A 144,179-nucleotide genomic window follows, 5' to 3' on the forward strand; every position below is an offset into this window, starting at 1 on the left:
CCAAGTCACATGCCCTTGACTGGAATCAAACCTGGGATCCCTGAGTCCACAGGCCGATGCTCTATCCACTGAGTCTAACTGGCCAGGGCTAATTCTTCTTTCTTAAAGAAGTCTTGGGGCAGGCAGTCTAGGGTTGGTATAATAGGCCCATAGTGTCATCCAAGCCACAGACTCTTTTCTCTTTATTCTACCATATTAATGTGTGGCTTCTGCTCTTTCAGTTACTTCATGGTCAAAGATAACTGTAACCAGCAGTGGGATTGTGATATCTGGAAGTAAAGATAGGCACACATATTCCCTCTCGGGGAGATTTCCCAAGATTCCTACACAGACATATCTATTTATGTATCAACTAGCCACATGATCATACTAACTGCAAGGGAGGTGGGTAGGTAGTCCTCTATCTGAGCAACAATGTCCATCTAAAATTTGAGGTTCTGATCCTAAGGGAAGGGGAGACTAGACATTGATTGTATAGCAGTTTCTTTCACAAATGACCTCCAAATCAAGCTAATCAGTTTTCCCAGAATAAGCACAAAATAATGCTTTCTAGTACAATATTAAAATATTTTGTTGCTAAAAGCAAAGAAAAGACCAAAATGGAAGACAAATTATTTAAAATTGTACAACTCGCCGAAACCGGTTTGGCTCAGTGGATAGAGCGTCGGCCTGCGGACTGAAAGGTCCCAGGTTCGATTCCAGTCAAGGGCATGTACCTGGGTTGCGGGCACATCCCCAGTGGGAGATGTGCAGGAGGCAGCTGGTCGATGTTTCTCTCTCATCGATGTTTCTAACTCTCTATCTCTCTCCCTTCCTTTCTGTAAAAAAAAATCAATAAAATATATTTAAAAATAAATAAATAAATAAATAAAATTGTACAACTCATGACAAAAATGAGTACTTATCACACAAATAATAAGAATTGATGATAAATATAATGTTTGAGGATTATTAGTAAAATTCCTTTATGAAATGGTTCTTGTGTATTGCTCAATGCCAATGAAATAAAATGTGAAGGGTCAATTACTATTAAAAGTACCTGGTAATAGTAGGTACTTTGCTTTGTAGTTCTATCAAACCACAATTTCAGAGTTTCAAATAGCTGTTGACATTTGTTACATTATATCTGAGAGGAAATTGCTTCACAATTTTTTGTTCTACTTATTCCTGAAAACCCATGATATAGGAGATTTTGTTCATTTCGTTAATAATAACATTGTAGCCCTAGACAGTTTGGCTCAGTGGATAGAGTGTCGGCCTGTGGATTGAAGGGTCCTAGGTTTGATTCTGGCCAAGGGCACATGCCTGGGTTGCGGGCTCGATCCTCAGTAGAGGGCATGCAGGAGGCAGTTGATCAATGATTCTCATCATTGATATTTCTATCTCTCTCTCCCTCTTCCTTCCTCTCTGAAATCAATAAAGAAATATATTTTTTAAAAAATAATAATAACATTGTAAGTCATGATGTAGCTAGGAAAACAAACATTGAGAATTAGTTCCGAAGGAGGAGATTTTGTTGAAATGTGAAATCACTCACTGTTTTATCCACATGGAATGGTTGGGTGGTAAAGTAGGCCACAGGCTTTAATTTTAGAGGGAATAGTGAAAGTCATAAATACAAATAATGGCTACTCGGTGCATTACATTGATTGTATTATGCAAAACATTGGGCAGCAATTAAAATCTGCTGATGGTAGTTAGAACACAGGGAGCTGTGGCAAGTGGTGGTCATGCAAGTGGTAAGCATTGCAAGTGGTGAACTGAGATGGTATGCAGCAACACCTTGACTATGGCTTTGTGAAACCCTAGCAGGGAATCCAATGGAGTCTGCCCTGTCTTCTGGGTGTTGTTTTAAGCTGTTGCTTGTGGTAATTTTTTGTTGCAACAACAGAAAATCAATACAATGCATTCTAAGATGATTTGGGGGCCCACAGCATTAATGCAATTTTTAGGCTAACGGTCTGAGACATGCTGGAGCGTTCTCTCTGAAGTTAGGGCCAGATTTTTGCATTTTTTTGCATCTTTCCTATCACTAGGAAAAACACAGTTGCTGATAGGTATCTTTGGTTTCTGGAGGCAGCCTACCTACTGCACGTTTGGGAATATTGACTTAATTCATTTACTTAGTGACACATAAGACGGACAGCTTTGTGTGGTTTCTGACCTCTGACAGAAGGATTGTGTCACATTATATCTCATTAAGAATATATGAAATAATAGTTTTATCACAGAATTCCTGGCATTGGATATTTTGGCTTTTATTTTTTTCCCCCTCTTTATTTTATTTTTTCCCATCATCATTTATCTCCCCTGTATCCTCTTCCACCTCCACACACACACACCCCTCCCTTGGCTTTTAAAGTTGGAGATTTATTTTCTGTTGTATAAATGTGTTAGACAAAATAGTGCATTTTTTTTTATTAATATATTTTATTGATTTTTTTACAGAGAGGAAGGGAGAGAGATAGAGAGTTAGAAACATCGATGAGAGAGAAACATCGATCAGCTGCCTCCTGCACACCCCCCACTGGGGATGTGCCCGCAACCCAGGTACATGCCCTTGACCGGAATCGAACCGGGGACCTTTCAGTCCGCAGGCCGACGCTCTATCCACTGAGCCAAACCGGTTTCGGCTAGTGCATTTGTTTTATTTAGAATTTTAAAAATCACTAGCAAGGTTGAAAATATTCTTACATATATATTTGTAAAATGTCTGTGGGCATGAATATTGTTGGACCTGGTTTTTATATGTCCTCCAGACCAATGGCCATTTCTTTTTAACTTTTCCGACTTATTTCCCATGGTGCGCAAGCAGAAGATTTTGAAGTTTGCTAGTCTTGCTAACCAAAAATAGGACACTATTCTGTCCTCCAGTCTCCCATATTCCTAGAAGGGTCAATTAATGAAATGGGGTAGAGAATTGGGTTAGAAGTATGCTAAATATAAATAGGTTTTTTATTAAGACACTATAAACATACTTCATGACTTTTCTTTGTTTGTTTAAGCTTTTCAAGTTTGTGACTTCAATTTTTCCAAGGCTGGGCTATTTTTTCTGGATGAAGGGCTACATATTTTAGGACTAAATGTGCAGACTTAGCTCTCAGCATCCATGGCCCTGTATGGAATCCCCTTCAGACTGACAAAAACTTCAGCTTTTATCTGATTTCATTAGGTTAAACAAACTTAAGGATATTTGGAAGCTTTTTCAAAAGTTAGAAATACTTTCATGCCCTTCAAACTGCTACTGACATTTTAAAACTTTATCATGCAAAAATGTTTGTCTCTGGAACATGGACTTACCTACTGCCAAAAATAACTCAATTGAGACCTGGAATCTTTTTCTAGCTCTGAGAGAAGTGATGTTAGTAGGATTAGTTAATGGACCAGAATCCTCATTTTGAGCAAAAATGTCATATGTGATTAATGGACTATTTGGAAATAGGCACCTCCTGATTTAGGGTGGCTTAACTTGAGGAGTTGTCTTAAGTGCTATCATAAATAGTACTTTAACCGTAATGAACAGACTTGCATTCATGATTAGCTAAGAGCTGAAGTCCATGTGCTCTTAGAATAAAGTCAATGCAAATAATTAGTGGTCAGACTATGTGGTGTGCTGATTTGAGAGGTGAAAACAACTTGATGATGTGTGTTCAGGATTGGCTGAGGTGCATGCCTCTTTCTGGCAAAGGCGCATTGATTATCACATGTATGGACAGAGCTTGGGAAACAATCAAGAGCAGGTGATAAGTGTACTAAAGAATGGTTGAATCATTCAGAAAGAGAACTAGCTGGAAAATTCTCAGATTTCAGGGAAGCTAAAAGGGCTGATATAAAGACATGGACAGCTCTTCTGGACAAGTTGGCTGACATCTTCAAAGATGAAGGCTACTGTTCAAGATAGGTGTTTCAAATTTTTGAAAAGGGTGAGTGAGATCACTGTAAGAGATGTCACCTTCAAAATTCCTCCCATAGAATTGACTATTCACACTCATTACCTCATCAATGAAAAATTTTACTCCCAGTGAACCAAATATCCAGCATTTCCAGGGGCCTCAGGCCAATGAAAACTTTTGATTCTGACAATAAAGAAGAGAGGGCATTTTCAGTCCACATTTCATTGGGCTCACATTTTTTTTAGGAACCAATTAGCCCAACCTCGCCCCCACCCTCATACTTTCAAATATAGATTTATACTATGTGTTTGCTTTTACATATTAAATATATGTTTTTCAATGTGTATCCAAAGCATGTTTTTTTTTCTTTTAATGATTATTTGGCATTTTAATGAGATGATGTGGATTTTCAGGAACAAATTCCAATTCAAGAGTCAACAGGGACTCTTTTTTAGATGTCATCCAGAAACTTTACTGTAAACCATCTGTCAACAATATCTGAATTTCTTATTCCAGTTTGCCATTTCTTCTGAGGCACAGAGAAAGGAAAAGAAGAGATGGGATTAACAGTTACTGAGTACTATGCACAAAGGATCTTATTTAGTTTGTATAACTGTCACTGTTGAGTATTATCATCCACATTTTCTGAGATGTAGAGAGATTAAGTAATGTGCCCAGAGTCATTAAAGTTAGTAATTAGCAGAACTGAGACTTAATGCAGGTGTATTCTCATATGCTGCTGTGCCAATAAGCTATCCTACAAGAAGAGAAAAAATATGGTATTAAATTATTAACTTGAAAGTAATAACCATTGTGACTTTACTTCTTTTTACTTCAAACTATGCCTAGCTCAGTGCTGGACACACAGGAGATGACCCACAGGGGTAGGTGGGAGATGGATAAAGCATGAAATTGGGAACTATATCACCCAGACTCACAGGGCCTCCCTCTCCACCACACACACAGTCTCAGCTCCTGGAGTCACTATTAACCAAATAGGCACTCTCAGGCAATTCACTCTTCTCATTTGGTAAAATTGGAATAATGAGAACTATCTTTTAGGATGGTTGTGAGGAGTAATTGAACTGATGATAGGAAATCACTTAGAATAAAGTCTCAGATATAGCAAGTTCTGAGTGAATATTAGTTTTTATTATGGTTAGTCAGACATATTCCACCACATTATAGCTGTGTGAACTTGGGTAAGCCTCAGTTTGCTCATCTGTAAAATATGGAAAAATAATTTCTTTTGCAAGGCTATTTTATTTAGCAAGCATGGCCTGTGCTAGATACTGTTCTATGCATTCTACAGGTATTAACTTTCATAGCAGCCTAAGGGGGCAGGTACCATTTTGATGCCCATTTTACAGATGAAGAAACTGAGGAACTGAGAGGTTAAATATTACGTTCAAGGTAATACAACTAGAAATTACCTGAAGTGGAATTCAGACCCGCTAGCTCCAGAGTCTGAATTTGTAATGACTATCCCATGCTACAGATATGGTGAAATGGTATTTACAAAGCACCTGTCCATTCCTGACACATAGCAGTAGCTTAGTAGATGTCAGCTTCTCTGCCATCTTCTTAATAAATACATTTTGAAATTCTTGTGGAATGCAAGACCATGTGAACTTATCAGCTGGTCTACATGTTTTCCTAAATGTCCAAGTTTGTGTAATAGCAGCATCTCTGTGCATTTTGGGGGCACCCAGAAACATGTGATCTCGGATTAGGCCCATCTTGGATCATCTTGTCTGTTGACACATTGGAGTTCCAGGAAGCAAGACATTAGAATGCACTCCTGTGAGCAGTGATATCCTGGAGAGCAGCTGCTAGTGATGACAGTTTGGAGCAGAACAGCTGGAGGACAGAGCTAGCTGATGTTTCTAATGACTGAGAACAAGGAATGGAGATAGCCAGTGAAGGGATCACTGATAGCAATTCGCACAACCCCGTGCTGCTGTTCAGACTTCCTTCATGAGAAGGCTAAAAGAATTTTAGGTGGGACAGTTCTGTGCTGTGTAGGACTATTCTGAGAAAATCAACCTGTATTATCATACATAGAAGGTATGTAGCATCTTTAACCCCCAGATACTAAATGCCAGAATTCTACCAGTCACAGTGACAACTAAAAACAAACTCAAAATATGCTGCCTTGGGGTAAAAGATGGTATTAACACCCCTATTGAAAACTGCTCCCTGTGAGGCCCTTAGGTTTACCTGGGATTATAAGAAGGCTACATCTTATATCATCTCACTGCTCAAAACTGGGGCAGCCAGGAACCTCTAGCATCCACACCATGTGGGAAATTATTACAAATGCAGAATCTCAGGCTCCACTTCAGACCTATGAATCAGAGTCTGCATTTTTTAAAAAAATATTTTTTATGGATATTTAGAGAATTAGGAAAGGAGAGGTAAAGAGAGAGAAACATAGATGTGAGAGTGAAACATCCATCAGCTGTCTCCTGCACGTCTCCCACTGGAGATTGAGCCCCGAAACCTGGGCATGTGCCCTGACCAGGAATTGTACTGGCAACCTTTCAGTGCATGGGATGATGCCCAACCAACTGAGCCACACTGGCCAGGGTAGAATCTGCACTTTAATAAGATCTCCAGTGGTTTGCATGCACATTAATGTTTGAGAAGCAGTGCCATATTAGATAGAATATGGCAGTGATGGCAAACCTATGACACGTGTGTCAGAGGAGATACACGAACTCATATTTTGGTTGATTTTTCTTTGTTAAATAGCATTTAAATATATAAAATAAATATCAAAAATATAAGTGTTTTACTATGGTTGCAAATATCAAAAAATTTCTATACGTGACATGGCACCAGAGTTAAGTTAGGGTTTTGCAAAATGCTGACACGCCGAGCTCAAAAGGTTCGCCATCACTGGAATATGGGCTTTGGAGTAAAAAGGTCCACAACTGAAATAGAAACTCAGCCTCTTACTAGCTATGTGACCATGTGAAGGTCACTTAACCTTTCCAGCCTCAGTTTCCTGATCTCTAAAAGATCTTAATACCATCATTACAGTGTAGACACATAACAGGCTTTCAATAAATGTCATTTCTCTTCTCCCTTCCATTAAAGGACACAGTCAGGAAAACCAGATGGACTCTTTGGTGACCATTTGGAAATCATAGCAAGATGAAGAAAAGATGACTCCTCTCCTCTCCTCTCCTCTCCTCTCCTCTCCTCTCCTCTCCTCTCCTCTCCTCTCCTCTCCCCTCCCCTCCCCTCCTCTCCTCTCCTCTCCTCTCCTTTCCCCTCTCCTCTCCTCTTCTCTCCTCTCCTCTCCTCTCCTCTCCTCTCCTCTCCCCTCCCCTCCTCTCCCTTCCTCTCCTCTCCTCTCTCCTCTCCTCTCCCTTCCTCTCCTCTCCTCTCCTCTCCTCTCCTCTCCTCTCCTCTCCTCTCCTCTCCCCTCCCCTCCTCTCCTCTCCTCTAATCTCTCCTCTCCTCTCCTCTCCCCTCCACTCCTCTCCCCTCCTCTCCTCTCCTCTTCTCTCCTCTCTCCTCTCTCCTCTCTCCTCTCTCCTGACTCTCCTGTTTTCTTACTGAAATCGGAGACACAATATTTGTCAAGTTCTAGCTGGGACGTTGCTGGGGCATGACAAGCACTGGAAGAGAGGGAGGATCTGAATGTGACCAGGGTTGGGAGAGGCCAGTCCCCCTAGTTCCAAAGGGTCAGTTAGGAGAAACAAATTAAAATTTTAAGAGAAAATCTCTGACCAATGTCAAAGGATGAAACTTCAAAGGAAGAGTGGGGGGTGGGGAGGGCTAGTTCATGTCCAGGAAGTTGATAAGGAAGACAGTGGAGGAATGAAATTCAGAGAAGCATCTGGAATAAGGAAGATGAAAATAAACTTGTCAGAGCACTTCCAGATCCTCTCAAAACATCCTTTTCTGTGCTCCCGGTGTCCCCTGCACATTACTCTACCTTGGTACCCATCACTGTGTATGGAAGCACAGATTGACTGTTTTAGTATAAGATTGAAAGTATTTTGAGGATGAATATTACCTGGGGGATTGTGTTTTGTTTCACTTGTTTATACATCTATAGAATGCATAATGAATACTGTTTTTTGAATGCTGAGTGAATGTAAGTTTTGTTTTCAATGCTACAATTCCATCACAGTCCATTTCTTAGGAGAATTTGTGGGGCCTTTAATACAGTAAACATCAAGGCTCTTCCTGAGCACATGAGTCCGTGTTGGCCTCAAATCCCACCAGCCTCTATCAGGTAGCAGCCTGGGTTTTCCACTGCCCCCTTCCTTCTTATAGCTAGTGTCCTAGGTATAGAGAAGGAGCCAATGGGGAATAATAGAAAGCTGGCAGAATCTCTGGTCTACCAGTTCTCCTTTGCTTATGATCTTGACTGTAGTTGGATTGAGAGCCTGTTAATTTGCAGGGAACCAGCTGCCTCGGTTTCCAGGATCTCAGGGACAGTAGGAAAGAATGATTGTGGCTTTCTTTATTGAAGACCCACATGTCAGTCCCCTGGCTGACTCATGAGATCAGTCCCCAAGAAGCTAGCTTAGAGATTTGCCTGAACTTGTATGAGCATTAAAACTGGCCCATGGGAGACAGACATATACAGCCTCTCCACTCTATAGGTTATGCTGGGAACTCTTGGAAGGGGACAGGCAAAGGCCTCAAGGTCATGCCCCCTTGAACAGGGCTGCATAGTGAGTTTGGCTGCTTTCCAGAAATGGCTGTTCAGGAGCACAGGGCATAACCCCTCCAACAACCCTTGGGTCTCAGGTCCTGAGATAAATTCCCATCGAGGGTTACTTATCCTGTGACAGTTAAATGTCTTTCATTTCATTGTCTATGATCTCAAGAGCTTGCTTTCATGGCTCAGAAAACCTTCTGCAGACTGGACTTCCCTCACAAGGGGTGGGATGGGGGCTTTGGAGAAAATGAAGGGAGGAATGGTCTGTGGAACTGCTATGTTGAAAGAGAATAAACTAAAGAAACCCTGCTCTTATTCTCCACCACTTGTCCTAGTATATCTTTTATTAAATTCTGGCTTTCTGAAGAATGTATCATTCTTCTGAGGAGACCCCAAGTAGAAATGGGGGAGTTGGGAGGACTTGATGGGTAGATAGAAGTGTGGAATGACCCAGGGTTCTGCATGCAGTAAGCTAAGTGCTGAGAAAGATTTTGAACTCCTTCTCTAGTATCTCCCTCCCACCTTTTTCTCCTATTTGTTGGGGGTGGATGAAGTGGGCTGGAAGGATGTGGGAGGAAAGAGGATAGAGCAATGAAAGTAGGGAGGGGGAGTATTTGGTACATTATATACAATGTGAGTCTCCTCCCTCCCTCCCTCTCACCCTCCCTCTCTCCTTCTTTTAAAATTTGGAAATGGGTGAGTATCCAGGTCAGTAGCTCCCTTTCTCTATTTTAGTTCCTAAGTTTTGCATGTCTACAGAAGGTTAAGTCATGGGCCACATACAGAGCATGGCCAGGTGAGATGTTGGCCAAGGACAAAGGGAACATGCAATGGCTAGTGGAAGAAGAATGTTATAAACACCAATATGGTCAATGACTAGTTGCAGAAAGGAAGTCTTTTGTAACTACTTATTCTCATTTTTGCTTTGTTATATATATTAATATATATATTTCTCAGTTCTTTTTCTCTCCTTTGTCATTCCCCATCAATTCCAATATAAAGTGATTAACCTTATAATGTGCATTTAAATCATAGACTATCAATGGAAGATTGCATCTGAACTAGGAGTGAATATTTTCAGAGCTAAAGCAACATACGGGACACTTCCTTTTTAGGGGGCCGGGGAGTGAACCCTCGGTTGTGTAAAAGACAATTGCACCACAATAGGGATAACATGACGTCCTTATTGCCCATTCTGGGAGGTTCTCATCTGGAGTAAGAAATGTGGCGTGTGCTCAGTGCTTATTTTCAGCTCAGCATTGCTGCCACCCTTTTCTAGCATCTCCCGTGCAGTGCAGGGGAGGAGCCAGGAACCACATTTCCTGCAACCCCTTTTCCTGTATGATTCTGGCTAGAACTTGCCCACGAGAGCTTCTCAGATGAGATATGAAAAAGGCAAAACCATTTTCCAGAAACAGGTGTGGAGGCAGCTGTGACTTCCCAGTGCACTCTCAAAGACCACCCACCTCCCTGCTGCGGCCTTTCAGCAGTGGCCTCCCTCACCCTTTCTCTTCATACTCTTGCAAAGTTTGTGTGAGACTCTATCTCTATACAAAATGCTTAACTTTGTATGAAGCCCTTAATTCCTATCCCAGGAATCCGTGGAGGAATGGTGTGTGTGTGTGTGTGTGTGTGTGTGTGTGTGTGTGTGTGTGTGTGTTTCTTTTCCCTGATGAATGCTGTTACAGAGCTGAATGTCCTGGCCCAGGAGCTGGGTGGCCGTTTGTTTCTCACACCACCCGATAACACCTGGCGTCTGACCGACCTGAACTTTTCAGCACTGCCCAGCCATGTTTATGGCAGTGAGTTCTGTCCAGCTGCCAAGGGAGAAATGGCTAGTGGGAGAGCAAGACAGCGGTCTGGACTGTCTCACCACAGCTGCTGTGTGGATCTGATGACAAGGGAGGGTCATCCTAAAGGGCCCTACTGTTGAGTTGGTGGATGTCGAGTGGATGACCTTGGATGGAAGTGCCAGACTCTAGATAGAGGCAGCTCAGAGTGCCAGGCCGGATGCCCTACGAGTACCTGTCCCCACCCACTTTGGTCACTCTAGAAACCTTCTTTCAGGCGGCCTCAGGTTGTCCCACACTGGCTTTAGACACAGATAGCCTGTCTGATGACTGGTGAGCATGTGTATCAGGAACCTCCGGCATAGAGTAAGGGCTTTGTAGAAGTGGTCAAGAGCATGGACTCTGGAGGCCAACTGTTGCCATTTGAATTCTGCCCTATCGCTTACTAGTTATGTGACCTTGGGCAAGATTCTATACCTTTTTGGCCTTTAGTTTTCTCATCTGTATACTGAGGATATTAATAACATCTACCTCATAGGGAGATAATTCATATAAAATGCTTAGGACAGGATCTGGCTCATAGTAAGTGCCATGTGTGAGAAAGCTATCATTATTATTATGACACCAAGGACAGACAAGTTGGCGAGGATGGAGACTTTGAGTAAGAGCATGAGTGATTCCAAGGGCAGCATCCTTAGACCAGGCTGCTGTGGACTCACACGTAACTATGGGAGGAAAACAGGGAGGACTCAAGTGGAAACTAAGAGGGAGGCATTCACTAAAACTCTGGGAGACAGAAGCACCCTGTGTTGGTGCTCTACCTGAACGGGGTCAGGGGAGGCCGCCTCCCCTGTGGCAGAGAACACAGCCCAGGAGGGCAGCAGGAGTCAGCAGACATGTGCTTGGGAGCTGACTGGGCTTGCTATGGGCTGCGTGCCAGATGCCTTCAAAACTGCCCAAAATAGCTTAGGAGGACTTTATAAAGGGTAGAAGGTCCCACTTTAGCAAAAGGTATAAGAACTGAGTCATATTTACATCAGATACCAATCCCTTAGGTAGAAAAAGACAAAGGACTCTGGTGGCTGAAGAACCTGGTTTGGATCCCAACTCTGACTTTTACTACACTGTAAATATGTGGAGAGCAGGAGCCATCTGATTTACTATGGAGTACATAGAATTCAGTACAGGCATGAATGATTTAATATACTGGAACCTCAGTTTCCTCATCTGTAAGATGGGGAGAGTGTAATGGCCACTATAGCTGATGCAAAGGTTACATTAGACATTGCTCACAGGCACCTCAAGTCCATAATGAATATTAATTAGAATCATTTTTAAAATAGATTTTCAGTGTCTTGCTTAAAATAGAAATGTAATCATTTGTTTGCTCAAATTGATTAATGCTGCTTTAGTGCAGTAAATGTAATCCATTCTGCATTTGCCAAAGGCTAGGTACTTTAAGAGAAGAGATGAGACCTCTTACAGGTTTTCTCTCCCAATTTCATCAGTGCTTTTCAAGGGTCATTTATGATTCAATGCTTTCTGACAACAATCAAAATATGGCTAGCATTTGGTCAGGCCTACTGAATTTCAGGAGAGTAAAAGATTGTAGATAGGTTGTTAAACAATCAAAACAGATTGTGATCTGACTTGAAAAAGCTATAATACTTGGGAAAATACTGGCTTTGAACCCAAAAGCTCATACTAAATAAACACTACATATTATTATTAAGCCATTTCTTTCTATGTGCATTTAAAGTGTTTTCTGACCAATTCTGTTCAGGGAAGCTTTGAATAATGGAGTCTTTACTTGTTTTCATGCCCATAATAGGTCCTCCAGGAATACCAAATAACCAGTTGGAAAGGGCCTGTTCCATGCTTTCTTCCCACTTCCTGACTTGGCTTTTCCCATGCTGTGCCCTGGAATCCAGGTATCTAAACTTATAAATGTGATGTGAAGTTTACATGCATTGTGAAACCAATGAGCTCTAGTTTGTAGATGGTTCCATTCTTCTCATATGTTGCAAAATCCATGGCCACTATAGCTAATGCAAAGGTTACATTAGACAATGCCCACAGGCACCTAAAGTCCGTAATGAATATTAATTAGAATCATTTTTTAAAATAGCCAAATACTCAGTGTCTTGCTTAAAATAGAAATGCAATTATTTGTTTGCTCAAATTGATTAATGCTGCTTTAGTGCAGTAAATGTCCATTCTGCATTTGCCAAAGGTTAGGTACTTCGAGAAGAGATGAGACCTCTTACAGGTTTGGTGTTGCTCTTTTCTTTAGAACCAGAATAATCTTTGCTTAGCTTCTTAGGGTTGAAATTATGTTTTGGATGATTGATATTACTTGCATTTAACTTTCCGATAAAGATGGGTACGCTAAATGTAATTTTTTGAAAGAGAATGAACCAAGTATTATCAAATGTACTACTGCTGCCAATATGCTTTTATGTGGCTTGATTATGCATCACCATCTATTTATTGAATCAAAGTTGGTTTTTTTTTGTTTTGTTTTTACATCTGTTTTAGTATAAGGCCTGGTATATAGTTAACAGTAAAATTACTGCTTGGAAAGTTGCTTTATTACGGACATTCTTCAATTCTTTTTCAAAATCAAAGATACCTCTCTGCACTGTAGAAAATAGTATTTATTGATGTGGAATAAATTTTCTATAAGAGCAAGCAAGAGCTACTTAATATAAGCAATATTGGGCATATCAACTGAATTGCTTGAGTAATAAAACATATCAAAATGTGAATCACCATTGTCAGACACAAGCTTTTAACACCTTTAATTTATATAATTGGTATACAATAAGTCTTACAACAAATGTAGATACAATTACATCCAATATCAAAGAAGTTGCAGGTCTTTGCATCTTTAAATGATGTTGGCTAACTCACCCTAAGAAAGCAATCCGGCACTGGTCTCTTGGTTAGCACTTATTACCAATATCAACTAGCACTTTAAAATCAAAGTTGAAATGGTACATTCATTTGCCAAAAAAAAGGTTAAAGGCAAAGAAGGTGAATCAACGTGCAAATTAGCATCTAGCCCAGTTGCAAAATTCATTTCTCAGATGCAAGGGTTTGAACCATGCACCCTTGCAAGCAAGATGAAGGGAAAACCGATGATATCAAACCAAAATCAACTCCACAAAGAACCCAGACGACCCCAGCATGGCAAAGGCTAGAGGTCTATTGCTGTTCGTGCCCAGGTATCCATATTGTGCTACCCTAACCTCCTGGATCCTAACTCAACCGTCTGTGAGAATGTCTCAACCATTCTTCATCTGCAGATGGACACTAACCTTTGTGGTTCCAGGCGTGGTTCACCCTCAGTCAGTCGCTGCACTGGGCGGTAGCCTGAAGCTGTAAGAGCTGTCTGATGTGGCTACAATACAGCTGTCATGTTATAAGTAAAAGATTTAAGTAAAAACAACACACCAGTATAACAACAAACAAGGAACTGAGATCACTTATATGTCTATATAATACTTAAAATGTCTATAAATATTCCTCTGCAGAAACTGAAAACACTGTAGACATGATTTCATTAGTCCTCACAACACATTTGTGAGGTAGCATGGGGTGAGGTCAACATGAAAGCATCACCCCCATTTAAGAAGTGACGACACAGACATCCAGAGAGCAGGAGACTTCACTGGGGCCATGAGTAAAGAAAACAACGTTGGCTCTCATTATCCCATCATTTATAATCTACAGTCTAGCTCCCTCCTGCTCTGACATTCCTCTAATGCTTGGACTATTCCTGTCCCTGGATGGTATGTGGTTGTTTAGATCCGATGGAGCCATTTCCCTTGGGTAGAGCTGGACAGACTCTCCCTGAGGTAAAGGTCGTCAATTATCCATATATTTCGTGTGTGTGTGTGTGTGTGTGTGTAGCAAGTTTGTTGAATTCAGTTGCTAAAATCCTTTGGCCAACTCAAACATAGAAAAAAAATGCATTTGGCAAAATAAGGTTTGTCTCATTGGTATTTTAAACTAACATCACAAGGAGTGAGTTTTTATGGGAAGCTGTCACCTTGGGGGAGGTGTAAAACTGCCTGCTGGTTGAGATCTGCTTTAACTCCATGGCCCCCTCTTTTCTGTAAGGGTTTGGACGTTAATAAGAACAACAAACACATCAACTGCTCTTGCACAATCACAGCCTCGGTAAGGAAAGATGCTGGCTGAGTCCATGGCTTATATTGGTCAGAATTCCTTGGCAAGAGGCGGGCTTCTCTGATCCAGTGTCTATGACGAAAGCAGTGTCCAGAAGTGCACACCTCTACAAGGTGTTTCCTGAACACTTTGTCAGAATGCTTTTGACTGAGGGAGAAAAAAAAATGGAATGTTCTGATTTCATTGAATCGTCTTTTGCCAAAATGAAAGCCTAGGCAAGGAATGAGGGTGGGGAAGAGGGACAGTTGTTCAGGCCAAGTGTTGCTGGAGGGGTCATGGTTGGCCATTCCTGCCCATTTTTCTGAGAATGTCCACTTTAAACAATTTTTTTTTGCTTTAAATAATCTGAGATATCAGAATTCCACTCCTCATTACCCACTCCTTTTTAAAAATTCCCCTGGAGGTTGCTCATTCTCCTTTGGTGCCTAAGGAGTTTAGGAATAAATTCTTTTTAGAGTGTGGGATGGCAGGTTTGTGGACATGGCCCGGCTCCTGGTGTCTGTGACACCAGAGGGTTTTAGGACCGGCTGGCACTGGTGGTTTATAGGCCAGTACTTTACTGGTCACAACAAGTGACAAGATGAGCTGAGGGTCAAGTTTCTGGAAACTAACAGAGTCATGGCAGCAGGTCCAAGTTTAGAAGTAAAAGTCAACCAGTGTCAAGCTCTTTATGACATTTCTAGACAATATAACATATTTTGAAATGGGACCCAATTTATATTTTCTCCTCCATGAAATCAGGACCTTAGATGCCGGTTGCTAATATGTGTTGTAGGAGGCAGTTATAGCCATGAGATAAAGCTATCAAGAACACACAAACAAATAGAGGCAACTGGCATGCTCAAAACAACCCATCGGCTAGCAAATTAAACACTTTTGAGAGAAAAACTTAACAAATCATTTTATTTTATTAAAAATCTGCGAGTGCCCTGTTCTGTTACGCTGGGCACTGCAATAAATTAGGGATTCTCGAACTCAGCACTATTGACACTTTGGGCCAAATAATTCTTTGTCGTGGTAGGCTCTTCTGTGCACCTTAGGATGTTTAGCGCACCCATGGCTCTACTGACTAATTAGCACCCCTAAATTGTGATACTCAAAACTGTCACCAGACATCTTCATATGTTCCCCCCACCAACCTCCTGGGGCGTGGTGGTGCAAAACTGTCTTGCTGGTTGAGAACCACTGCAATAAATGGATACCTGCAAAAATGACCCGTTCTTTCTCAAAATTTATTATGCAGGATTTTAAGACTATCTACCCAGGGTCTTGATTTATTAGAGGGCAGAATTAGTAAGGTAAGTGTATGGGAATAATAAATGGATTAATCACCGTATCTGTTTCCTATGAAAATGCCTCACGGAGCAATTGCAGATAGTGTCTTAAAGTTCTTTTTCTTAAGCAGTTTACAGTCATTATCCAACAGACAGTTAGCAGTGAACCAGCTGCTTGATGGGCATAAAGCAAGAAATCTCTGGGCTCCTCCAAGCAGTGGATGCCTCTGACCATTATTGAGAGCTGAGTCCCACTTTACCTAATGAGGTACTCAGTGCATGTCGGCTCCCTCCCTCCGCCACTGCCTCCACTGTACACTTCCTCCACACGCCTCTCCCTTTCTCTTCTCTAACTAAGCTCAGCTCCTGGGGAAACACAACTCCATAAAAGCTCCTGGGCTGTGACCCCGGCTGCTGATGACTAGGACAGGCATCCTTAGCAGAGATGGTGGTGGCCTGGAGGGGAGAACAGGTAGAAGGTGTGCTGAGATCTGACAGCAACCTGCCACTCGGCCCCTCTGCCTGCTGGCCTCCTCGGGGGCACTTTCTAGTTTCCTCTTTCATTATTTAGGCAGCTACTAGTAAGAAGCCGGGATGCAGCCAGTAGAACCAAGCAGGGGTCCTGTCAGATACAGCCAGATAAACAGAGATTAAGAAGGAATCTGAGAAATCCCTGCTTTCTCACCTGCAGGGTCAGATCCTCCCACTACTCATTTCTTTTTCACTGATTGAGATTTCATGTCATTTTCTAGATAAAAGTTTAAGAAATACCACAAACAAAAGCTCCTCTAAAAGTAACTCCCAACAAAACGCTTGGATTCCTCGTCCGCAGTCCTCCCAGTGGGTCCTGTGGTGGCGGGTGCAGAAGCTTCCATCATGGTGGTCTGGCCTGGCGTTGAAGGTTGGCCCATTTCAGCTGCAAATCAGCCTCCACACACTATTAAATAATGGTTCTTTTGGTACCAAAAAGGGGAAGTTGTAGCAGCCAAAGGAGAGGGAGGAAAATGAAACAACCAAACCAATAAGACAGGGCTTAAGATTGTCGCTCAATGCGCGTCAGGTACTTGTTATCAATTCTACTGGATAAGCACTTATAAATAAAGAGTTATCCCTCTTCCCAGGCCATCTTCCTCTGTTAGGAGTCGTCGTACAGAGGGTTGTTGTAGTTTCCCCAGGACCCGTAGTCGTGATCATCCAGAAGCCTTCCGTAGGAGGAATGCCTGGTGGGAAGGAGAAGAGGTTGTGGTTATTGGGAGAAGTTGCCCATCTGAGGACAGCCTAATGCCTGGCAGCCTGAGCTGGGGAGGCTCACAAGGCCGCTGGAAGGAAGCCATGGTTCTTCGCTAGGATGACCCCTTGGCAACAGACCTAACAACCATGGAGGTCCCAGTCTACAGACACCCTGTGAGTTATGACTGATCCACTGGGAGCCCACATGGCGCCTTCTGTTGAGATCAGCAGGGTCCTGACTCTCTCCTTGACCTCCAGTGCTGAGAAGGAGAGGTCCATTCCCACGGCTATTTAAAAAGAAGTAATGAGAAAAAGGGAAGGTTGCATTCCTGGCATTTTGACTTGGGTCCTGGACTTAATTTTCCCTGAAATAAGAATGTTCCCACCCCTCCTGACATTTATATAGCGTTTTTACAGTCTACAAAGTGTGTCTATGTTTTGTTTCTACTTCATCCCCAGAATAAAGCCATGGGGTAGATATTGGTTATTCTTATTTCTCCAAGGAGAAAAATGGGGCTCAGAGATGTTAACTGACATGTTTGGTCACCCAACTGAGCTATGAGTCAAACCCCTACCTCCTGGATCTAAGTGCAGTGCTTTGAGCTCAGCTTCCCAGAGTCTGATTAGCACCTTAGTTCAATGGCAGTATGGGTTTAACAGGGTCTGATGGGTCATTCTGGGAACATGTCCCACAATTAATATTATTTCTATGAGAAACTGAAGTTAGCTAAAGTCATTGTAAAGGTTTGCAGTCTGGCTGGTGTGGCTTGGTGGTTGAGCATCAACCTATGAACCAAGAGGTCACAATTGGATTCCCGGTCAGGGCACACGCCCATGTTGCGGGTTTGACTAACAGGAGGCAGCCAATCAATGATTCTCTTTCATCATTGATGCTTCTATCTCTCTCTCCCTCTCCCTTCCTCTCTCTGAAATCAATAAAAATATATTAAAAACAAAACACCTACGATGGTTTGCAAAGCCCTACAAGATCTGGCTCTTGTTACTTTTCTGAGCACATCAGCTACTATTCCAATTTTTCTTGCTTCCTCTCCTCCAACATGCTGGTCTCCTTGCTCTTCCTCTTCATGCCTGGCATACTCTTGCCTCAGGGCCTTTGCACTCACTGTTCCCTCAGCTTGGAACAGTTGTCCTCCAGATCACCACAGGCTCATTCCCTCTTCTTCAAGTCTTTGTACAAAAATCATCTTCTCAGTGAGGCCTTCCTTAAGAACTCCATTTAAACTTGCAACTCTCTCCCGCCTCCCCCCCCCCCCACTTCATTTTTCTCATAGATCTCATCACCATCTAACATACTATATAATTTACTTACCTATTTTGTTGTTGCCTCTCTCCCTTAACTAGACCATCAGTATGGATTATTTGCCCATTTTCTTTGTTCTTAGCTCTATTTCCAGAAGAATATCTGGCTCATAGTAGGTCCTTAATAAATGCTGGTGGAAGAAATAGTGATTGGGAAAAAATACATCCTGCAAGGCCAATCTCACAAATTGGGAGCTTCCTGGAAAGAATTATGGTAATTTTAAGACCTAAAACTGACAGGATTGGGAAAATATTACAAAAGGAGCAGGTGGTGCCTCTGAGGTTTGTGCTAGCGTGTGAATTATTACACCTTGCCTTTGGAAATCAGCTATGCTATATATAGTACAGATAAACATGCCCAGTCTGAGCTAGATATAAACATTAAACAAAATGAAAATACAGTCTGAGAAGCACAAAAAGAATGTGCTATACTTTTATTTGTTGCTAAAATAATTGTTGTTACTTTCTGTAGCCTACTTCCATCTGCCAGGTATTTGAAAAGAGTTGATCTGTTGTAAAGAACCACACCCTGATGTGCTGGTTTCTCTAAAGGTCCACATTCATTTCTGTGGGTGTGAGAAAGAAAGAGATCACAAATAACACACCACTGATCTTCTCATGTGACTGAATAAATGAGCATCCATCCCCAACATTCCCCCCACATTTGAAACCTCCAATTCCAATCAAATACTTTTTAACAAGATGGTTGAGAAATGGAAGCTGTAGAATGGGCAAGTGGAAACCTGGGGATTATAAGACTGGAGCCGAGCCTAAATTTCAGCATGACTTGGTGTTGCAAGGCTGGCCAACATCTACCTACTAAACATGCTCCTTTATTGATAGGGCATTCCTGTCTCACCTTTGTATGGTAAATTAACTTCTCACACCATTTTTATTTCTATCATATACTTTTATTCCCTTAAGATGTCAGTAGGGCCAATGGATGTATGTTCTTGAATGTGTTTTTAACCCCCTGTTTCTTCATCCATAAAATGGAAAAACTTAAAAAAAAAATTTGTGTTAGGAGTTGTTGGGAGGACTAAATGAGGTAATGCATATAAAAGGCCTGGCACATAGTAAATACACAATAAGTGCTGGCCAATATCGCTTTTTAATTTTTATTATAATGAAAGTTACACAAGCCCATGGCATATCTATAAAAAGTAAAAAATAAAAATAAAATAAAAGACATTGAGTGAAAAGGGAGCCTCCCTCCCACCAGGAACTCTTGAAACTACGCCCCAGGCACAGTTATAAAACCAGCTTCTTATATTATTATTTGAATTTTTAAAAATTATTATCATGCTGGAGTGAGGTTAGAGGATTAAAAACCTTCTGGTTATCAGGCTTTACTGATAATGGCTATTTTAGGTAAGACTATTTGATCAGAACTGCACCTGAATCTGCTGTGTTAGAAGAGAATTTACTGCACACACAAGACAGTAGCAAAATAAAGGAATAGATAGATCTTTCATTTTTCTTAGCCTTCTCATTGGATTGAATAGTGTGTTGAGAAAAATACTGATAAATGATGGTGGCAAAGTAAGAGATTAGATAAACCATATTTGGGAATGTACTGAACTCATAAGGCTTATTTAATATATTAATGAGCTAAGCAAGAAGAATTGGGTGTGCTGGGATTCAAGCCAGGTTTGTTGAAATCCTACTATATATAGAGATAGACAAACACATGTGTATGTGTGTGTGATAAGGGGAGAATAATTCATGATCACTTTAAACGATCTCTCTAGGTCAAAACTTCTTAAATCATGGCCTGTTTTAGATGGTAATGGAAGAGGTTTTTATTTACAGAGCCTAGAGGTGAAAATACTCCCAATTCCCAAATTTAGGAATGCGGTGCTTAGGGAATCTAGACAACTTTGTCCACTTGATTTAATGGCAGAACTGGTACTAAAACCTAGGTCTCCTCTTCTGTTAACACAACACTGCCTCATCTAATTTCAATCTGAATAGCAACCTGAACGAATGACATCATCGCCAGGTCCAAGTGGTTTTGTTTACTTATCTCTCAGTGAAGGCTGGCACCAGCCCAGCAGAGCTGTTTCCATTAGCTGTGCCTTGGCTCCCCTTAAATGATAAACCTCTTGGGGGGCAGACTGTGTCTTGTATTTCTTCTTATTTTCTGAACATCCAATATGTTGCTCTTGATGCAGTGGTTCTTTTATAAATATTTGATGATAACTGCATGCATGCAGTAGCACATAAATAGTATATATGGAGGTTGCTTGGTCAATGCCAGCAGGGAGTTGTATGGCCTGTGGCAATTCATTGTGCAATATAACTGCGGCAAAGTAAAAACATCTTATTAAAGAATTTAATAAAGGGTGAAAGCCACCATTTTGACCTTAAAAATAGGAAGAGAAAAGAGAATCACAGCTAAATTCCTCCCATGCGATGACGTGGCTTTAAAGCATTCTGCACGGTGCTCACAGTCCGGCGAATCCATGGTGCTGCGCTTACTGGCAGCGTTATTCTACTGTTTTATGGTTTTGTTAGCTCAGAGCAGAACCCGAGGGGACAAAACAGGGCATGATTTGTGTTAAGTCCTGGCCTCGTGGCTTCCTTCTCAAGTGGCTTTGCGCCAAGAGAAAGCAGTCCTCCCCAGTCGCCCCCCTCCCAATCAGGGAGTCCCTGTTGATGACAACTGGTACATGTGATAGTGACACTGTGGTTTGAGGCCACACATACAAATGGAACCTACTGTAAGATAGCTGTAGCCTCAATACTTAATGGAGCTCATTTGTCTTAGAAGATGAATGAGGTTTAACTTTCTTTGCGCTGAAACAAACATATTTTAGAAAACACCTTCTCTTTTATAAAAGTCAACCCCAGTTCCTCATCAAGGTTCCAACTTTATTACCTTTCCTCTCCTCTTTAGTCAAGCGAGTCTTGCCATTCAATAATTAGTGCTTATTATGTGCTGAGAAGGAGAGATATATAGATGAAGAAGACATGGCTCAATGCTGTGAAAACATAGCTGAACTTGCATCTCATTAGTCATTAGTAATTAAGCCGTAGATTCTTATCATTCATTAGCAAAGCTAGATTGGTGCAGCTGTCACTGTCTCCCCTTTTTGTTTCCATTGGTGGCTTTCATTCTCTGTCATTTTTCTGCCTGGCTCCTTTCAGTTAACTATTCAATGAAAACCTACCATCTATCAGCCTCTATTATGAGGCCTGGGGGAATCCTTCAGTGAATTAAAAGACCAAACTCCCTGTCCCAAGGAGCTTACATTCTAGTGGGGCAGACACAATAAAATATGACATGAAAAATAAGAAGGTGGATGGTAATAAATGCAATGGAGGAAAATCAGGGAAGGGGAAGTGAGGAATTCCAAATGGGAGGTGGGCATTGTAATTTTGAATATGGCGATCAAAGAAAGTCTCACTAAGATGACATGTGAGCAGACATATAAAGGAGATGTGGATGAGCCACACAGATGCCTGAGATATACCCTACAGGCAGAGAGAACAGCAAGTGCAAAGGCTCTGGGGCAGGAGCAGACAACACATCTGTGAGGTAGCTACTGGAATATAATTAAAGAAATAAACTTGTTATATTGGAATGATGTTAGAGTTATGGAAAAATTACAAAGATAAAGTCCCATAAGCCTTTCACCCAGCTTCCCTTGATGTAACATCTTACGTAACCATGGCACATTTGTCAAAACTAAGAATTGTGAGCTACGATTTTGAAGCCAAGAAAACTGTAACCATTTGAGGTGATTTTATTAGCCCACAGTTACCAAAGCAAGTTGATGGCAGAATGAGTATCATAATTCAGGAATTCTATCAGTTTCATCTTCTTATTACCAAAATCCCAATAATAGAAACATTTCTAAATATCATTTTCAAAGTGCTCTGTACATAGTCTGGATTTCTCTTAAAAAGCAGTTACTTTCAAACTAATCTTTAAATAGCCACATTTACTTTGAAGGGACAGATAAAATTTGTCTATTTTATTTTTAAAAATTATCTGCAGATATCATGCTGGCAGACACTCATTAAAAAAGGCCTGCACATTAGAACACCTGTCCATCTGTAAACAAGTTCAGAGTCACGGGTAACTAGCGCAAGTGTGAGGTTTAACAGGTTCCCATGGCTTCCCCTCCTCTAAATCTCGTTTCTCCTGACTTGAAGAAAACAAATCCTGCTTCCCCTAAACTTTCCTGCCCAGAATCATTCACTCAGGCAACAATGTTTATAAAGCAACTATTATATGCCAGGTACTGCCGGGGCCTTTATATCCTTCTGCTGGAGGAGACTGGTGGAGACAGATTCCAGGACAGGGACCTGAGTGGTACGAAGGAGGTGCATGCAGCAAGGAACTTCCCGTGGAGAGGTGGGGATGAGGCTCCTGGAGGGGGTCCCTTTAGAGCTAGACAACTTGGAATCAGCCAGATAAGCAAAAGGTGGACCAAATACCTCCGACAGAGGGCTCAGCATGTTCTAAGTAGCAGGGGCATGAAACAGCAGGGCAATGCATTTGGGAAACTCTAGAGCAGTTGTTCTCAACCTTCCTAATGCCGCGACCCTTTAATATAGTTCCTCATGTTGTGGTGACCCCCAATTTCATTGTTACAAATTGAACACAATTAAAGCATAGTGATTAATCACAAAAACAATATGTAATTATATACGTGTTTTCCGATGGTCTGAGGCGACCCCTGTGAAAGGGTCGTTTGACCCCCAAAGGGGCCGCGACCCACAGGTTGAGAACCGCTGCTCTAGAGCAAAGTGTGTGTTTGGGGTGCTGGGAGATGAAGGTAGAGCAGGCTTAGTTAAAATACGGTCATCAGACCAGCAGCATTAGCACCGCTGTGAGCTGGTGAGAAAGGCCGGTGCACAGGCCCCACCCCAACCTACTGAAGTAGACCCTGTGGGGCTGAGACCCGGGAAACTGTGTTTTTAATAAACTTTCCCATTGATTCCTATGCACATTAAAGGCTGAGGTAGAGAATCAAGTCATCTAGACGTTCAGAATGCCAAAGCTGAACTGGAAAAGGCAACCTGTAGATCACAAATTCTAGAAGATCCTAGCCTTTGTGACTGGCTGGGCCTACCTCTTTAAACCTAACAACAACCAGAAAGAATCCGGTTCTATAAAATATAATCACCAGGAGACTTAAAGCAAAACAGGTGACTTCTAACAAGATGCCTTCAGAGCGAGGCCCTGTTGTGTCTATAAATCAATACCACATTTATTTCTGTGAAGGGAACAGCCATCTTGTCTGTCTGGGTTGCCAGCACACCTAATTATAGCAGCATCCACGTTGCTGGCGATAGCAGGTACGGTCTCTTGCGCAGGGGATTATCTCGTGGCCGACCGGTTTTGAGCCAATTTAAACTAAACAAAACCGACTTACTTCATTCCTCAATCATCACTAATTAAAGACACCCTTCTGCAAGAGGCAGGCAAAGCCTCTGCTTTCTTTTAAAGTTGCAAACAAGCCCTGGAATAAAGAGTGCTCCGAGGTAGTTTCTATTTGTGAACATGACACGGATGCAACTTCCCGGGCATTTAGAAGGAGCACATTGAAACTTGCCAAAATGGAATATTAGAAAACAGAGCTCCTGGGCCACCTCCTCCTCCTCCTAGCACCCCCTTCTCCTTTGGTCCCTGCTGCCTACCAAATGGGACTCCTGGAAGTTACCATTTTGCTAAGCTCCCGAGTAAGCATTGCTTTAACAACAATGGCAATGACAGTGGTTAGTCCTCCCATCGCTCTCATCCCATACCCGGGCACTGTATGTTTATCTGTATCCCAATTTAATCTTTAACAGGCCCAAGTTAGGTATGACTATAGTTCCATTTTACAAAGGAAGAAACTGCGCACAGAAGGATGCATAGACTTGCCCTGGGGTGCATGTCCTTAACCACCATGCTACCTGGTCTCTCCCAGTACTCTCCATTTATTACTTCATCTTCAAAACAAGCTTGAAAGATAGATATTACCTCTATTTTTACAGATGAAAATATTAAAGATCAGGGAGATTATAATTTGCTTAAATGGTAATAGAACCTGACCACCAAGTCCACATTTCTCCTTTCATACATACCACACTGCTGCTGGCTACAAAGGGGTGGGGGGTGGGGTGGGGGTGGGGCAGGTGGCGGAGATAATGGAGAAGAGCCCTGGAAGGTGCAGGGAAGTTCATTTCTAGGACCCGCATCCAAAAGTGACTTAGGTCTCAGAGATATGTGGCTCTCCAGCAGGGGACACTGTGACAAAACTAGGGGTTACGGTCCCCAAAGAATCGGAGTGAGAAAACATGGCTAATGAGTTTACTGATGCTTTCAGAGGCAAGTAGAACTTGGGAGAAAGGTGAAACTACTAAGATCCTGGTACCAGAGCTTGCAGGGGGCGCCCTTTTTCTGGTTGTGAGGCTGCTGCTTTCTCAAGTAGACTCTTCTTTTGCATTTGCAGGGACATAGCCTGTGTTTCAGGCCAGAAGCTAATGGTTCCCTCATGGGTTGATATTTCAGTCACTTGCTACTCCAGCCAAGTGAGCTAAACGACCACAGACAGCAGACTTCTTGCCATGTTATTGTTCTCAGATATCTGGGATGATAAAAATAAACTAAATTTCCAGCCAAAGAAAAACCCAGCCTTAGGTAGACACATGTATGCAAGCACGCGCACACACGTCGGTCAATTGAGCCAAATGTATTTTTGATGAATGATTAGCAGGTCTTTCCAAGAATCTGGCAAAACAACACTTGAAGGGGTTTTAGCACAGCCTTAAGATTCATGACAGTTATTAACCTCCTTATGTTATTTTTCCCAAATAATTAACAGAGCAGCAGAATGGGGTTTCCCTTAGGGGGTTTCTAAGCAGAGATCGGATCACTTTATTCATCCTGAAGTTTGCAGTGCCAAAGGTAAATAGCAACCTTCTGCCACAGGGGGCCTTTCTACATTTGGGAGGATCTATCTTGGGGAGAGCAACCATGACTGATCCAATGTAACCACTCACCACATTTGTCTAGTGCTGAGAATGCCTTGAGAAAATATTTAAATCTTTAAAATAAAATGTTATACAATTTTAACCAGTGCTCATTAGAACCCATTTAAATGGCCTGCTAACAAAAATGTTCCAAACACAGTAATTTCTGTGGTGGCAAGACTGTGTTTCATCACGGATGTGATCCCCAGCTCCCAGGCTCAGAAGGGTGCCTGGCACATGGCTAATACTCAGAACTACCATCTAGCAACTGTCCTAGTGTTGGGGTCCCTTCCAGGTGATCACTTAGTGATGATGATGATGATGGTGGTGGTGGTGGCAGGGCTATGTCCTTGGGAAGCATTATCCAATAATCCTCCCAGCAATGCTAGCAAGGAGTTAAAATTAAGGCCCTTGTTTTACATGGGAGGGAAGTGAGGGTGAGTGAAGCTCCATAACACGCTAAGGTCACACTAGAACCTGCTCCAAAGTGGTAGCGCTAGGATTCAAAGCGAGCTCTCCCTGCTGTGGAGTTTGAATTCTTCATCACTGTTCTAGGCTGCCTGCCTGTAGTGGGTGGGAGGTTTGAGATGGTCAATTTGAATTCTTGCCTGAATTCAAGAAGAAGAGTCCTTCCTTGGGTTATTTCAACATCATTTTTCGGCAAGTGTGTGGCAAGAGGGAAGAATTTCTATTCCAAGCCACACTCCAGTGGAGGTCCTATTCCAGGTGACATAGCCCTTCAGACACTCACCAATGGTGATTACAGAATGACTCTAAATCAATACGGGGGTCCTTTTTTATAAGCACTCCCAACACAAAGAGAAACTTTGCCATAAAGTGGGAATGAGGTGCCTAGACTAGTTCATAAAGCCAATTTAACTTATAATTAAAATATAGTGTATCTGCAGTAATAAACTAGTAATTAAACCAGTGAAAAAAGCGTGCCATTCAGTAAGATATAATTCATAAAATTAAGTTTGCTGCTCAAGGAAATACAGATTTAATGAAGATAAAATTTTTCTTTTTTTAATATGAAGGAGACTTAAGGATGCTTTTATAAAGGCTTTTAAACACAGGTAATGCTGGCCTTTGATTCCAATTTCTCTTCCAGACCTGGCTTTCCTGTTCTTTGTACCTTAAATACAGGTGACATTACAGGGAATTCTTATACTTGATTCCATCATTACACTGATTTGGTGCACATTTAAAACAAGAAGTGGAAGGAGATAAAAGGGAAGGAGGAGGGGAGAGTTCCCTACTAGTGGGCTTTGCTTAGGGCAGGGTGACTAGAGGTGATGAGAGAGGGCCGGGAGAGAAGGCAGCAAAGGTGATGCGTGCAGAGGGATGCGAAATTAAATATGTGAGCTCCACCTGGGGAACCAGGACAGGAGGGAAGGACGGGGTGTGCACAGGCCTCTAAGGAAGAAGCATGGCTGTGGGGAAGAGAAGTCAGTCGGGCGTGTGCACACGACAGTGCCCGACTGACTGTGTATTCTCATTTGTTCACTTTTTCAGTTTATTGGGCATCTTCTTTGTGCCCAGCGCTAGCCCCCAGATAAAATCTGGGTCCCTGTGGAGCTTTCATTTTTGCCAGGAAAACGAGACAATAAACAAAAAAATATATAAAAAGCAAATGAAATTACAGGCAGTGATAACAGCCAGATAAAAATAAGAGAACGAATAGCAGGAACCAAACTGGAAGGGGAGTCTCCTGGAGGAGGTGACAGGAAAGCTGCACAGGAGGAAGAGCTGGGAGAAAAGGATTTCAGGGAGAGGGACCAGGGAGCGCCAAGGGCCCGGAGAGAAAAAGAACCTGGCATGCTGTAAGCATTGGACAGAAAGCCACTGTGACTGCAGCTCAGAGATCAAAAAGGAGAGACAGATGTGCTGAGAGAGAAGAGGGAGGCAGCCGTGGTCCAGGAATGAGCTCGAGGGCCAACCTGAGGGGCTTGGATTGAATTCTAAGTGCCCGGGAAGCCCCTGGGGGCTTTTAGGGGAGGGAGTGACGGGGCCAGAGGGGCTCCGGGAAAGATGGCTCTGGCTGTTGTTGAGGAGTGGCTGTGTTCACATGGAGGCCGTGTCCTTCTGTGCCTTTTGATGGGCACTGCACAGACTGGCAAATAAGACTGGCCCTTGCCATTGGGCATTGGGCAGCTGCAAGGACATTCAGCGAGAGTAATGTGGTTTTGAGATTTTGGGATTTCACAGAGCAATAGACCACAAAAGTGGGGGCTGACAGTTTTGTAACTTTCTATTTAGCTAAAAAGAGTAAAAACTCAGCTACCATCTGTGATCACCTTCATTTCATAACAAAAGATATTTTAAAACCAAAAACATAAGGACATAATCTCAGGGGGGGAAAAACAATTTTTATAGAAAATGCCACATTTTCCTTGTATTTTCAGCATTTTGCTTTAGGACGGTGAAAACTTCCTTACAGACTGGGCATGCATCCAGTGTTCAGAACTTCAGTAGTTGGGAACCATTGATCCCACTGCTGTGCCCCATTTCTAGGTGAGACAACTTGAGGGTCAGGGGTCATGTGGCTCTTCTCTCAGGGTCAGGAGGTGAGTTAAGGGCAGAGAGGCGAGGCCTTCATCTCCTGATTCCAGGTTCATTCTTGTTCCATTACATCATCATGCTGTGTATTTCAGCTGATTTCTTCTGCTTTGCCAAAATTCGATACTGTACCATCTATTCCTGTCCACTGTGGAGTATACTGGCCATTTTCACTTCCCTGCCAATATATCTGAGAGCTAAGACACTTATTAAGAAACAAGCATTTAGCAAAACAACCCTCTGCCTGGAGCCAAACAACACGGGATCCCTTTCTTCATAAAGAAGAGTAAGGTATGTGAAACATGGAGTGACCTGGCGGGTATTATGCAAAGTGAAATAAGCCAGTCAGAGAAAGACAAGTAGCACATGATCTCACTCATGTGGAATCTAATGAACAAAATAAACTGACAAACAAAATAGAGCCAGAGACATGGAAGCACACAACAGACTGATGATTCTCAGAGGGAAGTGGGTGTGGGTGGTGGTGGTGGTGGGGGGGGGACAGGATTAACCAAAGAATTTATATACATATATACATAATCCATGGACACAGACATTAGTGCAGTGAAGGCCTGGGGAAGGGGGCAGAAGTGGGGAGGAAGGAGTTAATGGGGGGGGGGGGGGACATCTGTAAAACTTTCAACAATAAAAATAAATTTAAAAAAAGAAGGACAGTAGTGCCTCTCACCTGATCTTCAGATAAGCTGCAACTCCAAACACCAGCAACACCACGGCAATGACGGTCACTGTGATGGCGGCGATGCTGCCTGTGAAGGAGGAAAGGCACAGAGAGATGAGGAGGAAGGGGGTTCACTCCAGATCCTTTTGCAGAGAAGTCAGAGCTGGAACAAAATCCAGGGTCTTAATTCTATTTCCAGAATGCTTTTCAAGCTATGTGAGATTTTGGGAAATGGTCAGTATTTAGTAAGACCTTTTTGCAGGCCTGGAGATCAGAGAACAGCCCACGGTAATACTTGATTATCTTTTCAAACAGGACACTAATCTGTGATGCTGCAGCTGCTGTTTACAGAGGTAGGGGATTTAAAATACCCTGAAATCTTACTTTGTTCTTTGATAAGCTCTGGTTCCTCTTTCTATCGTTGGCAAAATATTGGGAGGCTTGGGATGTCTTGTTGAAGGGTTACTACAAAGTAATGGGGTTGGTTTTTAAATAAACCAGAATCACACAGTTGTATTAGTAGTGTCCGCTTCAAAAGGGTCGTCTTGGTAGGAGAGGCACAGATCTTAATGATGCCATCTAATGAAAGCCTTTCAAAAAATTCCTCTTTGGGAAGTATGTCCCATTTTCATCCTGGAAGGTGAATTTGATTTTGTAGAGAAAAAAGTCAAGGTTGGTATAAAAACAAGGTCAAGTCTGGTAGGTAACAGTATTTTTTGTTTGTAGAATTAATCTGGTGCAATTACAATGTAACATGAATGTTGTATTGTGTAGTTTGAAATCTGGTTCCAAAGGCAACCATTAACGAGCAGTTAAAAAAAAAACAACACACCACCACACCACCCACCCCTTTGAGCATGTAGCCTTGGAAGAATAACCAGACAGCTTCCAAAGATTACTACTTTGAAGCACAACACTCTTTTTGTGTGAGCTTTGGACTAATAATGTATATACTTCACCTTAGAAGTGCCAAGAATCAATTGAGCTCTTGTCCCCTATAGTTATATTGACTTTCTGGCATGAATGCTGGTATTAGGGACCCCACTTACTCTTTCAGGCCACTGGGAAATTATTCACTACTTCAGCAAATGAACAGGACTCTGAGAGCCAAGGCGGCTCATTGCTAACACAGACTAAGACCAGAGCTCGGTGTGTCCACACAGATAGACTGTATTGCACCATCTCAGAACTTCCGCCCTCTGGACACTCACTTACATGCCCATTTCCTTGCTCCCGGAATCTTTTGAGCATGATTAGCATAACCATCAATGCATTTCTCCCCCCCCCTTTTTTTTTAAAAAAAAACAATTGTAAAGATAGAATTATGGCACTAAATGCCCGAATGTGCGGACCAGATCAAATGAAGTTCAAGGTCAGATCTCCTTATGAAAAGCCTCCACTCCTACTTTGAAAGGCTATGCTTAGCTTCTGGGCCTCCAAACTGTACTGAAATGAGAACAATTCCATGGTCATGGGAGCCTACTGACAGCATTTTAAGAGCTTATGAGAGGAGTATTACTACAAGGTAAGGTGTTGGGAGTATTTCAAGTTTCAAAAGATACAGTGATTGCAATTAAGAGAAATTTTAAAAATAGACCTTTTCATTTAATTCACCCCCTTTAAAAAAGTGGGATATAGTTGATTTCCCCATAACTCTTCTTTCTTGCCCCAGGGATAGTTTAATATAGGAACTTGTAGGTTTGACCTTTCTCAAACTCTCTTCCCTAACTCTGAGCAGTTGGATTTCCTCCAACGCTGTGATTTACTGAATTTATTTACATACCACCTGTCTCTAAAGATAAACCAGGCAGTTTCCCAACTCAAGTGCAGTTCTTTCTTTTAAAAAACAGCAAGAGATAGAGTAACCTGCTCCTCTTCGATGTGACTGGTAGCTGTCTAGTGTAACCATGGTCTTTGAATGGGGTTCTTTAAGGCCACCTTTTCTTGTTCAGGGATAGCCTGCGTGACCAGAGCTACATGTAATCAGCAGGTGATTTTCTACCTGACAGGTCTTAGAGGGAAGCTGAGAAAAGGGGCACTTCTGAGGGTTGGTACTGGCCAATGTGAGACCCAAACATGTCGGGTAAAATGGATTATACTTTGGACCATCCTGTTAACTATTCTGCCACCCACCAGCTTTCCCCAGAGGCTGCCAGCCTTGGTAGCAAAGGTCCTCTGGAACCGGAAGACCTTTATCAGGCCCCTCACTTAGGATGTCTTGTGTCCTGAGCTCCCTGTCACCTCCACAGCACCTGCCACTTTCAGAAGCAGTGGGGAACCTCACCCTGGGAAGTTCCACACCTCAGGGCATTATAGTTTGAACATATGAGGGGGTGTCTGAGCCAACATTAGCACAGCTTTAAATGGTAACAGAAAAGGCTTAATGTCCTCCTTGTGAAAACAAATGTCATTTCCTACTGAGTTCTGTTTAAACTGAACTGGAATTCCCCTTCTCCTCCTCCTGTTTCTTTTTTCAAGGTGGGGCAGGGAATGAGAACATGAGGAAGGTGCAGTGGGGCAGGGGCGGCTTTGCTGTGAAGAAGGTGTGGACAGTTGGTGGGCAGTGCACTGGGACTGGGGTGGGGTGGCGTTACAGTCCTTCCTCACTGGGATCTGAAGTTATGGATTAGGTGCGACTCACACTGTAAAGCCTGGGAGCCAGACGAATTAAGAGAGAATTGGAATAAATTTATCTGTCTATTTCATAAGCTAAGATACAAGAATATTCCACTGTGCTAGCACATTCCACCATGTCAATGTGTTCTGCCTGACCAGAGAGCTATTGGAGATCCGGGAGCCAAAGGCTTCTTGACTTTTGGGTCTCTCTGAGAGCTCGGGTTTCTCAGGGTGCCATTTTACCACTTTCATAAGAACCCAGAACCAAAAAACCAGAACAGGCTGAAGAATAACCTACTCTACATTTGCAGGTGGTTACTCTGGGCTGGCATTGGGCCGAGAACTTTACAGCTATCATTTCATTTCATTCTCTCTGTGAGCAGAGTGCAATTATTCCCATTTTATGGATGAGAAAGTTAAAGCTCAGAAAGATGATTCGGGTTTTATGATCTGCTAAATGATTAAGCTAACATTTGAACCCAGGACTATTTTATTCTAGGGTTGGCATTTGTAATCATTGGTATACTGGTTGCTTCCCTGGCCCTTTTCTCGGCACGGCCAACTCCTACTCTTTCTTCATGACAATTAATATAAGCCCCTCTGAGAAGCTTTCCTGACACCCCAAGCAAATTACAGTGTTGTTGTGTGTTAGCTTCTCATACCTGCTTCTTTCAAGCACTCGTGGTGAGCTTCTCCAGGCAGGTTCTAATCGTATTCATCTTGCATCTCTTTCCCCTTCTTATCACCTTCCTACCACACCCTTAGCCTCAGCCACAGTCTGTAGGCCACAGTGGGTACTTAACTCATGCATTTAATGTCGAATGAATAAATGTCATATTGGCAAAAAAATTAACTGGCAGTTTTTTAGCTCAGTCACTGTGCCAAAAAAGTTCCCAAAGCAGCAGGCTCTCCACCTGTCCAATATGGAGTCGCCTGCTACAGCTCTTACCTGAGTATCTATCCTTATGATTCTATAGCTATGGTCCAGGGGACGATGGAGCTGGAGGAGAGTTATTTTAGGAATAACTGTCTGAATAGGGTCAGATCATTTCCTTGAAGGAGCCAGAGCCAACTCTCAGGAGACCATGCTTCCGGTCTGACCTGGTCAGACTCCTCGAGGAAGGAGGCTGCCCTGGAGGTCATCGCTTGACCTGCTTTGACTCTGCTCTAGGCCCCGTGCAGTCCTGGAATAAACTGAGACGTTGTTTTAAGGGGTCTTTCTCCCCATATCTGCCTCTCCAGCCACAGACACCCCCATCTCTTTGTCACACTCCCATTGGCCCTTTATGGATACAGGAAGTCTTCCACACTCAGAAGGGACTTTCCTGTCCAAACTGCACCCCCCCCAACACACACACTTGAAGGTGCCCTCCTGTTTTCCCGGGCTTAGCAATATTCCAAGTTCTTCAACTGTTCCTCTGGGGACTCTTCTCATAGAGGCATTTTCTCTTTCCCTCCCTTTAAACATGAAAGAAATGTTGTATCTGACCTCTTTGACAGGATACTTGCCAATTACATTCAACATGACAATATTAGGCTGTGATGGGGTGACCCTGAACCACCTCTTAAGAAAGAGCTTTCCTAGGCTCTCGGAGGTTATTTATTTATTTATTGTTAACAGTAGGATGTATTTTATTTTTTAAAATCTGTGAACTAATCAATGGGCAGTATTTTAATAATCTGGTACATTAAATTTCAAAGTTTTAACATTTAGCAAAATTTTGCTTCACGAATTCACTGTTAGAATGACAGGGACTATGTACAACTTAGACTCCATATTCAGACAAATGCCTTTTTCCCTTCCTCAAAATAAAAGCTTTAAGAAGCACAGTATAAAAGTTTTAGATAGCCAGGCACTGCATAACTCTGTATCACGTGGCCGGTGTCTTGCTTTAGCCGCAAGAGTAATGAGAACATTCTACACTTCATTTAATGGAGCATAGGAAACTTTTTGAGGAAGGACCTAGCTCTCCTCAAAGAAAAAAAGAACTTTTTGGCTCATTTAGTTAATGAATTCCTTTCCAAGATTGCTTTTAAAAGGCTTATCTGGAAAAGCTATCTAGAATATGTCTACTACAAATATGCCTCATCTTATTCTGCATGAGTGTCAGGGGATGTGAGAAGAGTACTACATGTGTGGAAATATATATATTTCCAAAATAGTAATTTATCCGTTATAATAAAGCTAAATATACCTTTCCAAATCCACTGTTTTTATATAGATGCTGCCAACATATGATCTATGAAAACAATTTTAAAGAGTTAAGTTTATAATATTTTTATAAATCAAATGAACAGATCGAAGTCATTATACTTTCCTATTTTTAAACTCAGGGAATTTTTATCTGCTCTTGACATGTTGATTGCACTGGGTAATAATGATTTATATGATTCAGGGAGTGTTCTGATGTCCTAAATCGTTATAAAAACAAAAACCATAGCCAGAGGACAATCAACCACATTTGTTATTATTTTAGGAACCAAACTGAATGCTATCTAACATTATGTGAACTGTAATAGTAGCCATAGGGGGCTTCAAGATGGCCTGGGAATTCAGATCCTACAGTTATTTTTTTAAAATATATTTTTCATTGATTTCAGAGAGGAAGAGAGAGGGAAAGAGAGATAGAAACATCAATGATGAGAGAGAATCATTGATTGGCTGCCTCCTGCATGCCTACATTAGGGATGGAACCCACAACCCAGGCATTTTGCCATAACCAGAATCAAACTGTGATTTCCTGGTTCATAGGTCAATGCTCAACCACTGAACCACACCAGCTGGGTGATCCTATAGTTCTTGGTAGCATATAGTTGACCTCAAATTCCTTTTTTGAGGGCATTCCAAAAATAATGGAAATTCACCCATTAAATTAAACCAAACTATTTGTTATTACAGGAAGAAGCATTTTAGTTGAAGTGAACTTTGTTCTTTTGAAGGTCCAAAGATTATTGTCCAGGAGGCTAAAATATCCTTATAACCTGGCTTTATGAGTCATATGTTTTTACAAGTGCTTTAATTACATATAGAGGAGAAAAAACATTATATATATTGTCAGAGAAGTTTCAGAACAAATAAAATAACACCTTAGAGAAAAATTACTTAAAAATAATTGTACTTATATTCCACAATTTGCTCAAATACTGGTTTCCTTTCTTTCTATACGATTTTTTGTTGTTGCTGTTGTTAATCCTAACCTGAGGATATTTTTTCCATTGATTTTTAAAGAGAGTGAAAGCGAGGGAGGGAGAGGGAGAGGGAGAAGGAGAGGGAGAGGGAGAGGGAGAGGGAGAGGGAGAGGGAGAGGGAGAGGGAGAGGGAGAGGGAGAGGAAGAGGGAGAGGGAGAGGGAGAGGGAGAGAGATGGAGAGGTGAGAGACACACATCAATGTGAAAGAGATACATTGATCAGTTGCCTCCCACATGAGAGTATCCTGACCAGGGCTGGGATCAAATCTGCAACTCAGGTATGTGCCCTTGACCAGGATCTGAACCCTCAACTCTTCAGTATGTGGGCAAACACTCTAACCATTGAACAACTTTGGCTAAGGCTCGACAGGATTTTCTAAAGTAAATTCTTCCCATTGTGTCTTAGTGACTGACTGATCATGGAATTTCAGGGAACTAGTTCTGTGAGTTTTTACAGTTTTGTACTGAAGGGTGGCAGGTGGTCACGTGCAGTCCATGTGGGATTCGAACGTGACACTGAGTGCATTTTCTGACGTGGATCATCCCTTTGATGCTGCAGGTAGTGCATCTGTTGAAAGATGTTGCTGTAGATTTGGATTACTGCTCGCTGCATCTTCTAGCTTCTCTGTGTTATCTTCTCAAGTAATGTAGAATCTTGTGACTCTGGGATTAGATCCAAAATGTTCCTTTGAAGCTTAGAAAAGTGGTTTTACTGGTGGATTTCCCCTTAATTCTGTCTCAGTATATTCATTATTTACACAATAGCAACTCTAATAAATTCTTGACCTTGATAGGTGCATGTGATTAGCACAACTGTTACACCTACTGCATCTGCACCTGGAATGAGCCCTGGATGAGGTGCATCAGCCTGAAATATCAACATATGCCTTCCTACAGGCACAGAGCCCACTAACAGAGTCTAAACCTTGATCGCATTCTTCACTTTCTGCAGAGCCCACATAGATAATTTTCCACTCCAAGTATTCAGACTGGATGGTGATCTTGCACTGGAATGATTTGTAGAAAGGAGAAGGGTTATCCAAAACCACTACACTGTTTGCCTGAACCTTTGCCATATTATGAAAACACACACACACACATACACACACACACAACAACAACAACAACAACAACAACAACAACAACAACCTAATAACACAACAAACAAAAACAATAGAACTGGGGCTTGCTGAGAAAAATAAAGTCCAGCTCTGGAGAGTGCAAACCACACCCTAGTGCAGCCTGATGTCCTGCCCGGTCACAGCTCTTTTAAAGGTTGTTATTGCTCTGAGAGAGCGGGAGGCAGAGGGTTGATGGTGGGATGTTTCCAGGGGTGACAAAAAGGTGAGTGGTCTTTCTCCTCTCTGTGGATGACTCCTGAACCACACGGTCCTTGGAAATTCAACAGCTAGCTTACTTAGAACGCCCCTGTCCATACTTTGACCAAGTTCCTGGGTCTGTGAGCATCTGATCTATTTTGAGAAGCATCTTTGACAACCTCTTTGACTGTTTTTCAATATTTTTGCACTTTTCTTTCCTCTTCCTGGTCCAGGGAGTAGGTAAGAAATGGAGACTAGAAGCAGACGGCCGTTTTAGAGTATGTGGCCCAGAGGAAAGGAACATCTCATCTCAAAGGAATTCTTTCTCTGTGAAAGCACATGTCTGCACTGGAGGAAGGAAGTGGGCCTGATGAAGAAAGGGCTTGAAGGTTTGAGGTCTGTGTGAGTGTGGATTTCTCTTTATTACCCTAGGAAAAGGCTCCTCCCTCTTTACAGCAATAGTCTCTCATTGCAACTCCTTCCTTCGAACAGCAATGATAATAGAAGTAACAGTCGACAACAGAATAAAGTGATAGCTGTGCACACTTTCTTGTTATTTATCCTGTGTCAGGGATTATCCTATGCTTCAGTTATTTCAATTAATGTAATTCTCCATAAGGTAGCTATGCTTATTATATCCATTTTACAAATGAGGAAACCAAGGCACAGAGACACTAAGGGCCCAGAACCACATGGTAAGGAGAAGAACTGGGACACAGAGCAGGATCCATGCTGGTACCCAGGAGTCTCTCCTGTCATCCTGGGCTCTAGCGATAGCTCTGCATCTGCTTGTGGTAAAACCTGCCCCTCCAGTGTGTCCTCTGTCTGCTTTCTATTGGCATCCAGGAATCAGGCCTGCCTTGGGGCTGGATTCAAACTTTGAGGCAGGATCTCTAATATCTATACTTTCCACTTCCTGTAATCAGGAGACCTGGTTTTACTTTTTTTCTCTAAGAGCATTTGACCTACATAGGTAGCATATAGTTAAAAATGTATACAGAAATATAAATCTCTGTGGAGAAAACAAAAGATTTGTACTTGGCCAGGCAAGTGGCTGTTCCCGCTCCCTGCATTTCTCTCTCATGCGTTCACATCGGCTGTACTTGAAGGGCACGGGGAGCTCAGGTTTGCAATGAATGCAACCCGGGGCACACAAGCCAGCACAGTCCCTAGTTATCAGCATTTAAAAGTTTCTTCACTTCACTTACAATTACAATCTTTCCCAACACAAATGAGGCTTCTTTTCCACTGGAATTTATTATCACTACCTGTTTAGGTCACCCAGTCCCAGCTCTCCTTTGACTCTTGTAATGTGTGAACTAGACTGGATTTCTAAGAATAGCAAAGGGGACGCCACCTCATCCCTTTTCCCATAGCACTAGGACACGTCCATGGCTGCACAGCAGTCCTAGGTCAATGTCAGGGAACATTCCCCTCATTCAGTTGGCCTAAAGGTGCTGCCCAGACCAAACGGAGCCTGCAGGGAATGAGAATTCCTCCTGAAGTATGGGTGACCCTTCTATCTGAATGCTGTTAACAGACTCTCCTCGAAGATTGTTCCAAATTCAGCCTTGGCTTAACAACAGTTCCCAGGGGACATCTGTAGTATTGTGCCAAGAACACTAATGGAAACATCAAGAGAAACAATCCGGTCATGAAAGTCATAGAAGCCACCATTACTGCGGCTACCCTATGCCAGGCATTAAGCTAGGCAGAGCTGGGTGGGAATCTGCAGTTTGGAGTTTTGGAAATAATGCAGTTAAAAAAGTTCTGCTCACCTGCATAGCAGGCATAAATGGGATTTAACCATGGGGGCTAGATTCCCCAAACCTATGCTTTCCCACTCTCTGTGATGAGAAGACCTGGCATGGAGACGGGCTTCATAAACACAGCAGCTGAAGGGTCTTGGGCAAGTCACTTTACTCCTCCCAGCCTCTGTGCCTCCTTTGGTCCTTATCCCCACCTGTAAATGGGGATTCATTCAATCATTCATGCAGCTAATGTTTACTGTGGACTTGATGAAATGCTTGCTTCCTCATAGAATGCTTTCACAAATTAGCATATTTAAAATGCTTTGTGCATCATGAATGCAATACAAAGGTCCCATTTAACCTCAGGGCACCTCTTATCCATAAAAACTCTGAGCCAGAAAAGAACCTTGATCCAGAGGAGATTTGAGCTACCTTGGGTATTGGAAATGAGTGAGAATCTCAAGTTCAAGTTTTGCTTTCAGCAAGATCATGACCAATGGAATAATGTAATTTTATTGTTGAAAAAAATTCTAAGGAGTTTCATTGAATCTAACCCCTTCATTTTACAGATGATAAAATGGAAGTCTATGGAAATGAAGAGATTTGATTGTGATTAGATTGTGATTAGAGTCCATTAATGACAGAGTTAGGACTAGAACTCACATTTTGATATCTGGTTTGTGTCCTTTTAAATTCTCTATTCCTTGGTCTCATCCCAAGTAAAACCTTAAAGCACTGTTAGCTGAGACAATAAACAAGGACAAGATGCCAGCCTCAACTTCCGTGCTGGGTTTCCAAAATTCCAACACCTTCATATCACTCTCATGCTTTTGCCATGTCCACATACCTACACTATTATTTTCTAAATGTATGTCTTTAAATCAAGTCATAATTTTTCCTTAGAAATTTGCTACATATAGCCATACCCTACGCAATAAAGCTGTGCAATCATGATTCAATATATTGTTTTATTCTTTTCTCAAATTCACATTAAAACAAAACAGTTTTTATTAGAATAAACAAGGTTCGTCATCTTGCATACTCCTCATGTAGGGACTTAAACCATACTTCTGAGAATACTGCTTCCAGGAAAACCAGACTCACAAAGAGGCTGGACAGGGTGGAGGGTGTGTGTGTGTGAGAGAAACTGGGCTGGGGGTAAATCAGCTGCCCTCAGGGCCCATGGGAGAGGCCAGGAAGAACAGAGGGCAGGAGCTGAGACCAGCAGTGGGACTGCTCCAGGGAATGTGGCAGCTTCATGAAGACTGCTTCTTGGTGGAGGCCCAAAGTGGAGGAAATGTGGCACAGGAGGGACAACTGTCCTGACTCAGCCACTCCCAGGAGTAGCAGTGCAGACAGGAACAAAGACTTCACTTCTAAGTCCATGAAGTTAAGTCTGTTCCTTAACACGCTCCATGTCAGTTTCTGCCCTTCTCATATCTCCTGCAGGACAGATTCATAACTATTTCACAATTACTTTATATAATGAACATAATTCAGCCTGTGCTGAATTATCATTTCTACTGGGCTAAGTGATATGGGTGGGAATCTGAACTCTGTATCAGCCCCATTCCAGATCTCCTGGGATGGAGAGGAGGGTGGGGTTGGAGAGATTTCTGGAGAATAATTGAAGAAAAAAAGAAGAAGAAGGACAGAGGATCCCCTCTATTGTTTGTCCTGGATGAGGAGAACTCTCCTGCTCTTCTGAAAATTCTTACCGATAGCGCGAGTGGGTCGGCTGTGTCAAGTTAGGTCACCTACACTCCTGGACTGGAGGACATAGATATTTCTATTCAGAAGTCAAGTCAGAAAGAGGGGAAAAGATCCCTACATCTCTCTGCTATCTGAGCATCCTAGATGCAATTAGTATTGAAATGATTAAAAAAAATTCCCTTGGATATTTTCAGTTTGGAGCAACTAGCTGCATGGCAGTGGGCAGGAGGGATGTGTGTAGGTAGAGAAGTCAGCCTTAAGGGCCAGATGGGGGATCTCAACTCTGAAGTCAACTCTCTGTGACTGACACACTGAGGGGCCAATAACGTACCACAAGAAGCATGCCGCTGTCCTGCTTAAGAGCTGCCATTCATCTGCATGAACACAGAAAGAGGTTTTGGTTTTGTTGTTACTTCCTTCTCTATTCCTTTCGTATTTCAAAGATGAAAATGAGGCATGACCACAGATCAAACAATACTGAAGGGGAAAGCTGGCCTGTGCCCTTTTTGAGACTCATCCAGTCTGTAGGTGAAGGCTCAGATTTCTTCAGGGTTCACCAGTCTTAGCAAGTAAGATGTTCCACACTGGCATTTTCTTGGTTAAGAGAACATAAGCGAGAAGGAAGGGGGTACTTCTCAGAGCCCAAGACAGAGTCCTAATGTTGTTTGCTAAGCAATGTGAAATTTGTCATTTTAATTATGGAATCTGTGTGTGGAGCAGAGAGTCACAGTTTCAGATCACCTGTCCCAACACCTTGGCCAAGAGCAGTCACATCAGTATAATAACTGCAACCCAAGGACTGACTCAGGGATCTCCGGGAACCATTAGTTCATTTAGCTTTGCTCCGTTAATCACCAAGGCCAGGCAGGAACCTGCTTTTGGATACTGTATTTTACCCAGTTTTAATTTCTTCCAGACTAAGTTAAAAACTCTGAAAAGAAAATAATTTCCAAACTTTGATGCCAGATAAGAGGAGAGGGCAACCTCTTAGGGGCCAGTGGGGCCTCGGCAAAGTTCTATAGCTGAACCTTTGTCTCCTCCCTCCCCTAAGACCTCCTTCCTCCCAGCTGGAAATCTCTAGTTGTTTGCACTCTTTAACCCTTTGCTTTGGATTTCACAAGTTTCGTGAGAGCATTACTACTTCAAATGTGAACATAGTTATTTTTCTCTTCTACACTTTTTGGGTTATCTTTTTTTTTGTATTTTGTCCTAGGCAGGTGCTTAAATGTATCTTTATTATAGAATACTTATAGTAATAATCCTTTTGGGAGTCTTAAAGTGTTTACAAGCATTCTATTTCTTTTCAAGTTAAGAAAATCAAAGTCTAGAAGAGTCAGCTGTTGTTGGTATTCACACTGAGAATTAGGGACCCAAATGTAGTAATAATAACAGCTAACATTTATTTAGTGCTCTGTGAGACACTTTATAAACTTGCCTCATTTAATCCTCATAGGAATCCTAGAGGGCAAGCCCGTACTATTATTACCCTCATCTTAGAGATGAGGAAAATGTGACACCCAGTGATGAATACAATGGCCCAAGTCTCCCATCTAACAAATGGCATCAGTGGGATCTGAGCCAGGCAGTCTGATGCCTGAGTTTGTACCATTAGCAATATTCTTGCCTTCCTGGAGCCTGGCTTTGAAATGACCCCCTAATTTCTCCAAGCAGAAATATGGCAAATGGTTTTTGATGGTCCACTCCCATGGATTTATTGAAATTATATAATTTTAACCTAAATTTACCTTCATTTTTGTGCCTGTCGTCCACCCCTGAAGGCCATGAGACCAATGATAAAAGCAAGATACTGTTAAATAAAATTTTGTCTCTTATTGGCCAATATTTTTCTTTTCTGCGAACTGAGAAACAAGTCATGCTGAGGAAAATATCAATGTAGTATCCATTATACGTTCTCTGAATACAGTGCTCCTGACTGGGGTGGGATTTTTAGATCCTTTTCTGATAAAGACAGTGGGCCGGTGCTGATTCATTCTCACTTTCCTGATATTATTTTGTAACTGAAAATACATGCTCTTGAGTCAGAAGATTACAGTGAGAATTCATTTTGGATATGGAATCAGGCATTTTCCAATCAGTTTTCTCAGTGAGCCAGCAAGCCATAGATTCATTAATGCTATCAGATGTGCTTTAAGCTAACCTGCTTTCTCAGTGAAGCACTTCCAAAATCATTTTAGACATATATAACTGGTGAGAGCATTTGAAGCAGAAAGAAGAAATTGTCCCATGGAGGCAGAAACTCTCCAAATGTAATGAAAGGTGACATTGAAACGATTAAACTTCGTCACATTTATGTTGTAAATGTGTTGTAGGGAGTTGTGTTCTGGTAGATAATTTAAATGGCAACTAGCTGACTTTATTACCTTGACATATATTTTTCAAAGAATAGTTTTTAACTTTTTCAAAATCAGATTAAGATTTAAGTAGTAAAAGTAAATCAAAGAAGAAATAAAAGCAATGGAGAAAAGAATTCAGAATAATATTACCTAAACTAAAATCTGACCGTTGGAGCTCCTTATGGGAGTTTACTTGGCATTAGCAAGCTTTAAGGTTTAGTCAAGTTTAAAGAATTTAGCACAATTGAGCACAAAAGAAAAAAAAAGGAAAAGTGTGAGTGAGAGTTTATAACGATTTATAACTTGTCAGCCCTTAAGTCCTTGGAGACCAAAGATAAGAGTCAGCATGGTGGGAAAAGAGAGGAGCGGTGGTGGGAATAGGGGTGGGCAGAACCCTGAGTGGAGCAGCAAGCTCTTTGCAGTGGTTCTCAATCTTCCTAATGCCGCGACCCTTTAATACAGTTCCTCATGTTGTGGTGACCCCCAACCATAAAATTATTTTCGTTGCTATTTCATAACTGTAATTTTGCTACTGTTATGAATCATAATGTAAAAATCTGATATGCAGGATGTATTTTCATTGTTCACGACCCACAGGTTGAGAACCACTGCTTTAGACTGTCTAATGATGGCGGGGTATTAGAGGAGTGTCTTTGCATGCACAGGTATTATTATGAACTAAATGCCTGTGTCCTTTCAAACTCATAGGTTTAAATTATAACTAAAAATGTGATAGTATGAGGAGGTGGGGCCTTTGGGAGGTGATGTCATGAGGGTGGAGCCCTTGTGAATGGGATTAGTGTCCTTATAGAGGAAATCTCAGTGAACTCCCTTTCCCCTCTCACTGAGTGAGAACACAGAGAAAATATGGCCTTGTATAAACCAGGATCTCAGCCCTCACCAAACACTGAATCTAGACTCCCAGCCCTCAGAACCCTGAGAAATAATTTTCTGTTGTTTAAGTCACTCCATCTATGGTATCTATACTAGTAAAAGGGTAATATGCTAATTAGACCAGATAGACCAGATGTCTTCCGGACATCCTTCCAGAGAAGGCCACAGTGGCTGTGAGGGCTGAGGAGGGCAGGCAGCTGTGGCAGGCAGGCAGCCATGACGGCCAGCAGTGGCAGCAGCAGTGGGGTGATGCCTCCCTTTGATCAGCCCGGTAGCCTCTCACAGAGGGAGGCCAGACTGTGGCTTAGGCCTGCTCCCTGGGCCTAAGTCAGTAGGACATCCCCTGAGGGCTCCTGGACTGTGAGAGGGGACAGGCCAGGCTGAGGGACCCTCCTTTAGTGCACGAATTTTCATGCACCAAGCCTCTAGTTTTTATTATAAAAGCCTGAACAGATTAAGGTCAGGATTTATGAAGTTCAGAAAATATGTGAATCTATGGTCTAAAGCTTGATATTTAGTCATTAGAAGTCATTCATTCATGAATTCATCAAACACTTATTGAGTACCTACACTGAGTTAGACACTGTTAGTTACTAGGGATCTATTTGTAAGCCCAAATAGACAAGGCCCCAGTTCAGGTACCTGGAAAGGCAGGGTAAGCAATGAGCAATGCTGCCACACAAGCACATGGATAATCATACACTATGGAGAAGAGAGACAACTGAATTGTGAGAGGTTGTAACTGGGAAACCACTGCTGGACTGGGGCCCCAACAGAGCCTTCCTGAATAGATAATGTTTGAGCTGAAGCCTAAGGAATGAGTTGGAATTAACCAGGTAAGTAATGTGTTGTGGGTTCTATGTAGAAGGATCTGAATAAGGAAAGGCTCTGTCTTAAGAGGGAGCTCAGCAGACTCATGGAACTGAGAGATAGCCAACATGGGGGTACAAGGGGTGAGATGAGGCGGAAAGGCAGGCAGAGATTCCACCCTGTGGGCTTAAGAGCAGGGAATGCCCAGAAGGGCTGGTGGTATTTAGGTTGTGTGTGACCCAATCAGATCTGTGTTTGTTATTCTGGCTGCTATGTGGAGAATGGGCAAGATGTGAGATGGGTAAAGGAGAGGAAATGAAAGGCCAGTTAGGAAGCGATCATGGTGGAATTATGGGGTTATGGGAGTTTTGACATGAGGGTAAAACTGAAAATAGATGAATTGAGAGCTACTAAGAGTTCAAAATCAATAGTATTCAGTGGTGGAGAGGACCCAGGCAGTGAAGGACAGTGAACTGAAAAAATAGTAGCACCATTTACTATAGGACACTGGGCCTGGCCATGTACAATGATATAATATTTGTAAAGCTGAGCCTAACATAGGTATAATACTTTTTAGGACTATTGCTTCCTGATATATCTTGGGCATTCCAAAAGAATCTGATCAATAAATGTTTATGAATATTCTTTTATATGGTCTTCTCACTTATGATTTTTTTATTAAATCATCATTTTCACCTTTAACATATATTTAATACATCATCTAAATATGATGGTCATCAACTTACTATAACATACACTTTTTTTAGTCCTAAATTTTTTATGACTATTTTAAAAGTTATTTGCACTTTTTTTGGAGTTAATTCCTTTTTTCAAATTTATGTTCATTTTAAGAGTTAATCTGGAATAAGCAGATGTCATGTGGAGCTGAAAGTCCCTTGCGGATATGGGCACATGGGTGTCTAGATGTCTGTGCCTGCTTAGAGCCCTTTATTTAATGGTTTTATTAGAACAGTTCATGCTGAACAAATACTGGGGTTCAGACTAGCAATTTAAAGTTCAAAGGCTTTTACCAGTTTTCACAATTATGTGTCCTTCTTTTTGTAATGGAAAGTATAAGAGAGTATAAGACCAGCGGGCACTTGGATTTTACAGAAGAAAGAGAATATTCACTTTGCAACAAGTGGAGTGAGTCTAATTCTAAAGTTTGCCTATGCAAGAATTGATGATGTCTTGAATCTAACTTGGTGTGCAACATCAGTTCATCCCTGAAGCATATGCTGAGCAACTAATTGTGCACAGCACCATTCAGTTTAGCTCAGGGAGTCAGAAATACTCCGTAGTCATAGTTTCCACCCGTGAAGAGCTCTGATTTAATAACATAAGGCAACCCAAACACATCACAGATGTCTCTCTTCCTTTACAAGCAAGACAAAAACTGAAAAACAAAAGTTAAAACTCATTTTTCTGGACAGCCACCTTGGAATGCCTGCTCCTAGCACCTGCTGCTCCTCCCATAGGGCAGCCCCTCCCTGAGACCCAGCGGCCGGCACTCGGTGTGTGGCAATATTCCATGTCATTCATTTCCACAGACGTTCTGGAGGCCATTGGTCCTCCCCCAGCTTTTCTTTTCTCTGAATTCAGGTAGGATGGGTGTACTGAAAGGAACACTTGACTTAAGGTCAGTCAGGAGAACTGAATTTGCGTTTTGGCTGCGTCACTCAGGTGAGAATTGGAGTAAGTCACTTCATCTCTCTGGGCCAATTTCCTCACCTGTAGAATGGATAGCCTCAAGCACACCTCTGTCACCAGCTCCATCCTTAGAACATGCATATACTCAGCAAACTTCATGTGAATATGAACCTCATTCCTTTGGCATAGGATAATTTAAATAAACAATTTGAATAGTATAATAAGCCAAAAGGACCGAAAGATGATCTCTCTTGTACCTGGTTTATAGCTAAGAGCTCTTAAAGTCAGAGTAGTTAAGGGACATGGTCTATCAGTGACAATGGCAAGCCACAGACCAAGTATAAGCTGGTCTACCTGTTGCCAGGCCTGAATGCCATGAAACTTACTACACATATTTCTCCCAGTTGAAACCTCTTAAAAGGTAATTCTTACCATTTCCTTCCCCTGATGAAAAGCCTTTGGTTACTATCAATGGCCTGGTAAGTAAGTCATCTCATCCTGCTATTTACAGTCCTCTAACACTTGTCCTGAAACCTTCCTTCCTGCTTTCCTGCACTGTTCCCCCTCCACACAGTCTGGGATCCACCAAGCTAGATTATTTGCCATGTTGTGTACATGTTAAATTATAAACTGCATGTGGGAGTGACTGTTTTATTCATTGCTGAATCACCAGTACCTAGCCAGACGCCTAACTCATTGTAAAAGCTCAATAAACGTTTGTTGAAGATGGTAAGCATTCTTTATGATAACTATAACAAACAACAATAAGAAGGACAATAGCAAAATGGTAGCAATAATGATAAATCATAAAATGGTAAGTCATAGGAAAATAATCATAGTCATCGACAGAGCCATTACTCAGTAGCTAGTATGATGCAAATTTATTATCTCAACTAAACCTGACAATAACCCCGTCATGTGAATATCCTTTTCCCATCTTACTGACGAGAAGGCCGAGGCTCAGAGAGATGGAATAGCTTCCCTGGAACTGGTTGGTTATTAAGGCTCAGTTCTAGGGGTTGGGTGTAACATACATCTTCCTGTTTGTGAACAAGGTTCCTTGCTTTCATGGAGCTGACAGTTTAGGGGCAGAAAACAGACACCTACTCACCAAATAAGTGAGATAAAGTCAGAGAGTGATAAGTGATCAAGTGGAAAATAGAGCAGCATTGAAGGGATCAATGGTGATGAGTTTATTATTTCAGACCGGAGAGTGAGTAAAGGCTTCCTTTTCATGAGTCAAGACTTTGGTTAGCTGTCGTCTCTGACAAGGAGTGAGCCCTAAAAGACCTGGCAGGAGACTGTATTGGGCGCAGGAAGTAGTGAGTACACAGCCCCTGAGGCAAGAGTGTCCTTGGTCTGTTGGGGACAGTAAGACTGCCCGTGTGTCTGCTGGTAAAGGAGCAAGGCAGTGACAGCAGGGAGGCTGTGTGGGTTCAGATCATGCTGAGCACTGTAGGCATGACACAGACGTGGGCTTTGCTCAGACTCAGGGGAAGCCATGGGAATGTTAGAGCTGAGCAGTGACAGATCTGTCCTCGGTTTCAAAAGGATCTCTCTGGCAAGGGTGATGAGAAGTGAGAGCAGTTGCAGGAATATTGAAGTCACACGTGTGAGAGACGACAGGGGGGTGAGAGGAGACTAGGTTCTGATGGACTGGAATATGTGAGAAAGAAAGGAGTCTAGAATTAGTCCAACGTTTTTAGCCTCAAGAACTGAAAGAAGAGAGGGAAAGGCTGAGGGAGGAGCAGACCGAGGGTTAAGGAAATCAGTAATTCATCTCATACATATTAAGTGTGCGAGGCCTATGAGCCACCCACGTGGTGGGTGTGAGTTAGCTGACAGCTGGATTTACATGTCTTTAGTTCAATGAAGCAAAACAGGCATAGGATTTTACATGTTAGGGTTATCAGCAATGGATGGCATTTTAAGTCATGAGACAGGATGAGGTCATATCAAGAGTGAGTGTGAAGAGGAGAGAATGTGAGTGTAGAGAGTTCGGGGAGAGAGGAGGGCAGTCCTAGCCCTGGGGTGCTCCAGTGCAGGAAGATGAGGGGTGAAGTAAGGCAACAGAGACCAAGCAGGAGCAGCCAGCCAGGCAGGTGAAGGACCAATAGGGAGAGCGTCCTGGAGGCCAAGTGGACAGTGTTATAAAGATGAGGGCAGGGACCACCTGTGTCAAATGCTGCTGATAGGTCAGGTCAAGCCAGGCCTAAGGATTAACATAAGACTTTGCAAAGTGAAGGGCACTGGATACCTTGACAAGAGCAATTTTGGTGCTTACAACTTCTGAGTGCATTCTGAAGTCAGGTGAGTGCAGCATTAACTACCACTTTTGCACACAAGTGCCCCAATGGCCTCCTCAGGCCTAAATGTTCTTCATCTCCTACAACTTGGCACCATCATGGGATCTTCCTTAATTCCTCTAGTGAAACTGAACTCCAATAGCATTAACCTTGGTTTAGAATTATTTATTGGTGACTACAAATGGTTCAATTCTTGGATTAATAGAAATATGCTATGTGAACCTACACAGAGTAATCCAAGATGCTAAATAACAGTGTGGTATTGTTACTATATTATATACACTATTAAGGCAGCACAAAAATCTCTAAACAAAAACATCCCTAAATAGTAACCTGTGAGCACAGTCTCAGGGCGCTGCCTGACGTGTGGGGCTGAGAGAGCAGTGCAACAGTGATGGTTGCTGAAAGAAGACTTGATTGTGGTTTTGAGGATCTGGGCTCTGAGCCCAGCTCTGCCACTAAGTGGTGTAACCTTGTGTGAGGCACTCCAAAGTTCTGGGACATAATTTCTTCACCTTTGAAATGAACAGATTGTATCACATCTGCTCAAAGGTTCCTCCATCCACCTTGTTCATTCTCATTCATATTAAGAGTGACTTGGCTCCTTCTCTCTTCTGAAACTATGAAATCCAAAAGCACAGGCCTTATACTCCTCGTGCTTCTTTGCATCAAGCACACGGTCCCAGGAGAGGCACACTACATAGTTTCTTCTTTAATAGGGGATAAATCCTCTTTGGGCTGTGAAATGGAGTCTGGTCCTTGCTCAGTGATCTCCCTCTGACCTGCCACATTTATTTTTTGTCCAGTCATTCAATCCTTCCTTCCTTCATTTACTCGGGAGTTCCTACTGGCTGCAATATTCCCTAGGACTTTATAGGGTCGTGACCAGCTCTGATGTTAATTTTGTGGCTCTTGACCTTGCTGGCTTAGAGTTGAGGAAATTAAGATACATGGTCTAACACATGAGCCAGAATATTGGAACAGGACTGTTTTATTTTTTTTATTTTATTTTTTTAATATATTTTATTGATTTTTTACAGAGAGGAAGGGAGAGAGATAGAGAGTTAGAAACATCGATGAGAGAGAATCATCGATCAGCTGCCTCCTGCACATCTCCTACTGGGGATGTGCCCGCAACCCAGGTACATGCCCTTGACCGGAATCGAACCTGGGACCTCTCAGTCCGCAGGCCAACGCTCTATCCACTGAGCCAAACCGGTTTCGGCTGGACTGTTTTAGATACTCTAGCCCAGTGGTCGGCAAACTGCGACTCGCGAGCCACATGTGGCTCTTTTGCCCCTTGAGTGTGGCTCTTCCACAAAATACCACTTGTGGGCGCACACGTACAGTGCGACAGAAACTTCGTGGCCCATGTGCAGAAGTCGGTATTTTGTGGAAGAGCCACACTCAAGGGGCCAAAGAGCCGCATGTGGCTCACGAGCCGCAGTTTGCTGACCACTGCTCTATCCCATGAACCTAGGGCACTTGTGGAAAGTAGTAAGACCATCAGATTATGGAGATTCTTACATGCCCAGCTCAGAATGTGTGGATCCACCATGTTTGGAGTACTCTGGAGGGGGTAGAGAGCAGCGAAAGGGAGATCAGTGAGAAAACTGAAGAAGCAGTGCACAGGTGGCAATGAGGGCCTGAACTAGGACAGAGAGAAGAGATGGGGCCACTGCCTGCAAGCTGCCCTTTGACGGCACCTTGGTTAGAGACAGTCCTTTAGACACTGAGTCAAGTCAACACCCGCTCTGCTCCAGGTTCCTAGACTATGCTAGAGATGTTACCTGCATGTTGGTAACATGGAAAGTATCAGGCAAGGTGTGGGGTGGGAACTGGGGCAGAGGCAGAGACAGAAAGTGCACATCGAAATGCAGTGTGATAAGTGCTGGCTGGAGGCATAAACGGGGGTGCAAATGGGAATGGGAGCTGCACAGAGGAATCTATGTTTGAGTCTGATGTGCTAGGTTTCTTCCTTTTGCCTCTCCAAATCCACACCCACACTCCTCCACTTTGTTCTCTGCCCAGGCCTCCAGGAGGCTGACCTGTATGGACCACATCAATGGGTTTCCTTGTCCTTGGCTTCCGCATATCAGAGGGAAAGGGGAGAGTGAGGGCAGAGTACTGATTCCCTTCACTCTTAGGAGGTTAACCTTGGGCTAGTTGTGTCTCTCAACCTAGAGTCTCTGCTGCTCTCAAGGTGGTCTATTCTACAAGACTTTCTCCTCTGGGTTCTGGTTATGTGCCTTTCCTCCTAGGCCTGACTCAGAGCAACTCTGCCATTACAGTCCCCTGTGGTTCCCCTGTATGCTAGCCAAACCTTTGTAATGAATTCCTTTATGCTGGTTTGATTGAACCTCCCTTTCTTGTTGGGACTTTCACTGATCTACTGGGTTTTTGAAATAAGCATTTGTAATTCTTTGGGGCTTTATTCCCTAATAAACTATGAGCTCTCCCATGAGGAATCGTATTTTGTTCATCTTAGCTGTATCTCTCCCCACCTTCACTGTCTAATAGAGTTTCTATTCATAGTGATTGTTTATCTTTTTTTCAAAGATGTTAATTTCTCCTCACAGCCATTCCTTTGACCCTCAGGTGGTCTGTCAGGAATATTCCCCTCTCAGTCCACCCCTAAGCAGGACTACCCAGAGAAAGAGCTGCAGCCCCGTGTTCCCCCGTCACCTGGCTGTTCTCACTTCACTGTTTCTTAATCAAGATTCCAAATGTTCCCACTAAATTATTTTCCTGCTCAGTTCCCTAAAATTTGCAGTTTCCATGCCAATGCTAGATGCTTGTGACCTCAGAAAAGACCCTAAATCTCTCTCCATTATAATTTCCAAGATTGCAAAATCAAGATAAAATAATACTAACTTCACAGGGTTGCTGGGAAAATAAAAACAAATGTGACATCTTGTAAAATTTACTGTGTTTCTCATGAAATATATCAATGACTATAAAGAATAAAAAAATTCTCTACACCTCCACCTTACTTTTTTAGACTGGTTTTCATAAACACTTTGTTAGTACAGATCAAAATTATAATAACAACTGATATCTCCTGTGTACTTAATCCCCGTCAGTAACTATTCTAAGCACTTTATATATCATCTCACTTAATCTCCACAAGAACCATATGCCATGGAACCTCTGTTATTCCCATTTTACAGATGAGGATGAAGAAGGCCACAAAGTGATGAATTAACTTGCCTAAGGTCAAGAGCCAGAATTGAAATCTGGGAAGCTTGACCAAATGCCATGCTTTTAATCCCTTTACTTACATATTTTCATTCATTTACATTCTCTGTGACAAAATGTAAAGACAAATCATAAAGTTGGCAATTGGCCACAATGAGATATCATGTGGAAATTCTTGGGAATTATACTTCAGTTCATGTGTTACACTCCAAAATTCAAAGTTGACAATTGTGTTTGGTTAACTGAATTGCTTTCTTAACATCTCCATGTGGTCAAGAATGGTAGTAGGGTTCTCAAATGAGACTCACCTGAACTTAGTGCATGTTCCACTTCCTGCATGATCACCCTGGGGGAAGCGGTGGTGGTCTCAATATCTACCAGAATACAGGTCACTTTGGCTGGCACAGTTGTTTGGGGCGTCTTCTCCGTGGGCACCAGCTCCGACGTGGCATGAGAAGTGGGGGTGTGGCCAGAGCTGTGCTCCTGTGCTGGGGACTCTCGTGTGGTTGGGGCTCCTGTGGTCTTGGTGCTGGTCTCAGTGGAGCTGTGGTTGGTATTGTCAGAGACAGAAGAAGAAACCTCTGGGGGTGAGGTTGATAGAATTGGTGGTGGTGAGGTGGATAGGGCCGGGGGTGATGAGGCTGGCATCTGAGCGGAGGTGGGTGAAGGAGACTCAGCCAGGGACCTCGACCCTGTGGCTGACACATTTGCCTCTGGAGTGCCTGAGCTGTGCTCCGTGGGCATGGGTGTTAAGGGGACCACACTGCTTGTTGATAAGGTGTCTGTGTTTGGGTCTTCCAAAGTCAAGGTGGTCTCCTGTCCTGTGGGCTCCATGACAACATTCTTGGGGGTTAGAGATGTCTGCACTGATGACACTGTAACGGGGAGCACTGAGTTGCTGGGTGTACCGCTGGTGGGGGAGGCAGGAGGGCTCTGTGGAGAGCTTGTCCAGAAGGTCGTTGGTGTTGGTGAGATAATCTTTTCCGGAAAAGAAACAGGCAGGGGGGCTGATGAAGGCTTGCTCTGCACTCTCAGTCCTGTGGAAGAGCCAGTACAAAAGTGGTTAACGTGTGAAACCCTGAGAGGCAAGGTTGTTTTGCAGTTCTCATTTTGCATTGTGCATCCCCAACTGTGAAAGTGACTTTTAAATATTTTCTTCCCACTGCCCTAGCTGGTTTGGCTCAGTGGATAGAACTTTGGATTGTGGACTGAAAGGTCCCTGGTTCAATTCCGGTCAAAGGCACATGCCCAGGTTGTGGGCTCGATCCTCAGTAGGGGGTGTGCAGGAGACAACCGATCAGTAATTCTCTATCATCATTGATGTTTCTATCTCTCCCTTCTTCTCTGAAATCAATAAAAATCTATTAAAAATATTATCTTCCCACTAATTGCTCTCCTCTTCTATGTGGCTATCAGTAGAAACCAGCCTGGAGGCTCAGTAAGAGTATTTAGTGGGTCAGTCAAAGCAAGTCCAGCCAATTCATGGAACAACCTAATCTTGTCTCCTGCTTGCTTCAAACCTAGCCCTTAAAAGTGAGACTCTCTGGGGTACTGGCTCTATGGGAATTGGTCTGGACTGCTGAGGGCCCTGCTCCACATGCCTGTGGGGATGCCTATGGTTTGTTCGGGGTGGGGAAGGCATGGTTGGTGAGTGGAAAGCTTATTGATTGACTTTTCCCTGCCCCAGGGTTGTGAGCTCTGTGTTTTTGCCCGGGATGCAAGGCCTATGAGCTTGTTGGCTGAGATGAATAAAAGTCTGAGCACATTCCCTGCAGAGGAGGAAAGGCAGGAGGTCCAAGAATAAAAGCTGAGAGGAGGATGGGAGGTTTAGATATATTTTCTGAAACTGGAACTCAGGACTTCTGAATTTTAGCCTGGGGTCTTTAGGATCATATCATTTTACAAAATGTTCTTCATATTTTGTAAAGTTTAGAATTAGTTTTCTTTCTTCCTCCTTCCCTCCATTTATCCATGCATTCAAGTATTTAATAAATGGCTTGTATGTGCTAGCACCCTGCTAGAATCTGGGCTTATGATTTCATTTTTATGTAAAACATCTTTTAATCGCCTCCCCATGCCCCTTGCCATTCACTGAAAAGCTTTCCCCAGTCATTTCTATCTCAGTGGATGGCACCCCTTTCACTCTGTTGCTCAGTTAAAAACTGAGACATCACCCCTCATACCCCACATCAAATCCACCAGCAAGTCATGATGATTCTACCTTGAAAATATATCCTAATCCAACCACTTTTCAAACTTGTCCCATTATCTCAACACCACCTGAGCCACCAGTTACTCACTTAGACAACTGACATAGTCTCTTAATTGTCTAAGGTTCCAGGTTCCTCCTTTCAGTCTACTTTTCACACAGCAGCCAGTATGACCTTTCAAACTGGTAAATAAGATCATGTTCTTTAACTGATCAATATCCTTCAAAGGCATTCTGTTGCAGTTAGAACAAAATCCCAAAGTTACAAAATCCCTATGATGTTCCATGTTAAAATATACATACCATAACATTGACCATTTTAACCATTTTCAAGTGTACAGTTCAGTGGCATAAGTATATTCACATTACTGTTCAATCATCCCTGCAATCCATTCCTAAAACCTCTCATCTTCCTTAATATGCTTTGTACCCATTAAACAAAACTTTCCATCCTTTCCTTCTCCATAGCTCCTGGAAACCACTATTCCACTTTCTGTCTCTATGACTTTGACAGCTCTAAGAACCCTATGTAAGTAGAATCATACAGTATTTGTCCTTTAGTGACTGGCTTATCTCCCTTAGCCTAAAGTCTTCAAGGTTCATCCATGTTATAGCATGTGTCAGAATTTCCTTCCTTTATAAAGTTGAATAATCTATTGTATTATAGGCCACTTTTTGTTTATCTGTTCATTCACTGATGGACTTTGATGGGTTGCTTTCACCTTTGGAATATTATGAATAATGCTGTTATGAATCTGAGTATACAGATATCTGTTTGAGACCCTACTTTATTCTCTTCGGTATACACCCAGAAGTGGAAGTGGTGGATCATATGGTAATTGTATGGTTAATATTCTTAGAAACTGCCATACTCTTTGTTCATTTTTGTTTTTCATAAAATAGTTTATCCCTTGAATTGCAAATTATTTATTTACTTATTTATTATCTTTTCTATCAGAATGTAAGCTCCATAGGGTGCAGGGACCTTGTCTTAATTCACTGCTATTTCCCCCAAACCTAGGACAGTGCCTCGGTCATATTAAGTACTCAATTAAGTACTTGTAGAAGGAACAAAAATAGAAAGGAAGGAAGGAAGATAGATAGGAAAGTAGAGGGAAAGAAAATAGGAAGGATGGGAGGAAGGGAGGAAGGAAGGAGAGAAGAAAAGAAAGGAGAGAGGTAGAAAAAATAAATTAACTTAAGAACTACATACCACTTAGTATGGCCACATCTATCATAGCTGCCTCAGGGATGGTTGTCATATGAGGTCAGAAATCTTGTTTAAAAGTCAACTTCACTCTATGTCATTCTACCGTAGAGATTCCTTGGGGATAGCATATAGGGCATAGCCAACCATGATCAAGATTCATAAGGAATAAAACATAGGCTGGATTCTAGCACAGAAGAAGGGAGAAAAGATGCATCAGGGGTATTTGGGCACTTGGGATAAAACTGCTTCCGTCTTCATCCTTGCACACAATAGATTCAGTAGCTGATGGAAAGTTCTGCTATAGAATCTATCCTGAAAATATAGTTTGTTCATTATTTAACTGAATTTAACATTTGGATTATTATAAAATAATTGGTTTTATGTTATTTAAAAAAGGTTGGTCAAGACCATAAACCACAAGAGTCATTCTCTAGTAAACATGAGGATGGATCTCTCAGATTAAGCTACATAATAGTCCATTTTGTGCTGGAGGACTTTTGGCAACTGTGAAGTGTCAACAATCTCAGGATGAATACAGATCAAGAGATCTTTGAAATGTGGACAAAACAACAGTTGGGACAAATAGTATTAAATAATATATCTTACTGGCTCTGCATCTCAGTAGCTCTCGTGGCTTATTAAAGATTCTGGGATCAGAAAAACAAAAATGACAATGTTTACTATTGTTCATAGTATCATATAATAGATGGTCAGATGGAGGCAGAGAGAGCCTCAGTCTGGTAACTGAATCAGAGTCTTTGGAAGTCTGGGGTAAATGAGAAATGAGTCATATACAAAGGAGCATTCATTCATTCATTCAAGCCTTTATTGAGTAGATTCCATGTCCATGGCCTTGCGCTTAGAGAGTTCACTATCTAGCAGGACAGAATGGACACCATCTTCCTATAATATGATATGAAAAATGTCTTATGAAATCAAAGCAAGTTGCAATGGAAGCCTTGAGGAAAGATAAATAAATTTTGTATAAGGACCATGGAATATAAAAAATACAAATGTCATTTTCAAATGACATTTATAAAAGTCACAGAAGAGAAGACATTTCAGTTGGTTCTGAAAGGATGAGAACACACAATATGCTACTTAAGATATATGATGTTCAGAGTGACACTTGCATTGTCATTTACAATGGAGTTAAGAGCTGTACCATGGAAATTATTACAGTGCTAATAATGACATTCTTCAGGAACTGGTTTTATTGCACAAGACACTCATTTTCTTACTTAATTCTGACTAATATACTTTAAAATTTTTTATTGATTGGTTTTAGAGAGAGAGGAAGGGAGAGAAAGAGAGACATTAATTTTTTGTTCCATTTATTCATATATTCATTGTTGATTCTTGTATGTGCCCCAACTAGGGATTGAACCCAAAATCTTAGGGTATCAGGACAATGCTCCAACCAACTGATCTACCCAGCCATGGCCTGACTAATATACTTTTACAACTCCTACCCTCCAAAGAGGTGTACATTCATTTTCCATGTTACCTACTGAGTACTTACTTAAAATACTTTACAGTCTAGTTCAGGCAATTCCTACTCCTAACAAAACAACCATGTGTGAGATCATGTTTAACAATACTGGTTATCTTCACTTGAACAACCTTAATTTTTAGTTAAACATTAAAAACATAAGAGTATCTGCCTTATTTGATGGTACATTCCATATTGCTCTGACTGCTTGAGGGTGGTCTTCTTTCAGCATGAAAATATCAAAGGCTCAGGCACCATGACTCTCCTAGAGATGCTTGCTATTGGCTCAGGCTGCCAGAACAAAATACCATCGACGGAGTGGCTTTAACAACAGAAATGTACTTCTCACAGTTTAGAGGCTGGAAGTCCAAGCAAGGCATGGGCCAGTTCAGTTCTTGGTGAGAACACTCTTCCTGCCTTGTAGGTAGTTGCCTTCTAGCTGTGTTTCAGAGTTGCCTCTCCTTGTGTGTTCTTGAGGAGGAAGAAAGGGAGTCAGGAAAGGAAGGAGGGCCCTAAAGAGAGAGAGTGTGCAAGCTCTCTGGTGTCTCTTCTTACAAGGACACTAATCTCATCATGAGGGACCCACCCTCATGACCTCATCTAATCCTAATTCCCCAAAACTCCATCTCCAAATGCCATCACACTGGGGATAAGGGCTTGAACATTCAGAATCACTGAGGAAATATAATTTTTGCCTTCTCATGTATAGTACAGGCATACCAAACTGAGTAAGTCAAACAGCGTAGGATGTATATATTTCTTCAGGATTTCAAGAAATATTTAGAGCTAAAGAGGGCCTAAGTGATGAGCAAGGACAGCCCCTCATTGGATAAATGAGGGAGCAGACACAGAGAAGGAGGTGATGTGATTGAACTTATGCATCTGAGAGGAAGAAGTGGGCAGTGTTATCTGGAAAAAATTGTGTAGGGACAAAGTCAGAACTAGAACTTCCACCCTCTGACCTCCACCACCACACTGTGCCCTGGCCTCACAAAGGCAGGTAGAACATACTGTAGCAGCTCTCATTACAGAGTGAGCAAGGAGGAGCCCACATGAGACTGGGCCACCGAAGAAGTTAAAATAATGTAGTACCCCCTACATCTCCCAACCCAAGGTAGGGTCACTTTCCTTTGAAAAAATGAATTAGTTCTAGTATTTCCTTGAGAAAATGGCCGAAGAAATAAAATGAAGAAATTGAACCCATTCATCTCTAAATTATAAGTGAATGAGCATTGTTCCAAAACGGAGGGACCTTGCCAGACATGGTGTATGCTGCCTGGGCAGTGACAGACCTGCATGCCCGAGACAGACGGATGTGAGGAAGGACATCTCTTAGACTTGGCCGAAATGTGGGGTCAAGGGGAATGATGGCCAACAAAATCTGAAATTCCTCCCTGTAAGCTTACAAATGACAGTTTTTCCTGAAGTTTGGTCAGCTTTCATGTTGTAAGAATAGCTGACAGATTATGTGTTGTTCAGAAGAAAAGCAGATTGGTAGTTGTATAGAAAATGATTTATTTCCATGTATATTGCCCTTTATGGGGGAGACCAATATCACGGTTTACGTCTCTTTGATATATGAAAGAACTGTGCCTGGCTTGATCCCTGGTTTCTTGCCTTGCTAGGAGGGATTTGGGGGCCGAGGGGTGAGACAGGTAGGTGAGTTCTCCCAGTGCTGAGAGGAGTTACAGGACATTCTAGGGTAGTGAGTCTGTGTTTTGCACATGTGTTCTTGGCTTGACTGGTTGTCAGGAATATGAGTCTGTGATACAGATGCAGGTGGACAGTGAGTTCCCTGAACTGTCACCCTTTCCTGGGGGTTTCATGAGCAACAACCTGGATCAGTGCCAGAGTCCCAGGCACCCTGATTACCTGTGTTGCTCTCATCTGTTCTCTCTCTCCCCACCCGCCACCCCCAACATGTCCTTTCCTGTCCTTGGCTTGTCAAGTACCTGAGAAAACATGTGACAAAGCTTTGGCAAATTCAGTGAAACTCGATCAAATCGCAGTCAAGGCCTCTCCTGTTGCTGCCAAGTCAGCCGAGTGTTGCCTGTGGTCTCAGTGGATCATGCCAGGCCAGCCTGGCAGAGGCCCCAGGGCTGCGGAAGGTCCACACGCTAAGTAATTACTAATGGTTACTCCACACAGTTGCCTCCCCCCCCCCCCCGCCCCCACCCCGTGAGCTTCTTGAAGGGCCAACTGGACCATATCACCCTCTGGTGAGGGCTGAGGGGAGAAAAAGAGGCTGCATGGCTTCTCCCTGCATTGAAGATAAAACTTCAAATCCTCACTGAGGCCGAGAAGGCTTGCTGTGATCCCACCCCAGTCTGCCTCTCCAGCCTTGCTCCCCACCAGATCCTCAAACATACCAGGCTCTTCACTTTATTCCTTCTGCCTAAACAATTCTCCCTCTTCTCTCTGCCCAAGTTATTCCTATTTATCCTCCCAGTGTTAGCTTAAGGGCCTTTGCTGATTCTCTTGCTAAAATCTGCCCCTCCTGCCCTCAACTCCTCATGTGCTCAAAGCACATTCTGTAACTCCACAGCGTTGAAATTGGCATATAACTGTGTAATTCCCCCTATAGACTGTGTGTGTGTGTGTGTGTGTGTGTGAGAGAGAGAGAGAGAGAGAGAGAGAGAGAGAGAGAGAGAGAGAGAGAATATGAATGAGCTATGTGCTCTATACAGGGCACTGTGCTGAGCATCTTACATGCATCATCTTATTTTTATTATTATTATTTTTTATTATCTTCACACGAGGATTTTTTCCCTTGATTTTTAGAGAGAGAAGAAGGTAGGAAGGAGGAGAAGACAGCTAGCTAGCTAGATGATAGATAGATAGATAGATAGATAGATAGATAGATAGATAGAAAAACATTGATGTGAGAGACACATCAATTGGTTGCCTCTTGCATGCGCCTCAATTGGCGAACCTGCAACCGAGGTACATGCTCTTCACTGGGAATCAAAACCTCAACCCTTCCGTCCGCAGGCTGACACTCTAACAACTGAGCAGAACCAGTGCATCATCTTATTTGATCATAATAACCATTATTATCTTGATTTCACAGATGATGAAATAGGCTCAGAAAAGTTAAATAACCTCCCCAAGGTCACACAGCTACTATATGGCATAGTTGAACCTTGAACCTGAAACTGTCTGACTCCAGGCTAACCTTTTAACCACTCTACTATATTGTACTGGGAAATGCAAGGGTGTTTTTGAAGTCTGGGCCCCAATTTTTTCTCCATTTCCCCTAATAAATTCTTTAGTATAGGCCACTAGAGTGATCTTTAAAAAACGTATCTGACCATATTAAATCCTTCAAACTCCCTTTAATCCTATAACAGGCTCCCCATTGTCTTATGGATAAATCCTGAGCTCTGTGGCATAGCACATAGCACATTTAATGATCCCCTGACCCCACCCCCTCATGAGCCTTGTAATCTTAGGGATTGGAGTCACAGTGTGTTCCTGTCTGACTATATTCTAATATACCCACTATCTGCCACCCTGTCTTTGCATCTGCTGTTCTTGCCATCCTAACTCTTCTCTCGCCACCTCAATTATGAGCACTGTAGAGCCTTAACTCCTCTGTGGCCACACAGAGACCTTCTCCTTTGTGTGGCCATGGCATTTCATACAAACTTTAATTGTAGCACACATTATACTGAGCCATACTTTCCCTCCATGCTTGTCTCCCATCCGGCTGGGAGCCCTAATAATAGGGACTATGTGTTGTTTTTTGTGTCTTCATGCCTGGAACAGAGAAGGTACTCAATAAATATTCACTGAGTAAAAACATGGATTTTCTGCCCTTTGGAAGACAGGAATGTTCTCTGGCTTATATGCTGGGCCAGGATAGCAGAAGTGCATCCTCCCTTTCCTTGTCAGTAAGTTCCATCAAAACCACCAGCTAATGAATTTTGGATGGATCTCTAAACAGTCTTTTGCTATGTTTGCTTGCTCATTTCGGCTTTAGAGACCTCAGGGGTTTCTTCTCTGTGTGCATGACATAGACCAGAGTCACCAGCTCTTGAAATGCTGACTATCAATCAGTTGGCTCACACAGAGGCTGGACTTACTCTCCTTGCTTTGAATGAACTAAACTTCAGCAAGCATTTACGAGAAAGAGAGAGAGAGTAAAAAATAACCTTAAAATGTTATATATGTAAGCTGGGTCTTAGTATTCTTTAGGTTGAGTGAAGACGCTGTTTGGACCCCCACACTTACAAAAACTCATGTTGCTTTAGGTTGGGTTAGGGCTGCTTAGGGCCCCAACACTCCAGAAGGTTCATCTAACATCTGCAAATCCATTACCAATCAATCTGGTCCAACCATATGGTGTTTGAAAGCTATCATATGTCTAGACAGAATGTGTATGCCCCAAAGCCATCAAACTGTGCTTAAGAAGATACTTGTTTGAAGCAGAAAAGCCATATTCTCCCGATGGAAATGAGATACAATTCTAGTCCAAAAAGAGGAAAAGTGCTCTGTGATCCAGCTGCCAAGTCAGAACCTGCAGACCTGGTGTATGACTCAGTTTCTCCTTCCATAAAACAAGGACTAGTTGTATCATCAGGCTCCTGTGGGTGCGGCAAATGCTGAGAGAAAAACATTTGTGAAGAATGGTGCACTTCCTGGGAAAAAATATACCATTTTCTTTCTTTTCTCCGGAAGCAACATCTGTCTTTGTCAGTCAAATCCACACACCCCTGGCCCACCCCAACTCATTATTATTAGCCTGGGAGGACTGTGTTACCCGTCCTCAGAAGGGGGCCGTGCTGAGCAAGGATGCCAACAGATGCCTGAAATTCTGAAGGTACCACATTAGGGGTTCTCAGGGTGGAGAGAAAGAGAGACCACGTAGCGAGGTCTAGTACCTTTTCTTCAACTGCATTGTGGATGAAGGTGGATATGGGTGAGTGCATGGGTAGTGGAATGGGATGAGAAGACCGCACACCTCCTTCAGGTAGCAGGACACTTCTGAATAACAAAGTCAGGATCTCAGGTTCCCTTCCATGGGCCCAGTTCCAACATGTGTGGGGCCCAGTGCAAGAGAATGTCTAACTATGAAACTGTTATGAATCAAGATGTGTCTGTGACCCAGCCTGTGCTCCATCCAGGGCCTGCAGCCCACTCCCAGGGACCTCTCAAGATGGACAAAATCAGGGAACTCCCAGGGCAGTACAGGCCAAAGCTGGGCCTGAGTCTGCCTGAACCCAGGGTGGAGACTGACCTGGACACGTTTCCCTGGCAGCTTTGGTGGGCAGACTCCCCTTCCCTAGGCCTTACTTTTCTGGCAGGGTTTTCAGGCATTCCTAAGTAGGGAAGAAGTGCAGGTAGCACCTTGGGTGACTTCTGGTGACCAACTTTAAACAAAGGCAGCGACTCCTCTGGTGACCCAGAGCTGAGGCTGTGACTCTTCCCTGCACTCATGTGCTCACTGGCCATACCCTCTGGCCTGGGAGCCCAATTCAGCTCCAGTGGATTCTCCTTTTTGTTCACTGAGTTATTGAAATTTCAAAAAATTTCTTGGGGGGTTGAAAAGAAAACACACACACTTTGTGCATGGGTGTTTGTAAAATGCAAACCGTCTCTTGCCTTGTTGAGGGGAGGAGGCATAACCTTCCTTCCACTCCACCTCCTATAGCCCCAATCACACAATCAGGTCATTTCTTATACGCTGCAATCCCTGGGGACTATGAGAACTTAAGAAAGCTCATAATATTGGCCTGCTTTGATTCTGAACCTCTTACTTCAGAGGACCTTTTTCTAGACTTAGAGTTGCCGAATTGGCAGAGGAAGACCTGGTATCATTGTACCACTGCCTTCTCAGCCTAAATGCACTGCCCACTTCTTGCCCTCCTGTGTCTCCAGCTCAGCTAAGTGCCCTGTCCATGATTCCTTGTTCTACAAAGAGCTGTGGATGTTTATGTGCTCAGCTCCATGGCAATCTGCTTCTGGAAGGACGTTCTTAGGGGTCCCCCAGGCTGATCCATCCTGGCATTCTTATTGAAGAATTTGTAGGCAGTTTGACTAATCACAGGATAATGCCCATGAAATGCAATCAGATAAATGAAGCTGTTTGCTTCATAGCATTTTAGTTAACACATTTCTAATGCCAAATTCTGGGTACTCTATAAGTATTAAGTCAACCTCCACAGTCAATCTAGGATAATATTACTATATCTAGTCCTCATTTTAAAAGTAAGCAAACTGAAGCAGAAAGAGGTTAAATAATTTATCAAGACATATAGGTAGAAAGTAGTATAGCCTAGATTCAAACTCATCAAAGGCAGTCTATTTTAGTGACTTGCCTTCTTAATCATCTTGCTATATATATATATATATATATATATATATATATATATATATATATAGAGAGAGAGAGAGAGAGAGAGAGAGAGAGAGAGAGAGAGAGAGAGCTGAGATTGATGGGATAAAAGCTAAGGGACTTCTGAAAAGATTTTGCTTCTCTATTTGAGGAATATAGAAGAAAGTGAAATTCTCTTGGTGCCTACTCTTTCACCCTCCTCCCTGTCTTTAATCTAGATGTGATGTCTGGCACAGTGGCAGTCATATTGTGAAGCCAAGGATGAAAGTCAACCCACTAAAGATCATGAAAGTAAAAAAAAGGAAGAGCTTTCACCTTGATGATATTGTTGATTTTGCCAACCTACGCCTTAGATGCCTGTCTCAGACTTGCTGCTAAGTAAATAATAAATGCCTTTGGGGATTAAGGCATGTTGGTCAGTTTTTCTTACAGTATAGATGATAGACCATGTAAAAGCTTACTATGTGGCACAAAGCAAGTGTTCAGTAAATATTAGGATGTTATTTTAACCTCTAAGCTCCTTTAATCTGCTAATGATTTTCAAAAGGCACTTTTTAGGCACCATCAGGGGGAGACTATGGCACCACCTATGAGCCACAAGGATTGAGTACTCCTGACATCCTTCATTCAACAAAGCAATAGGCAGCTGGACCTATAAGTGTATCTGGAGGTATTCTCTAGGTTGATGCTTATGAAAGCTGAGCTGCCTCACAAACCCACAGATTGCATCAGAAAGGAGAAAAAAAAAAAAAGCAAGCTAAATAAGATTTTTATTTTTCCACTTTATTTAAACACTAGAGGCCCAGTGCACGACATTCGTGCACTGGGGGGTCCCTCAGCCCAGCATACACCCTCTTGCAGTCTGGGAGCCCTCAGGGGATGTCTGACTGATGGCTTAGGCCCGCTCCCCAGTGGGACATCCTTAGCGCTTCCTCAGAGGCAGGAGAGGCTCCCGCCACTGTCACTGTGCTCACCAGCCGTGAGCCTGGATCAGGACTTCTGGCTGAGCAGCGCTCCCCCTGTGGGAGTGCACTGACCACCAGGGGGCAGCCCCTGTGTTGAGTGTCTGCCCCCTGGTGGTCAGTGCACGTCATAGAGACCGGTTGTTCTGCCGTTCAGTCGATTTGCATATTAGCCTTTTATTATATAGGACTGGTAGCCCTGCACATGAATTCATGTGCCAGTAGCTCGCTGCCGCCCTCCAGTAGCTCTCCACACGCTGCCCCGCCCTCCTGTAGCTCCCCATCCCCCAGCCCCCTGCCCTGCCTCATAGCTTGCTGCCCTGCCCCCTCCTGTAGCTCTCTGCTGTCCATTTGTAGCTTGCTGCCCCACTTTCCTGCTGATCTGTGATCTGGTCATTACTCAGTTGGTCGTTGCACTTCACCTTCATGGGGTAACGACTATTTGCATATTGCATCTTTATTATATAGGACTAGAGGCCCGGTGCACAGAAATTTGTGCACTCGGGGGGGGGGGGGTGTGCCCCTCAGCCCGGCCTGTGCCCTCTCACAGTCTGGGACCCTTCGGGGGATGACCACCTGCTGGCTTAGGCCTGCTCCCTGGGGATTGGGCCTAAGCTGGCAATCAGACATCCCTCTGGCAGCCCAGCAGCCCTTGGGGGATGTCCACTTGCCAGCGGGGAGCAGACCTAAGCTGCAGTCAGACATCCTTAACACTGCTGAGGAGGCAGGAGAGGCTCCCACCACCACCACTGTACTAGCAGCCATCAGCCTTGCTTGTGGCTGAGCAGAGCTCCCCCTGTGGGAGCACACTGACCACCAGAGGGCAGCTCCTGCATTGAGCATCTGCCCCCTGGTGGTCAGTGTGTGTCATAGTGACCAGTCATTCCCAGTGGTTCTGCTGTTAGGGTCAGTTTGCATATTACCCTTTTACTATATAGGATAGAGGCCTGGTGCACAGGTGGGGGCCGGCTGGTTTGCCCTGAAGGGTGTCCCGGATCAGGGTGGGGGTCCCGCTTGGGTGCCTGGCCAGCCTGGGTGAGAGACTGATGGCTGCTTGCAGCTTGTCACACCCCCTTTAGGATGGGGGTCCCCGCTGGGATGCCTGGCCAGCCTGGGTGAGAGACTGATGGCTTTTTGCAGCTTGTCACACCCCCTTTAGGATGGGGATCCCCGGCCAGTCTGGGTGAGGGGCTGAGGGCCATTTTCAGGCTGGCTGGCGACTGAAGCTCCCAGCCTCTCCTTTTTTTCTTTTCTTTTTTTTTAATTCTGGGATTTATTTACCTTCTATAATTGAAACTTTGTTGTCATCACTGGAGCTGAGAACCGGCTCCTCTCGCTCCAGTTCTGAGGCCATGGCCTGCTGAAAGCAGGTATCTGGGGTTTGTTTAGCTTCTATAATTGAAACTTTGTTGCTTTCGGAGCTCAGAGCCGGGCCACGGCAGGCGGGGAACCTTGGCTTCCTCCATCACTGGAGCAAGCAAGCCTCCTGCTCGCTTCTGCTGTGTGGCTGCCGGCCACCATCTTAGTTGGCAGTTAATTTGCGTATCGCCCTAATTAGCCAATGGGAAGCGTAGCGAAGGTATGGTCAATTACTCTTTTTGTCTTTTATTAGATAGGATGGTTCAGAAATTTCTGGGACAATTTTCACCATGAGTCTTCGTATGACATGCATGAGACTGAATGGCTTCAGGAGGCTGAGGAAGCAGAGGAAATAGCACCCAGCAACAACCAGGGACCTGTACCTTGTCATTATTTTTTATTTTATTTTTAAAATATATTTTTATTGATTTCAGAGAGGAAGGGAGAGGAAGAGAGAGATAGAAACATCAATGATGAGAGAGAATCATTGATCAGAGGCACACCCGCTACTGGGGATCGAGCCCGCAACCCAGGCATGTGCCCTAGGCCAGAATCGAACCTGGGGCCCTTCAGTCTGCAGGCTGACACTCTATCCACTAAGCCAAACTGGTAGGGCTACCTTGTCATTATTAGACAAGCTGGCCTGCTTTATCAGTGCTATAAGGTACAAGCAAGAACACACTCACTAGAATGGCATCCTACTATTATTTTTTAACTTTAAGCATCACTTAGCAGTTTACATTTAAAGAACTCGATTAGACTTTTGTTTGTTTAGGTCCAATTCAACCAATACATATTGAGTGCCAGCTATGACCAAGGCACTCTGGTATCTAAGTGATGGGCAAGAAGGCATACTGGAAGAGAAAGAAATTCGTTTTATATTTCATGTAGCCTTTCCATTGATGGCTGCAATTTGGCTTTATTCTCCCCCCTCCTTTATGGTGATGTTTAATGTTTCTGTACTTGACCTTTCAGAATAATGACCTCTGATATTGGCACAGTCATAGTTCCTCCTCTACCACCTTTTCTTTACACAGATTGTCTGTTGTGTCTAGTATGGTCTGAATGCTTGTGTGCCCTCTCCCCACTCAATTCATATGTTGAAACCTAATCCCCAGTGTGATGGTATTTGAAGAAGGGCCTTTGGAGATGATTAGGGCATGAAAGTAGAGCCCTTGTGAATGGGATTAGAGACTCCACCCAACTTCCTAGCAAACTTCCTCCTGGTGAGTGCACAGAGAGAGGAACTGACCTTCAGCAGAATGAGACCATGCTGGGGCCTTGATCTTGGACTTCCCAGCCTCCAGAACTGTGAGAAATAAATTTCCGGTGTTTATAAAGCACTCAGTCTATGGAATTTTGTTACAGCAGTCCAAACTAAGACAGAAGGGGATAAACGAGTGGGTGAAGGGGATTGGTAGACTATTAACTAACACACTAAAGTAAGGTGTTGATTGATTATAATTCCTGCTCTTTAGCCCTTTTTGTCCTCTATAGACATCTAAGTGAGTTTTATTCTTTATTTGAGTGTTTCAGGCTGGAAGTGCAGAGGCAGAATGTGGAACCCTGATGTCTCTATCTGGTTTTGTGGATGTCAAGGCCATAATTTCTCCAACAGGCTGCTTCTCCTCTTTGAGACCCAGCTTCCCTGATTATTAACCCTTTTTTCCCCACAAGGGACCCTCAATGCTGTGCTTGACCTCTCTGCTGAGGGGGGTTATTTTCAGAACTAGGACTAGGTGGAGGATGGAGGCTGTGGATGGAGCCATATGCAGAGCAGGGACCCCAGGAGAGGACTTTGTGTTCTGTTTTCTCATGGAATGTGGTCCAAGTCCTGATATGTTGTCAAAGATAGGCAGACCATCCTATGGAAAAAGGGAACCATGTGCCAATTCTCTCCCTGAATAAGGAGAAGGAGACTGGAGAATGAATGGGAGCTCAATCATTAGGAGGCTCCACTTTCGTGTGCAAGCTTGGAGCTCACACAAGGGTTTGAAGAACATAAGCTAAGTGGGGACAAATCTTATTTCCGATTTACATGTTATTAGAGTAAATTTTAATTTCATGGGAGTGAATCCCCTCTGCAGAAATGTTCTCCATAATGAGTGAAATCAATATGAGGAACCATGCTTTACGTAAAAGATGTTGTGAGTAATGAATTTCAATCAAATACTTTACATGATGAGGGGAACTAGCTGTTTGAAGAAATTCCATAGCAAATCCTTATTTAATATGATTAATTACCTCCTACTTTGTCACTTGTATAAGAAGCTTTCTGATTTTTAATTTGCTTACAAGTCAGGACTCTTTCATGCTCCTCTTTCCTAACACATTCACTACTCCAGAAAGAAGCTGCTTGCTCTTCTTACTCAAGGAGTTTGCATCTCGGCTTAAAATAACATAAATCACTACTTGGCCTTCAGGGTTTCATTTGTTAACAAACCTCCAACTGCTGTTACTCTCAGTATCTCTTAATGCCTGCAGCACGGCCACCCCAGCTAAGGGAAGTGTCAGCAACACCAACTGGGGAGGGACCACTGGCGCTATTACTGGAGAACAGCATAATCTGATAAAAATCTTTGGGATCTATTAAAATGCTGCTCCACAGCCACTGCTGGCAGATGCTATTAAACACATCAATCTGAAAGGACAGAACCTGGCCATGCTAGCTAACTTGGGTGAATTACGGAGGCTGTATAAAAATTGGCTCTGCTGGCAGCTCAACTTAAAGAATAATTTAGAATAGCTTTAGAAGTGTTGCTACTTAGAAAGAAATTATTCAAAAAGTAACTGCCCATTCTATACCTCATGGACCACTTCTTAAAAATGTTCCATGTTCTCTCTGGCAATGTTGGGACTATACAGTGACACCCTAAATGCACACATACTTAATTTGAGGCAAAGGCAGCTCTACCTCATGGCTTTATTTTAAATGTGGTTCCAAGGTTCCTATATCCAGCCTTGTGTCATCTCCGGTGTCCCAGTCTTCTTTCTCCCAATGCCTTTTGGGCTTTGCATTCAAAAGGTCATTAGGTCTAGCAACTGGTTTATCTTTCTCCATCAAGCCAGCTCCTTGAACTTCCTCTACTTCTGTCATCACTCACATCCTTATCCAAGTTTTTTATTTTATTTTTTAAAAATAAAAATGGATTCAAAAAAATGAAACTAAACCACAATCTTACATCATGCACAAAATTCAACTCAAAATGGAATAAAGATTTGGATATAAGACCTGAAACCACAGAATTTCTAGAAAAAGCATAGGCACTAAGTTCCTTAACATTGGTCTTAGCAATGTGTTTGTGGATCTGACTCCAAATGCAAGGGAAACCATCATTAAAATAAAAAGGCAACTCACAGAATGAGAGAAGATATTTGCAAATCATACATCCAATAGGGGTTAATATAAAAATATAAAGAATTCATCTAGTTCAACAACAAAACACAATAAAAAGTGGGCAGAGGATCTAAATATATATTTTTCCCAAGAAGACATATAGATAGCCAACAGATACATGAAAATATGCTTACCATCACTTATTATAAGGGAAATGAAAATCAAAACCACAATGAGATATCACCTCACACCTGTTCAATGGCTATGATAAAAAAGACAACAAATAATAAGTGTTAGAGAAGATGTGGAAAAGAGGAAACCCTCATACTCTGTTGGTGGGACTGTAATTGATGCAATCACTGTGGAAAACAGTATAGAGATTATTGAACAAATAAAAAATAGAACTACCTTATGACCCAGCTATTCCATATCTGTGTATGTATCTGAAGAATACAAAAACACTAATTTGAAATGATTTATGCACTTTTATGTTCACTGCAGCATTATTTACAACACCCAATATATGAAAATAACTTAATGTCCATCAATGGATGGATGATTAAAGAAGATGTAGTATATGCTATATATAATGGAATACTACTCAGTTATAAAAAAAAAAAATCAAACCTTGCCATTTGCAACAACATGGGTGGACCTTGAGGGGATAATGTTAAATGAAATAAATCAGAAAGAGAAAGAAAAATACCATATGATTTTACACGTATGTGTGATCTAAAACAGATCATAGATACAGAGAACATATAGGTGGTTACTAAAGGGGGAAAGGATTGGGAGTGGGCAAAAGGGGGCAGGAGAGTCAATTGTATGGTGATGGATACAGTAACTAGAATTTTGGGGGTAATCACTTCGCAGTATATACAGACACAGAATTATAATGTTGTAAACCTGAAACTTACATAATAATAAAAATAAATACAATTGTATATATTTAAGGTGTAGAATATATGATTTGATATATTCATAAGTTATCTACTTTGATAAGTTCCCCATAAAGCTAGCTAGAAGGAAATGGGTGGGTCATTCTTCAGGCCTTAGTACAGATGCCCACATGTCCTTTGGCAGGAGCTATGTGACAGCCAGACTAGTGACACACCTTCTCTCTAGCTCCAAGGCTGCTTTTAGCATGACAGACTCACATCTCACCCTAAAAGCACTTATCAATTGTTAGTCTCTGCGGATTGAAGCAGAAGCACTGCTTCTGGCTATGGGGCTGTAATTGCATTCACAAGTCTTCATCCAGAAAATCCACCTTTCACTAAGTCCTTATCAAATAATGATATATGGGAAAGCCAAAATTATTCTTTGCAAGATCAGAAATAGCATTTCTATTTGCTGTGTAATTGAATCAAGACCATTTCAGCTTAGGCTTCTCTCTCTGGAATCCATCCTTTCATTCACGACCTAAGCAAGCAACAGCAAAAAATATGAGAAAGCTTTCTGAACCATAGAGAAAATTAATTCTCCTTCCTATGTATAATGATAATTTTGATGCTAACTACTGATTATTTTTGGTAATAAAATTAATGGTAATTAAATTAATTACTTGGTAATAATTTTGATTTATGTTTTACTGTTACAAAGCCACCACCAGTCTAGGTAAGCAGTACTAGGAAAAACGGAGGAAAGCAAAATTCCCTTTTACGAAAAGTGGTCAATTCTCCAGAAATTAGCAACTCTGAGACTCCAACCTCCCAAATGAGCTGCTATTCCATTGTTTCAGCTGCACACGGGGCATTTCTTCTTGGAAGGAAGGCATTGTATCACCGTATTCATTAGGTCCCAATCTAAACTGAGCAATTCCAAAACAGTTCTCTAAAACACTTCCTTAGTGCTGCCAATGACCCAGGTTAGGTTTAATGTATTAGAAGCAGGTTTGATTTCTTTCTCATTGTTGTTTCCCATGCCCTGTCAAAATCAATGCTCGTTTATCCTTCAATTAAAAAAAAAAATTTAGAGCCCACTATGTAGTAGGCACCCTGCTAATCCTTGGTTTAAAATAATGAACAAGGTCATTGTCCTCGCAGAGCTTAGAATTCAGTGGAGTGAGCCACTGATTAGGCATGAAGTTAGGATGCTGTTTAATTAGTGATAGCGATGGGTACTGCTCGAGCACACTGAAGGGCCTCAGGCACATGTGGGTCAGGGTGTTCCAGCAGACGTTCTGAGGGAAGTGACCTCTCAGATTGGGTGTGGAGGATGAGAAGTTGGTTGGGAAAGAACAGGGAGGGTGGGAAGTCCGGAGCCTAGAAAGCTGCTCGAGGCTGTTTCAGAGAAGAGAAGCCACTGTCCTGGATAAAGGTAGTGGCTGTGGATATGAGACAAGTGAGTGTACCCAAGACCTCTCTCGGACTGAACTCCTTTAATGTCTCTCTCAGTACCTAGCATGGGCCTGCACACAGTGGATACCTGAGGGTGTGCAGAGCACACATGGAATTCAGGAGCCAGGGTGCACTGTTCAAACCCTGACTCGGCTCCTCATTAGCTCTGTGACCAGGAGTAAGTTATTTAATCTCTTGGTGCCTTAGCTTTCTCAAATGTTAAATAGGGATAATAATAGGATGTACCCCACAGTAAATACACAGTACATGCATAGCTAATATAGATAAGCACTTAGAACAGTGCCAGGCACGTAAGAAGCACTCAGTAAATGCCAATGATTATTATTAAATGTGTTTGGCATGACATTGCCATTTTCTTTACTCACAGTCTCATTACACCTTACTCCTCAGCCCCATGATGGCATCTTAAACAACCTTCCCACCTTATTATTTCCTTGCCTAATCCTACTCTGCGCATGGCTTCTAGATTAACCTTCAAAACATCTTTCATCATGTCGCTCCCCTTTTCCAGATCTCACATGCCTCACAAAATCCTTACTCTAACAACTATAACCCTTCCTTAACCTGGTCTTGTTTACGCTCCTCTAAGCTTATTTCTATTATACTTATACTCCAGAGAATGCCTTTTTGGTTTACAAGAATTTGAATTTGCAAGGAGTTTCATGTAATATCTACTTTGGCTTATGCTGATGCATTTATTCACATTTATGAGAACTGTTTTGGAAGGTGTGTATCTCCCAAGTAGCTGAATGCCAGGAAGAGCCCCTATGAGGTCATCTTCCCAGTGGTGAAGTATTCCCAGTATTTTTGGTTTGCAAGTCTATAAAAGTGACAATCTTATGCACCATTTGCTTTGCTTTTATTGATTTAGTTTGTCTTTTGTGGGCTGAAAAAGGAAAGGACAGTAAAGGTTTAAATGTATGTTATTCAATAGCCATAAATGAGCTGAACAGAGCCATTTAGCTTTATCTCAGAGTAATTAATGAAGGGAAATTGCCTTGGAGGCCATGCATTGACATCTAATGTTATTCACTGAGGCGATAGTGTCCATTGGAAAGGGGATTTGGTGGTGTTTTGATATAAGTGGCTTAATTCCAGGGCTCAATAAGCATCACCGTCTCTTGAAATTAATAGTAATTGTGTTTTAGATTTATAGAAATTTGCCTTCTGGAGGTTTTCAGGAAGACATTACCCTTAAAAGACTGAGGAAGACTGTTGTCTTCCAAAGGCACACTGTGCTCAATGCTGGGCATCAGCTTATTTTTCTCCTCCACACACCATACCAATTCCTGCTTCTTGGTCTCGATGATACTCTGTCCACTTCTAGCATTTGCCAAAGCCCGACTCTATTGCTAGGGCTTCTGTCCTCTGTAAAGTCTTTTATAATAATTACAACCCACTTTGACATTTCCCTTCTTTAATCTTCTATTGCCTGTTCCTTTTTCTTTTATTTGTATCTTTTCCTGACTTTAAAAATAAGGTGCAATAAATAGCACATATTTAAAGTATACAAAACTAATGTGATCCGACATAAGTACACACCTATGAAACCATCACCACAATTGAGAGAGTGAACATATCCATAATCCCCAAAAGTTTCCTGTACCCCTTCATTATCCCACCCTTCCTTACACCCAGCCCTATTCACGGACAACCACTGATGTGCTTTCTGTCACCAAAAATAAAAATTGTCATTCATTTCTATTCTTCATTTGATATAAAGTTATTTTTGTCTTAAACACTCAATTATCTTGTAAGGATATGTAAAAAGTAAGGGTTAAAGTATTTTATATTTATCCCCACATACATTCCATTTCCCTTCTCCTTGTTTATCAGTTATATATTGCTGCATAACAAATCACCCCAGAACTGAAACAATTTAAAACACGTATTATTCCACAGTTTTAGTGGGTTGGCAGTGAAGTGTCTTCCCTTTGCTTCCATGATAGTGCATCTTTTTTAACCTTCTCTTATCTCTGTATCCTCCATTTTTAGTTGTTCTTTCTAGTCTATAAATATAGGAGCTCTTCACAATATCACCTAATCTGATGGCTTTAACTGTTATCTTTGTCAAATACTTAGTGGCAAATTGATAGCACCAGAGGGCCTCAAAATGGAATTTATGTGCCAAATATTTTTGCCTGTCATCTGGCAAAAATTAGTCTCATTATCCTAATTACCATACTTGATTGACAACCATTATTTTGGCTATCTCTCTACCTTCTGATGCTAAACTCCCATTCTCTGCTGTGATTTTCATTGTCTTCTCAACTCAGCTGGTAACAAGCCTGAGGTCCACTTACTGTTTCTGGTGCTGTTCCTACATATCTCAGCTTCTTCTCTGGCTAGATCTGTGTTGGGCTGAGGTCAACAGTATTCTGGAGGAACTCACCAAACCCTATTTATATTGTAGTTGCAAAATTATTTCTCCTTCCAGTTGGAAAAATGGTTTTATAGATAAAGATATCAATAAAAGTGAAAGGCAGTTCCTTCAGGACCAATGGCTGTGGCTCCCAGGTCTTGCTAGCTTGAATGAAAAACCTTGTCAATGGATATGCTATTAATTTTCATGCAGATACTCTGCTCTGACCTCAAGCCCAATAGATTTACCTTCTCACTTTCCATGCCAATCTGATCCTTCCCCTGTGGGCCCCTATTTTCATTAGTGATGACATCAATCTCCTGATTAGATAACCTAAAGCTCCAGAGTCATCTCCAAAACCTTGGTTTCTTACTATTTTCACCTGATCTGCTTTCTAGTCACAACAATTTTACGTTAATGATGTTTCCTATATGTCAATGAATTCTGACACTCCAATGGTTCTCATTCATTTTCCCCCTCTAGCTGCCCATTATCACTTTGATGGAAGGCCTCATCCCTGATCTCATTGCCTCTTGATACCAATCCATCCCACACAGTGTTTCCAGGTAAAACTCCCTCAAGGATGGCCTGCTTATATGAATTCCCTCTCCCAAAGTTTCAGTAGCTCCCCACTGTCTACAAAACTCAATCCAAGCCAAACCTCCAACACTGAAGGCCCTTTCTTTAGTGATTTTGGCTTCTACTACCTTTGTAATCTTAGCCATCTTACCTCACCCCACACCTGTCATCTCCAGCCAAACTGAACGTCTAGCTTCTCCTGGAATTCTCTCAGGCCCATTTACGCCTGTTTACGCCTATGAATCTGATCTGTAAGGTCCAGTACATATTCCAACTCCTTCATGTCATTTTCTCAAAGTTTCCAGCCAGAAGTAATAGCCATATGCTTATGCTTAGAACAGTGCCTGGCAGACAAGAAGTATTTATTTGATGAATGAATGACTCTTTCTCTTTTATACTTTCATAACATTTGGTACATGTTCAATAGTACTTTTGTCATCCTGCCTTGGTGCACCAATTAGTTAATTCAACAAGTAGTGACTGAGTACCCATGATGTGCAAAGGTTCCATGCTACGGAATTAACTGAATAGTGGTCATCTCTCCCCTGGCAGTGTGGATGTGTCCACTGCATACATGGCTGTTTCCTCCCACAGTGAAGTTTCCAAGGGAACAGACCACATCTTACGCCTTCGGGCTTCACTCATGGAGCCTAGCATAGGGCCTTGCATGGCACCCAGTAAATGCTGAATTGAATAGAAATGGATTCTTTCCAGAATTAATGAAATAAACGCAGTTCAGACAAGAGTCAGGATCCTGACAATCTGTTTATGTCTCAAACAATTGAAAGGACAAAGATCTTTTAATATCCCTGGAGGAAGTAGGTGCTCACTTGCTTCTTTGTATCTGACTGCAATCCCTTTCAAAACAGAACAGAACTCTGTTCTTATCGATCAACCACAAGAGAACACCAAAAACAACACAAAATCTGTCAAGTTTAGTTTCTTCAAAAAGTAATCAACCTAAGTGAGCAGCAGACTTTAAAACTGCACAATTTTATCTCCTGACCTTGACATAACCTGGCTTAAACAACACCTCAAGTATTTTATTTTTTAATGTACAAAATGAATATTTGATGTAGCTATTATTTTAAATTTAAAAGAGGTTTCTACAAATAATTTTACTTCATGATCTTCTTATATACTACTCAAAATAGGATTCAATTTACACACATCTTCCCTTAATATAATTACTGCCTATAAATAGGACTACTAGAACATTCACTCTCCCATTTATAATTATGAATATTTATAGTAGACACAAAAGTGTTATAAGAATTCTGTGTCACTTCAAAGGAATGGGCCCCTGTAGTCACACCCAAACATTGTGGTCCCGCCCTGTAACCACAGCTGACTGGGGCAGACACTGACCCATTGACCTCAAAGCTGGCCCAATCAGATACCTTCCTCCAGGAAATTGTATTTGGGACTGAGACACCAGATAGAATTAACGGTTCCATTGGGAGGGCATCTGCCCATGTGCGTAAAAAAGAAGGGGAAGCCAGTTAGCAGATGAAAGGGAATAGGAATAAAGCAAACACGAGAGAGAAGCACAAATACCACTGAGAGTTTAGCGTGTGCCGGGTACTATCTCCTTTAATTCTCTTAGGATGCAACTAAACTCAAGTGTTTACAGTCAAGAGGCAAAGAGAGATTAACGGAAGAGGCAGAGCAGGGATGTGAACCCAGCAGTCTGAGTCCAGAGCCCAGCTTGTTGATGTGTTTACTCTGCCCTGGAACAGCAGAGCAGGGTGGGGGACCTTGGACTCAGAGAGCTGAGCACTAGCTTCCTTATCAAGAGATTTCCTCATCTTGCCTGAGGCTTGTCTGAACTTTCTGCCTCTGGTTATTATAAGGAAGACCAATTTTTTCCCCCCTTAAATTCTCCCCCTTCACAAAAATTTCGGACCTGTAGCCCAAAAGTCACATACACCCCCTGGATCAGACCTAGCTTCATTTACACCCCCTGGATCAGACCTAGCTTCATCATCCAAGTTCATGTGCATATGCTCCCATTCCCACTTCCACAACCTCCTCTGATGCTAGTGCTAGTTTTACACATGGGCACACATGCCCAGCATGCATTTGCACCTGCTTCTACACCAACCATACACATCAGTTACTTGTTTGTGGAAACGCAGAGAGAAAAACGCAAAGCATTCGGAAGAAGATGCCTGGGACTTTGTTTAATTGAGGGGCCTGGTTAAATTATGAGGAAATATTTTGTTGTGAGTTGCTGTTCACAACATCTGCAATTAATGCTTTTAGTGTAATTAGGCAGTTCGAACATTAGCTGGAGAAGGGTAATTAAATCTATATTTTGCCTTTCTAACTGCAAAGGGAAACTTTCAAAACAACTGTGAAAGATAGAAGCTAGCCAAATCCATTTTTTACCAGGGAAGTTTTTGGAAAACTTCTGCTGGTATCCAGACATATGTAAATCTTTAAATGGATTATCATGGCAGGCATTATGCGTTGTAAAAATGCCATCTCTTAGCATTATTGTTATTAAAGGGAGAAGGCAAAACAATGAATTATTTTATCAGTATATAATTTAAGTCTAGTCCTTGTGGTTCTTGGCTCCTTGCTGTATGAAATGAGGCAATTGTATGTTGTGTTGGCTCTGATTTTAGACTGCTCAGGGTTAAATCACTGCTCACCACCTAGGTGCTATGCAACCTTGGGCGAGTTACTTTTGACTTTGGGCAAGTTACTGTCCTTCCTTTGAGCCTCTGTTTCTTCATCTGTAAAATGGGACAGTAGTCATCTCTACCCTGAGCAGGATTGTGGTGAGGATGAAGGGGACAATCCATTGTGGGGAAGGCAGTCTGCCATAGGTCCAAGCATCTGCACAGTTCCATGCTGAGTGTGCCAAACTGCAAGCTTTAAGGATCCTCTGACACTGAGCCATTTCTGTAGTCATGCAGAAGAATAAGTAGGTCAAAGTGACACAGAGCAACTACCACCTGACTACTGACTCCCCAGGGGGAGCCTGGCTTGCTCACTACTTGCCATAAAAGGTGCTGAGCCCATGATCCTGGATTCCTCAGCAGCAGCACAAGTGCCTACACAGGCGTCATCTGGTCCTATCGTGTCCTGTGGGATTTGGTGGCAGAGGGGCCGGCCCTCCCATGTGATGCTCTGGCTGTGCTGTAAATAAAAGCCATCTTGCTCTTATCTTTTGAGTCTCATTGTCTACTTTCAGTAACTATGGAGTTTTGGCAAGCCAGTCTTCTTGCTGCTTACTCAGGTCTTCTGGATGTTTTTGGAGTTTTATTTCCTCTTGCCATCCTTTATGACAGGAGTTGGCAAACTTTGTCTGCAGGGAACCTGATAGTAGTTTAGGCTTTAGGTATATTAGTCTTTTGTGTGTTTTTTTTCTTTAACAGCCTTTGAAAAGTATGAAAACCATTTTAATTCACAAGTTGAACAAAAATTGGTTGAGGGCTGGATAGGACCCCACTCTTATGCAGCTGGGGTTCCTCCCTGATAACCACCTAAGCACTTAGAACACTATGTACCAGGTTAGTGAACATTCCAACAACATGAGCTATTCTCACACTTCATGATTTTTGTTTCATTATTCTCTAAACCTAAGGAAACCCATTAGTACTCAAAATAATGCTCCTAAATAGCGGAGAACTTTCTGGTACACATATAATGCACAGTGACTACTTCTTTCTACTCTTACAAGTGAGCTCTGCTCGTTTGGTGGCAGGGCAAGTCTTTATAACAGACTTCCAATGCGGTGCCAAGAATGGGTTACAGGTATATGTGGACATGAAGTCACTCAGCTTTCGGGGCAGCCAGGCAGCTGGCCCCGGACACTACTTTGTTAACTCTGGTGTGCTATGCAAATATTATTTTCTATGTGGGCCAAGGCATGGCAAAAGTTAAGTCCTGCTTCAAGTCATAGACTTATTATTTCATAAAGTACAGCTTTGGTGTTCAATCTAAGGAAGTTTTACATTTTCAGACCGCTCTTCTAAACTAGAGTGTGGGAGGCATGAAATTTAGTAGAACTTGAAGGGCTCTCTACTGATCCCAGGTGACGGTGGAATGGTTTCTCCGACAGGACAGGAGAGAATAATGTCATACTAGCTGGTTATCTTTTAATGGTCTAGACAACCTTAGAAGAGAACTATGAACAAAAGCAGCCAGGAAGTCATCAATGACATAAAGAATAAAGACAACAAGATAGATCTTGGAGGATTGCTGAACTGGGAGATGAGGAAGTAAGGGGCAAAGGGAACCAGAGTGAAGTACTAGTGTAATTAGCATCCACAAATTTCCAGGCACTGATTCTAGTTAAAAAGGCAAACTCTCCAGGGCCAAGCTTAAAACAGTGCAGTGAGGACAACTTGTGGAAGAGCCACATGGTACAGCCCTCAGCTTACCCTCCCTCAGTCTCTGTGGCTCCTCAAGTGGTGCTGGCAGGCTGGCTGCACTGGGCATGACTTGGGAAGTACCGGTGCTTCCACCCCTGACCTGCTCAGAGACAGGGACACTCATGGTGTCCATACCCCTGTTCATCCTTGCACACCCCCAGCCAGGTCCCCACTCCCAGTGACATCGAGGAGCTACGTGTCAATAAAGAAGCCCCTGCCACATAAAACCATTATGCTGTGGCTGTGCTCTGGTCCTGGCGGGGACGGGTGCCATCCAGCTAATCGGTGCTGCAGGAAGAATGTGTCCCAATACCTCAGACTTCTCAGAAACCTTGAGGACTTTCTCCTGGAAAGAAGAGTCTAGACCAGCCTGGGAGAAAATTAGGATCAGGAATAAGGTCATTAAGAAGTCCAGGCAGGTCCTCATTAACCCGACCAATGGATCAAAGGCATGTAATGAGCCATTCAGCAAAGCAGAACCCAGAGCCTTAGAGCTCGCCTTGCTTCATTTTCAGATAAACAAACCCAGCTCAGAAACATGACCTAAAAAGTAGGGATGATCAGACGTACCATTATTTTGTGTTCTATTAAGAGAGGGGCAAATACCACCAATAAACTACATGAGGCCGTTGATTGTGACTCACCCAGTTTCAGAGATGGTAAATGTAAAGACATAAACGTGGTGTCTGAGCACTGATGAGCTGTAGTAAGCAATTGCCCCGGACGCTCAGTACTCGGTCCTTAGGTCTCTTCCTAGTCTCCACAAATGTAGCTTCATTTCACAGATCAGAAGCCTAGAGTCCAGAGGTGGGTGACTTACTCAAAGTCCCTGAGCTTCGGAGGAGCTGAGGCAGGAAAGGAGACCCGTGACTCCTACAAGGTGGCTCCAACAACTCCCTGTGGCCTCTCACTTCAAGGTATTGATCTCCAGCTCTGGGAAACAGAACTAAATTTGTCTGCGGAACATTTGCTCCTGATTAGGCTGCGCTTGTGATAATATAAAAATTGAATAGCTGCCTTGAACACATACAGACAGGTTGGGAGCAACCTGGGTAGGTGTTTGCCAGTGGGAGAGATGGTGCCTCTGGATTTAAAATGTGCTCAGGAAATATATAACGTAGGAAATCCACATGCCTGGCAACAAAAGGCCTACTAATGGCAGGGAGATGTGATGTTTTACTCGATCTAGACGGCCAGTGGGCTGTACAAGGCCCATGAAATCATTTGGGCTGGCCCTGCCAAGGCATTAGGGGTGAGCTGATTAAATGTTTGACCAAATACAGCAGGCTAATTTTTAAACTGATAATTTTGTATGGCCTGTGAAGGATATTATAAATATCCAAATGACCCTTGGCAAAAAAAAAAAAAAAAAATGTTTCCCACCCCTGATCTAGACTTACTGGAAAGTGAGAGAGGGGAAAGGACAATTTTATTTCCTAGCCCTTGTCTACACCCCAAAGCTAGCATGCTAAGATTTCTCTATAACTCCTGTGCCACCAAATGCGAGGCCTGTCACCCAATGCTCTGGTGGCTGTCATGTGAACTCTCCAGCTCCAGGTGGCCCAGGAACCCCTCAGCCTTGAGAGGATGGACAAGGCCACACAAGAGGACAGCCCCCTCTGCAGTGCCCCCTCTGGCCAGGCTGGCATCAGGGCACTAATTAGGCTTGGCAGAGAATGATCTGGAATGTCTCATCTGGCTGGTGCCCCAGGAACCCCAGATGCTATGCACCTCTTGTCCACATACTGTCACTTCTAAGTGTAGCTTAGGGAGGCATGACCTCTAATTTCGTGTGTGGGGACAATCATGCTTTAACTCAGAGCACTCGCCCCTGGATCACAGGTTCGAGGACACTGATCCTCTGGCTGTGAAATGTCCTGTTTTCTGAGGATGCTGCTGACTTGGACAATAGAATAAGGTCACATCCATATTCATTTGACCCTTGTTAGCAGCCTTGGAGCTCAGCCCACAGATCTTAAGATGACAGTGTGATTCATTATGTTCTCAAAAACTGTGGAAACAAAACCTGATGCTCCCTCGCCACCCTCTTGTTGCCCATGGCCTGATAGCAAGGTGCTGAGGAGCACCCGACAGGGAAGGAACAGCCAGGCTGGGAGAGGAACAAAGGCATCGCCTTCTCATGAGGTATCTGGTTCCATCATGCCACCGTCTGGTGTTCTGAGTGTGTGTGTGTGTGTGTGTGTGTGTGTGTGTGTGTGTTCCCAGCTTCATGAAGAAAGGAAACACTCCCAGAGCTGTGCCTTCAGACCAGTCGCTTGAGAGAGTGCGTCACTTCTCTTGAGACACTGGCTGTTTTCACAAGGAAGATAGGCACTTCGCTCTTGGAATGAAGTGTGGGGCCATCTGCCCTCTCTGTCTTCCTCTGGCTGTGGAGGACCATGGGAGTCTGGAAGGCGAGACACACATGCTAGCCTGGGTAAAATCGGGGTGGCAATGCAGATTGGTGCTTGTATGTCCGCAACCTGGACGATGTGACATTCTGGGTGTTGTGCTATGCTCCCTGCGTTGAAGTCTCTTCTTGTATATTAAGTTGGAGCTTAGGTTTGTGCTTTCCTTCCAAAAGATTGCAAACACACTTGAAGCGACTCACACAGCCAGGAAGGGGCCCTGGAGCGCCCAACAGCACCACGAGGGGCCCATGAGCTGGGGTCCCTCCGGGCACTCCTGAAAGTGAGACAGACAGCAGGAGGATGTCAGCTGCTCTTCCTCAGCCTCTCCCTCGCGGGCAGGAAAGCCCTGTGCACACGCACCGTGGCTATCTTGCTGATATCTATCGGCAACGAGAGGCTGGCAGCCCAAACACGGTTCCCTGCGTGCCTGGACTCAGTCTAGTCTGGTTCTCTGTCTGGAAGGTTACTCTATTTTTGAACATGAACCACGTCCGCAAGCCAGCTCATCATCTACAATTGTCTTTCGCTGCATTTCTTTTTTTTCTTCTGCTACAAAGAAATATTGTTACAACTGTGTTTTTCACTTCTGGGTTGTATATTAGAACCATGTGGTGATGTTATAAAATTAAGCAACATCTAAGCTCTACCCCCAGCGTTCCAGGCTTCTATGCTCTGGCATGGGGCAGTGACATTGGAATGACACCATTAGCCATGTAATTGGAAACATTCTCAATGCATCACAGTATTTCTTAAATATCGGAAAGCACCACTACTCTTAGAATGAACAGAAACCAAAGATCTTACAGATTGGTCTGCGTTTCTAGGATACAAGTCTGACACCTTCCCAAACTTAAGCTTTTAATTCTGTCCAATGAAACTACGTCATGTATTTTGCTACCTTTGAGTAATGGGGAGATAGATATAAATGATCAAAAGGAAAAATTCCTTCTTTTGTTCTGGGAAAAAAAAAAGAGGAAAAATGAGCAAAACCCCATTAAGGGGATGGTTGCTGCTTTCACAAATAATTACTGTTTCAGTTAATTTAAGTGCCAGTGTTATTTTCCCTTCTTTTCCTTCTTCTATGCACACTGACAAATAATCAGGGTAGGGCATGTACAAATTTCAAATCTCACTTGAGGTTGAGATGGTATGGAATTCAGGAAGAATAAAAGCCTTATTGCAGAATACAGTGCTCACATACAGGGTGAGGCATAACACCAGAATAAATCAACTTTTTTATTTCCTGACCTGTACAAACTTAATTATGTAGACCTGATGTTTTAGTAATCTGATTTCCAAATGATGCAGTATTCTTTCCCTTAATTTTTCTTGAGACAAATGCTCTAATTTTATTTGTAGCATTTGAGGGAAAGTAAAGTTCAATGTCTAATTTTTCTGATATATTTAGAGCTATTTTCCTGTGCTTTCTAGGAGACAAAATAGAGAAACAGAAATGGGATCAAATTCTATAAATAAATTATGGTTGGCTTGTCCTTAAATATTATAAACAGCTGAAAGGAAATGAAGTCATAGATATACATTAATTTTATTTTGAAAGCTGGCTAAGAGATGGCGTTAAAATTAAAGAGTTTTGCAAGAAGGAAAATGATAGGAAGGGGGGAAACAACCCTGAAAAGACTTCAGAAATAATGAAACTCTTCTATATCTTTGTCAGTCCTCCAAGACATCAGAATCCTGTGTCTGCTGCTTTATCTATTGGGCTGGTGGGATGCTCAAGTGACCACCAAAGTGTTCGGGTATTAGCTGACAATCTGTCAGCATGTTGCTTAATAATGGCTACATTTTGCCCCGTATTCTAGCAACTCTTTCACCTTCTCCATATATTAATAAACCCTGTAGGAAAAAACCACAAGCTAAATAACAGCAGAACAGGAGGACCTTACAGGTAGACATGAATTTGGTTGGATTTTATGACCTTCTTCCATGTCCTTCCAGAATTTATTTAAGGAGTTGAGAGAGTCAAAATGTGTTAGCTCGTGAAATTGTTTTTGGAACAGAAACCAACAAAAAAAAGGTACAACTTTGAATTTAAGTTTTCACCAATTCAGCCCATGCATGTGCCAATGTCAACCTCCGTCATCCGTCCCCCACAAGCTGTCCCCTCCAATGCTCCCCGTGATATAGTCTGTCTTGTTGCAGACGGAACTCTAAGGTGCCCCACGGCCAAAGCCAGCTGGAGAAATAGGGCTATTGTGAAGATAATTTTAGGTCAGCATACAGGCCAAAAACCCAAACTGGTTCTGCTTGGAATTGCCTGTGGCTGTCCTCATTTTATCACTTGGCTTTACATGGAGAGACACTACTAGTATGGAGACCTATGCAAATGACGAACAACCATGACATCCTACACCAAGAGGAATGCAAAGGAGAGACGGAGCTTATCAATTTTTGCAAAGCCCTGGACACCTGGATATATTAATGTGAACAAATGTGATGGACAGGGAAATACAGCCCTCCTGTAGTTCTTCTTCACCTAACCCAGTGGTCGGCAAACTGTGGCTCGCGAGCCACTTGAGGCTCTTTGGCCCCTTGAGTGTGGCTCTTCCACAAAATACCGACTTCTGCGCATGGGCCACGAAGTTTCAATCGCACTATGCATGCACGCCCGCACGTGGTATTTTGTGGAAGAGCCACGCTCAAGGGGCCAAAGAGCCACATGTGGCTCGCGAGCTGCAGTTTGCCGACCACTGACCTAACCTAGCAGATGTATGGGGCTTGTGTTTACACTCTGTAAAGTTCTTACATCTCCCTAAGGATCTTTGGACTGGAAAAACGGACTCCTGCTGTGGGAAAGAACTTCCTGGTGGGTTGCAGGTACCAAACCATCTGCAAAAGAACATGCCAAATCCTCAGAGCTCGCTGAATCCAGACCCACCAGCCAATCAATTTAGGAAGAAATTGGCTCATATAAGATTAACCTGGCAATGTCAGTGGCCAAGATCCAGATGCTGGATGTGAAATCACAGGTGGAATCTGCTGTCGGGCTACAGCATGCCAAGATTACGGATACAACCAAATCATATGGCTACGAGTCAAGCAAGGCTGGTAGCAGAGGCGCCACTCCAATGGAAATCAGATGGTATTAGCATGACTGGTGATGATAAAGACTCCCCTTAACCAAACTTTAGTTAGGCTCCTGTGAGCCCGCCTCTAAACTAGGCTTTGAACTTGAGGTCCTCTTTCCCGTCTCCATACTGTCTTTGGCCTGCCCAGCCCAGTGTTAGCAAGCATTCTGCCAAGTCAGTTTACTGAGAATCCCCCCACCCATCATATCTGATCACCTTTAATACCTGACCAAGTTCCTCATCCCCCACCTTTCCTGTTGTACGTCCTTGGCTTCCTTTCAGCAAGATTCCCATTAAGTCGGTTTAGCAAGAATCCCCTGATCTTTGATGACTCCTCTTCATAATTTTCCATCCATTGACCCCCTCATTCTGCTCCTTGGCTATAAATCCCCACACGTCCTTGCTGGGTTCAGAGTTGAGCCCAGTTTCTCTCCTTTATTGTGATGGTCTTGACACCTATTGCAAGAGTCTATCTAGATCAGCCGTGGGCAAACTACGGCCCACGGGCCGGATCCGACCCGTTTGAAATGAAACTAAAAAAAAAACTAAAAAAAAAAACTAAACTAAAAAAAACTAAAAAACTAAAACTAAAAAAAAAAAAAAGACCGTACCCTTTTATGTAATGATGTTTACTTTGAATTTATATTAGTTCACACAAACACTCCATCCATGCTTTTGATCCGGCCCTCCGGTCCAGTTTAAGAACCCATTGTGGCCCTCGAGTCAAAAAGTTTGCCCACCCCTGGTCTAGATCTTGACTAGATCTTCCTTACCACTGTAACAAGTGTCAGACTAGTCTTTTCTTTCACACTCATGGCTGTGCTGCAAGAGGAGCCAAAGGTCAAGGCCGTGGTGACAAGATGCCACTGTCTGCTCGGCAGGGAGCTCCAGTTTTCCTTCCTGCAATCTCATGGTTTAAATAAACTGTTTCAAAGAAAAACTTTAGTCATTATTTTACTTGCCTCGCCCACTAGTTTAGCAAAAAGCCAACACTGACTATTTTAGTTTTGAGGTTTCATCTTTAAATAAACTGTTTATTTTGGAATAATTTTAGATTTACAGAAAACATTGGCTATCTTAGTAATGAGGCTTTACCTGTAAATAAACTGTTCATTTTGGAATAGTTTCAGATTTACAGAAAATTTGCAGAGAGTTGCCATGGACCCCTCATTCAGGCCCCTTCCCTCTGTTAATGTCTTTTGTTAAAACTAAGACATCAGCATTGTTACACTACTATTAATTAAACCTTTAAACTTAATTATACTCATTACTAATTAGACTTTCCTTGGATTTCATCAGTTTTTCCATTAATGGCCTCTGTCTGTCCCAGGGTCCAGTTCAGGTACCACCTTGCATTCCGTCTTCATGTCTCCCTGGTCTCCTCCATCTTTGCTGTCATCCTCTTCCTGGTCTTGAGGAATACGGGCCAGCTGTCCAGGAGAAAGTCCCCCAATCTAAGTCTGTTTGTGTTTTCTCATGAGACTGGGGTTATGGAGTTTTGGAACAAATGCCACAGAAGTGAGGTGTCCTTTTCATCACATGATCCTATTTTGGGGATTATTTTTATTGTTCTGAGTGTTGCAAATAGGGCAGCTTTTGCTTGTTAACCTTAGAGCAAGACCCTTCACATTCCATAGCTATCCAAAGGGAAGCTCACATTCCAAAGTATTAGTAAGAGGTTTTACTGAAGATTTCATGATGGAAAGTGGTAGAGGGTAAGGAGGAGAGTTACATGGCATATAACAGCACAAGTTAATGAAAATCCCCACCCGTATCAGTGTTCCACCTTCTCCCATAGGAAAGTCAGCCCATGAGGCTTCCACTTGCCCAGGAAGCCTCTGAGCCCACCAACTGCAATCCGTCTATACCCTATACTCCCAACTCTTTGATGCATGTCTGCACCGACCATTTGGTTCAGCAAAGGCCCTTTTGAAGACCCACCTGCACAAAAGTCCCTAGGGATAATAAATAAGAAACACGTTTTTCTGTCACAAATATTATTTTTTTTCACATTAAAGAAGGTTTATTAAAATATTTTCTACTCACAATCTATCAGGTGAGAAATGGCTTCAACACAATGTCCACCCATGCAAGTCAAACTGTAGAATTAAGGCAAATTGTCTTGGTCCCAGTAAGTGGGTGGCAGGATAGGTGAGTAGAAGTTTATTTTGCCTAAAGGTTCAATATCAGCTTTCTTCAAAGCCATGTTTACAAGGCACACACAAATTCACTTATCACACTGCTTTAGTTGCTTGACACTCACTCCTCCTTCTCTGTGTCCTAAATGGTTAGTAGGTAACACTATCTCTAAACTTCCCAGGGAAGCAGAAATTAACCTAGAGTTCTCATTCATTCACTCACTCAACAAAAATTATTCTTTGTATATTGTTGCTAAATAAGCTATGATAGAGTTCTTCATTTATGTTTGAATTCAAGAAATATTATCTAAGCTCCTACTAAGTGTCTGGAACTGGACTGGATTCTAGGATAAATAAAACCTATAGAATCTATAAACTAAGGCAGTGATTTTCAACCTTTTTCATCTCATGGCACACATAAACTAATTACTAAATCCTGAAGCACAACAAAAACATATATTTTTTGCCAATCTAACAAAACATAGGTATAATTTTGATTCTTTGATACTGGTTGGCATTGTTGTATTGGCTATTGTTATTTTTTATTTGACAATCTAATGGTCAGGGTCCAGGACTAAATAGTCAGGTATTGCATGTTTTAAAAATCCTATAAAACACCAAGTTGAAAATTGCTGATCTAAGGAGATAGATAGTAAACACATAATCATAAAAATAAGGTATCATTTTAAGCATTATGCCAAGAATCATAATGAAAACATCAAGTAAGGATGAAATGAGACCTACTGTGTGTGTGTGTGTGTGTGTGTGTGTGTGTGTAATTTGCAGGGTGTTTTTTTCTCTACTTTTTTTTCAAGATGTTAATAGGAGCTGATTAACTCTTTGAGAGTAAGGATTAGGGAATGCTATCAGAAGGACTAACATTTATAGAAGATCTGAAGGATGAGTAAGAGTTAGCTACACTGACTATGAAAAGCACAGCTCAGGCTGAAAAGAGGGCCTACTGGAATGTTCTAGGAGCTGTAGAGGATGGTGTGTGTGCAGCACACAGACCTGTTTGACCTCAGCATTCATGTAGAGCCAGGTTAAGACCATGTCCAAGGTTGTGAGTGCTGTCCTTCATGTAGGCTGCGGTGAGACGGCTCGGGAGGACAAGAGTTAGTACCTCCTGCACTTCATGGAAGAGCACAGTGTGAATATATGCTAACTGACCTGTTCCCACCTCCCTAGCTGTTCACCCTGTGCTTCCACACCCACAGCCACGCCTCAGGTTATAGTATCCACACCCATAGCCACATCCCTTGTGGTACAGTATCTGTTTGCAAGGGCAAGAATGAGGCAACAAACCCACAGCTCAGCTCCCTGACACCATATGCCATTCCTCACCAGGGTTTGCCACAGATAAAGTGGGAAAGGGCTACATTTGTAGACTGGACACCACAATAGTCCCTTCAGCCTATCTGCCTCTGAGTTCAAGGATAACTGACTACATTGGTTGTTGCAAAGACTTGTGTCTGCACCTGATCATCCCTCCTCAACTAATGATTCTGTCAAGTGATTTAATCTCCTCAAAATTCCAATACAGAATCTGGGTTCATGTTTTGTAAATAGTGTAAGAAAGTTCATATTTTTTGTTGACACTTTGGTTTAGCACCCAGGCAAAGTAACAAAAATAATAATATGACAAGAACAAAAGTACTAGTTATGAAAAGAATGGCTGTGCTAAATGAGCTGCTGCCAATACATAATGTTCCCATTAGCATTTGTCAAAACTAGGAACTAAAGTACCTGTCAGTGAGTTTTGGATTCTTGGGAACCTACTGGATGCAGCCTATGTGATAGAAATAAAAGGAGCAGAAATGTGCATGGTGGGGAAAGGGGAGGTGGCCAAAAGGACCTACGATGTTTGGGTAATGGGGACTTTCTAAAGTGAAATTTCCTAGTCAGACTTCAGGACAATAAGAACCCAGTCAGAAGACCTGCTGGGTTCTAGTGCTAGGTCTCTCATTAAATAATTGTGTGGCCCTGAGCAGGTCAATTTCCCTCTCTGAGCCTCCATTTCCACATCTGTAAAATGGCAGTGGTGGGGGAGAATGCGAACACTTTAAATCTACCTCAAAGTTCTCTCATAATTCCATTTTATCATTCCACAACTCTAGACCTCCATGGTCTAATATAGTAGCCAGCAGGTACAGGTAGCCATTTAAATTAAATAAAATTAAAATAGTTTCTCAGTTAAACTACTCTCATTTCAAGTATTCCATAGCCATATTCAGCTATGGCTGCTGAACTAGATGGTGCAAACATAGAATGTCTCCATCATCGCAGCAAGTTTTATTGGACATCTCTGTTTTAGATCTTTCTCTTTAAAAAAGTCCCTTGAGAAGTCTAACTAAGAACACTACTCATGTTCTTAGTTATTGACTTCATTGTGAGACTGATTATTGCCACCACAAATACTACTAAGAGTTGACATTTACTGTGGACTACTAGTGCTAGAATTGGGCTAAGGGCTATTGTGATTTAATGCTCACAACAAACCTCAGCAATAGTGATTGGGTCATTCAGTCACGTTCTAGAAGTAGCAGAGCTAGGACTTGAGCCCATTGACTAGCATAATGCAGAGCCCAGATATTTCACCCTTGCTCCAAGCTGGTTCTCGGTCTCATTGTCTTATGGCTGTGCCTCATGGATTTCTCACAATCCCTTGTTGTGGACACCAGGCCTTGGCACATGCACTATCCTAGGATGCCCTCCCTCTCTGCCTTCTCTTTGTTTGGCAACTTTCTATTTATCTTTTAAAAAACTAACTCAGATACTGCTCCTCCATCAGGCAAAATAGTTACCCTGATTGGGTTTCCACTCCACTTCATGCAGACCTCCCACACCGAGCCCACCAAGCTGTGTTATAGAATCTGTTTGCAAGTCTGCTCTCCCCCTAGACCCTGAGTGCATTCAAGATGAGGTGTATGACTCAATCACTATTTTATACCCCTAGTTCAAAGAAGGTGCTGAGTCAATGTCTATTGAATGAAAATATCAAAATATCTTTCTGAGATTAAGAGTCACTACCTTTCTTCAACCACTCTAGCTTATCTGGATGCTTTCCATTTTCCCTGGAACGTGCCATGTAGATGGTTCATTATCATTGGATAGTTCATTATCTGTAAGCAGATGGCTCCAGGGCCTTCAGGTAGGAAGCAAAGTTAGATACATACATACATACTAACTTACTTAATTAATTAAATTAATTAATGATTTCTGAGACTAGTAGTTCTTCCCCAGCTGCTCTGCAAAAAGGCTGTCATTTACAGGCAAGGAAATACTGCCAGTTTTTCTTAATTCTGGTGAAGTTCTGTCCACCTTTCCAGTGCCCCAGGCCTGGGCAGTGCTCTGGGCTACCTGCCTATCTTGACAGAGGCCACTTGGAAATACTGTAGATCTGTCACGGTGCAGCTTGGTCGTGGTACTGCCTCAACTCCTCCCACAGCAAGGGGACTCCTCTGCTTTATGAGGGACGTTAAAGTTATGCACAAGGCCTACGTGCACACTAAAAAGACACCTACACACTCCACACATTCTCCCCGGGAGCAGAACAACAACACCCCACTCCCCGCCCTGCAGTTCTTCACCCAGACACAAATAGAAGAACAAAAAGGTATCTCCCTTCCCTGTTCTCTAAAGTCATAGAGGCACCTCTGTTTAGAGGCAACTGTTTGCTTTGGAATTTTAAAAAGAGTTGAGCTAGGTCCAAATCTAAACAAAACAAAACAAAACAAAACAAAACCCGAAGCAATCAACCCAACAAACCAACCAACAAAGAAACAAAATCAGAACTTTACCAGAGCAAAGTATAGGAAGGGAAACACAATTTATGGAAGAGCTCCTGTGTGTATCAGGACTGTTCTGGGTAGATTAATCTTTTGTATTCCAACAATCCTACTGGTAAAAGGTGTGCTGAATGATCACATTTTACAGACAGAGACAGTGAAGCCCAGAAAAGAAGCCCTGGATAATAAAAAGAGCATGCTTTTAATGGTAGAGAGATCTGGGTTCAAATTTGAGTGCCATTAGCTCTGTGGGTTTGGACAAACTATTAGACATCCTTAAGCCTCTATTTCCTCATTTGGAAATAGAGACCAGTAATATCAATCTTCCAGGGTTCCTGTAGAGCCGGACAAGAAAATGTCTGTAAGGTGCCTAACACATGCTGGCACCTTATTAGATTTAATGTTAGTCATCCTTTCTCTTATCTGCTAAATGGTAGAGTTGGAATTCAAAAGTAGGGTCATGGGCCCCAAACCCAAGTACTTTTTAAAAAATATATAATTGTTATTGTTGATAGTATTGCAGATATCTCCCATCTTCTCCCCCTTTACCCATCTCCTCCCAGACCCTCCTCCCTCCCCCAGGTCTTCACTACCCTATTGCCCATGTCCATGGGCAATGCACAGAAATTCTTCGGTTTATCTCTTCTAGTCCCCCCACCCCCACATCAAGGTATGTCAGTCTGTTCCATACCTCCATGCTTTGGGTCTTAACTTGTTGTTTGCAGCTATGGAAGGAGAACTTGTTTGAGCTGCTCCTCTACCACTGCAGTGATAGAATCAGACTAGCTGCATTTGAGTGTTTTTTTCCCCCTTGTACTAGCAAAACACTCTTTATTATTTTATATATCTATGCCCCATTGTAAATCTCTTAGAGATGAAAATCAGAATACATAAATCATGCATCTTCCAGTGCATTATAATGTGCTTTCAGCACAGACTGATCATATAAACATCTCTGCCAGCTACTTAATGTCATAGAACTGCTTAGGAAAAAGCTTTATCATTGGCAAAAGATAATAGGATAATGATTGGGTTTTGTATCCTATGGAATTTGCACAAAGCCATAGAGAGCAACAATAGCCTTTCTTTTCCTAAATCTCTCTCATAGTCCCCCTGCTTTGAAGTAGGCTATGCAAATCCACAGTTTTTGTTTTTGTAAGAAGTTATGGGCCACATTTAGAACCAGGGAGGATTTCAGTCTCAGTAGTTCTCCTCCAGAAATCTGGAGGATTTCCAGTCTCAGAGCTGGCTAGAAATACATCTGTTCTTCAAATCTAGACTCCAGGAAATGCACTGTTATCTTACTATAGAATTTCTTTTGCTCACAGCTCCCTCTCCAACACTTTAGTCTATGAAAATGGTCTCACCTGACAACATATTTCCCAGCCTGGGCACCCTTTCTCTACCCCCAATGCCCTAAGAACACTGTAGAGACAGCTGTGGTCAAGTGAACAGGTGCAAAGTTGGGACTGGCATTGAGTTCTGGCTCTGCCCTTTCTTTGTGGTTTTGGACATGTGCCCTCACTCCTAGGAGTCTTGACTTTCTTTATCTACATGATGGGAGTACTAGCGGACTGTCAACAGCTTGTGAGGATTGAGGGTTGTTTTGTACCTGAAACCTCCGTGGGAACCACAAGGTGCTATTCAAATGTTTTTATTAGAATTTAAGGAGCAAGGGCCTTGAAAAAAATGTATGTTCAGGGTTGTATTTTCCAATTTTATTCTTTTATAAAAGTATGTTTTAATGATTTTTAGAGAGAGAGAAAGGGGCGGGGGAAGGAGAGAAAGAGATTGAGAGAAACATTGATCTGCTTCCTCCTGCATGCCCTCTACAGGGGATCAAGCTGGCAACTGGGGTGTTTGCCCTAAACTGGAAGTCCAACAGGTGACCTCGCAGTGCATGGGATGATGTTCAACCAATTGAGCCACACTGGCCAGGGCAGTATTTTCCATTTTTAAATTGAAATTCATACTTGCCACTAGTATGATTAATTTTGTTTTTTAAAAATATGTTTTTATTGATTTTTAGAGAGAGAGAGAGGAATGAGAGGGATAGAGAGATAAAAACATCAATGAGAGAGAAACATCACTGATCGGTTGCCTCCTTCATGCTCTCCACTAGGGATCAAGCCCACAACCTGGGGAATGTGCCCTGACATGACCAGGAATCGAACCAGTGATCTCTTGGTTCCTGAGTTGAAGCTCAACCACTGAGCCACACCCAGCCAAGATGAGTCTGATTAATTGGATCAGTGTTTTGGGGGGTCTAAGAGTATAAAGACCTTAAATAACAAAGTTGCCTCCAAAATACTAGCTGTGTGCATTAAAATCTAGCTTCTAAGGCATCTATATATATATAAAAGCCTAAGTGACCAGCTGACCGGCCAGTAGCTATGACACACACTGACCACAAGGTGGCAGACGCTCAACGCAGGATCCGCTGAGCAAAGTTACAGAGTGCCCTCTCGCACTCCGGGACCCCTCAGGGAATGTCGGACTGCCAGTTTTGGTCTGATCCCCGTAGGCCAGGCCAAGGGACCCCACCGCTGCACAAATCTGTGCACCAGGCCTCTAGTACTACATAACAATCTATAATAGAAAGAATACCAGATCAGGAAGTAAAAACACCATGATGGACTCCCAGGGCTCTCACTGATGGCCTCAGTGACACATCCTGAGCCATTCTGTCCCCAACCCCATTTCCTTATCCACAGCTTGAAAGGACAAGCTTTGCTCTTTGCAACAGTAGCCTGTAGGTTGAAAGCCACAGCCCAAATAAACTTGAGCCAGTACTACTGTTCGTGTAAGGACACCCATAAGTACCAGACCATCCTGAGGAGCCTTATGACTTTTCAAAGAAAAAGTGAGTCATTTAAGGATGAAATTCATTGCAGAATGAATGTTAGATGTTCTTAACCTTATTAGGGTTCAAGTACTGGAAAAAGGCACATAAGTACATACATGCAAATTTGGATACAATTTCAGTGTTATGGACTTATTGGTGCTCATTTATGGGTCATCTATGTTTTAGTTTACCTCAGATTAATAATCTGTTTTAGATCATAAAGAGCTGATATTAAAACTCATTTGATTGAATATTCTTATTTAATAGATGACAGATGCAGGCATGGAGTTTATCAGTAACCTTACCATAAATGTTAAATATAAGTTTAAATATGTTTTTATTTCCATTTTTATTGAAAAGTGAAAACATACATTATATAAAGAAAACTTAATTATTTGGAATAGCTTATTTACCAGAAGAGTGAATTCCTCATCCCTAATAAATCAAGACAAGCTTATGCATATTGTATCCATCTTCAATACCATAAGTTGAATTTCTATCTTGAAAGGATGCTGTGTAGCAAGGAAGCACAGACTGAGGTAATCCAATGTCCCACTTAAAGACAAACTGCTAATGCTTTTAGAAGGATATTTTATTCACCAGGGGTTAAGCCTAAATTCTTAGATGAATTTTAATCTAACTAGTTAATCAGGTTTCCTGAATTTACACGGCTCCCAGCCAATTGCCTATGTTCTGCCAAATTCCTCATCAAAAAGAAAAATCAAGTGTTCCTTAAGTCTGATGCTAAGGAAACTAAATTTCATAAAAATAAAATCAAGAAAATGCATACACACTATAATTCCTACATTTAGGAATCCAGGTGATGAGGGCCCACATTCTGATTGCAGATGGGGACTTGGTGCCTGTCACTTATTCACTGTTATGACAACCAGCAGAAATTGCTCTCCAGCAAATGGGGTTGGTTCGTGTTTTCTGTACACTGTGCTAGAACAGGCTATCAGCATCACAAGTGAAAAGAAAATGAGCAGGTAGAACCATTGAGTTTACAGCAAGGTACAAACTACACAACACATTCTGTGTACTGTTAAAATAGAGCATTTTGTTGTTGGGCGTTATGAGTCAAACACAGGGCAAATGTGGGTTGTTCAAAACCTTGCCCTTTCAAATCTAAGCTACTAGTATCAGTAAAGTTTGACCAGAATAACCACAGCTTCAGAAAGAAGGTAAATGGTGTCACTTTGACTAGCAAAGACTTAATGAGGTATCAGCTGGTATGTGTAAATGAACTTTGTCTCCCTACTTCAAGTTTTATATGCTTTCCTAGACACCCAACCCTGCCTAAGTCAAGAAGAAGTTGGGTCATTTCCTTAGAACTCCTGTCACTTCAACACACCATCTTAGAAAGCTTTTTTTTTTTTTTTCCTAAGTGGTTCTTGCTTAAATAGTGACTAACCTCTTCCCATTAATGTTGAGAAGAATGTAGTGTGGGTATTGAGCCTGAGAGCTTCAGAGCCTATATTCCAGATCAGTGATGGCGAACCTATGACACGCGAACTCATTTTTTGGTTGATTTTTCTTTGTTAAATGGAATTTAAATATATAAAATAAATATCAAAAATATGTCTTTGTTTTACTATGGTTGCAAATATCAAAAAATTTCTATATGTGACACGGCACCAGAGTTAAGTTAGGGTTTTTCAAAATGCTGACATGCCAAGCTCAAAAGGTTCGCCATCACTGTTCCAGATCCATGTCTAGTTCCTGCCCCCAGTGCCATGCAAAGTCCGAGTATCAGCCATGCCACCTTTGGAGAGGAGGTCTCGAGGCGGCCAGGCCAGCTTGACTTGCCAAGGCAGACAGGCTGTTTCACCAAATGTGACCCACTTTCCTTCTTCTTCCTGCCCGTCCCTTCGGGGTTCGAGCCCCAGCTGGCTCATGTGCTTTCCTCTGCTGGATGTCTCTGGAGAGGCTAGGATGTTCTCAGATGTCGGTGGCAGTGGGGATCGCTTTTCAAACTTTAATGTTTCTTGTCACTACTTTCATTCTGGAAGAATTATCATAAAGTACAATCTTCCACGGAAAAGTTTGCTCATTGCAAGTATGTGCCGCAAACCAGATATATGAGCTGGTTGACCTGCTCACCCTTATGTAACCTCAGATTTCCTGATTAACTCCTTTAATCTTAATTTTTTTTTTAAGTTCAAAGCTTCTAAAGCTTTTCACTCCTCGTCTCCTGGGCACCGATGTTGGGTCCCAGGCTGTCTTACCACATGGCTTTGGCAAAACAATGGCTCTCCCTGGAATTTTAAAACATATAATGAGGCTGTTCTCTGGCTTTGCAACTTTTTATCTCAGCATGAACTCAGCTCTCATCAAGCAGCTTTGGTTTTGGTATAAGAACTTAAAATTTTTTTATCCTTTAAGAATAACTCAAATCAATAAAGGCTTTAGACAATAGACCTCTCTCTTTTCTTTGGCTATTTCTCTTGTTTTTATAAGCAAAGCTATCTAAGCCATTAAATCTAATAAGTGAAATTACATTTCCCCTGGGGAAAAGAATTTCAAATGTTAACGTTCACTCTAACTTACAAGGAAAGCTATGATTCAAAAAAAACATTTAGTAGATAGCTCCAGAACCAAATAAATACCCATGTTTTACCTAATAAACATCCTAGTTACTAATCAGAAGACAGAGGTATAAATGATTTATAGCCATTAAATGTATAGAATATCTTGCTTTTTTTATGGGAAGGGAGAGATGAATTTTAGATATTCCAGAAAATGTATGAATCCACTGAATAAATTTCTCTGAAAAAGACATTATTCTAGTGCCACTGGTCTCCTCCTTTTTAAATTCTTCTAATTATCTTAATAAGGGAGGAAACAGGTAAGAAAGAAGGGAAACACATATCCTACCCACAAATATACGTGTATATACATCACACACACATACATAGACACACACACACACACACACACACACACACACACACCCCACTGGCAAACAGATATCCACTGTTCCTGAATGTCATGATTTTGATATTTTTCCATGAAAGATTCCTGTGACCTCCTATGTCCCACACCCAGTAATAGTTGTACACCTGAAACTTATAAATGTTATTAATTAATGTTACCCAGATACATTTAATTAAAACACTGAAAAGATATTTTAAAAATATAGATTTCTATTGATTTCAGAGAGGAAGGGAGAGGGAGAGAGAGAAACAACAACGATGAGAGAGAATCACTGATCAGCTGCCTCCTGCACGCCTTGTACTGGGGATTGAGCCCCCAACCTGGATATGTGCCCTGACCGGAACTGGGAATCGAACCTGGAATTGAACTGATGCTCCACCACTGAGCCACACCCGGCCAGGCGAATTTCTGTTTTATTAAGCCTCCCAAGTCTGTGGTAATTTTTTACAACAAGCCTAGGAAATGAAGACAGTAGCTAGTCTATATGTATCTGAGCTTGGCAGGCTGGTATTGTTCAAGGGGACCAAGCAGTTGGCAGCAGTTTGGAGAGAGTACTGTTTGGGGACAGGACACTTCATTCCTGGCAGCCCCTGCTGCTGGGTAACTGAGAGGACAGGAGAAGGTGCTCCCTTTCTATGCAGGAGGGCACACTTCCTTTTAAGTTCTTTCTATCTGTGGGTCTTTTAAAAGACAATCTTTACTGGATTCACTTATCTGGAGTGAAATATTCTTTCATAAAGATGTTAAGGGTGAGTGCCCAAAGATAGCAAGCTTGTCTGGAAAGCCATTATAGTTCCTTTTCAGACTTCCTGTGCTCATCTGTTACCCCATGAAACAGGCTGCATGGATCTCCTCTCCTTTCTGTGCTTCTCTGGGGCCTGTGGGAGTCCAGTGCATTCATGGTGCCTCTCATATCGCAACTCCTTATCCCGGCAGAGTCCCAGCTCCCAGGCCACTGTCCACTATCAAAACTCATTTGTCCTTAGTCCCCCTCCTGGGGCCTCTATGCTCTCCACATGCCAGCATGGCAATAGAGAAATAAATTTCAGCTACTCTAAGTTAATGTGTTATTCTGCTCAGAGACCCCAAATCTTAAATCCTAACTCCCAAGGGGAGGAGTGTGGTGCACAATGCTGAACGGGTTTTGGAGACTTTGAAGTTATATTCCTATGTACTTGAGATTTTTAATCCAAGGTCAGCTACTCATGAGCTGGGAGACCTCGGGGTCCACATCTTTAAGCCTCAGTTACCTAAGTCCGATTCAACAAGTACTGAGCACCCACAGTGTGTGCACTCATACGTGGGAAGGAGGGATATGAAACTAAGCCAGGATCCCTGCCCTCCAAAAGCTGGAATTCTGTTGGGACTAACACCTGCAAACAACTTCAGGAGAAATTTGAGCCTGCTGGGTGAAGAGTTTTGGTGGCAGAGAATGGAGGAGTATGATGCTCTAGAACAGGGGTGGGCAAACTTTTTGACTTGAGGGCCACAATGGGTTCTTAAACTGGACCGGAGGGCCGGAACAAAAGCATGGATGGAGTGTTTGTGTGAACTAATATAAATTCAAAGTAAACATCATTACATAAAAGGGTACGGTCTTTTTTTTCAATAGTTTTATTCATTTCAAACGGACCGGAGCCGGCCCGCGGGCCGTAGTTTGCCCACGGCTGCTCTAGAATGAGGACTGGCATGGACAGAAGCCTGAAGGTATGTGGCAGGGGTTCCTGTCTTGTGGAACACTTCCCAAACAAGAATGACCCATATGCTTCTCCAGCCTCTCACACCATAATTACCTGCACCTTTTTCTTTGGTTCTGTGTCTAATTCAGATCTAAAGCCACCTGCTAAGGAGTTTGGACTTACTTCTGTAAGAAGTGGGAAATTCTGGAAGATTGTTTTTACAACATTTTTATAATAGAAAAATTTAATAGTCTATAAAATGGGAGAGACTAATATGATGAATCCTGTGTTCCCTCTGCTCAGTTTCAAGAATTAACTCACAATAATGTTTTTTCTAATAACCCTGCCTATTGTCTCACTCCCACATTATTTTGAAGCAAATCCTAGGCATCATAGCATTTCTTATCTAAATATAAACATATGTATTTCTAATAAGGACTTTAGTTGAAAACATAAGGGCTACATCATTATCACGCTGAAAACAATGTCTTAATATAATCAAGTATCTAGCCAATGATTAACTTCACAACTATCTCATAAATGCCACCACTTATGTTTACAGTTCATGTTTGATTCAGGATCCATAAAAGTCCACAATTGCTATGCCTCTTAGTCTTTTTAATCTATTTGTCCTTCCCCATGCTACCACCAATCTTTCTCTCATTCTTGCTCTTTTTTTCCTTGTAGTTTATTTGTTGCAGAAACCACATTGTTTATCCTGTAGAGTTTTCTATATTCTGGAGTGTACTGACTTTATTCTTGTGGTGTTAGTTAACATTTTCCTTGGTCCTCTGTGCTCCCTATCACTAGATTGTTGGATGTGGAGGCTTGATCAGATGTAGTTTCCTTTCAATGTGGCAACACTTTTTTATAGGGGATTGGGAAATATATATAGAATCTGGTTGTTTCATACTTCATGATGTTGACAGCCACTGATAGTGCCAAGATCTACCACCTCATTAGGTCATGCAATATGGTGATATTTTATTTCCACTGTGCCATCTTCATTTATTCTCTGGAATACTTGTATAGAGACTTGGCCATCCCATCCTACATAATAAAAGCCTAATATGCTAAGTGTCCAGTTGGCTGTTCAACCAATGAAAGCATAATATCCTAACGATATGCTAAGGCCACTCAACTGCTTGCTATGACATGCACAGACCACCAGGGGGAAGACACTCCCACTGGTAGGTGAGCTTGCTGCTCTGGTCTTGCAGATAAGGACTGAGAGAAAAGGGCCAGACACGCCCTGGAGCCCTCCCGCGGTCCCTCCCCGGCTGGCCAACCTCCCAATTCCCTCCCCGGCCCTGATCATGCACCTGTGGGGTCCCTTGGCCTGGCCTGAGCCCTCTCACAATCCAGGACCCCTTGGGGGATGTCAAAGAGCCAGTTTTGGCTCAATCTAATCCCATAGGCCAAGCTGAGGGACGCCACTGGTGCACGAATTTGTGCACCAGGCCTCTAGTCATTTAATAATTGACCACCTTGTGGTATACCTCATAAAGGCAAAATAAGATCAACTAATCAATCAGTAATACTTAATTCTTTCTATTTCTATTATTTTTCAAGATAATGTGTTGGTTTATTAGCATCTTCCAATGGAGATCAATGAAGTTTTGTGTTATCATTGTTTTGTTTCTGGTATCAATATGAACTCATGAGTTTAGACTATATGATTCAATACTGCAATTATCCTCATTGATGCTCAAATTGTTCCATTTTGTCCATGGGATCCTTATTAAGTGGTTTTGAGTTTTGTGATAGGAGCCTGGTGGTCTTTAATAGCATCATTGATATCTGGTATAATAAGATATTCCAGACTCATCATGTACATTTCTTAGCTCAACACAAAATTATCGAATTCTCTAAGGAAGCTTCCTTTCTTTTAGTGGGAATGGAACTTAGCAACCACAATCCAAGCACATGGAAACTCTGAAGCAAATCTTGGTCTGTGACTGCTTGGGAGGGGAGCAGGCAATTTGGCCTCAACAGAGTGGCAAGTGACTGAGAAGGGGTGACCAGTGACTAAGAGTTACTGTAACAGTCTAGGAACGGATGATAAGATTCTTAATCAGAGAGCATCTGTGGGATGGGGAAGAAGATCAGAGTTTGGAGAAATTCTAGAGATTAAATTTACACAAAAGGATTTATTAGCTGATTTGGCAGTTCAGGTTGTAGGGGCTGAGGTGGGTAAAAGATAACAGATCTGGATTCAAAGCCTAACTTTCTCACACCAACCTGTGATCTACAGCTCATTACTTCAAGACTCGCTGACCTGAACATAGTATAACATGTGATACCTAGTACAACTAAAAATTTAAAATGTTGAATCCTCCCCCCTTTCTCTAATATGTCTAGTTTTTATCTGTCATATGAAGGAGTTGGTCCAGATCACAAAGCCTCTTCCAGTTCGGTCTGCTCCAGCCCTCTCGCTAGTCACACTTTCATTGTCCTCTGATGATGCCATGGAGTATTACTAATGGAACCCCCAGCATTTGCCTAAACCACATCTTATTGATTATTTTATTAAAAAGATGATATAACGAATTTAATGTTGCCCGAAGAAAAACAAATCAGCTATTCTTCTGAGGGCTGTTTTTCTTATTTGATATTTAAGTTGACAAATTTCCTTCCAGAAAAGCTTAGAATAATGTTTTCATTCAAAATTGCTCCCATAAGTGAAAATGTTGAAGATATTAAAAACTAACAAAGAACATTAAATACTAATCAGTTAGCTCAGAGCCTTTTAAAATACTATCTAAGATGGTTGTCCTGATCAATGATCTATGCAACATTCTGGCTTTAGAAAATACAATATTACTTTAAGTCAATTTCTTCCCAGAACCTTCCTTGCCCATCATGTCAGTGATATCCTGTAAACCCTTCTGAGATTATTTGCTTTTCTAAGATCTTATTTTTGAGGGCCCTGTCAGAAGGATTTTTGAATCAAGGTTCTGAAGATAGATATAGCCATCTAGCAGTTACGTGGCCACATTAACTATTGATAAAGAGGGTTTAAAATATTGATAATACATTTATTTTTTAATTATGAAGACAATACAAACTATTTTTAAAAGTGAAACCCAAAGAAAACCACTGTACCCTTCTTAACCATTTTCTCACATAAACATGATGTTTTAAATATTTCATCACAATGTACATTTTATTCCTTAGCTTACTTTTTCAATATATTGTGAAATATTAGGTTACAAAATTAGTTCGATATATTGTAACCCTTTTTACCTGTCAGTACATAAATGAACCACTTCATTATTTTAAGCAGTTTCTTATTGCTTCCCCATGGAATAAACATTGAATGCATTCTAGTTTATCTGATTAGCACTATATAGTTAGACATTTACATTGTTTCCAATGTATTAATATTTGTAAAAGTTCTTAACCAAAACAAACAAATAAGATTCTAAGTCAGGTTTGTACTATATATATATATATATATATTTTAAATTTCTGTGTATTTTTATAGTTTCCAGAGTAAAAAAAAAAAATTTTAGATCAGTGCTTGAGTGCAGCTTTTAAAAACTGTTTTAAACAAGAGGCAACTGTCACTTGGTGACATTTATTTTGTTTTTAACAAAAAATTGGCTGTAAATTTATGAATCTCAAAAAACACACCTCCCCTTTTTCTGACAACTCCCAAACTAAAACTCTGTTCTTGGTAATGTGGTAATTTTTTCTCCTTCACCAGCCACACTTGCCTTTGAGATTTGAGGTATCCCAAGCCTTCTCTTTTTAATGCATCTTCCGTTTCCTTCTACTGAGAACCTAGGCCCTGCTTTTCATTTTAAGCAGAGAAGATGGTATCTTCCCCTGGAGGAGAGGTGGGGGAATGGTCACCTGTCCTCCAGTGTCATCCACAACACCAGACACATGTCCCTGCCTGTCCTCCAGCTCAAGGTCAGGGTTACTCACCTTTAAGAAAGGACTGAAATGCTTACAGTCAATGCTGCTGCATTTCAAGACGGCCAAGTGCCTTCCCACTTGAAGAAAACTGAATGGACAAGCGGACCTCAATGAACAAGTGAGGTCCATGCTTTTAATATGAAGAATCATCTTTTCCATTTTTTTGGTTTGTTTATAGGTTGATCTTCAAGTTGATATAATCTGAAATTTTACCACTATCCCTAAGGCTTCAAGATGAATATATTGTTATATTTTTAATATATATAAAATTTAAAGCTCATGTTCTTTTTTGGCAGCTGCTAAATAATCAAATGTTCCTATTTAAGCTAGAAAGTACCATGAGTATTTGTGGGATGATGAGGCTGAGCGATTTTAACAGCAGTCACATCAAGGGGTGTCAGTCCTGCAGACTGGTGCTCAGAGGGTCCAGATTTGATTTTAGTCAGGACTTCACTTCTATTTATTGCTTGGACTAAAACACAATTCCTATTTCAGAATCACCAATGAGAGCAAAACACAACGTCTGGAGGGCCGAGAAAACTCCAGTCTATTCTTCTGCTCACTAGTGACTGACTGACACTCTCAACCCTCAGCATCCAACTTCACTTAAGCTGCTCAGACATGACTGGGAAATTGCCGGAGCTGCTTCCCTCAGACTCAGATCGCTTTCATCACCAGGCTATTTTCAGTTACTCCGAAAATGCTCAGAAATGTTCAAATAGTGAAGGTCTCTTTATCTCCTCTAGCTGAGCTCAAAGGCAACATTTTCTTAATTGGCCAGAGAGTTTCAGAAGTTGCAGCTATTTTGCAGTGATGGCTGTGGCAAAAAAAAAAAAGGCATACATTTTAAACAGAAGTGTTCTGCGTGTGCACAGCTCCCCCCAAAAATGCTGATTTTTAAAGTTTATTTTTTGTAACCCTCAATGAAAACTGAATGCCTTGGCTCATTTTTCAAAAAAGCTATTTGGAGACACTAGACAGAAGCACCTGATAGTAAGCAAGTTTTGCCAATGTCTCATTTTTGGGTGATCTAAGGAAAACTTTGGATTAAGTTTTCATTTTGCCAGCCCACAAAAATGTATTTTATTCATTCAACAAAGACTTTGGCACCCCTTGAGTGCCAGAGTATTTAGCACTGGGGACACTACAGTAAACAAGAGACAACATCCCTGGGCGGGGGAGGGGGGGGGGAGTGAAGGGATGGAGAGGGTTTCACATTAAAGAAAAAGTAAAGACGAGACAGATAAGGGACACTGGGAATACTGTATTCACAGGTGAAACAATGCAATTTTTAAATGTTGGTCAGGGTATGTCCCATTGGGAAGGTGGCATTTGAACAAAAGTTTGAGGCAGGTGAGGGAATTAGCCCTGTGGATTTCTGGGGAAAGTATGCTCCAGACAGCGGAAGGAGCCACTGCATGCTATAAGGCAGCCAGTGTGGCTGGTACAGGGTGAGCAAAGGAAAAGTAGATGACCAGGTCCAAGAATGGATGGGGCAGCAGCTGGAGCAGGTCTTGATGGTCATTCCAAGGACTTAGAATTTTACTCCGAGTACAATGGGAGCTATTGCACAACTGTGAACAGAGTAATGACATCATCTGATACATTTCCATTAGATCAACTGTTGCTATGCAGAGGACAGACCTTAGGAGGGAAAGAGTAGACGCTGGTGGACCTGAGCGGAGGCCACTGCATTACTCCAGGAGAAATATGTGGGTGGTTCACACCAGAGTAGGAGCAATGGCGGTGGCAAAAAGTGTTTGAATGTTGTATATATTTTGAAAGTAAAAATAACATTTTCCTGAGGGTTTGGATGAGGGGTGCTCAGAGAAAGAGGCTCAGCGATGACTTGTGATTTTCAGCCTGACCAACTAGAAAGTTGGAGTTGCCACTAATTGGATGGGGAGGGTTTAGGGGGAGCCTTTTGAGGGAGAGAAATCCAGGAGTTCAGATTTGGACATGTTGAGCTTGAGATAGTGATTAGATATTCAACTTCTGATTTTCTTCTCACCAAGTCAAAACTAATCAACCTCAAAGAATGTAAGTCTCTGAGGGTCTAGTTTTGCCTATTTTATTCATTGTTGTATCTCTAGAGCAGGGGTGGGCAAACTTTTTGACTCGAGGTCCACAATGGGTTCTTAAACTGGACCGGAGGGCCGGATCAAAAGCATGGATGGAGTGTTTGTGTGAACTAATATAAATTCAAAGTAAACATCATTACATAAAAGGGTACGGTCTTTTTTTTTTTAGTTTTATTCATTTCAAATGGGCCAGATCCGGCCTGCGGGCCATAGTTTCCCCACGGCTGCTCTAGAGCCTTGGACAGTGTTTAGCACATGTAGGTTCTCAATGAAAAAATAATTAATATTTGCTAAGCACTCATTATGTGTCTTGCTCTGTTCTACCTGCCGAGGACAATGCAGGGACAAAATAGCTGAAATTCTGCTCTCATGCACTTTAAAGACTATTAGTGGGAGGCAGACAAGTGAATGAAGAAAAGCAAAATAAACCTACCTGTTGGTACCCCTGCTCAATAACATTTGTTGAATGTTTACCCCATATATTATCACCCTAAAGGGGAAGAGACTAAGATCCTTGCGTTGGCATTCCATGGCAGCCTGTCTTTCTCTAAAGCCCTTTCTACTGCACCATGTTGCTTGTCATATGAAGTAACACAAATCCCATCCTCACCTGATAAATATCAGGACTGTGTTCTCTTCCTCTAAGCATTTAAAGGAGAATATACTCTAAATAGGACTCTTTTTGAAGTGCAGTTCTAGGAAGGCTGCCTGGGAGTGAGTAACCCCAGGCCACTCCGCCTTTTTTAATGGATCCAACCTTGAAGGAGAATTCCTCTTGACATCTCGGGGCATTGTCTCACTCTTGGCCCCCTTTCACAGTGCTGATGGTACTTAAATACCAGCCATTAAGGGCCACCACATTGTTTAATCTAAAAGGCTCCATTTGTAACCTTTCACAAAACTAAAACAGTATACTAAAATAGGATTTATATTCATATACATTGAGGACGAATCTCTTATCCTGCCCCCTAAAAATGAAACTTCGTGAATTTTTCATTCCCATCATCATCATCATCATCATCATCAAGGGAGTGGTTTGGTTTTTAGTAGCCCCAAATGATTTCTAGTTATCATCTCCCATTCTGATATATTCTTCCCATCCCATACAACAGTCAACCTCCAGCCTATCCCTCGCATCCTATGCAGAATTTCTAAAATAGCCTCAGCCCCTTTCTACTGACAGATTCCATATGTAATTTGGAACTTCCTTCCCCACCAACATCTCCTAGAATGTAAATGATGAATGATCATTTAGCCTCAAAAATTGATAATCCTTTCTTCTGCTCAGATCTGCCTGAACAGTTCTTCAAAAAGGAGAATTCCAGAGATTTCTCCTTGTGAATGCCACCTCTATCAACAATTATAATCTTTAAGACAAAACATCCAGGGTTTCCCATTGGTTGGATGATGGCCATATCCATCTTAATCTTGCCTCTCACTCAGCAGATCCATCAACAACAAGAACTGCCATGACTGGCAGAGGGTGTGATCCACCAATAACTTGACTCTTTTCCCAGGCCAAGAGAAGTGTTCAGTCCACCAGATTTCTTTAGGACTCTCTGTTGAATAAATGGGCATTGGGACCCCCTCATGTTGTAATTGGGAGACCTATTGATGTCCTTTCATAATATGACACATGACTCAATTGAATGACTGAAGTCTTAGACATTTCCCTAAATACAAAGAGACTACCAATGCCTTGTGAATAGGAGAGCATCCTTTTATCCTCATAACTAGTGGCCCAATGCACAAAATTCATGTGCAGATACAGTCCTTAGGCCTGGCCTGTGATCAGGGCCATCTTCTCCAGCTGCCTGTAGCCAGCCTCTCCTTCCACCACCACCCACGCCTGGTTCCCCCTTCGCCATTGGGTGATGGGTACCTGATGGCCGGGGGAGGGACTGAGAGGTCAGCTATTCCTGCCCACTCACTGGCCCTGCCCCTGCCATGGGTGGCCATCAGGCGATTGAAGTCTGCTGGCCAGGGAAAGGGACCAAGAGGTGGTCAGTGCACCTCATAGTGACTAGTCCAGTGGTCATTCTGGTTGTTCTGCTGTTAGGGTCAATTTGCATATTACCCTTTTATTATATAGGATAGAGGCCTGGTGCACAGGTGGGGGCCAGCTGGCCTGCCCTGTAGGGGGCCCCAGATTGGGGTGGGGGTCCCTGCTTGGGGGTGAGTCTGGCTGGGGCGAGGGGCTGCGGGGTTTGCAGGCCGGCCCCGCCCCCATCAGGGTGGGGGGTCCCTGCTGGGGGCAGGGCTGGTCTGGGTGAGGGGCTGTGGGTGGTTTGCAGGCTGGCCATGTCCCCGGCTTTGTCAAGAAGGACACCTGGAATGAGGTCCGGAAGACATCCGGTCTATCTAGTCTAATTAGCATATTACCCTTTTATTAGTATAGATAATTGTTATTGTTTTTCCTAAAGGATCTGAATCACAGTACAAAGCAAGAATCATATAGTATAAAGTGTTAGCAATAAAATAAAAGTAAGTTCACTGCTAGTATAATGGTATTATTCTGCCGTCTATATGTGGGAATCACAAAAGCTTTTCCAACAGAAACTGAAAAGGTTTCATAAGGGGCAGGCAGCACCAGTCACAATCCATCATGGGTACAGCAGTGGGTGAATCAATTCTGTCAGTAATGAGGTTATGCTTCTGGCCTACATAAAGCTGGCAAGAATATCATCATTAAAAGAAGATATCTACACTAATAAAAGAGAAACATGCAAATTGGTGTCACTCCACTATGCCCACCAGCCAATCAGAGTGACTATGCAAATTAACCCCACAAAGATGGCGGTTAATTTGCATATGCAGGCACAGAGCGAAGACTGAAGGCTCTGGCTGGAGTGAAGACTGAAGACTGAAGGCTGAAGACTGAAGAGGCTTGGCTTCTCGTTGCAGCTGTAGTGGAGAAGCCAAGCCTCGCTGCGGCCGGAGGGGAGAAGCCTAGACTAGAAGCTTGGCTTCTCCGCTGCGGCCAGACCAAAGGCCTGGGTTCCGGGTGCTGGAGGAAAACCAGTGCCAGCAGCCAGGGGAAGGAAGGCCTATTACATGAATCTTCATGCAATGGGCTTCTAGTATTTTAATAACCCAATATAAGAAAATATATGTTTTAACTAATGGGAAGTTGGAATGATAGCTGGAATTTTATAACCATGGCCATAAATATAAAAATCAAACAAAGAAGTAAGTAAAACCTTCTATCCCTTAATCCTTTTCATGTTCAACACCTGCACTAAAGCTCCCATATCCTTATTTCCTCTCAAATGGAAAAGAAAATCAGATGTCAGAATTTGGGCAGTAAGTGGAAGATATTATCATCAAAGTTGTATTCTACCATTCATCTTATTTGGGACTGAGTATACATATTTTCTAAATATGACACCTGGCAAGTTCCCACAATTTTTTCCCACTTAACAGTTACCTACTTACAGGCTTTGCCTTGGGTATGAAAGGTACAAATTTCTGCCACGATCTGATAGCTTAAATAATTTTTATCTGCCTTGAAATTCTGTCTAATATGCTGCTTCAGGCTTTATATAGTCACAAGTGATACCAGTAGCCCTTTCCCGCAGGAATCATGTAAACCTTATCTAATTAATATTTGTGAGATGTATAAGAGCCTGGCACAGAAGAGATCATTGAAATACAAAGCTCTTCTATAACTTTCTTTTGTAATCAGTTGCCAGCTGGATTCTAGAAGGCTTCTACTTCCAACTCCTATGCATGAACATTACCACCCTTTAAAACACAGTTTTGTAAAGAGGAATGGTTACAAGAGGGTCCAGTAATGTAGCTTCAGGGAGGCACAGAAATCCTACCAACTGACCAGAAATACACAATAATGCACTATTACTGGATATATAGTCAGATTCCAAATATTTCATTGGAGAGCTGCCTCTGAATCCTAATCCTTGTAGCTTCTCTTTAAGAGAGAGCTTCTATGAAATCCCCATGTCTTCCCATGAACAGATTGTTACCAATGAAATAGAGCAGGGTGAGGTCGTGTTCAAAATAAAGGTATCTTAATGTCAAACCCACTGCATAGATGAACTGCAGGTGAAAAGGCCAAGGTAGGGTTTCTCGATGAATCACAGGATGCCCAGTTAAATGTGAAGTAAACAATGAAGAATTACTTAGTTTAAGCATGTCCCAAGTATTGTGTGGGAGGGATATACTTAGAATTCACCATTTATTTGAAAATTCAAATTGTATTGGGCAAACCTGTGTTTTCATTTGCTAAATCTGGCAACATTAGTCAAAGGAAAATTAGAACAGCTTATTTTCCATCTACATTATACCATCCTGAACCAAAGAAAAACATTATATAATTGTCATGTATTATGGAATTGTCTATTTTGTTTTTGTGATTTCTATTACCTATAAAATGGCAAAGGTCTCAAGGTTTATAAATGACATTAAACAGGTAAAAGAAATGAGCTATGCTGTTGTAAAAGATAATGAACATTTAAAGATCCACAGATTAGAAAATCTGATGTTATGTCAATCCTCGTCACTTTAATTTAAGCAGTGACTAAAAAAAGTAATGCCGTGAACTACATACACAAATCTTCTTAGTTTATAGTCACCCTGCTTGCACATTAACTGGATGATAACCTATTAGCCCTGCACTTTCAAGTAAAAAGTAGTCACTGCATCAGGCACATGTGCTCAGCCTACCTCTTTTAAGAACTGCCTCTGTCTTCTAAATGAAACATCAATTTTTCCAAGCAACTCTTTCATTTCATTCAATCTCTTATTAGCAAAGAAAATATGTGGTTCCTAAACTAACACATCCAATGTCAGTGACAGATAGTTCCAAAAGAAAGCAAATTGTTGTAAATGCCAGGATTCCTTTCATTTGGGTATATAGACAGCCAATCCCTCTTGAAAATATTTTTTAAATGTCTCTATTTAAATGTCTCTCTCCAGTGGATGCTATAAAAGCCTGCTCAAACTATGAAAATACCAGGCTAATATAATAAAAAGTTAATATGCAAATTGTCCCCTCAGGAGTTCAACTGACCAGGAGTTCAACAGCTCACTATGATGTGTGCTGACCACCAGGGGGCAGCGTGGAATGAAGGAAGGCTCCAGCCAGCAGCCAGCAGTGAGGGGAAGGAAGGCCCCTGATCGCCACCCAGGCCTAGGGACCCTACCTGTGCATGATTTCGTGCACTGGGCCTCTAGTATATACAGTATATAAACACAAGTATAATTAGATCAGGTCAAAATGTGCCAAAGTAGCGATCTGGCCAATATGATTTGGGTACTATAGAGAGCCATTCTGGATCATTCAGGTACCATGAGCTGTCTTTTCCTAAGTTGTTTGATGGGATTATCCCAAATCTGCATCTCTGGGAACCTGACCTTAAGGTTTAGCTGAGTTGGGCTTTTGAAACATTCCAGTTTGCAAAAGACTATGGAAAAATAAAGTCCTTGGTGAGACTTCTACCGAGCATTTTTGAGACTGTTGTGCTAAATTGGAGCTGGCATGTTATTAACCTTTTCAAATTAGGCAGTTAGTAGGCTGAGCTGAATCTTTTCTTAATTTGCACATTAGGGTTTGCCAGAACAGCTGGCACTGTGCTGGAATATTAGTTGAGATCTTTGATTTACATTGTCCAAGAGTAAACATAATAAACTCTGCTTTTGGAGAGGATGACCTAATCGGTGGCAAATACAGTAAACTTTATGAATAGGACTAATACCAACAACAATAACTAGCATTTATTGAGTGCTTCTTACTATGTCCTGGGTACTGTAGGTATCTTCAGTCATTTAACACTTTATACAACCTTGTGAGGTTTAATCCCCCAATTTTGTAGATAAGAAAACTCAAGGGGTTAAGTTACTTGCCCTAAATTACACAATTAGTAAACAGTAAAACTTGGCTTTGTGCCTAGACAATCTAGCGGCAGGATCTCTATGCTTATCACTTTGCAACTCTGCCTCAGTAAATGTATCAGGTAACAAGGAAGAGCTTCCACCTTCTCAGGTGAAGGTGTCACTTCTTGAACTGTGACACAGACTTCAGGGGAGCAGGAGGTAAGGAACGCAAGCAACCCTTCACCCTCACTCCACCCAACCACAGGCAACCTTGCTGTTCCTATAAATGTATGTACATAGTTTTTTGTTTACTTTTAACATGTTTGCGATAAGAGTTATGATAAAGCTTCAATATGCTTATGACAAGGTCCTGACATATGTGGTAAGAGCAGAGCCATAAATGTGTAGGGTGGGGTTGTCCTTAAGGGAGGAGGACATTCTAGCTTGTTAGTCACTTGGAGGAGAGCTATGATCGGCCCAAAACACAAATAGGATCTGTAGCTGGGTGGCAGACTGGAATCTAGCTCCTGGTCTTGACCACCCAGGAGCCAGTAAGTGGGCCTGTGTGGTGAGTCAGAATGCAGGGAGTCTAGGGGCAGGGAGGGCAGGCCCAGGGCAGGAAAGGTTGGATCCCCGGGGTTTGTGTCTCTCTTACTAATGCTTCTTTCCCCTTTGTCCTTCTTGAGTGTTTGGGAAAGGCCTTTTGAAAGTCCAAGAGTATCTCAGTTGTCTCAGTGAGGAAGTTTTTAAAAATAAATTGGGACATAGAACACAGGAGGGTGGCAATGATGGTGGTGATAATGAAGAAAGAGAATCCAGAGGGGAGAGGGGGAGGGATGGAGATGGAAGCTTCTGTGGCAGCTATCCTCCCTCACTCCAGGTTCTGCTGCCAAACCTCAACGGTTCTGGCTTGTATTTCAGTTTGGAGGCAGGACTCCTGTATGCCTTGCTTGCACTGCCGTTAGAGGTGTTGGGGAATGGCTTGCATGATAGCTAATTTTCTACCACAATTAACTTTGAGAGAACTGAAGACAGTCCATGGTTTCTCTCTTCCTTCTTTTATTTTTTATTTATTTTATTTTTTAAAAAATATACTTTATTGATTTTTTACAGAGAGGAAGGAAGAGGGATAGAGAGTTAGAAACACCGATGAGAGAGAAACATCGATCAGCTGCCTCTTGCACACCCGCTACTGGGGATGTGCCCACGACCAACGTACATGCCCTTGACCGGAATCGAAACTGGGACCCTTCAGTCCGCAGGCCGACGCTCTATCCACTGAGCTAAACCGGTTAGGGGTCTTCCTTCTTTTAAAAAATACAAGTGAGTAAATATGGAGATCTACTTTGTTGGGTTGACAATGCACACATATTTTCCAATGTCCATTATTCAGGGTGGAGGAAATGCTAAGTATATATTGATTTATTAAGCTAAAAATGTGCTCTGCCAAACCCCATTCCCGGCTCACGATAGTATCATCTGAAGAGTTTTACAGAAATTGTCCTGAAGCTTCTAAAGCTGCAGGAGGGTGGGAGAAGAAAACAGAAAAGAAGCAGCTGCCTGGTGAAACACCTGAGAGCTGGAACATGCATGCCGCTTTCCTTTCAAGGACCCTCAACCTCAACCCTCTGCCATTTACCAACATACCTATTTATTCTTTAAAAAGTGCTTTTTCAGTTTCTGTAAACACTTTACTTTGGGATGCAAAGAACCTCAAGTAGCTCTAAGACCACACTGACTCCTAAAGAGATTCCCTCAGAGGTACAAACTCACAGGAGGGAAGGAAGCTTCATCATTCTCTTGGGGAGACACACACAGAAGCATAACTTTGTCTTCCGGGCCAGGAGAGCCTCAGAACAGGGAGCCTGTTATCTGCTTGGCTCTGACTGCCACACAAGTGTGCAGGGATGGAGATAAGGCGGCTCCCTGGTCCCTGAGCCACCCTCTACCCCTACCCTCCTCATTCTGGCAGTGAACAAGGTATTATTCCTGTCCCTGGAATAGCGGGGTGGAATTCTAAAACAGGCTAAGTAAAAAAATCTTGAGCTCCTTAGGCGGGGAAAATGTCACAATACACTGCCTCGTAGGATTAATCCCGGTTTTGCTAACTGCCAGTGCATATATATATGAAAAAGACAAGTCATGAAATAAAATTAGCAGACAAACCTACCTACTAGCTCTACTGTCTCGCTCAAGGTTCTCTGAGTCTCCCTGGAGCCTCAAGAAAGGATTTCTAGTAAGAGAAAGTGAAGGCACCCTTCATGTCACTTGTAAACATCTCTTGCTCAGAGGATCCCGAATATTGCCACAAGGGCAATCATGGGGCTGGATGGCGGTTACACCTGCTGGTTCCAGGCGCTCCCGGCCCGGCCCAGGGCTGCGCAGCCACAGTCTGGATCCGTCTGCAGAGGCGTCTGCTAACTGTTCAGATGCCAGAGGGAAAAGGGAATTTTCTCCGGCGCACAGCAAGTAGAGGAAAAACGCACGCTATAGGCTCACGTCGGGAAACTTTTCCCCAAAACGCATTATCCTTTGAGAGCTACCAGGAAACCCTAGCTTCTTTTCAAGGGACTGTAGCGACTCGTGTCCACAATTACAGCAATCCAGGGAGAAAACTATAGCTGGACTACCAGCAGGAGTCAAACTGGCGTGTGCATGTGACTTTGCAACATTCTTATCTAAACATGCCAGTCCGCGCACTCAAGCGACTGTTTCCACCCGTGCCTTGGCCTTGTCCCTACTCCGGTGTCCCTTGTTGGACTGCATTTTCTGCAAAAACCGGATATCCCAACTCCAGACTCTGCGTCTCTCCCAGGCCCCCACGGAGTCCAGCTCAGTCCCGCTCCTCCCTCTCCAGCCTCCTGATCTCCGTACTCTCCAGACCTGAGAGGCGCTGGCGGGGAAGCCGTCCTAGGCAGTGCGTTTCTGTCGTGAATGTCAGGGGAGAGTGGATGAAACGGGCGGATGCTAGTTTTAGCTAAGTTAACAGTTTCTGCCACGCCACGCAGTTTTAGAGGTTCCAGACCACTGGGTAAAACTGCAAACCCCGTTGGTGAGCCCGAGCTTGAACCCGGTCGGGGCAGCTTCCCTGGGACTCGGATGCCGCATCGTCATCCCGAGGCAGGGACGGCCAGAAACGGCCAAGTCTCCGCGAACGCAGGCCAGCCTGGCGGGGCGCGCAGCCACTGCCTAACACCGTCCCGGAGGACTTCCACTTTCCCCCCATTCCCGCTCCCCAGCCCCTCGCTTCTTCCGTTGTTCATCCCTCCCAGGGTCCAACCGCACCGGGAAGAGGGGCGCCCGACTCCGGCAGGCGGTGCTGGCGGAGCCCAGAAGCCCCGGGGCGCAGTCCGTGTTGCCCACCCGCGACTCGAACGCGCCGCGCGGCCACCTGTTCTACAAACTCAGCCGGACTTTGTGCGGATACCGCGGGCTGTGGCAGGGGGGACCCAGCCCTCCCCTCGGTCCGGCGGGGTTCAGGATCTCCAAAGGCGCGCATCACCCCAAGCCCCGGGGCGCACAACCCTTCGCACAACCTCCGAGGCTCCCACTACTCGGGGCCCCCATCCGCGCACGCGGGGACTGACTTCTCAGTCTCCCGGCTTCAGCCCCTACCCTGGCGCCAGCCGCCCGCCCCCCCCCCCGCCCCCCGGGAACACGGCGCCCCAAAGTACCTGCGGTGAAGATGCAGAGAGCGAAGAGCGTCTTGCAGATCATGGTCCCCTGGCGCTGGGTGCCGAGTCCGGCGCGGGCAGCGGGAGAGTTTGTCGGTACTGATCGAGCGCCCCAGGCGCCGACGGCCACTTCTCTGCCCCGCGGGCTGGCGGTGGGAGCCCAGAGGCCCGGGAGGTACCGGCGGCGGGCGGGCGGGGAAGCCAGGCGAACGCGGCGCGGCTCCGGCTCCGCTCCGTCAGCTGCGTGTCCTCCGGCGGCCGGCGAGCTTCTGCTCCATCCCAGCCGCGGGAGCCTGGGGCCGCCTCCGCCGCCGCGCCCGCCGCGCCAAACCCCTCCCACCCGGGCCCGCGGCGACCGCAAGGCCACCCCCTGGCCTTCCCTCTCCCGGCGCTTCGTCCCGGGAGCCCGGCCCAGGGCGGCCTCTGCTGGACAGTCAGGGCTGGAGAGCCGCGTTCTGACTGGGTTCAGAGAATGTTCAGTGTCAAGCTCTGTGTTGGGGAGTACGGATGCAAAGAAGTGTGAGCAGATCTCTGCCCTCAGGAATTTATCTCAGGTTTCTGTTGTTGTTCTGTTTTTACAAGAGCTTACAGTCTTTAAACAGGTGATCTTATGCCATTTTAGGCCTCACCTCCAAGAGCCAAACTCATCATTATAAGAGCACACACATTTCTTTCCATCCTTTCTTCGAAGGTTCCTGCCTGTGTATTAAACCCTCGCACACATTCAACCCCACTGCACCTCCTGGTACCTGAGCCAGGATGTCTGCTGCTTGATTTAGCTTCTTACTAGAAGAAATAGCACTAATGTCAGGTAACATTGATCATGGTGTTACTGAGCAAGACATAAGACTAGGTGTTGTACCATGACTCCTTCTAACAACCCTATGACGTAATAATAATTATTATCCCATTTTACGTATGGGAAAACCAAGGTACAGAGAAGTCATGTGCTCAATGTTGCAGAGCTGGTAGGGGCTGGACTCGTAATTGCACAGTTTGTATGCGCCAGGGCGCTAATAGCAAAGGCTGGCATTTCCTGAGTGTGTACTGCATGGACAACGGTGCTGCACAGGTTTTCACCAAGTCAAGTTCTCATAGCAGTGCTCTGAGGTGAGCACTGTTATAGCTTCATTTTCTCGGGGAGGAAAATGGAAACACAGAGAGACTTAAGTACTTGTCCAAGGTCTCACAACTAGCTAATGGTACAGGTAAGATGCCTGCCAAGCACACTGGGTGATCCCCTGTACTCTACTCCTTCTTCAAAGCCCCCAAAGTTTTGTGTGTAAACACTGATCCAAGCTGACCTTTCACTTAATCCTCCACTAACTTAGACTGGCTTGTTTCTCTCACCTCTATCAGACCATATGGCGGATCATCACCTAATATCTATGTGACTATGAGTCTGGTGGTCGCCTAGTCACTAGAGCTAGGAAGCTGCAGGAATTAATGAGCCTTCCAAAAGAATTGATTTGTTCAGGACCATTAGTAGCGCCGGAGAATGGCTTTGTTTTCTGTGACTTCTTTCTCGCATACCGAAGCCTCAGGTTTTACCTTTCCCCCTTTTGGGGCCTCATTACTTTATCTGTGACAGGGTCCATTTCTCTACCTGACAACCACTTGTAGAACTTGTCATGCTTCTACAACCAGAAAGAAAAACTGGGCTCAGAGGTTTTCTTTTGCTTTGGTAAATTTATTGATTCCTTTTGAAATGAGAAGTAAAATATATCAACGCAAACAGTGCCCATCTCCCTTCCCTCCTTCCTGGCTAGAGAAACTGCAAATTCAATTTGTTAAACACGTTCTCTGAATGCTTTTGGCCGGAGGTCTTTCTGGCTTCTGATGTAATCTACGTGATTATGAAGAATTTCTGCATCTGGGTTGTGGTCGTCAGGGAGTCAGGGACCACACACAGATGGATTTTTGCAGGGCTGCTCCATAAGGAGCTGGTGCCTTTAACTAGGGCCATGTATTAAGTGACTCTATGACAGAAATAAAGGTCTTTCAAAACCACAGAAAAAATGATTCAGTTGACGTTCAACAAAATTTTAATGAAGTCCCTATGGAGTACAAAGCAGTGTGATTCTGACTTGATATCTAAGATGATTATTTGGTACCCAAAGGATGGTGATGCCCACATACTAATCAGTTAAAATGTCCAAGGTTTTTCACTGTATGCAAAATAGAGTTGAAATAATTTCTTTAACAAAATCATTTACTTTTTAGTTTATTTTTTGTTAATCCTCACCTCCTCATATTTTTTCCCATTGATTTTTAGAGAGAGTGGAAGGGATGGAGGAAGGGGTAGGGAGAGAGAGAAGGAGCCGGGGGGGGGGGGCAAGAGAGAGAGAGAGAGAGAGAGAGAGAGAGAGAGAGAGAGAGAGAGACATGGATATGACATCCATTGGTTGCCTCCCAAATGTGCCTGACTGTGGACAGGATCGAACCTGCAACCCAGGTATGAGCCCTTGACCGGGAACCAAACCCATGACCCTTTGGTGCCTGGGCCAATGCTCTAACCATTTAGCAGCACTTGCCAGGACTAAAATAATTTACTTTTATTAATAATTAAATCTGTTAATGTATCAATTTAGTGAAAACACATTTGATCACCTACTAGGTACCAGATTCTATGCTAGGCTGTGGGAATGTAACAGGTTGTAATAGTCAGGGTAGGCTTGGTTATCCTGCTATAATAAAACACCCTAAAGTCTCAGAGGCTTAAGCAATAACAGTTTATTCCTAGCTCATCAACGTCTTCTCAGAGCCGCTGTTCTCTACATCAGGAATCAGGGTTTTACCCCCAGATCAAAACCTGCTTCCACACGCACCAAGATACGGAAAAGGAGAAGTGGAGAGTCAGTGCAACATTTACATCCTCCACCTGGAAGTTTCTACTCAGAGTTCATTGGATAATGCAGGTGAGTGGCCATGCTCAACTTCGAGAAATCAGGGAAGCACAATCTCCTTGTGTGCGCAGATGGAAAGGAGAGCTGATAGCCATGGGCAGCTGTGAGCGTGCCACAACGGTTAACTGTCTCTGCTATTAGGAAGCTTATGTTCTAGTAATGGGGAGTCAAAGATTGAATGAGTGATCTCAAAAATATATGCAATAATTTATGTTGTATGATATAAATAATAATACCCACAAACATTTATTGAGTTTTTGCTACGTGTTAGGGATTATTCCAAGCATTTTATGTAATCTGTTTAAACTTCGCACTCTAGAAAGTTATCCCAATTTTATTTAAAAAAAAAACGCCTACAAAATCCACACAAGAAAAAACCCCTGAGAGATACTTAAAAAGAGTTTAAGTATGAAGGAAACCAAAAGATACTATGAGACCTTGCAGGGTGACTTGTACTCCTCCATGGGGTCAGGGATGGAATTTGCATGCAACCTGTTAGTCAATCCTTACAGCAAAAGCAGGTGTCTTTACAGAATCCTCTTGATTCTTTTATAATGTGCCACTGGGATAAAATCTAAAATACATCTGCCCTTTACTGACTCCTACTTTTTTTTTATTACTGTTAAAATGAATTTCTAGTGTTGTAGACTTTCAACACCTTCAAAAATGTCAACACCCTTGTTGACTTAATTTTTGACATGCTAAATTTATTATAATTTAGATAATGTTATATAATATATGTTAGATCAGTTGTCGGCAAACTCATTAGTCAACAGAGCCAAATATCAACAGTACAATGATTAAAATTTCTTTTGAGAGCCAAATTTTTTAAACTTAAACTATATAGGTAGGTACATTGTTATTAACTTAATTAGGGTACTCCTAAGCTGGCCTTTGCTAAAAATGTCCTCAATCTGATTGAGGTACGTTCTCTGAGGTCAACCCCTTCCAACTCTCCCATCCACACTCCTCTCGTATACTTGTTTCATCTATCTCCTTTCTGAAAACCGACTTCTGCGCATGGGCCACGAAGTTTCAATCTCACTGTACATGCGCGCCCGCATGTGGTATTTTGTGGAAGTGCCACACTCAAGGGGCCAAAGAGTCGCATGTGGCTCAAGAGCCGCGGTTTGCCAACCATTGGTCTAGCCCATGGCCCCCAAAGGCTGGATTCTAATCTGCCCTCTGCCATCTAACCAAGTAACTCTGCCGTCTAACTTGCCATCTCTATGCCTCTGCTTTGTCCTGGCTTTATTGGGAAGATTAAATGAATTACACATGTGAAAAACTTGGCATGTTCTAACTGCCAATAAATGTTAGCTGTTATTAGAGGAGAAACTTTGGGGTACATTTAAAAAATTTTTTTGATCTATATTACAAAGAGAAAGCATTTATGCCTGCGGCAGCTACTTTATACATAGTTCTGTAACTTGGGCTCTGTCCTCAGTAACTCCACTCCTGCTACAACTGAGCTGCAGGGGAGAGCTCTCAACTGTCTCTGACAGCGCCTTCCCCATTTCCCCCCCCTCCCCCCTCCCCCCCCCTCCCCCCCCCCCCCCCCCCCCCCCCCGCCTCTGCCCAAAGGCCAGAAAGCAGCAGGGAAGGCCCTGGTGTACTTCTCCTTGGTTTCATTCCTCTTCCCAAGCAGAGTTGCAAACATGTCTCCATGGGTTCTGCTACACTTCCTCACATCAGTGTGCTTTTCTCTTCTTAACTCCAATTCCCTCTTTTTAAAAATATTAATGAGCCCTAGCTGGTTTGGCTCTGGGGATAGAGCGTCAGCCTGTGGACTGAAGGGTCCTAGGTTCGATTCTGGTCAAGGGCACACACCCGGGTGCGGGCTCCATCCCCTGTGGGGGGTGCAAGAGGCAGCCAATCAATGATGCTCTCTCATCATTGATGTTTCTATCTCTCTCTCTCCTTCTTCCTCCCTCTCTGAAATCAATAAAAAATATTTTAAAAATTAATGGCAAATAATACTTAAAACAGTTATACAACATGTGCAAAAAAGGTAAATTTGGAACTTTGCCAAGAAATATTTGCTTGAACAAGGGCAGTTTTAATAGGGCATGATGAAACATGATTGTTTTCCTTATTTAAATAAAGTTGTTTGGAGCTGCATGAGCTCTTTGAGGACACTTAACCGCAGGTCACTAATTTTTATTTTAATTAAGGAGAAAGTCCTACAACTATTTCAGGAAGGAAGAAACAGGCTTCTCAGAGGTAATGCACATAATGAAACCTCTCATTTAAACAAGTCTAGAGTCTGATTGGGTTGGTACTGTACACCTGCGTTGTCCAGAGAACCAACACACATCACATGTGTAACTTAAACATTTCTAGAAGTCTTATTTTTAAAAAGGAGAAAGAACAGATGAATTTAATTAAATTAATTACTCAAAGCACATTTAACCATGTTTTATTTAACCCAATATATCTAAAATATTCATCAATTCACATATAATGAAAACAAATATATTAATGAGGTATTTTACATTCTTTGTCTCATTCAAAGTCTTTGGCATCCAGTGTATATTTTATACTTACATGATATCTCAATTCAGATTCGGCGCATTTTGAATACTCAATAACCAGATGTGGTTAGTAGCTACCGAGCATTGGCCCAGTCTGTTGCCTTGCCGCGTGGATATGTTCTGTAAACGCACAGAGCGGTGCTGGTGGACTTTATTCACTGACAGTGGCGTGGTTGGAAGCCAAACACTTGCTGATTGCATGGCTTCTAACCTTCATTCACCTCCCTAAGTCTCAGTTTCCCCTTCTGTGAATTGGAGATGATGCTTATAATGCTTTGCTTAAAAGGATTATTGTAAGAAATAAATGATGGAAAACATTTAGAACAGATCCTAGACAGAGGAAAGACTCAATAAATGCTTACTGTTATAACTTGGTAGGGAGCAGTTATGAGAATGATGAAAAATGATTATGAATAGTAAAATCTTCCCCTTGTCATTGGGGTATTAGAGACTCCTTACTACTCAGAGACATTGGCAATATCACTTGTCTCTTGAAGTCTCTGTAGGCATAGTTTAGAGGAGCACTTCTCAAATATTTTGTTCTTAGGACACCTTTACACTCCTAAAATGTATTAAGAAACTGTTTACGTGGAAGGGGCATTTTAAAGGCCCTTTCAGATCATTGTAGTTTTTCTTCTGTTATATTGCACCAAAACTCAATAAGTAGTAGTTTCTTAAAAGTTAGCAGCAATGTGGAATGTGAAAGCATCCCAATGAAATTTTTGTATTTTTTTTACAGTAAAACCCTTTGGTATATCTTGAACTTTGAATGTACCTTTTACGCATGTATGATTTTGTAACTTCATGCATTGGTCATATAGAAAATATTGGTTCACTGTGTTATGCAGATCTTCCAAATGTTAACACCTTTCATTATACAACATCAAAAATTACATTTACTAATCAGAAAAGTCTTCAAATATTGGGAAGCTGTAAAGTTAATGGTAGAGAATATAAGTTTGTCAAATTTCTGATTTTCACTCAAAAGCTTGAATGTTATCATTGGCACCAAAACTATTCATTGTTTTACTTGAAGTGACAGGCTAACGCCATGGAGAAAACGTCATACAAATATCCAAGTCTAAATAACCACAGTATGTCTCCTAGTCATTTTTCAGGTAAAAACGGTGTCCCATGAAAAAAAGTGATTAGTTCAGATTGCAACTGAAGTCATCACAAAGTGCATTTCTTTGAGATGGCCATCTCATTTTGGTATGCAGCCAACAGGCTTTATGCATACATTCCATTTATTTACAAAGATATGAAAAAATGTATATTCAAGATCAAGATTTAATAAGACCTTTTTAAGTGAAACTTGCTTTCTTCCTCACTTTAAACTGAACATTCACAGTATGTGAAGTATGTAATGACTACTTGTATAATTTGGTGCCACTGGCTTCATTTATGTTAAGCTACCAGAAGTTTTACCCACAACTGCTTTTGCACCATCAATGCAAAAGTCAACATGCCAATATAAATCAATCAATCAATCAAGTAAAAAGCATCCTATATAATAAAAGGCTACTATGCAAATAGAAGGAACGGCAGATGACTGGTATGACACACACTGACCACCATGGGGCAGATGCTCGATGCAGGAGCTGCCCCCTGGTGGTCAGTGCGCTCCCACAGGTGGAGCACCCCTCAGCCAGAAGCCCTGAGAAGGGCTCACAGCTGGCGAGCACAGACATCCGCGGCAGCACTAAGGATGTCTGACTGCCGGCTTAGGCCCACTCCCTGGACATCCCCCTAAGCTGTCAGTTGGCATCCCCCGAAGGCTCCCAGACTGTGAGAGGACGCAGGCTGGGCTGAGGGACCACCCCCTGAGTGCACAAATTTTGTGCACTTGGTCTCTAGTCTTATTATAATTATGGAAATACCTTTTACTTTGCAGACCTGAAATCATCTTGGAGACCCCTAGAAGTCTGTGGCCCATATGTTCAAGATTATTGGTTTAGTGAAACATCTTAGAACAGTGGTTCTCAACCTTCCTAATGCCATGACCCTTTAATACAGTTCCTCATGTTGTGGTGACCCCCAAGCATAAAATTATTTTCGTTGCTACTTCATAACTGTAATGTTGCTACTGTTATGAATCGTAATGTAAATATCTGATATGCAGGATGTATTTTCATTGTTACAAATTGAACATAATTAAAGCATAGTGATAAATCACAAAAACAATATGTAATTATATATGTGTTTTCCGATCGTCTTAGGCGACCCCTGTGAAAGGGTCGTTCGACCCCCAAAGGGGTCACAACCCACAGGTTGAGAACCGCTGTCTTAGAAGGTTACTATGAATATCAACTGTTTTATCTGTCCAAAGCAAGCCTTTTTTTTTTTTTTTCAGGGAAAGCTCTTCCCCCTCCCCTATGCAGGTGGTTCTAGTGGTGGCTGCATCTCCCCATGCAGCCTGCCTTTGTTGCCATGGTGATTGGTATGGGTGGACATCAGAATCTGTTTGCCTTACTGAGTGCACTTTCCCAGGATTTTTACACTTGGGATCACAAAATTCCACTAATAATTGCTCTCTGGAGATAAACTTATGGGTTTCTACTACACTGGTGGGCCACTCCAGCATGGGGAAGAAACTAGTCAGAAATAGAATATAGAAACCTGAATCTCAGAGAGTGGGAGAAATGGGAGAAGAGAGAGCTGGTGGCATTCTAGTCACATTTGCTCTGAGATGCAACCATATCCTTGCCCTTTTCACCAATCTATGAGCATTGGACTAATTTCCCCTTTTGGTCAACTAGTTCAAATTGGGTTTCTGTCACATGCAACACAAAGAAATTCACTAATGCAGAGGGCAGCAAAAGCTAATTTCCAAAGTCATAGAGTATAGTGATTGAGGACCGGTTCTTCGCATTCAGGAAAATTTTATTCTCAGATCTGAGCTTAAAACACACACACAATAAAGCCATACCACTGCTAAATTATTTCACTAACATATGGTACAGTAAGTCAGGATATTCAGCTTCTATTTCTGGAGGGTTGGGGAAACCCATGGAACTGAAAATAGTTAAGTCCATGAAAGCAAATGTTCACAATTGACACCACAGGCTTAATAATACATGACAAATTCTAATACTTACCACAACTAATGTAAAAATACATTAAATAACTTTGGCTTTAAACACATCTTCACAATATTTGCAAATTATTCAAGTAAGCTTTTCTTTTTCTGCTACAGACATATTTTTTCCATCATCAGTTGTAACATATCTTAATAGACTAGAGGCCCGGTGCACAAAAATTTGTGCATTCAGGGGGCAGTCCCTTAGCCTGGCCTGTGTCCTCTCACAGTATGGGACCCCTTGGGGGATGACCACCTGCTGGTTTATGCCCGCTCCCTTGGGAAGTGGGACTAAGCTGCCAATCAGACATCACTCTGGCAGCACGGGAGCCCTTGGGGGATGTCCACTTGCCAGCAGGGAGCAGGCCTAAGCTGCAGTCGGACATCCTTAGTGCTGCTGAGGAGGCAGGAGAGGCTCCCACCACCACTGCTGTACTGGCGGCCATCAGCCTGGCTTGTAGCTGAGCAGAGCTCCCGCTGTGGGAGTGCACTGACCACCCGGGGGCAGCTCCTGCATTGAGCATCTGCCCCCTGGTGGTCAGTGTGTGTCATAGTGACCAGTTATTCCCAGTGGTTCTGCTGTTAGGGTCAATTTGCATATTACCCTTTTATTATATAGGATAGAGACCTGGTGCACAGGTGGGGGCCGGCTGGTTTGCCCTGAAGAGTGTCCCGGATCAGGGTGGGGGTCCCGCTGGGGTGCCTGACCAGCCTGGGTGAGGGGCTGATGGGTGTTTGCAGCTGTTCACACCCCCTTCAGGGTGGGGGTCCCCACTGGGGTGCCTGGCCAGTCTGGGTGAGGGGCTGAGGGCCGTTTTCAGGCTGGCCAAGCCCCCCGGAGACAGAAGCTCCCAGCCTCTCCTTTTTTTCTTTTTTTTTATTTTTATTCTGGGATTTATTTACCTTCTGTAATTGAAACTTTTTTGTCTTCAGTGGTGTTCAGAGCCGGCTCCTGCTCACTTCAGCTCCATGGCTATGCCCGGCTGAGAGCAGGTATCTGGGGTTTATTTATCTTCTATAATTGAAACTTTGTTGCCTTGAGTAGAGCTCAGAGCTGGCTGGGAAGCTTGGCTTCCTCCATCACTGGAGCAACCAAGCCTCCTGCTCGCTTCAGCTCTGTGGCTGCCGGCTGCCATCTTGGTTGGGTTAATTTGCATATAGTCACTCTGATTGGCTGGTGGGCGTGGCTTAAGGTGTAGCAAAGGTACAGTCAGTTTGCATGTTTGTCTTTTATTAGATTAGATTTCACCTCAGGTTGTACTGAATTCATGCTTTCTCATGTTTTTTGAAAATATTCTTTTTAAAAAAATAGTTTATTGTTTTTTAGAGAGAAAAGAAGGGAGAGAGGGAGAGGAAGGGGGAGAGAGAGAGAGAGAGAGAGAGAAACATTGATGTGAGAGCAAAACATTAATCAGCTGCCTCCTCCACGCCCCCTACCGGGGATCAAGCCACAACCCAGGCATGTGCCCTGACAGGGAGTTGAACCAGCAAACTTTCAGTGCATGGGATCTTGCCCAACCAACTGAGCCACATGGGCCAAGGTTGAAAATGTTCTTGACTGAGTTTTACTCAGTTTATTCATAGAGGCTAATGTTTCAGTCATTCCAAATTCAGCATTGAATCCTCAAATAATTACAACTGAACAGTTTTGGTAACATCTGTTGACTCATCAAGGGCCAAGGAAAACCATTTGAAATCATTTTAAGTTGATTATTGATGATTTTGATTTTTGAGGATGCTCCTAATGTCCTCAACTCTTTGAGCAACAGAAAGTCTAATCATCCAAACAAGTTTATTTTCTCTGGACACTGTGTCTTGGTTGCTACAATTAAATATAGTTTAATTAACTCGCAAGTGGTAAACAATTTTTCTTGCTTGGCTAACAAATGAGCTTCTTAGAAAGTTCTTTGATTGCAGTTTCATTTTGATTTTATTTTTTTGTGGAAAAATTCTCTAATGAGGTTTTGTTTTACATATTCTAAATTTTCTGACTGTTTTGGGGATATTGTACATTGGTAATAGTGTGGCAATTATTTCATCTGGTAATACTGACCTATATTGTATTCTTACAGCAATAGCATAATGGTTTGCAGTTTAATTAGAAAACAAAATAATCCACATTTCATTGTGCTTTGAAAGTGTGATACTCAGAGTCTATTCTTCATTTTTTTATTTTTTATGAGGGGCATGCAATAGTAAAGAATAATAAAGTAAAATGTGGTGGTATGCGGATATGTGTGGCACTCACAATCCATGACTTCATCACTGTGGTTTGTAGCGTGCTGAGTAGCAGTGAAAAGCCATTAGAGTGCCATATACAGTGTCAGTCACAGCTAGTCAACACTAATCTGTCTGTTGTAGCATGAAAGTAGCCATAGGCAACACATAAACAAATAAGTTAACCTTGCTCCTACAAAACTTTACTTATAGATACTGAAATTTGAATGTCATACAATTTTTATGTGTCATGAAATATTCATTTAATTATTTTTAAATATTCTGAGCTCACAGGTGGTACAAGAAGAGGTTTGGCCTGCTAGCCCTAGTTTTCCCACCTCTGTTCTAGAGAAGGTTTGCATTTGATTCTGCTAGATATCCTGGATTGGTGCAAACCTGTAACAGTTCAGATTATTAGCCTGGGGTTTCCTGAACTATGTAATATCTATTCAAACTCCAAGCCCAACCCTAGCCAGTTTGGCTAAGTGGATAGAGCATTGGTCTGCGGACTCAAGGGTCCCAGGTTCCATTCCAATCAAGGGCACGTACCTATCTTGATTGCAGCCTCCTCCCTGGCCCAGGGCCTTGTTTGGGGCTCCCGCAGGAGGCAACCAATCGATGTGTTTCTCTCACATCGATATTTCTCTCTGTCTTTCCCTCTCTCTTCCACTCTCTCTAAAAATCAATGGAAAAATATCCCCGGGTGAGGATTAAGACAACAACAACAACAACAAAACCAAACTCCAAGTCCATGTGAGTTTAGGACTGCAGTTCTGATGTCTGAGGGAAACTATTTTTATTATTATTTTTTTTCCGTTTTCACATGGAGCTAAGCTGAGGCTCTGACAGATAAATTATCTTTTGTGTCTCCCTTTACTATTAGACTTATTTTTTCTAGCCTATCTTCTTATTTAAGTTGTAATCACCCTTTCAATGGCCCTCATTTTATGCAAGAAATCTAATCCCATTACTCCAATTCATGCAAGCCAAGACTTTATGGCTTGTTCCCCATTTGGCCATTAAACCAAGGGTATCTACAACTCTAAGAACTGCTGACCACCCTAATTACTGCTCAGTTCTCTCTTTTTGGGGGAAAGTGGAGCTGGGGGTTTCCTGTGCTTTCTTGTAAGTCCAGTATATATTTATAAAAAGTTTACAGTAGTTTATTCAGAATTTTAAAGCTATTTTGCACGGAAGTGGTATTTTAGAATAACTAGATCTATATATTTTGCAGATGTGAAAGTCCCTTGTTTTTTCTTAGTCCCCTTCCCCTTGCTACTTACCACCCCTTTTCTTCCCCCCCCCTCTTACTTTGTCTAACTCCATTTCTATATTAAGCCTCCCGTCTCACTAGGTTGGTCAACAACTTTAGCCCTAGTCATTACTATTTACCCCCAACTATTTGAATTTTTTTTTTTTTGCCATAGTTCCAGAATCTTATGCTGAAGTTTGAAGTGGGGATGAGAGCACCTGCTTATTGAGTCATCTGTTTTGAAATCCAGGTTACTGTTGAGAATCAGTCATTTTCCTCTACATAACTCTTCAAATGTAGGGGTTCTCTGTTAGGGTGGGGTTTAGGAATTTTTGCAAGGCTGCCTAGATTTTCACAAAGGTAGGCATTTCATTACTGAAGTCTTTCTACTCCCCCAGTGGCTTTCCCTAGGAAGTCTCCTCTGTATTCAGACCTCAGACCTCTCTGATCTCATGATTCAACCTATTCTCTACAATCGTGGAAACTTTTTCTTGTGTTAGGAAAATCATTTTCCTTTTGTGATTCTGGCCTAGATATGTTGTCTATGCCCTAATCGTCTCCCACCTTTGGCATTAGGTCTTTGGAACCAAAGGCCTGGGAGATCACTATAGTAAAGAATAATAAAGTAAAATGTGGTGGTATGCTGATATATGTGGCACTTACAATGCTGCCAATCCATGACTTCATCACTGTGGTTTGTAGCGTGCTGAGCAGCAGTGAAAAGCCATGCGAGTGCCATATACAGTGTCAGTCACAGCTCGTCAACACTAACCTGTCCGTTGTAGCATGAAAGCAGCCATAGGCAGAGTCAACACCAGCTACTTCTGATTTTTGCTCTGCCATGGACCTTCCCTCCCAGCCTCCTCTCTGTCAAGCTGGCAATGCAAACAGGATCGAGTATTTTTTTTTTAATTGAAGGCAGTGGAAGAAAGAAATATAGTAATAATAATAATTTTAAAAGATTAATAATTCAAAGTATTCAAGACCACCTATCCTGCTATCAGATATCCTTCTGGATTCTGTCAATGTGACTTTTTTTTTCAAGCATAAAAACACTACTCTATTTATTAAAGTTACAAATGCCAAGTCTTATGTATTCAGCATACAAATTTAATTATATTTCTTAATTAGCCAAATTTCATATGTAATTTTTGTAGTTTTTGGATAATAGCCTCTTACACAAAGCAAGTGGAACATCTGAAGGCATTTTAAACTACAATTATAGATTTAATATTTTAAATTTCCTTTTAGGTGTTTCTATTGTTAGGCAAATGAACAAAACCTCTCTAAATTTTTGAATGATTCTTTTAATTCTAATAAGTTAAATTTGCAAATAGTGACACTCAAGTTCTTTGAAATATTTTGGTAACATATAAACTAAGAAATTTGCTACTTAAAATCAATCTAAATAACATACTTATATATTTTTAAATAGAATGATAAAATGACTTTGTAATAGGCCAAATTCTCTGAAATAGGAGTACATAAAATATGAAATATGTAGATTTCAAAACCACAATTATATTATTATTTCATTACTTATTATTGGTTTATTATATATATAATTCTCTAAAATATTTTTAAAATTAATACTAAATGTTACTGTATTCAAAATATGTTTACTCAGTACAGCAACATTTATAAAATCCTAAGATGTTTTAGGAATACCTCCCCACATATGTAATGGCTAAAGTTATTAACCAAGGTGATGACTGAATTCTTGTTTGCAACACCAATTACTAGAAGGACTTCATAATGTAAAGCATTTAATCTCTTAGTCCATGTAGTTAGCTTACTTACCTGCTCTGATCATGGAAATCATTATTACGATGTAGGTGGCTTGACTGAATTTGGCATTTCCTTGGCTCTTAACGTAGTTGTAAATCCTTTCAACATGACAGACCTTTCTTCATATGCTTCTATTTGGTAGAATGATACAACTCTTAAAGCTGTGAAAATGACAGTCAATTGAATCCTGGAAATCTTGTGTCTTTGGGTGACTATTTGTTCACACAGTTTGGAGTCTTGTTATTGTCAGGTTCCTGGATTTCAAGCCTCACAAATTGACTCTAGCTAATTTATGCAAAAAGTGAGTTTATTTGAAGCATATGAGTAGTTAAAAATGGAAGGAAAAGTTAAACATCAGGCCTCAAAAACCAAAAGCCCTGCTAAGTAGCAGGAACTAAAGAAATGTTTAGTAAGTCCCCTCAGGAGGATAAAAAAGAATTATCTCCATTGATTTTTAGTTGTTAAGATTATCAACACAAGATTTAAAACCTTAGCTGGACAAGTCTGATTGGTCTGATTTGTGTCAAGCACTTCCCCCAAGGAAAACAACTGCTACCTGAGAAGCAAAAATGTGAAACTGAAGATGATGGCTCTATAGTTTTCCAGGGATGGAAATTGTGTGGGTAGCTCTGATTCCTTACAAGCCAACAAAAATAGACCCTTTTGAGTAATCACTGGAATATCAGTAGTATTATAAAACCTAATCACAGTATTTAACCAATTTTGATGTCATTGCCATCCTAAACATAACCTATACTGTTTAGGAGCCCATAAGCAAACTTACACTAGTGTAGCTTTTCTATTAATAATTCCTCTCATATCGTGTAATCCTTAAATTAATCACAAGTCTTATCTGGAAGCAAAATAAAGCCACATAAATGACTAGGTTAACCCAATTGCCTTTGGCTGAAGGCCATAATAAATTTATTCCCTGAGGTAGAGAGGGTGTGACAGGTCACCAGTGGTGACATGAGTAACTTCTTCACTGCATCAGCAACCACTGGATGGAGGCATGGTGATTATTCAGGAGAGCAGGAGCAGTCTTCAGCCCTTAGAGAATCAGCATTACTTACTTTTGATGGTCAGCATCAAACTTTCCACATATTAAATTAAATCCATGTGACCTCGCAAGAATATTGTCTTTTGAAAATGTGATTCTATTGGGATTTGCATTGAAATAAGAACCCATTTGCCTATGAAGAGACTATGATCTTTAATAATTTTGTTTTGACTATTACATTCAACATATTTTTTCTGTGTATTCTACTTGATAGTAGGTATATACTTGCTGTTATTTAAGTAATACTTTGTGGTTATCAATCATCCAGAAAATTAACTAGTAATTCTTATTTTTAGATGTGATAAGCATTCACTAAAATCAATTAGAGATTCTTGTATTATTTCTTCTCTTTTATGCTAATAAAAATACACTGAGCTACATAGTTAAAATCCAGTGTGATTCTACTTTAAATTATTCATACTTTAAAATATTATTGCAAATCTATTTCTGGGTATGCAGTCATGCTATCTTGGGTTATAACACTGACAATTAAGTAAAGGTAGGCTTTGTGATTAGAAAACTTTGGCAGGCAAGGCAACGTTGAAAACACTTAGGTCATTTTTGCTATATGTAAAATCTTGACACACCATTAAGTAAAGCTATTACAATAACACAATAAAGCCCCCAAAGCTTCAAGGAAGCTAAAGAGAGCTTTGTGAACTTTACTCTTAATAATTCAAAATATTAGTATGAGGAAGGCCTTATCCAGGCCATGAACATTAAAAATGAAGCAGAAGTTTGTGTAATTAACTAGCAATGTGCAGACCAGAGAATGTGGGTTCCTCTGCTTTTGGTAGTGAAGTTTGCTTTAACTTGAATTATCTGGGCTTGACTAATTATAGGTTTATAATCATCAGCTAGTTGTCCACTAAAAATTTGGACTCTCTTTTCCACATGTGATATTGATACTGGGAGGAGGGTGCTAAGACCAGGCCCTCCTCCTTGCCTCCCAATGTGGCAAATGGAATGTGACCAGAAATGACCTGTGTCCCTCCTAGGATCCTCTACTGCCCCCTTCTCCTCCCTTTCTAAGACAGAGGGAACCTGGGCTCTGATTCACCGTGGAGGTGAACCCCTCTCACCAAGTAGGAACACCTGCATTAAATTATTATGTGAGCAAGCAACCAACTTCTACTGTATTAAGCCATTATAATTTTGGTGAGTATGTGTTTGTTTTTTTTATCAGAGCTAGTGTTACCTTGATTAATATAGTATCTTTAGCAGGATGCTTATGTGATCCTATCCTTTAATCTGCCCTATTTATCATCCATCCATTCAACAATATTCATTGAGTGTCTGTTATGTGCCAAGTGCTATGCTGGGTGTACAGCAATGGACACATAAGCAGTATCTTCTTTTGTTTATGGTGTAAGGGGTGGATTCATTGGAATGGATAAGGGAAGCAGCAAGAGCAGACAGGTGTTTTTAAAAGCCAATAGTAACTGTGATGAGTGAAAGAAGGCTGCTATGAGAGCGTATATGCAGAGAACTGCATCCAATCTAGGGAGTCAGGAACACTTTTCTGTGAAAGGGACCCTTAAGCATAAGTCAGAAATTTGAGTAGGAATGAACCAGACAAAGGCTGGGAACTGAGGGGTGGGAGTAGAGGTGGAGAGCCCAGGGAGAACATTCTAAGTAAAGACAGTTCCATGTGTGAAAGCCCTTAGACTAAGGAAGATATATGCCATTTAGCAACCAAAAGAAGATGATGACTAACATTCATTTTGTTTTTAGTATTCTTTAGTAGACAAACAAATTAAAGCACCAGCATTTTCAAAGGTGTTGGACATAATGCTTTTTCAAGTCAAACATTGGTTTCCTTGCCTAAAATGGGAAGCTGATGAGTAGTTAGTATGGTCTCATTAGCTATGTCTTTCTTTTGTAAGCTGTGCCATTGCTTTGTCAGATTAGGAACATGCCATCTCTTATGAGCAGACTTTTAGCAGCTGTCTTTTGTTAGTGTGACAATGATGCATCTCTCATAACCCAGCAGAATCTGTTTTAAATATTTTGTGCTAGTATTTTTCATATATATGTATCTCCAAATCAGTACCAAAATTGGTCAGGTCATGTTGATTTCACTTTATTTTTTTGTTTGTTTGTTTTCTCTCTTTTATACTCTTTCTCCTTCTTCTCTTTCTCCTCTCATCCCTTCTGAAAGTTATATATTCTTTGGATAAAATTACTATAGGCAAAAAATATATTGAATTCCTGCATTGCACACCTATAGGAGCTCATGAAGAACAAAAACCAGTTAATGACGAACCATGAAAGCCCCTATATCATGCAGTATTTAGTGTCTATGAGCCTTGGATAACTGTGTACTAGAAATATTTATTATATAAATAACACTCATACTTGAGACCACCCAACCCCCATTGACGTCCTTATGTATAAAAAAGGCATAGAATTGAAGGAGAAAGCAAATTAATTTGGCAAAAGTATACGTTGAATCATACTATAATTTTGAAACTTATAAAAGCACAAAGCACCTGAAAGATTTGTCTCTTAAGAGAGTCAAAATGAGTTTGTTAGACTTGGATTAGGTTTAGTTCATTGGGAGAGACAGGGTGATTGCCTATCAGCCTAAGGGAGAGTTACTCAGTAGAGAAGTGTCCTTTATTTCAGTGTGGTCCTTTGTGTGTAACAAAAACAACAGGTATAACAGCCACCAGTGGTTACATTCCTGTTGTGTTCCAGGTCCTGTGAAATTTATTTTCTACAGCAAAGCAGGTTGTTTCTCAGCAGTGTTTTGATGCAGCCCGATCTGGAATAGTAACAAAATGAGGAGATCTGTTGCTTCTTTAGGTTTCTCTTACTGGGATTTGGTAGCTCAGCTTTCTCCTGACCTTCTTGGCTCTTGAACCAAGGTGTTATTCACTTGTTTGGTTTTGGATTACCCCCGGTGTGGGCTACGTGGCCTGGTCTCACCCCATAACTTGGAGATAAGACTCCTGTTCTGGCTCCCGAGCCCCTGGACACTGTGTTATTTGGCCTCCTGCTCCCCATTTCAAACTTTGAAATTCCACTCACTCCCTTCCCTGCACTCGCCAGCCAGGGAGCAGCAGCAGGCTGGTGAAATAGAGGGAACCGGCTTGGAGTCAAGGTGCTTAATCATTCCAGAATTCCACTTGTCATTTTAAAAAGAAAATAATAAGAGCCACTTTACCACATTATTTTGAGGATTAAAGAAGTAATAATTGTAAATAGATCTAGCACATAGCAGGCACTCAATAAATGTTATTAGAATCACATGAAAGAAGTTTACCTTTTTAAAGTGCTTAGAACTATTGCCTGGTCATATTAAACTTTACACAAAGGTGAGCTATTCAACAAAGTTGAAGGGTAAACCAGGTCTTTGAGGCTACCAAGTTCAACCTAGTTTTATTGTACTAGAAAATATTCTTTTGTTTAAATTTAACTATACCTTTTACTTCCCTGTTTTTATCTAGTAATTATAGTAATGAAATATTGATACTGTTAAATAGTGTGCATTTTATAGAAAAATAATCTTACCAACTTATTACTCCTTTACTCACATCATTAATTATTAAAATCATATGGATTTCATTTAATTGCATAATAATTGCATACTATTTTACTTTATACTATGTCATATTTTTAGTAAGTCCTCTTTTATTTAGACTAATGAGGTTGGCAGAACTGATTAATATTAATAAAAATTCTGATTAATGGCTCATTTGAAAAGCAGACTTTTTTAAGCAACGATGTTGTCAAGGGGGCAACATAAGTTGTTCTTGACTTCAGTTCCTCTTAAAAGAATAGCTAGCAACCATCTTTAGACAAAACACCATTGTGAAAAATCCCAGAACAAGGGTGGGGGGACACAAATTGTTGTGTCCGCATTCAGAGGTGGCCAACCAGCAGGTCAGTTAACTAAGGCACAAAGTGCAGACATGTTACTTTGGCCAACTGTTGCTAGCTCTTATTGGGTCACCTAAGTCTAAATCTTCTGCTCTTTCAGGAAAATTCCTGCATTGTATATGTACTCTCCTTGTCATCATTATTCATGCAACTCTATTTTCAAATGGCATAACTCCATTAAGGATTATTTGAGCCTTCAGTGATTATTCTGGAGAGCATTTGATTGCAACAAAATTGTTCATTGAGAGGCACCTTAGAAAAGAAAGAATAAGATTTCTCAGGCCCAATGAGAAGTATTTTTATTTTTATGCAGAGGTTTCCAAATCAATTTTTTTTATAAACAAAATAAAATCTTCAATAAGTTGTCCTTGAGTTAGATCATGAAAGCATAACCTTCAAATCCACAAATTAGACACAGAATTGAATCTTTGGAGGCTGAGTGTACATTCCCTCTCATATGTCTCCCAGGCGGTTATCTCTAAAATCCCTGCTGAGCACCCTTAGAGGCTCCATATAGTCTGTACTCATTATGAACACTCTTCCTTTCCCTGAACATAAATTTAGAGCAAAATACTAGATTCTGATATAGATAAAAAATATTTAGTAATGCAGAACAACATTGTGAATCAAAACATGTTGAAAAGAAAAAGGCAAGTTATAGGGATTCATATTTAGATATTACATTTACTTCCATAAAGTAGTACTTGTTTAATATTAAATCATTATTGAATAAATTCCAAACTCCATTATTATAAATGGTAATTGAGAAAGTGACCTTTTGGTTCTGACAGTATATGTAAATTTAATTAAAATTTTATTTTATTGTTATTGTGATAAGATACTTGAGCTCTACCCTCAAATATTTTGAAGAGTCTAATACTAATACTAATAATTGTTAAGTATTTCAAATCAAATTATAGTTTAAAAATAGTTCCACAAAAATATCCTTTGACCAAATCTAATGAAAAATTTGACCAACTCACCGACAACAAATTAAACTCATTTCTCTAATAAGTCCTCCCCCTTCTCCTCCAGTCACCTCCCTATTTAGGAGATGACTTACCTAATGAGGGGAAAACACTCTCTCTCCTGCTAAAGACTGTGCAAACTTACCCTGGACCCCTCACAAAATGACACTTGAGAGGATTTCTAAGTGTAACTAGATATTGTAGTCAGTGGGTGCTGTTTTCCCCCTGAATTATGATACCTATTCATGAATTGACTAAGTCCTCAGTAAGAGACTCCTTTCTCTTGAAGCCCAAATATGAACAGGTCTGGAATCAGAAGAAGGCTCTTCAACAACCTCCTTCCCTAGGGATCTGTATTAGTTTCTTATGGCTGCCGTAGCAAGGTACCATAACTGTGTGGCTTAAAACAACAGAAAGTTATTGTCTCAGAATTCTGAAGCCAGAAGCCTGAAATCAAGGTGTTGGCAGGGTCATATTCCCTCTGAAGCATGTAGGGGAGAATCCTTCCTTGCCTCTTCCTGGCCTCTTGTGTTTGACAGCAATCCCTGGCATCCTTGGCTTGTCAATGCACCGCTCCAGTCTCTGCCTCCATTGTCACATGGGGTCATGTTCTCATCAGTCATATTGGATTAAGGACCCACTCTACTCTAGTATTACCTCATCATAGCTAATTACATCTACAACAACCTGATTTCAAAATAAGGTTGCAATCTGAACTACGGGGATAAGACTTCAACATGCCTTTTTAGGGGTGGGGACATAATTTAACCCATAACAGCATTTCTAATTACAATCAGCACGTTGTCTATTTGTAAATGAATGATTTGGATAAATGCTGTCATTTTAATTCAACATGATGGAAACCATCAAAATCATAACTTATTTTAGCCTCAATCTTGACCTGCTTGCAAAGGCCCCCCTATTTTAAGGCAATAACTAGCAATGAAAAATTTGTTGATGCTTCTGCTGAGCTAGTCCTTGGTTCCCTGCTCTGTTCCTCATGCAGTGTGGACATTGCTATTGTCTGAGAATACACAATAATTTTCAGACAGGAAATTAGCCTCTTATGAGATTTGTTACTTTCAACCTCTCACATTATTTACTGTTGTGATATCATGAATATTGCCACTTTTTTGCCTCTATCAGAAGGGGAACTGCACAATTGTATGACCTCAATAAGGGAACTTTATGTAACTCACTCAGATTTATTAGAGATTCCCATGGAGAACCCTGACCTAATATTATTTGTTGATGGATCCATCCTACCTTAAAATTGGAACTGGAGGTATGAAGCAGGATATGTGGTCATTAATTTAAGCTCTCTTTTAGAATATAGTCCTCAATTTGAAGTAAAATCAGGTCAAATGGCAGAATTTATCGTACTCTGGAGCTTTTGAACTATTCAAACACTAGAGAGTAATCATTTATACAAATAGTAGGTAAGTTTTTGGAGTAGTACACGACTTTGGGATACTTTATAAATGAAGGGAATTTCTCACTTCTTCTGGAAACCTAATTGAAAATAAATAACAAGAAACTTTAAATGCACTCCTACTTTCTAGAGATGTCTATTGTAAATGTTGAGGTCTAGCATGGATGACCCCGGAGATTATTTTGCTAAGTAAAATAAGCCACTCAGAAAAATACAAATATCACATGATCTCACTTACATGTGGAATCTAATGAACAAAATAAACTGACGAACAAAACAGAACCAGAATCATGGATACATGGAACAGAATGTCAGCTATCAGGGGACTGGATAAAAGAAGGTGAAGAGATTAGCCAAAGAACCTATATGCATATCCCAGAGACACAAAAAAACAATGGTGAAGGTCGAAGCTGGGGTGGGCAGGGGCTGGGTGAAAGTGGGCACAGGTGGGGGTGGGGAACATCTGAAACTGATGATTCTCAGAGGTCATCTACAAACTGTTGATCTTCAGATGTAGACCACTGATCCAAGATCTTTGGAATAAGCCAGTGATCTCAGATTCACCCAAGATGCTGGTCCAGAATCCCTAAATAATTCCTGTTTTTTGCTTTCTACTGTTTCCTTATAATCATCCTCATTTTCTATAAATCCTTGGTTTTCTACCACCTATAATAGTTCCTTTTCTCTTTTCTTTCCTCCTTGTGATTACTGTTATATCAAAACAGAGTCATTCTAATGCCACTATTAGATTATCTCAAAAAAAATAGTCAATGGCTTAGATAATCCCGACTCCTGGGCATTTCAGCCATCACTGGACTCTCATGATAAAACCTCTGCTAAACTGTGATTTCATCAAAAGGGATCATAGGGAATTATAACTAATGACATTTCCACTTGCACCTTAAACATGAACAAGTGACCTTAAACAAACCATCCTGCACCTTTGCTGTGTCCTTCTCTTCTAGAAATAGGACCAGTTATTACAATCTGCTGATAAAAACCAAGTTTATTCTCAATTTGCGTTCAAAATCCTTTAGAAGATGGTGATCAAATACTTGCCACCTATTAGAGACTAACAGAAATTCAAATATGTAACACAGTAATCTTGATTCGGACCTTCTTTGCCACGAAGCACTTCTTTTTTTCCTGGTTCTCCATGTGCCCCTACTGGATACCACTTCCTTTGTGTCCAGAACATCTGGCATTGTTTGGCTCAGACTGGCACTTTATACACTTTAGAAATAGTACTCTGAGACTTGTCTGTGCACAGAACCCAATTCTATAAATCACCAACGCTGGAAATTCTGATTCAGACACAAGCTCCAAAACAATGCCACCCTTGATTATTCAGGTATTACACCTGGGATATTACTGACTCATTGTTTATGCAAACAACCAGAGCAGTGTTCCCACCTGTGAGAATCATAAAAATGGAAAAGATAGTAAAAAAACTTATCACTAACTTTGGCAGAAGTTATTAATGATACCACCTCTGACTTAGATGAAATATATACCCGTTGGCATGAGTAATGATAGACAACCACATTACTCTGGAATTCTTCCTGGCTAGTCATGATGGCTTCTACTTGTATCAATGGTAGAACATAGAAGAGCAAGTTATACATAATCATAATGAAAACAAAACTACTTGTCTCTCTAAGGTTGATCCTTATGTTCTATGGAATTTGTTGTTGGCTTGTGTTGACTGATTGGAATTCCTGTTTTCTTGCCTTTTATAGAAATGATTAACTGTTCTTGTTTTGGTCATAATGGTCATTATGTAGGTCCATTGCCTTCTTCCCAGAATGACCACTCTCTCATCAGATGATCACTCTGGATATGTAAGAAAAAAGTCAAGACAATCTTGCTAGGCAGTTGGTTATGAAGGTGGCTGAATAATCCCTGAGCAATGAGCAATGGTTGGATCTCTAGCCTTTTATGAACCGGTTAACCTCTCACAAGTAATATACTGACCAAAGAGGGAGATGAGAGAGTAAATATACAAACCAATAGGGGCCAGACCATATCATATATGACAATAGAACAAATAGCCTAGGATGCCAAGCCACAACCTCTGTAGCAATTGTCCCACAATGGATAGGGCATGATCAGTTATTGCAAAACTCTCTCTCTCTCTCTCTCTCTCTCTCTCTCTCTCTCTCTCTCTCTCTCTCTCTCTCATCTCTGCCTCTGTTTCCAACTCAGGATCAACAAGAGCAAGCCAGATATGCTCTCTAAACCAATTACATTTGATGCTTTGCTTTTATTTTACTTTCTCCTCTTCCAGCATCCCAATGCCAACAACTTCCAATCAGGTCATAACTGAAGCTTTCCTTCTTTTTTCACTATCAAGCTTTCTCACTTCTCTGTCCATCTCTGGGTCTCTGTGAAATTCAAGTGATGCTGTCTGGCTTCCTTGCTATAGTTAACTCTGAATACACAAATAGCCTTGTTTGTTCTGATTTCAGCAGTCTTCCTTTATTACACAGTTACCGATCCATGACTTTTGTTTTAGGATATCTGTGACAATGGGCATAACAGTAGTAAAATTACAAAGTTAGTCTCAGCCATGAAAGGTCACTATGAGGATAGTGAGGGGAGGTTCTTTTGTTAAAAGGAAGGACAAATGGTTTCTGAAAATTTACTTAGAAACCTTCTGGAAAATATGAAGGGGGAGAAAATAAGCGATTCACTTGGCTTTGTAAAATGACATAATGGGCTGGATGGAGTCCTTATTTTTTACAAGAAGAAGAGAAAGAAAAAGAAAACATTTAGTGCTTTGTATTTGAGAGCAATCTTCTTACCCAGGTTCTAAAAGCACTTTGCAAAAATCATCTAATGTCAAGTATTATAAATCCTTTTTCAAAAATGAGAAGTGGGATTTTTTCCCCCAGGAGAGTAGAATACAGATTCTGTACTTTCCCGTTAAATATTCTAATAATTATTTCAGTGCCATCTTTTTTCATAAATTAGCCTGCATGGCAGGGTTTTTTATATTGTGCATGCTATGCTATGTAAACTCCGCACAATGAAAAGAAACCCAGTAAACAGTTTTTGACTTTTAAATTTAGCCTGTGTCTCCTACTATGTTCAGCAGGCTGGCACTGAGGTTACATATTTATGTGGAATGATTTTATGGCTTGAAGTAATTCTCTCACCTCAGATCTACTTTGTCGACAACACTTTCTATCATCTTGAATTTATTCTTCTTGCCTTGGTTCTATAAATAAAGAAAAAGAAAACCATGCCTTAATCTTCATTTTTCTGCTTTAGTCTGGAAGAGTGCTTTCATATAACCGTGGCCTATAAATCTAATTCTTGGAAGCAAGGTTTATTGCTGTAGACGCTATTGGTATGGAAAACATGATTTAGCTGTTTGCAATGCAAGTTGCTATATATTATTTTTAAGTCACAATTTACTACTAATAGAATGATTCTTAATTTTATAGAATACCGCCAGCGTTATCTGGAAATTCCAAAAGGACACCGTTAAAAATAACAGCAAGTGTATGGTGGGTTTTTGTTGTTGTTTAGCAGAGAGGTGGGTAGTGAAATAAAATACCAACAAGGGTTTATAACTCCAAGGAGGTTAGTAGTAGAACATTTCCTGATTTTTGAAAGTTGTCTTTCCTGTGCAGTCTTGGTTTTCCCACTGCCAGTGTTAAAATAGAAAACGAGGCTTTGGACACTCTGACTCCCTAAACATTACAAACCAGTTAAATCTGATTTTAAAACTTTTTTTGCCTCTGGTTTCTGCTTGCTGTAGGTGTTGCTGGCTGTCTGCCTTACGGAGATGACATAAGAATTAATTACCTAAGTAACACTGCACTGTCGAGACTAAGCTTGTCAACCTGGTAATTATTTTTTCCTATAATCTTTGCAAAGACCTATATTCTTTCATAGGGATTTCATTTCCCCTGTGTTTGCCTTCTCTCAGTAACTGCAATATTGCCATTTCAGTTTATTATTCATATTTTTCAAGAGTAGAACATGACATGTAAATATGAGCCTCTTTCCTATTATAGCTCTTTGAACATGAAATTTAAAATTTCATCTCCTGCTTTTTGAAACTCTTCTCACACCATCAAGAAACTATCTGAACTTCTTGACTAATAAAGTAGAACTGTTTTTAATGCATGTATTTTTACCTATTCATTTAACTACTTATTGACCATTTACTATGTATCATACATTGTAGAAAATTAAGAATCACTATAGTAGTAGCAAATTATGATTTAAAAATACTGTATAGTAATTTGTATTTCATGCACCTAAATGATTTTTTCCACACATACACTGACATGAAGTAAGTGGGATATATATATATATATATATATATATATATATATATATATATATTATATATATTATATATATATATTATATATATTATATATATTCATGCATATATTATATATATCATGCATATATTATATATGTTCATGCATACATTGCAGATGGCAGCAAGGATCTCTTTTCCTTGGAGATTTAAGAAAAAATATTCAGATGGTATGATTTTGTAATTGTTGTTTTGATTTTATGGATTTACATTCTTATGGTCATCTCATCCAATTTTCTGATGACTCCAGTGACTTGTTTTTCCTTGTGTCCTGGCTTCCATGGCTATTCTATTTTCTGTTCCCTGAGCATATCCAGGTGTGGATTTTTAGCCCCTTCACTGACCATCCCCAATCATACTTTGGAGGTCACAGGCATGGGGGACTATGAACCTATTTTGTTAAATTGAGGATTGTCTACAGAGAAATTTTGCCACTGCTGTAGGTACAGAAGTGCCTACAGTTGGCTTTGGTTTTAAAGAGCATTGTAGTTTTTTCTCCCCTTACATGTATACACAATGCACTGTGACAGGAATCACTATGGAGACCTAGGCAGCGCATGATCTATTTGGTCTGAGGAGAGCTGGGAAAGGCAAGAAAGCATCACAAAGATGTGATTGGACTGATTTTAAAGCAATGAGAATGAATTTACCAGTCAGAAAACTGGGGGAAAGTACCAGAAAATTATTTGTTCTAGGCTACTATATAAATACTAGAGGCCGGATGCACGAGATTCCTGCAAGGGGCTCGGCCCTCCCTGCTGCCCTGGCTGCCTCGTGGTCCCGCTCCCACCCCTCCCCCTACCTGGATGTTCAGAAAGGTCATTCTGCCATCAGGTCTAATTAGCATATTAGGTCTTTATTATATCAGATTGGTATAATTAGGGGAAACTATTACTTATAATAGTGTAATAAATTATTTTTCACTCTTACTTAAAAATATGTTGTTATCATGTAACCTTTTCAAATTCTTATTGTCATTGAATCTAATATTTTTTATTCCAACCTCTGCTCCTTTTCTGCTTCTACTAGTCTTTAGACCCTTTCCCATCTTCACGGGCCTCCTATCCTATTCTCTGTTATTTTAACTGTGTTCTCTTTAACAGGCTCAACTGTGTCACTATCTTCACCAGTATTTCACAGTTTGCCAATTCACAACTCTGGATAATCCCACAGTTTTTCTTGTTACTGCTGCTCCTTTCTTATTATCTCCAGAGAAAATTATAAAATGAGAACTGAATCCAAAACAATTTCTGGTTCCTATGCTAAATAATAACTGGGTATACTTTCCTGTCCCTATGTTGCATAACTCTGAGACTAAACACAAAAAAACTTTACCTCTTGTTTCAGGAAGTATTCACTCCTAAGAAATAAGACAGGTTGGTCAAGATTTGCTTCGAGACCTTTGCCCCACTGTGCGTGCCATTCCAAAGTTATTGTGTCATAACTGCATAATCCCAACCTGCCTAAAAATAACCCAGCAGCTCTGAGTCCTAGAAATGTCCTCCTCTGACTTTCCTTTTCCAAGATGATACTAAGGCTCCATCCAGGTGCTCTTCTCTTTTATTGGATCCTAATAAACTGAGCTTGATAAATAAATTTTCCTGGTTGCTTTTAGGGGAGTCAACAAGAATCATTCCTATTTGATGTCCTAAAGCTTCACGCTATAATTTCAACTGCATCCTCTCCACTGTCCAGCAATCCTTTCATTCATCGATTACTCTTTTTAAATTTTTGTCGCTAGATACCAATAGCAACACTGCATTCCTCAGTTTCAGCAAATAGCCTAAGTCCACCTTCTCCGTCCTTAAGAAGATAGGAAATGAGCTATAAGAACAGTTCGATGTGGTCTTGTCTATTAGAACTATCTTCTCCATTGGTTCTATCGCTCTTGTGGTCTTCACCTCATTGCTGTTCTTTATTCTCTTTCCCACTCATTTTTTGTCACTTGTCCCTTAAATAAAAGTGTCCCACAATATTGACTTTTCTTTTCTATCCTCTCTTTGAGGCCGGTCTTATTCAGTTTCAGAGTTTTGGCAATAACCTCTATGCAGATAATTTTATTAATTGGCTTTGCTACTCTAACCTCTTATATGAACCTCATATGTAAAACTGTGACAAGAATGAACCTCAGTTGCAACATAATTCATAATCTTTTCCTCTCCTACATCTGCTCTTTCTCTTATATTTCCCATCTCAGTTCATGACTTTCCTAATGACCATTCTCTGCCAAGGAAAACAAACAAATTAAAAAAAAACAAATTTAAAATAAGGAATATCAACTTGTAGCAAGATTTTTGGTTTAGTGGAGCTCTTTTTTTCCTGGCAAACATAAAGTGGAGTCACTAATTTTCTTGCCCTACCATTCAGTTGTGCAAAGAAAATATAGTTCATTTTCTACTTTGGATCAGAAGGAATAAGAGCTAACACTTAGATGTATGTCTCTAAGCTTAAAAGCTGACTTGCTTCTTTTGACAAAATCATAGATGTCTACATCTTTCTCTGACACATTCCCTTCCTCAGTCTCCTCACTGATGAAGTACAGGAGAGACACACTAGATTAACATCATGATAACACTGTCCAGGAAGGCTGACTGCCGTACCTCCTGTTGGAGGGATGAGGTTAGTTAGGAGTTAGTTTTATGTCTACAGATGGTAACTGGTGCATGAATACATTAGGCATGGAGGGAAACCAGGTTAGAAGCCTACTATGGCTGTGTTTTTAGATGAGGAGGTTGGGGGTGGGGAGAAACTTTATCTCAATTCAACAATGGCTCTGAGGCTGTATCATGCAGCTGGGCTGCTGAGTTTTGTCTTGGTCCTTTCTTTTCTTTTTCTTTCTTTTCTTTATTTATTAAGAACCAAAGACTGGTATGCTGGCTTAGAGCCTTTCTGGGTCTCTTTAAGCCCTCTGTGTTATCATTTATCTGCTCTCTTGGTGTCATGTTACTGTTACCAGGGGCCACACTAAACTTTGGTCTTCTCCAGAATACCAAACAGAACATGGCACAGGAATCCTTTAGCTCTCACCTTTCCTATTAAATTATATACTTTAACTACCAGGTCTTCTGCCTGGGGTATTATGGGGCCACCCTGCTTACCTCCAAACATTCTCCTTCTCACATAGCCCCGGACTGGGGCTGAATAGACCTTCTCTCACTCCCCTTTCCATCCCTATGCCTATTTGTATTCCTTTTAAAGTGGGATGCACTCTCCCCACTCTTCCCCGGAGATATAATGAGAGAATGGTTACTAGAAAACATGCTTCATGGGGGAAACACATTCACATAAGTTTAAGACACTCAGAGTATTATCCCTGCCACCACAAAAGTGATTGATATTGTTAGAGAAAAATATATTCAGTGACAATTGTTTAAGATGGTAAGGCAGACTTTATTCAAGACCCTCACAATAGGTATCCAGACCACTGTAATGAGTTTTTAAAATGGAAGAGACAGATTGAGTTCAACTCTGAATATAGTATGGACATGTGGGAATTTATAGCTAAGGAGGTGGGTGTGGTCAGTGGGTGGAAAATGAAGAAGAGGAAACATTAGGGGTTAGGAAGTGGGAGGTGATTCTGATCAAACCAACCTGATAGGATTCTCACTGAAGACAGGCCACACATCAGCTGGGGGTGGGGGTGGTGGAGGATAAGTAACCAATCAGGTAGGAAGGGTGGAGGGTCCTGGTTAAACTGACTTTAGCAGGGTTCTTGCTAAGACTAGATTTTACAGGGAGGTGCACAGGCGGGCCTGGAAGAAGTTTCAGTTTAAGCAAAGAACCTTTGTCAATTTATGCAAGTTTTCTGGGCAGGGGAGTGACAGATCTGCAAAAGGATCCTGGGGGTATTCTAGCATCAAAAGGACTGAGGCCAATTCATTCAAAGTTATGGATATTTGTAAAGGTAGAAGGAAAGTTTTGACCAAGACTTAGTGGCAGAGAAAGGCAATTAGGACAGAAGTGGTGCCAGTGGAGAAAAAGAAGCTGGTTCTTTACCAACATGTGTGACTGAAGAGAAATGTGGTCTGGGACTGAGAGGCCAAAAGACTGGACAAATCTCAACCCAGGCTTCTGGCATGCAGGTGCTCAGGAAGCTGTAAGGCCTAGGAGTCCGGACCCCATGTTTCATGGTGGAAAAATAGACGACACCATCCTCCCTCACACCTGGAAGCTTCCCTGTGATGTGGGCCAGCCCCTGTGGCAGTGCCTAAGGCAGGAGGCAGAGGATTTCTTGACTTCTTGACTACTGGCTCAAATACTGTTCCCCTAATTTGGAAGCTGAGGGGTCCATTCTAAAATAATAGTGACTTGGGACATTTCTAATTTCTGGTTGTGGTTGCCACTTGGGAGTAAACAGGATTGGTTTCTTGGACATAAGAAAGCCCCTGGGAATTTCTGGGGATTACCAAGGAAGGAGACAAAGATGTGCTCCTAAAGGGCGAGATGAGTGTTTAGGGCATTTAATTACAACATACATGGTATGACAATATTTTGTGTTCCCAGCTAGTGAAATGGGTCATTTCAGTTGCACTGTCACTCACCGAGGCCTCTTGCTTTCCCTGACTCAGTGATGTTCAAAGGTACCTCTGTTCACTGATGTTGCTGCCCAGTTCAGTCCTCCCTGTTCTCCATCTCTGTCATTTAAGTAGCCATGGAACTGGTCTCTGTCTCTAAAGTTTTGCCTTTGTAATACAATATCCATCGTAAAAAGGAGTTATCTTCCCAGGGCATAGGAAGGAGCCTGTGTTCTTCTTTACTGCCCATTATAATGTAACGATGTCTAACTTTCTCAGTGCTAATCAAGACCTTCCATGATCAGACCACAGCTCATTTCCCAGCCTCAGCACACACTGCATCTCTGCTTGTATTGCCTCTGCCCACATACTGTTTCCTTCAAATACTCTTGACCACTCTCTTTGCCTCCCCCCAAATAAGCCCCGACATGTAGACCTCTATTCTTATACCTCATCAAATTCACTTTTTTCTAGTTTTCCCTAGTACCAGTAATACATGAGCAAAGTGCATCTATGGTATTCTGCACTTCTCATATAGCATTTCTTTAATTCTACTGTCTGTGTACTAGTATTTACGTTGATGACTGTCTCCCCTCTGAGGCTGTAAGTTCTTTGAGGGCAGATTCTGTCTGAATCATTCTTAGGTATCCAACATGGTCTATATGGTGTCTACTATACAGTAGGTACTCACACATTTTTCATTTTTTAAAAAATTTATCTTTATTGTTGAAAGTATTAGCGATGTCCCCTCTTTTCCCCCATTGACCCCCTTCCCCCATACCAGCCCTCCCCTAGGCTTTCACCACACTATTGTCTGTGCCCATGGGTTATGCATATCCTATCTAATAAAAGACAAAGATGCTAATTGACTGTACCTTTGCTATGCCCATCAGCCAATCAGACCAATATGCAAATTAACCACCAATAAAGATGGCGTCTAATTTGCATACTGCAGGCAGGGCAGGCCAGTGCAAGCCGCCATCCTGGCCCCCATGTGCGGCCTAAGCCCCACTGCCAGCTGGGACCCCCATGTGCCGCCTAAACCCCGCCACCAGCCGGGTCACCCATGTGCCACCTAAGCCCTGCTGCCAGCCAGGACCCCCATGTGCAGCCCTGGATGGCTGGGACCCCCATTTGTGACCCTGGGCGGCGGGGCTTGGTTGCACGATTGTCCCGAGGAAGCCCTATTCTTGCAGGAATCTTCCTGCAACAGGCCTCTAGTGTGCATATAAGTTCTTTGGTTAATCTCTCCCCACCTGCCCTACCTTCCCTCTGAGATTCATCAGTCTGTTTCATGTTTCCATATCTCTGGATCTATTTTGTTCATTAGTTTATTTTGCTCATTAGATTCCACATATGGGCACTCACACATTGTAAAGTGAATTTAATTGAATGGGCAGACATAGTGCATGACTGGAATTGATGGAGAGATTTGGAAGGGGCAGACAGACAGAAACAAGTGAAGATGTTAAGACACCAGGTCATCTGGAACGGAATGTGTACATTCATGCATTTCACCTGGGGGAGCAGCGGGAGACAGAGGAGGGCAATAAGAAGATTTCTTCATCTCAGCTACCCAGTGCTTCCTCCACTGACCTCTTTCTCTTGGTTTTCTGAGAACTAACTGCACAACCTTGGCCTATGGCTCATCAGTTTCTCACAGATGCCCAATATAGAACAGAAGATATATTGTGTTCAACTCGGGGGTAAAAGGACATAAAGCAGCTTGCTTTGCTGTCACTCACCCAGAAAGAGTTTCCACAAGAGTCTAAATCTGTGAAATAAAATTTAATCATTTGTTGCCCCCACATCTGATATAACTGATTTGTTCTGTTCAGGTAGCTTTCTGGCCATCTGTCACTGTCATCCATTCTCTGGCATGGGGAAATCTCTGTATCCAGGCACTCTCTGCTGTCCTATCCTGTCTTGCTCCCTGAGCCTGGGGATCCTAGACTGGCACTGATATGCGGGTTCCCTGAGAGCAATGCTGCCACAATCAGCAATAGAGCTTAGGGAATCTGCCAGGCTCAATAGCCCTTTCTGTTGGATAGCTTGATCAGTCACAAGTTTGTCACCTCATCTGATGACTGGTACCTGCTAATGGAATTCTTGGGATTTTAGAAATGTGATTGTTACCTAAATACAAGTTGAAAAGGCCAATATCCTTTGGTCAGGCTGTCAAATTTTATTATAAAAATATGATCTATACAGCTTCTGATGTGGTGGAGGGATGGAGTACTGAGGGACTACAGGGTTTTTACTGTACACCATCTTTCTCTTATTCTAAAGCTACTATCAAGCTAATAACATATTTTTACATAGAAAAAATTAAATGTACCCATTAATTGCAAGGTGTACCTTGATTTCAAAAGCTTTTAACTGATAGGAAAACCTATCAAGGCAATATAAAGACTTCATAGGGGCCCTGGCCAGGTAGCTCAGTTGGTTGGGGTGTTGTCCTGATATGCCAAGTTGTGGTTCGGTCCCCGGTCAGGGCACATACAGGAGTAAGCCAATGAATGCATAAATAAGTGGAATGACAAATCATTAGTTCTCTCTCTTTCTCTTCCTCTTTCCAAAATCAATCAATAAAAACAAATCTATTTTTTAAAAAAGGACTTTATAGGTGTGTAATGATTACTTGAGCCAGGCAGGATTCATGGGATGTGATGAGAAAACAACTGAATTTATCCTCTGGGCAATGTATTCAAGCCTACTTTAAAGTTTTTAGAATGACTCTTTTCCATCCACTTAAATGAAGTCCCATATGGTTACCCTTTTGTCCCAAAATTCAGTCTAAGTTCTAGACTTAATATGTCCAAACCA

The 144,179-nt window shown here is 41.9% G+C and overlaps 1 protein-coding gene and 1 pseudogene across 2 annotated transcripts; both read right to left on the reverse strand.

Annotated features, from left to right (window-relative positions):
* Positions 1–14,894: 14,894 nt before the first annotated feature.
* PARM1 (prostate androgen-regulated mucin-like protein 1) lies at positions 14,895–111,701 on the reverse strand. Its single transcript, XM_081099884.1, has 4 exons — positions 111,380–111,701; positions 50,701–51,429; positions 28,602–28,680; positions 14,895–17,055 (listed from the first exon to the last, which is right to left on the reverse strand). Exons 1-4 carry the CDS (start codon positions 111,420–111,422, stop codon positions 16,971–16,973), a joined length of 936 nt encoding a protein of 311 aa, XP_080956010.1. The 5' UTR covers positions 111,423–111,701; the 3' UTR covers positions 14,895–16,970.
* Positions 34,880–35,473, reverse strand: LOC308529796 (histone chaperone ASF1-like; annotated as a pseudogene). The gene has a single exon. The product of its transcript is annotated as a histone chaperone ASF1-like (transcript).
* Positions 111,702–144,179: the final 32,478 nt, after the last annotated feature.

Source organism: Myotis nattereri (assembly GCF_964212035.1).
Source record: "Myotis nattereri genome assembly, chromosome: 1".
Taxonomy (NCBI): Eukaryota; Metazoa; Chordata; class Mammalia; order Chiroptera; family Vespertilionidae; genus Myotis; species Myotis nattereri.

Coding starts and splice junctions, on each gene's coding strand:
- PARM1 (XM_081099884.1), bottom strand. CDS start 111,422: ATGATCTGCAAGACGCTCTTCGCTCTCTGCATCTTCACCGCAG. Junction 51,430..111,379: donor TCTCTGCATCTTCACCGCAG/GTACTTTGGGGC, acceptor GCTCTTCCACAG/GACTGAGAGTGCAGAGCAAG. Junction 28,681..50,700: donor GGAACATGCACTAAGTTCAG/GTGAGTCTCATT, acceptor CCTCCTTCACAG/GCAGCATCGCCGCCATCACA.